The sequence below is a fragment of the Bos indicus genome, chromosome 10, assembly GCF_029378745.1.
Source record: "Bos indicus isolate NIAB-ARS_2022 breed Sahiwal x Tharparkar chromosome 10, NIAB-ARS_B.indTharparkar_mat_pri_1.0, whole genome shotgun sequence".
Lineage (NCBI taxonomy): Eukaryota > Metazoa > Chordata > Mammalia > Artiodactyla > Bovidae > Bos > Bos indicus.
In genome coordinates, this window is record NC_091769.1 from 72,102,063 (window position 1) to 72,246,241 (window position 144,179).

General features: G+C 40.0%; 2 protein-coding genes across 4 annotated transcripts; one reads left to right on the top strand and one right to left on the bottom strand.

The window, feature by feature from the left end:
- Positions 1 to 5,744: 5,744 nt before the first annotated feature.
- PCNX4 (pecanex 4) lies at positions 5,745 to 71,855 on the top strand. Of its 3 annotated transcripts, XM_019969008.2 has the most exons (12): positions 5,745 to 6,207; positions 19,069 to 19,812; positions 25,154 to 25,333; positions 25,433 to 25,947; positions 26,183 to 26,283; positions 26,399 to 26,521; positions 28,865 to 29,225; positions 31,714 to 31,817; positions 34,978 to 36,008; positions 36,372 to 36,558; positions 43,708 to 43,786; positions 71,435 to 71,855. In XM_019969008.2, exons 2-12 carry the CDS (start codon positions 19,124 to 19,126, stop codon positions 71,491 to 71,493), a joined length of 3,429 nt encoding a protein of 1,142 aa, XP_019824567.2. In that variant the 5' UTR covers positions 5,745 to 6,207; positions 19,069 to 19,123; the 3' UTR covers positions 71,494 to 71,855. The 3 variants fall into 3 exon arrangements, with proteins under 3 accessions (XP_019824567.2, XP_019824566.2, XP_019824568.2); XM_019969007.2 differs by lacking the exon at positions 71,435 to 71,855 and having other exon boundaries at positions 5,746 to 6,207; positions 43,708 to 44,443; XM_019969009.2 differs by lacking the exons at positions 28,865 to 29,225; positions 31,714 to 31,817; positions 71,435 to 71,855 and having other exon boundaries at positions 5,746 to 6,207; positions 43,708 to 44,443.
- On the bottom strand, positions 59,343 to 82,769 carry DHRS7 (dehydrogenase/reductase 7). The gene is made up of 7 exons (XM_019969010.2): positions 82,523 to 82,769; positions 70,906 to 71,058; positions 68,889 to 68,995; positions 68,194 to 68,433; positions 65,759 to 65,881; positions 64,124 to 64,339; positions 59,343 to 59,568 (listed from the first exon to the last, which is right to left on the bottom strand). Exons 1-7 carry the CDS (start codon positions 82,653 to 82,655, stop codon positions 59,521 to 59,523), a joined length of 1,020 nt encoding a protein of 339 aa, XP_019824569.1. The 5' UTR covers positions 82,656 to 82,769; the 3' UTR covers positions 59,343 to 59,520.
- Between the last annotated feature and the right edge of the window lie 61,410 nt (positions 82,770 to 144,179).

The window sequence follows — 144,179 nt, forward strand, 5'->3', positions numbered from 1 at the left end:
CAGCAGAATAAGAGAGAAAATATGGATCTTGGAGACATGCAGATATGTGCCCAGTTCCAGATCTTAACTGTATTTTACTTTTCTGAAGCTTGGATTGCTTATTTGAAATGAAAAAAACAATAAGCTACCTCATAAGGTTAAGACTAAATAAAGCACTTGTGTACCTGGCTCTATGTATGATCTCAATATTCGTTGAATGGAAACATGAATATATCCCTACCTGGGTCACCTCTGCCACACTTTCATCCAGCTAATTTCTACTTATCTTTTGAAACTCAACTGCATTCATTTCAATTTCCCCAGAATGATTTCTGTATTTCTGTAGCTCAGGTACATATCTGCTTATCATACCCTTTGTAATTACTGATGTCCTTATTGGTTTCCCAAGTCATATTTTGGTAAATTCCTTGAGGATAGGGGTCATATTTGACTTTGTATTTGCAGCAATCAGTGTGGTTTCTGGAAAATAGCATCCACTATTTCAACAAATACTGAATCAATATATACAAGTAACCAAAGACCTTGTACCATAAGTTTTATTAATTTTATTCTAAAAAAGTAAAACGTACAAATATATTGGGAAAAAAAATTAAGCACCAACTATCTAGAGCAGGTATTTCAACAACAAAAATGTTCATTCTGGTTGCACACATGCTGAGTCACTTCGTTCATGTTGATTCCTTGTGACCGCATGTACTACAGCCCTCCAGGCTCTTCTGTCCATGGGATTATCCAGGCAAGAACACTGGAGTGGGTTGCCATTTCCTTCTCCAGGGGATCTTTCCAACCCAGGGATTGAACCCACATCACTTTGGGTCATATGTAATGTGGGTGACAAAAAATGGGAATTATAAATAGAGCCTTTGTGCATCTAGACAATTGTCCATCGACTCAGTGATGCCATCCAACCATCTCGTCCTTTGTCATTTCCTTCTCCTCCTGCCTTCAGACTTTCCCAGCATCAGGGTCTTTTCTCATGAGTCGGCTCTTCACATCAAGTAGGCAAAGTATTGGAGCTTCATCTTCAGCATCAGTCCTTCCAATGATTATTCAGGACTGATTTCCTTTAGGACTAACTGGTTGGATCTCCTTGCAGTCCAAGCGACTCTCAAGAGTCTTCTTTGACACCACAGTTCAAAAGCATCAATTCTTTGGTGCTCAGCTTTATGGTACAACTCTCACATCTATTTATGACTACTGGAAAAACCATAGCTTTGACTAGATGGAACTTTTTTGGCAAAGTAATGTCTCTGTATTTTAATATGTTGTCTAGGTGGGTCATAACTTTTCTTCCAAGGAGCAAGCGTCTTTTAATTTCATGGCTGCAGTCACCATTTGCAGTGATTCTGGAGCCCAAGAAAATAAAGTCTCTCACTGTTTCCATTGCTTCCCCATCTATTTGCCATGAAGTGATGGGACCAGATGCCATGATTTTAGTTTTCTGAATGCTGAGTTTTAAAACAACTTTTTCACTCTCCTCTTTCACTTTCATCAAGAGGCTCTTTAGTTCTTCTTCACTTTCTGCCATAAGGGTGGTGTCATCTGCATATCTGAAGTTATTGATATTTCTCCCGGCAATCTTGATTCCAGCTTGTACCACATCCAGCCCGGCATTTCACATGATATACTCTGCATATAAGTTAAATAATAAGGGTGACAATAAAGGAGACTTGACGTACTCCTTTTCTGATTTGGAACCACTCTCTTGTTCCATGTCCAGTTCTAACTGTTGCTTCTCGACCTTCATACAGATTTCTGAGAAGGCAGATAAAGTGGTCTGGTATTCCCATTTCTTTAAGAATTTTCCACGGTTTGTTGTGATCCACAGAATCAAAGGCTTTAGCATAGTCAATGAAGCAGAAGTAGACTTTTTATGGCACTCTCTTGCTTTTTCAATGATCCAATAGATGATGGCAATTTGATCTCTGGTTCCTCTGCCTTTTCTAAATCCAGCTTGAACATCTGGAAGTTCATGGTTCACATACTGTTGAAGCCTGGCTTGGAGAATTTTGAGCATTACTTTGCTAGCACGTGAAATGAGTGCAATTGTGTGGTAGTTTGAACATTCTTTGGCATTGCCTTTCTTTGAGATTGAAATGAAGACTTTACCAGTCCTGTGGCCACTGCCGAGTTTTACAAATTTGCTGGCATATTGAGTGCAACACTTTCACAGCATCATCCTTCAGGATTTGAAATAGCTCAACTGGAATTCCATCACCTCCACTAGCTTTCTCACAGTGATGCTTTGTAAGGCCCACTTGACTTCGTATTCCAGGATGTCTGGCTCAAGGTGAGTGATTACACCATCATGGTTATCTGGGTCATGAAGATTTTTTTGTATACTTCTGTGTATTCTTGCCACCTCTTCTTAATATCTTATGCTTCTATTAGATCCATACCATTTCTGACCTTTATTGTGCCCGTCTTTGCATGAAATGTTACCTTGGTATCTTGAATTTTCTTGAACAGATTTCTTCTCTTTTCCTTATTTCTTTGCATTGTTCACTGAGGAAGGCTTTCTTACCTCTCCTTGCTATTCTTTGGAACTCTGCATTCAGATGGGTATATCTTTCCTTTTCTCCTTTGCCTTTCCCTTCTCTTCTTTTCTCAGCTATTTGTAAGGCCTCCTCAGACAACCATTTGCTGTTTTTGCATTTCTTTTTCTTGGGGATGGTCTTGATCACTGCTTTCTGTACAATGTCACGAACTTCTATCCATAGTTCTTCAGGCACTCTGTCTATCAGATCTAATCCCTTGAATCTACTTGTCACTTCCACTGTATAATCATAAGGGATTTGATTTAGGTCATACCTGAATGGTCGAGTGGTTTTCCTTACTTTCTTCAATTTAAGTCTGAACTTGGCAATAAGGAATTCATGATCTGAGCCACAGTCAGCTCTGGGTTCGAAGTAGGTAGTAAGTTAAATAACAAGTTTTGTTTATACATATTTCTCTGCCTGTCTCTAGTGATAAGGATGTCTTTCTACTTTCTAGTACAGGGAGGGTACCTTTCACATGGGAGCTTTAGTTCCTGGTTTCAGGGACACTGAGAGGAGGTTCAAAGGTCCCTCTGGCACCCACCACTCCTTTAGTAACTTTAATTCAAAATAATCAATATGACACTGGGGCATATTTTGAGGTGGCCTGCCCAAGGTCCAAGTAGTTTTAACTCAGGTTTCTGGATCGCAGAGCATCTACTCTTTACCACTCTATACTGACTTCCTAGGAGTAGCTGATGTGCTTCAAAGATGCTTAATGTGGTACCATGACCCATGATGACTGAAGTTATATCTTCCCCAAAAGACTGTAAAAGATTAGGGATGAACCAAATACATACTTCCTCTTGACAACAAACTAGGGAAAGTTCTATTTCCAAGTTATATCCTTGAAAGCAAGTATGTATGTATGTTAATGAAATGGGAACTGAGTTCTTGCCCTCAGATCCGAAGAAGGAAATCCACAAACACTCACAGTAGCAAGTGAATAGGATTTTTTAAAGAGGAAGAAAGTACAAAGCTCTCAGCATAGACATTGAGATGGGGTAAAGAGTCCCCCACAAGGCCAGACCTACAGTAGTTTTTATATCCTTCCTTAAATCATGTTATTTCTAACCAATCAAGTTAAAGGTCAAGATACTTAACAACTTTGTGACTTCTCTTTATTCTCCACTGGGGAAACAATGGAAACAGTGACAGACTTTATTTTTTTGAGCTCCAAAATCACTGCAGATGGTGACTGCAGCCATGAAATTAAAAGATGCTTGCTCCTTGGAAGAAAAGCTATGACCAATCTAGGCAGCATATTAAAAAGCAGAGACATTACTTTATCTACAAAGGTCCTATAGTCAAAGCTATGGTTTTTCCAGTAGTCATGTATGGATGTTAAGAGTTGGATGATAAATAAAGCTGCGTACCAAAGAATTGATGTTTTTGAGCTGTGGTGTTGGAGAAGACTCCTGAGAGTCGCTTGGACTGCAAGATCCAACCAGTTAGTCCTAAAGGAAATCAGTCCTAAATAATCATTGGAAGGACTGATGCTGAAGCTGAAACTCCAATACTTTGGATGAGAAGAACTGACTCATTGGAAAAGACCCTGATGCTGGGAAAGATTTAAAGCAGGATGGGAAAGATACAACAGAGGATGAGATGGTTGGATGACATCACTGAGTCAAGGGACATGAGTTTGGGCAAGCTCTGGAAGTTCGTGAGAGACGGGGAAGCCTGGTGTGCTGCAATCCATGGAGTAGCAAAGAGTCATACAGGCCTGAGCAACTTAACTGATCCTTGGATTAAGTCACCACTCTTTTTCATTCCTCCTGGCCATTTTACAATGGACCAGATGTATGGGTTTAAGATTAACAATCACCAGTTGCTTTTCCCTCACGCATATGGAACAGAAGCTAATTACTGCCCTCCCTTGCGACTCAGCTAGTGAAGAATCCGCCTGCAATGTGGGAGACCTGGGTTCCGATCCCTGGGTTGGAAAGGTTCCCTGGAGAAGGTAACTGGCTACCCACTCCAGTATTCTGGCCTGGGGAATTCCATGGATGGTACAGTCCATGGTGTCGCAGAGAGTCCAACACCACTGAGTGACTTTCACTTTCCCTGGATCTGGGTGCTGATAATTGATCAGACCAAAGACACATTCCAGAAATTCAGGACAATGGAGCAGGACGTTTATTGAAAAAAAGTCCAGAGGTCTCAGAGGTCTACACTGACTGCCTAGTAATTTCTACCTCATTATCGCCATGGATGGTGCAAAGGGTTTTCTTCCACATAATTTCAATAAACTACACTATTCCTCTGGATAGATTTGTATCTTTTTTTTATTAGCCTTGGCTTTCTTTTCAGTTCAGTCACTCAGTCCTGTCCGACTTTGCCACTCCATGGACTGCAGCACGCCAGGCTTCCCCATCCATCACCAACTCCCAAGCTTGTTCAAACTCATGTCCATGGAGTTGGTGATGCCATCCAAACATCTCGTCTTCTGTCCTCTCCTCCTCTTGCCTTCAATCTTTCCCAGCATCACTTCAGTCGTGTCCGACTCTGTGCGACCCCATAGACGGCAGCTCCCCAGGCTCCGCCGTGCCTTGTATTCTCCAGCCAAGAACACTGGAGTGGGTTGCCATTTCCTTCTCCAATGCATGAAAGTGAAAAGTGAAAGTGAAGTCGCTCAGTCGTGTCCGACTTCTAGCGACCCCATGGACTGCAGCCCACCAGGCCGCTCGGTCCATGGGATTTTCCAGGCAAGAGTACTGGAGTGGGGTGCCATTGCCTTCTCCGAGCAGCAATAATAGTCCGCCATTATTTAAAATATAGCTTTTTTAAAAAATTGGAAAACGTAACTTTGGCTGACTTTATTAATAAACAGATACCTTGGTGGCATGTTTCACTTATGGGTACTTTGGTTCATAGTATTTAAAATGCAGTCACAAATCCACTCCTGGGGGAAAAATACAATAAAGGGGCGACAGCGAACACGTATATGTATGAAGTATCACTTAAACGCATTTATTACCGTCAGTGTATTGGGTGGCGACGGCCAAAGTGCGGCTGTGGTTAACGTAGGTCGCGGGACCCTGAGCGGTTGAAGTCTCACTACACCCAGACTCGTCAGTCAAACCACTTACTGCTACACGCTCTCAAAATGGCGCCGGCTCTTAAAATCTCTCTATCAGCCTGAGCCCTCTACTCTCCGGAGGAACGTCGCGTCACCAGGGCAACGACGCTCTTGCGTAGAGGCGCGACGCGGGTGAAAGTTCAGAGCTAGAGCGGCGATCCCCCACCGCCGTTTCTGGGCTCTAGGCGAGGCCCGAGCCCACGCAAGTCCCATAGTCCCGGGGCACGCGAGCGTTGGCCCAGAGCTGGAGCGATCCGAGCGCGCCTCTCCCCACTCTCGGCCTTGCCTGGTCAGGCTGAGGCCCAGAGGTAACCTCAGGCCGAGGGGCGGGACGAGCCGAGCGCGCGGCCCGCCCCCGAGGTCCGTTCCGCGCCCTGGGGCGCCTGCTGGAGTTGACGTTAGCCATGGAAACGAGGTGCCGGTCGCGACGCCACCGCGGTGAGCTGGTTGCCGTGGCCGCCACAGTTCCTCTGCCTTGGCGTTCGGACCGCAGGCAGCCTTCCGGCGGGAGCGCGCACCCCGGGTATACCTGCAGAAGTGCCCTCACCGGGATGCCTTCGCTTCGCCTCTTCCCTCAGGTGACTCCAGGTACGTTGGATCCCTGATACCCACCTTGGCCGCCTTAATTTCCAAGCCTATGCAGAGTGATGATTGCATTTTTTAAGACATGAGATGAGCTCTGTCTCTAGAGTTCATCAATCTGGTGTGCTTTTAACTTCTTTCGTAAGGCTTCTTTAGACTGTTGAATTTTAGTATTTTATTTTTGAGAGATACTTGGGAAATGGAAAATGGCCCTTTCAGTCTTGGTTTAGGAATGGGCTTGTTAGCCAACTAAAGATTACGAACTATGGCCCTTACTACTGTATTAATTTTCTCCTTTTCTCCACTTTTGCTCTAAATCAGTCAAATCACGGACTCCTCAATAGGAACAACTCTTTCCCCACCGATCTGCACTGTCTCTCCACAATCCTGTGTTTATCAAGGACCAACATTTACTTCAGTGAAGTCTACTCTGCCAGAAGTTACTTAATCAGGCCTCTGAATTGTTTTTTTCTCTTATTCACTTGTATAATCTTAGGTGGATTTTTTTCTCATTCCTGCAATTAGGGCAGAGCCCATCCTTTATATTATTGGATGTCTACCATCACCCATGCCAAATCTTCACATCTTTATCATAGCCATCAAAGCCAGTTCAGATGTTGCCATTTTAGTCGTTTAATTGTTTGGACACCTGACCATCACTTTATTTAATATCCGACTTAAAGAACTGCCTGCTAGTTATTAGCTGCCACAGAAAGTACCAGGTGGGGGACCTTTTCTGTTTCTTTCTTTTGTAAGAACTTTATTGAGATTAAAATTCATATTCCATACAATTCAAATTTAAAACATTTTCATCACGCCCCCAAAAAGCTCTGTATCCTTTAGCAGCCATTCTCCCTGTCCCCACCAGCCCTAGGCAAACCCTAATCTGTTTTCTGTCCTTATAGATTTGCTCTGGATGTTTCACATAAATGGAATTGTACAGTATGTGGCCTTTTGTGATTGGCTTCTTCCACTTAGCATTCTGTTTTTAGGGTTCATTCATGTTGTATTAATAGCGTGCATCAGTATTTCACTGTTGTTTGTAGTCTTATTAATATTCCAATGTATGGCTATATCTGGAGAAGGAAATGGCAGCCCACTCCACTGTTCTTGCCTGGAGAATCTCATGGACAGAGGAGCTTGGCAGGCTGCAGTTCATGGGGTCACAGGGAGTAGGACACGACTGAAGCGACTGGGCATGCACCTATGGATACATCACGTTTTATTTCATCTGTTGATGGCCATTTATGTTGTTTCCATTTGAGGCTATTAATAATATTTCTTCTATGAATGTTCATGTACAAATACTTGTGTAGACTAATGTTTTCTTTTCTCATGGGTAAGTACCTAGGAATGAAACTGCTAGGTCATATGGGGTGTGTGTGTGTGTGTGTGTTAGTCACTCAGTTGTGTCCAACTCGTTGAGACCCCATGGACTGTGGCCTGCCAGGCTTCTCTGTCCATGGAATTCTCCAGGCAAGAAGACTGGAGTGGAATATGATAACTATGTTTAGCCTTTTAAGGAACTGCAAGACTATTTCCAAAGCAGCTGTACCATTTTACATTATCATTTGAGTGTTCTGATTTCTCTGTAGCTTTGGCAGTACTTCTTATTGTTTGTCTTTTAGATAGCCAGTCAAGTGGATTTGAAGATATCTCATTGTGGTTTTGGTTTGCACTTCCCCAATGAGTAATGTTGTTGAACATCATTTCGTATGCTTATGTTAGCCATTTGTATATTATCTATGGAGAAATGTCTATTCAGATATTTTGGCCAGTTTTAAATTATTTGTATTTTCATTAAGTTGTAAGACATTTTTCTATATTTTCTACAAGTCCCATAACGAATATATAATTTGCAGAAATTTTCTCCCATTTGATGAATGGTTTTGCCTTTTTTCCATTACCTTTTACTTTTTATTTTATTCTACTTTTCTTTAATTGGGTTATAGTTGTTTTATACTGCTGTGTCAGTTTCTGCTGTACAGCAAAGCGCATCGTCCATACAGACATATGCCTCCTCTTTTTCGGATTTCCTTCCCATGTAGGTCACCACAGAGCACAGAGCAGAGTTCCCTGGGCCATACAGTAGGTTCTCATTTGTTATCTGTTTTATATATAGTAGTGTATATATGTGAATCCCAGTCTCCCAATTTGTCCTACCCCCACCCCTGCCTTGTTTTCACTTTCTTGATGGTGAGAACTTTTTCTTTTAGACACTTTCCCCTCTTGTATGTGTTTGTCTTATCAAGTAGTCCTACCTGCCATTGCCATGCTGGCTTAGGTAACAAAAGCTTCCTATTTTGACATTTGTAGATTTCTCTCAGGCCCACCCTTCTCTGAAAACCCCTTTTCCAAATTTATCCTTCTGTTTCTCAATTCACGCACAAAAAACCCCCAAAACTTCCATTTCATATGTCAGTAGCTTGGTGTGATTGAAAAACTCTTAGATGTAGGCCATTTTGTTTTCCTAACATGAAGTTTATCTTTTTTTATTGAAGAATAATTGCTTTACAGAATTTTGTTGCTTTCTGTCAAACCTCAACATGAATCAGCCATAGGTATACGTATATCCCCTCCCTTTCAACCTCCCTCCCATCTACCTCCCCATCCCACCCTTCTAGGTTGATACAGAGCCCCTGAGCCTCTGTTTGAGTTTCCTGAGCCATACAGCAAATTCCCTTTGCCTATCTATTTTACATATGGTAATGTAAGTTTCCATGTTACTCTTTCCATACATCTCACCCTCTCCTCCCCTCTCCCCATGTCCATAAGTCTATTCTCTATGTCTGTTTCTCCACTGTTGCCCTGTAAATAAATTCTTCAGAACCATTTTTCTAGATTCTATATGTGCATTAGAAACAATATTTATCTTTCTCTTTCTGACTCACTTCATTCTGTATAATAGGTTCTAGGTTCATCCACCTCATCAGAACTGACTCAAATGCATTCCTTTTTATGGCTGAGTAATATTCCATTGTGTATATGTACCACAACTTCATTATCCATTCATCTGTCAGTGGGCATCTAGGTTGCTTCCATGTTCTAGCTGTTGTAAATAGTGCTTCAGTGAACAATGTGATTCATGTGTCTTTTTTAATTCTGGTTTCCTCACGGTATATGCCTAGGAGTGGGATTGCTGGGTCATATGGTGATTTTATTCCTAGTTTTTAAGGAATCTCCATACTGTCTTCCATAGTGGCTGTATCAGTTTACATTCCAACCAACAGTGCAAGAGCATTCCCTTTCCTCCACACCCTCTCCAGCATTTATTGTTTGTAGACTTTTTGGTGATGGCCATTCTGACCAGTTTGAAGTGATATATCTCATTGTGGTTTTGATTTGCATTTCTCTAACAATGAGCAATGCTGAGCATCCTTTCCTGTGTTTGTTAGCCATCTGTATGTCTCCTTTGGAGAAATGTCTGTTTAGGTCTTTTTCACACTTTTTGATTGGGTTGTTTGTTTTTCTGGTATTGAGTTGTATGAGCTGCTTGTATATTTTGGAAATTAATCCTTTGTCAGTTGTTTCATTTGCTGTTATTTTCTCCCATTCCAAGGGTTGTCTTTTCACCTTGCTTATAGTTTCCTTTGCTGTGCAAAAGCTTTTTACGTTTAATCAGGTCCCACTTGTTTACTTTTGTTTTTATTTCCATTACTTTAGAAGGTGGGTCATAGAGGATCTTACTTTGATTTCTGTCATCAAGTGTTCTGCCTATGTTTTCCTCTAAAAGTTTTATAGCTTCTGGCCTTATATTTAGGTCATTAATCCATTTTGAGTTTATCTTTGTGTATGGTGTTAGGAAGTGTTCTAATTTCATTCTTTTACATGTAAATGTCCAGTTTTCCCAGTACCATTTATTTAATAGGCTGTCTTCGCCCCATTGTATCTTCTTGCCTCCTTTGTCAAAAATAAGGTACCCATAAGTGCATGGGTTTATTTCTGGGCTTTCTGTCTTGTTTCATTGGTCTATATTTCTGTTTTTGTGCCAGTACTGTACTGTCGTGATGACTGTAGCTTTGTAGTATAATCTGAAGTCAGGAAGGTGGATTCCTCCAGCTGCATTCTTCTTTCTTAAGACTTCTTTGGCTATTCAGGGTCTTTTGTGTTTCCATATGAATTGTGAAATTTTTTGTTCTAGTTCTGTGAAAAATGCCATGGGTAATTTGATAGGGATCACATTGAATCGGTAGATTGTGTTTGGTAGTATAGTCGTTTTCACAAAATTGATTCTTCATACCCAGGAACGTGAAATACCTCTCCATCTGTTTATGTTGTCTTTGATTTCTTTCATTAGTGTCTTATAATTTTCTGTGTACAGTTCTTTTTCCTAACATGAATTTTTTTGTCTTCCGAATTAGTAAAGGTGATTATGCTTAGAAAAGTAGAACTTTTGTATATTTCCTTTCATATTTTAAAAATAATTTAATTTTTTTATTTTGGCTGTGCTGGTCTTTCTTGCTGCGCAGGCTTTTCTCTAGTTGCAGAGAGCTGGGGCAGCTCTCAAGTTGTGGTGCACAGGCTGTTCATTGCCATGACTCCTCTTGTTGTGGAGCACAAGCTCTAGGGTGCCCAGGTTTTTGTAGTTGCCACATGTGGGCTTACTAGGTGCGGCTTCTGGGCTCTGGAGCACAGATTGAATGGTTGAGGCGTACAGGTTTAGTTGCTTCCCAGCATATGGGATCTTTCCAGACCAGGGATTAAACCTGTGTCTCCACTGGCAGGTGGATTCTTCACCACTTAATCACCAGGGAAGCCCCTCCTTTCAAATTTCAAAAAAAAAATACTTTTTTGGAACATGGCTGGGCACATTCTATTCATTACTGACAAAGATTGTGTTGGCATTTTTAAATATAACAGGAATTTCTTCTTCTTGACAAATTTAATTTTTTTTAATATTTTTACTTGTAAACTTTCTGTTCTTTGCTTACTCTGTGATCTTGATAATGAAAATTAAAATAATTCCAGAGTTGCTTTTAACAGTAACAATTATTTGGGAGGAAAATTATCTCTCTTCTACTTGGTGTAAACTCCTTTGAGTCAGACAGCAGTGTTTGTACCATCACCTAACACGTTGTAGATCATCAAACGTTATTCCAGTGTTTCAGTTCAGTTCAGTTCAGTCACTAGTCATGTCCGCCTCTTTGCGACCCCATGAATCGCAGCACGCAAGGCCTCCCTGTCCATCACCAACTTCCAGAGTTCACTCAAACTCACGTCCATTGAGTAGGTGATGCCATCCAGCCATCTCATCCTCTGTCGTCCCCTTCTCCTCCTGCCCCCAATCCCTCCCAGCATCAGAGTCTTTTCCAATGAGTCAACTCTTCGCATGAGGTGGCCAAAGTACTGGAGTTTCAGCTTTAGCATCATTCCTTCCAAAGAAGTCCTAGGGCTGATCTCCTTCAGAATGGACTGGTTGGATCTCCTTGCAGTCCAAGGGACTCTCAAGGGTCTTCTCCAACACCACAGTTCAAAAGCATCAATTCTTCGGCGCTCAGCCTTCTTCACAGTCCAACTCTCACATCCATACATGACCATTGGAAAAAACGATAGCCTTGACTAGACGGACCTTTGTTGGCAAAGTAATGTCTCTGATTTTGAATATGCTATCTAGGTTGGTCATAACTTTCCTTCCAAGGAGTAAGCATCTTTTAATTTCATGGCTGCAGTCACCATCTGCAGTGATTTTGGAGCCCAGAAAAATAAAGTCTGACACTGTTTCCACTGTTTCCCCATCTATTTGCCATGAAGTGATGGGACCGGATGCCGTGATCTTCGTTTTCTGAATGTTGAGCTTTAAGCCAACTTTGTCACTCTCCTCTTTCACTTTCATCAAGAGGCTTTTTAGTTCCTCTTCACTTTCTGCCATAAGGGTGGTGTCATCTGCATATCTGAGGTTATTGATATTTCTCCCGGCAATCTTGATTCCAGCTTGTGCTTCTTCCAGCCCAGGATTTCTCATGGTGTACTCTGCATAGAAGGTAAATAAGCAGGGTGACAATATATAGCCTTGACATACTCCTTTTCCTATTTGGAGCCAGTCTGTTGTTCTATGTCCAGTTCTAACTGTTGCTTCCTGACCTGCATACAAATTTCTCAAGAGGCAGGTCAGGTGGTCTGGTATTCCCATCTCTTTCAGAATTTTCCACAGTTTATTGTGATCCACACAGTCAAAGGCTTTGGCATAGTCAATAAAGCAGAAATAGATGTTCCTCTGGAGCTCTCTTGCTTTTTCCATGATCCAGCGAATGTTGGCAATTTGATCTCTGGTTCCTCTGCCTTTTCTAAAACCAGCTTGAACATCAGGAAGTTCACGGTTCACATATTGCTGAAGCCTTGGTTGGAGAATTTTGAGCATTACTTTACTAGCGTGTGAGATGATTGCAATTGTGCGGTAGTTTGAGCATTCTTTGGCATTGCCTTTCTTTGGGATTAGAATGAAAACTGCCCTTTTCCAGTCCTGTGGCCATTGCTGAGTTTTCCAAATTTGTTGGCATATCGAGTGCAGCACTTTCACAGCATCATTTTCCAGGATTTGAAATAGCTCAACTGGAATTCCATCACCTCCACTAGCTTTGTTGGTAGTGATGCTTTCTAAGGCCCACTTGACTTCACATTCCAGGATGTCTGGCTTTAGGTCAGTGATCACACCATCGTGATTATCTGGGTCGTGAAGATCTTTTTTGTACAGTTCTTCTGTGTATTCTTGCCACCCCTTCTTAATATCTTCTGCTTCTGTTAGGTCCATACCATTTCTGTCCTTTATCGAGCCCATCTTTGCATGAAATGTTCCCTTGGTATCTCTGATTTTCTTGAAGAGATCCCTGGTCTTTCCCATTCTGTTGTTTTCCTCTGTTTCTTTGCATTGATCTCTGAGGAAGGCTTTCTTATCTCTTCTTGCTATTCTTTGGAACTCTGCATTCAGATGTTTGTATCTTTCCTTTTCTCCTTTGCTTTTCACTTCTATTCTTTTCACAGCTATTTGTAAGACCTCCCCAGACAGCCATTTTGCTTTTCTGCATTTCTTTTCCATGGGGATGGTCTTAATCCCTGTCTCCTGTACAGTGTCACGAACCTCAGTCCATAGTTCATCAGGCACTCTATCTATCAGATCTAGGCCCTTAAATCTATTTCTCACTTCCACTGTATAATCATAAGGGATTTGATTTAGGTCATACCTGAATGGTCTAGTGGTTTTCCCTACTTTCTTCAGTTTAAGTCTGAATTTGGTAGTAATGAGTTCATGATCTGAGCCACAGTCAGCTCCTGGCCTTGTTTTTGTTGACTGTATAGAGCTTCTCCATCTTTGGCTGCAAAGAATATAATCAGTCTAATTCGGTATTGACCATCTGGTGATGTCCATGTGTAGAGTCTTCTCTTGTGGTGTTGTAAGAGGGTGTTTGCTACTACCAGTGCATTCTCTTGACAAAACTCTATTAGCCTTTGCCCTTCTTCATTCCGTATTCCAAGGCCAAATTTGCCTGTTACTCCAGGTGTTTCTTGACTTCCTACTTTTGCATTCCAGTCCCCTATATTGAACAGGACATCTTTTTTGGGGGTTACTTCTAAAAGGTCTTGTAGGCCTTCATAGAACCGTTCAACTTCAGCTTCTTCAGCGTTACTGGTTGGGGCATAGACTTGGATTACTCTGATATTGAATGGTTTGCCTTGGAAACCAACAGAGATAATTCTGTCGTTTTTGAGATTGCATCTAAGTACTGCATTTCGGACTCTTTTCTTGACCATGATGGCTACTCCATTTATTCTGAGGGATTCCTGCCCGCAGTAGTAGATATAATGGTCATCTGAGTTAAATTCTCCCATTCCAGTCCATTTCAGTTCACTGATTCCTAGAATGTCGACATTCACTCTTGCCATGTCCTGTTTGACCACTTCCAATTTGCCTTGATTCATGGACCTGACATTCCAGGTTCCTATACAATATTGCTCTTTACAGCATCGGACCTTGCTTCTATCACCAGTCAAATCCACAACTGGGTATTGTTTGTGCTTTGGCTCCATCCCTTCATTCTTTCTGGAGTTATTTTTCTACTGATCTCCGGTAGCATATTGGGCACCTACTGACTTGGGGAGTTTCTCTTTCAGTATCCTATCATTTTGCCTTTTCATACTGTTCATGGGGTTCTTAAGGCAAGAATACTGAAGTGGTTCGCCATTCCCTTCTACAGTGGACCACATTCTGTCAGACCTCTCCACCATGACCCACCCGTCTTGGGTGGCCCCACGGGCATGGCTTAGTTCATTGAGTTAGATAAGGCTATGGTCCTAGTGTGATTAAATTGACTGTCTTACTTGGATTTCTCTTACCTTGGACGTGGGGTATCTCTTCACGGCTGCTCCAGCAAAGCACAGCCGGTGCTCCTTACCTTGGACGAGGGGTATCTCCTCACCACCGCCTCTCCTGACTTTGAACGTCCACAATGTTTACATTTGTGGAAAGTACTAATTTATCATTTAGCTGTTTCTCTGTGAAAGGAAGAATTTAGTCTAACAACTATTAAAATGTAATGGTTAATCCTTGCCAGCATCTTCTAACAGTGCTTCAAGAGCAAGTTAACATAATGGGGGGAAAGGGTTGTAACATAAGTCACAGTTAATATCCTTCATATATAAAAAGTTTTTTAAAATAAGAAGGTGAATACTTCAGTAGAAAAGAGGCCAAGGACATGAGGCAATTACAAAAAATATGTGACATTTACCTACACATACAACATATATACATACATGTAATGAATATTCTCAGAGAGATAGAGCATATTTATAAAATAATAATAGTATTCTATAAAAAGCAATATTTAGGGATGAAAAAGTGCTTTTAGAAGTTAAAAATAGGAGAGCAAAGATTTACTGTAACTTGATGTTCCTCAAAGTACAACAGAACTTTAGTAGAGGTACAGTGAACAAGTGCTCCTTGGATATCACCTCATACCTGTTAGGATAGCTGTTAAAAAAAAAGATAGCAAGTGTTGGGGAGGATGTGGAGAAATTGGAACCTTCCCACTGTTAGTGGGAATACAAAATGGCACATTGCACAAAAGTAGTACAGTGGTACTGAAAACATTTTATGAAGAGTCCTTGAAAAATTAAAAATGGAACTGCCATGTGATCCAGTAATTCCATTTCTGGGTATTTATCCAAATGAATTGAAAGCAAGATCTTTCAATATATTTGCACTTTCTTGTTTACTGAAGCATTATTCATAATAGCCAAAAAGTAGAGGAAACCAAGTGTCCATCATCTGATGAATGGATAAAGAGCATGTGATATGTACATAAAATGGAATATTAATAAGCCCTAAAAAAGAAATCCTGCCAGATGTGACAACATGGATGAGCCTTAAAGACATGATAAATTATATAAACAAGTCACAGAAAGGCAAATACTACATGATTCCACTTACATAAGGTATCTAAAATCATCAAAGTCCTAGAAACAGGGAATAGAATGATATGCCAGGCACTTGGGGGAGGAATAAATGGAAAGTTACTATTTAGCAAGTTTTAGTTACACAAGATGAATAAGTTCTAGAGACTTACTGTACAACATTACCGTGGTAGTTAACAATGCTGCATTGTACACTTAAAAATCTAAGAGGGTAGATCTTATGTTAGTATCTTTTTCATTAAGAAAAAATTCTAATCTAGTGGAAAATAAATGTGTGGATTCAGTGAATGAAACCAACAATAAAAACAGTATGCTAGATTTTTTTTTTTTAAGTAACCTTTGCTAACCAAAATCAGGCAATTGCTAAAATTTCTATTTCTAAGAATTCTTTTTGTCAAATATAGAGAACTATGAATTCAGAATAATCCCCCCAAACTGCCACTTTTTGTTATCTCTTTCTTTGTTTTAAGGGATTTTCAGGCTGATATCTTGCATGATTACCAAAGTTAAGATTTTGGTAACTAAGTACTCCCATCTGTACCATTGCCAAATTGATCTCTGTTTCCTTTTGGGTAACCGGTAAAAAATGTGACTCAGATTCCAAATAAAGCAACCTATTTATGGCTGTTTTGTCGGCCTGCTTTCAGAGTAGCATATGAAGAAAGCATACGGCTTAAATCATTGTTGTGGCAACCATCTTTATCCCTTAACTTCTCTTTTCACAGCTTTTACATTTTTTTCCCCTGAAGCCTTGAGCCATTATTCATTTTAACATATTGTAAGTAGCAGCCATATAAATACATTAGTCTGTCTTTAACAGTCTCTCAAAGTGTGCCAAATTTTCATTTAGGGAGTTAGTTTTAATCTGATTCTATTTTTCATGCTAGTAATCCAGATTAGGATTTAGAAAATCTGTCTATATAAATGTAACTGTCATTTCATACAAAGGTGTTTTTAAAGTAATCCAGGATCTGTAATAAAGTAAAAGCCAAACAGTACTAATTTATCATAATTTTTGCCTAAATGAATTTACAGCATTTGTCATGTAATACTCTTTTATTCTTACGGTATGAGAAAAAAAAAAACCTGATGTACTTGCTGCCTATGAAATTTCTATTTATTTATTTTTTCTTGTGTACCTTCATTCGTGACATTCTTCTTTAAATGGTATATCTTTTTTAACTCCACCTGGCTAAATATTTAAGGTTCCAACTGAAGCCCAGGCCAATATTTCTGAAAGCAATTTCCATAAAACACTGCACACATGATCCGTTATTAGATATCAAGGGGAAAATAGGTTCCAAGGTCAAATAAGTTTGGAAAACTTAAATGATATATTTTAAGCAGATTTGAAATGGTGTTTTGTTTTGTTTTTAACTCGAAGATGTCTCAGAATCTTTGGTCCGCTGATATCCATTATGACTCTTCAAGATGACAGTCTGGTATAATAGTTTCTCAAACTTCTCTAACCATAGACATCTGTTTAAGAAACATTCTGTAGGGCAAACAGTCCTGTATCTTTCAGCCTTTCTTTTTATATCCCTTTAAAATAAAGCGCCATCCTAGTATCCTCCCCTGGTGTTTGTATACTTACACACGTGGAATAACCATGTATACCTGAAAGTGTGCATACTTTTTTTTTTCTGTTACATAAGGGATCATCAATGTGTTTATTTTACTTTGCAATATATTGTGGGCATCTTTCCAAGTTTCCAAGTCAACAATAGATCTTCTTTAGACTATTCCACTCTTTGGAATATAATCACAGAATATTCAACCAAATGGGCGAGAACATTTAAATTTACAGAAGACTCAAAAGTACTAAAAGGTAATTGAATATGGGCAGTAACATGCAGCTAGATAATCTAGTTTATAAGGTATTTTCAATTTGTGGCTTCCTTTCCCGGCAAGTCATCTCACATTGTTCCTGACTTCCCTTAGTGGAGAAGGAGGGGTCAGCTTTTAAATGCCCAAGCCAGTCATCCAAGCTCTTTTTCCTATCTGAGAGCATCATCCATAGGTAACTGAAATTAGAATCTTTGCCCACCTGCCCATGGTTCTGCTGAACAAGCATATCAGAACACAGTACACTGACATCAGTATGCAGGAGATAAGCTCATTCCGAGGGCGAGGAGGCAGTCTGCATTTTCTGAGGTTAAACTATCAACGAATAAGGTTCCATCTGGCCCTCTGGTTCTGTTATTTTGTGAGTACTTGCAGGGCTGTGATGTGATTAAAAGCTATGACCTTCTGTGCAGAACTAAGACCAGTAGCTGGAAGATATAAGACAATAGGTATTTACAGGATAAAGAACTTCCCAGCTTCCCAAGATGTGCTGTAAGGTAGTTATTCTCAATGGTGACCCAAAAGCTCTCTCCAGGGCTGATAACTGGTTGGGTAGGAGGACCTTTCAGAAAGAGCCTCTTAAACTGATGTGAAGAAAAGTTACTTTAAGATGGCTTTAAGTTTTTTGTGTGTGGTAAAATACATAGAACATAAAATTTACCATCTTCACCATTTCCAAGTGTACAGTTCAGTGGTACTCTGCAGTCACATTGTTGTGCCATGAATTTCATGAAGTGGTTTGCATGTGGTAACCTAGTTAATAATATGCATGTAAACTGGCCCTTAGAGTCTTTGGTTTCCAGTTGTTCTTTCTACTACATGTTGAGTTGCAAATGGCTTTTTATTGAACTACTATTTTAGCAGAATTTGACTTTTTAAATTAGCAGAAAACCTAAATTTACTATAATTGTTAAGAGACGCGACTACTAACAGTATCTCTATTTTCCACCTCTATTTCCATTTCACTTCAAGGGAATTACAGAGAATATCCTTATTTTATAGAGCAGAGGTTGGCAAACTGTGGCCCACAGGCTCATCTGGCCCACAGCCTGTTTGGGTAAAGACTGTAAAGTTATATTGAAACGTGACTACTAATATCCACTTATGTATATATTATCTATGGTTGCTTTTCTGCAACAACAGCCGGGTTGAGTCACTGAAACAGAGACCATATGGTCCACAAAGCCTAAAATATTTACTATTTGACCCTTTATAGAAAAACTTTGCTCACCCTTGTAATAGAAAAGTATAAAAGAACAAACAACAGAAACACTCAGGGAAATAATCGGTTAAACCACTAACAGATTCGAGTTGAGAGTACTGGCTTTTTGAACTTGCCTTTGACCTTAGAATCTGAAAATGTGAGTTACTTAAGAAATTCTAAGTTTATCTAAGTTCTGTGTAAATTAATAGTGAATATTTTTTTTTCATATTCACTTAAAAAGCACTTAGCAACTGTTTGTTTTGTGCCAAGTACGTGTCAGGCAATGGAAAGGAGATAGAGAAGTGAAGATACAAATCCTGCCCTAAGGAACTAACTAATGGAAATGTGGATTTTTTTCTCCCTTATGTTTTAAGTATGATGTTTTCAAATAGTGATTTTTTTCTTTTTCTTAGTGACTGCTGTATTACAGAAAAGAAAGTGACTTTCAGAATAATCTGAGTGAGAAGGATGAGTCCAGATGTGCCTCTGCTGAACGATTACAAACAGGACTTCTTCCTGAAGCGCTTTCCACAGACTGTTCTTGGAGGCCCTCGACTCAAACTGGGCTATTGTGCCCCTCCTTACATATATGTTCATCAGATTGTCCTTTTTTTGGTGCCGTGGATTTTAGGCGGAATAGGAACACTTTTGTACCAATTAGGCATCCTGGAAGACTATCACACAGCAGCGCTTTCAGGTGGACTGATGCTTTTCACTGCGTTTGTCATCCAGTTCACAAGTTTATACGCCAGAAACAAATCAGTAACAGTGGAGAGAATGCTGACCACAGACATTTTAGCAGAGGAAGATGAGCATGAGTTTACAGGTTGTGCTGGTGCTGAGACCATCAAATTTCTGATTCCTGGCAAAAAACATACGGCCAACACAGTTTTTCATTCTGTTCTTGCTGGACTACTGTGTGGTCTTGGAACATGGTATTTGCTCCCGCATAGAATAACCCTGCTGTATGGCAGTGCGGGAGGCACTGTTCTACTCTTTGTCTTTGGATGGATGACGCTGTGTATAGGAGAATATTCTTTAATCGTAAACACACCTACAGAGTCTGCAACTTTCCAAACCCAGGATGCTTATGAAATCACTCCTCTTCTGAGACCTGTTTATATTTTTTTCTTCGTTTCTATAGATCTTGCACACAGGTAATAAACTATCAAATACTTTATAACTTTCTTTATTTTTAAGCAATGTCCTTAGTATTTAAAAAAAAAGAAGAATCTATGAATTAAGTCACCAAACCATTGAGTGATAAGTTGTTTTGATAATTAATCTCATAGGACTAATCTTTGTTAAACATTCATTCTAAAGCAGTAGTTAAATCTTATTGAAGAGTAAAAAGAAAATCCTTTATAAGTAAAGTTTAATTCCTGTATTTACTTTAAATAAGGAGCCATGAATCTGTAGCATAGCCTGGCTAAAACCTGTGAAAAGAGAACTTTCCTGTGAGGGGAAACAGAAATTTAAAATTGATACTGATAAATGTTATACATAGATTGAATGGATTTAAAATGGATAGAATAACTTACTTAATTTTGTTGTAACTATAGAAAATAATTGATTTTTTAAAATCAATTTACTATGGAAGAAAAAGAGAAAATAGCCATTGTAAACACAATTATTTGACCTCTTTGGCTTGCCTTTTCTAAATCTGACATTTCTTTCTATAGTTTGTAGTTTTCTCTTTCACCAGTAGAAATGTAGAGGCACCACTTACAGCACCACTGAATGTTTGTGCCCCTCCATTCATATGTTGGAGAAGGAAATGGCAACTGACTCCAGTATTCTTGTCCGGAAAATGCCGTGGACAGAGGAGCCTTGTGGGCTACAGTTCATGGGGTCGCAAAGAGTTGGACACAACTGAGTGACTGAGCACATTCATACGTTAAATCCCTAACCTGCATTGTGGTGGTATTTTGAGATGGAGTTTTTGGAAGCTGATTAGGACAATAAGGGTGGGGCCCTAGTGGGATGGGATTAATACCCTTATAGGAAGAGACACCAGAGAGTCTGATTTCTCCCTTTAACATATGAAGGTAAAGGGAGAAGGCAGCTGCCTGCAAGCCAGAAAGAGTTTTCACCATACCTTAATCATGGTGGCACTCTGATCTCAGACTTTAAGATCTGTAAGAAATAAATTTCAGTTGTTTAAGCCATTCAGACTATTTCTTTAGAAGCTAACTAAGATTTTGATACCAGGAAGCTGGGGTGAAAGTGAAAGTGTTAGATGCTCAGTCATGTCCGACTCTGTGATCTCATGGACTGTAGCCTGACAGACTCCTCTGTCCATGGAATTCTCCAGGCAAGAATACTGGAATGAATTGTCATTTCCTTCTCCAGGGACCTTTCTGACCCAGGGATTGAACCCGGGTTTCCTGCAATGTGGGCAGATTCTTTACCATTTGAGCCACCAAAGATTCTTTTAGAAGATGGTGTACTCCAATAACAAATACCTAAAAGTATAGAAGCAGCTTTGGAACTGGATAATGGGTAGAGGCTAGAAGAGTTTTGAAGTGAGTGCTAGAAATATGGACATTAAAGGCAATTCTGGTGAGCTCTTAAGACAGCAGTGAGAACAGGTTATAGAAAACTAGAGGAAAGGGCAGTCCTTGTTAGAAAGTTGCAAAGAATTTGTAAAGAACTTTTTCTGAAGTTTTGTGAAAGGTAGAACTTGAGAGTAATGAATTAGGACATATAGCTGAGGAGATACCTAAGCAAAGTGTTGAATGAACAGCTTAATTTCTCCTGACTGCTTATAATAAAATATAAAGAAGAGAGATGAATTGAAGTAGGAATTGCTAAGCAAAATGGAACAAGAGGTTGAAGGTTTAGGAAACTGTCAGCCTGTCCATATTGTAAAAATGAGAAAGCATATTCTGAAGGGAACACCAAAGGTGTGGCCAGACTGTCATTCATGAATTTAACAAGTTCTGGGATTATATGAGTAGACACACGGAAACAAACATACAATGAACGAAGGCTGTTCAGCTTCTTAAATTTGACAGGACAGGGATATTAGAGTTATTTGGCTGTGAACATGTGTTTTTCTTTAAGAAGAGAGAAAAGTGACCTCAAAAGTGCTTCTGAGATTATCAGGTTTCAGCAGGCTAGAAGGTCTCTGCTGGAAGCGTTGGGTCTGGTACTGCTCTGTAGAGCTATGGTGCATAGAACCCACACCTAGAGCTCTTTGGGTCACCTGCCACTCTGGGGACCTGGAGAGCAGAGTATGAAACCAAGGAGGATTATTCTCCAACCTTTAAATCTAATGAAATTTGCCTTGCCAGATGTTGGACTTCTTTAGGACCAAACACCCCTTCTTTCTTTCCTGTTTCTCCCTTTGGGAATGGGAATGTCCATCTTTTGCCTGTCCCACCACTGGGTTTTGGAAGCACATGACTTGTCTGGTTTCATAGGTTCACACTGGAGAGGATTTTGTCTCAGGATAAGTCATACCTCAAGTCTTACCTGTATATGATTTAGATGATATTTAGATATAACTTTGGACTTCAGAGTTGATGCTGGAATGAGTTAAGAATTTTGTGGCTGTCGAGAAGGAATGAATATATTTTTCAGATAAGAAGAACATGAATTTGGGAGACTGGGGTGGAATGTTACAGACTGACTGTATGTCTCTTCAAAACTCATATGTTGAAGCCCTAACCCCCCAGTGTAGTGATATTTTGTGAGGGTCTTTGGGAGGTAATTAGTTGGGGTAGTCCTAGTCCCTAATGGAATTGGTGCCCCTGTGGAGACACTAGAGAGTTTCATCTCTTTCCACCACGTGAGGATGCAGTGAGAAATTGGCTTCCTGAAGCCAGAAAGAGAGTTCTCGTTAGAACCCAATCATAATGGCATTCTGATCTCAGACTGTGAGAAATAAATTTCTATTGTTTGAGCTGCTTGTCTTAGGATACTTTGTTATGTACCGGAACTGTGAGAAGTTTCTATTGTTTGAGCCATCTAATCTATCCTACTTTGTTATGGTAGCCTAAAAGAAAACAAGGCATTTAAAAATGTGTAGCCAGTTTGTGTACTGAAACGGACTGATTCTTAGACGTCTAATGTTCCTTAGCTCTTAATCTTTTCTAATTGTGTTACATTGATGGACCAGAGGACACTATAACAGCTTTATAGTTATTCAGCTAATCATATATGTAAAGAGAGAATTTATGGAAATTCTGTTATAATTGATTTCTGAGTACCACTAGAATTTCTAACTATAAAATATGTTAATTGCTTGATTTTGAGAAGTTAACAAAATCAAGTTTAAATGTATATTTATACATTTGACCCTTTTTAAAAGATTTAAGTTTATAAGATTATTATTTTCAGAATGTAAATTATTGAGTTACTGTCTCACTGTAGGTGAGATAACTGCAGATAAATACTATATGAAATGTGTATTCAAATTTGGAGAGTTGTCAGATATGTCAAGTTGTATCTTAAGTTCCTTTCAGAGAATATTAAAGTTTAAGAGATAAGCCATACAGTGTAGTAAATTTCTCTTTCTTCATCCTTTATTCTACCTAGTATAGTTGTATATTAATAATTTTTAAATGATTTTTTCTAACATTTTTATTAAAGACAAATGTTAAACCTACAATTCTTAATTCATAGACTCTCAGGAACTGTTTGAATGAATGATACATATTTATATCATCTTATTCACTATGTATTAAGAACATCTTTTTCTAGGTACGTGGATTGTGAGTGAGTGTACAGAACTTGAAATATTTTTATGGTTGTTAGAAAAACAGGTTTTTTTCTTGCAGGCTTGGATTTTTTTTTTTTTTTGCTCTAGAAAATTCCTGTTATGTTATCAGAAACTTTAATATTTAAACATTTTTCTGTATAAAAGAACCACATTAATCATGTTTGATTATCCTGAATCATACACATAGGAAAGTAATCACAATGTTTGGTTACTTCAATTATGTGTTCTTATTTATTTGTGATATATTTATACCTTCTGTACTATTGCTTGTTGTTTACTTTAAGGACAAAAACAGATTGGAGGGGCAGGAATAGAACTTGGGTAAATATTTCCTGAGTATACATTATTTTTATACAAATTATCCTTTCTTTGAATATGTTAGCAAGGGAACTGTTGTATTTTTTAAAAAAAAAACAAAAATAACTGTACAAATCTACATGTTTTCCTTGACCTTCTACGGCATATTGTTTGTGGTTTGATTTTCTTTTTTGTTACTGGAGTGTTTTCATCTCAGAATGAAATGAATTTTATTTTAAAACTACACTACAGCAAGTATTATCCTCTAATGTAGCATCACATTGTTAATTAATTGTGTTCATTAATTCTCTGCTTATAAAAATTTGAAGGACATACATTATGAAGCAGAGTACATTAGCTTGCATCATCCTGGTATTTGTGTGAGGAAGCACATTTATACCATTATTATAATCGTAGTTGCTATGCATTTGTTTCTGGGCTGTTAATTTAGACTAAAGTGGATAATTACTGAAGTTGCCTTTCTGCGTGACTTTGGTTCCTAGCAGCTCAGATATTCAAGTACAATTACTATGCTATAAGTTTTGAGATTTAGTTATCTCTTCTGAAAATTGTCTTTGGATCTCTGTAAGTACTACAGCATTGTTGGTTTCCAGGCAAGGTGTTTGGTTAACTTTATGCCAAGAACTCAACAACATATAGATAATGTTTATTCTTCTGTGCTTTAAAGTTTTTATCAAATTATTTGAAGCAATTTTATGGTAAGTGCTGTACCAAAAACCAGTTTCTCAACTTAAGATAGAAGACTTCACTCATTAATGAGATTGTGCTGTACAAGTTTCTGTTCCCAAATCTGTACCACTGTTTATTCAAAATAGAAATAGTATATGCTGGTTAAGTTCCCAGGCTAAACCACAGAGATGTGTTCATAACCTCAGGTTGCTGACCTCTGATATTGAATGTACTGACTTGAAATTCTAGGACCTGGGAGCAAGACAGTACAGGAAAGAGTCGGAGGAAAAGAAGAGCTTTCTCTCTTTGCTAGCTGCTAATGTATGAACCCTAGGAAGTCTTTGGCTTTTCTAGAGTTGCCTGCAATTTTAAATTAAAAAATTTCAAACTGTAAAGACTCATTAGTGGAATTGTAGCCAATGTAATTGGAGCCATGTTTAAACATTTAAGGGAGAAGTATTTTTGCCATGGGCTCAGTTTAGTTTTACAAATCCCTAAACTCAGTTTTATTTAGTTAATTACTTAGTCCTTCTTTTCACATTTGAATACATATATTTTCTAAGGACTACACTTGTATACAATTGACTACTTGCTGGTATAGAAGGACAGTGAGCACAGTTTGTGTTTTTGATATTTTGCAGTTTGGTACTAGGACCTTTTTGTAAATGTATTTCTTGTTTCAGGGTGGAGGTAGGGTGTAGAGGAAAATGTATGTGTTTTGTTTTTCCTGGAAAGATCTTCTATTTATTGTTTTGTATGATTTAAATACTTTCTTTTTATTGTAGGTTTATGGTAAATATACCAGCTCTAGAACAGATGAATCAGATTTTACACATCTTGTTTATATTTTTACCCTTTTTTTGGGCATTCGGGACCCTACCCCCACCTGATGCACTTTTCTTATGGGCAATGGAGCAGGTTTTAGAGTTCGGCCTTGGAGGCTCATCTATGTCAACTCACCTACGGTAATTATTTTCAGTATTAAAGCGATAGTGTAATTTATTCTCAAGGAACATTTTTTTTTCTTTTCAAGCAGATCTTTTTTTTCTTTCCCCCCTCTGCAGGTTGTTAATAATGTTCATCATTTCTGCTGGAACAGCTGTAGCATCTTATTTCATTCCCAGCACTGTTGGTGTGGTTCTTTTCATGACTGGACTTGGGTTCTTACTGAGTCTTAACCTAAGTGAGATGGTTCTTGTCTTCAGACACAGTGTGACCAGACACAGAGTTGGAACCAAATCTAATGCTTTATCCAGTGGTTCAGAAATCCGGTTTACTTGGAGGGAATACCTTTTCTACAGCGTTGTATTAGTCTTGGCCCTCTTAGAAACTGGTTTGTTGCATCACTTTGCTAGTTTCTCACAGACTTCCAAAAACAGTCCTCAGGCTGTTGTTGGCTATACTTTGATGATATTATTTATAATACTGTGGATACTTAAAGAAATTCAAAGTATCTATATCTTTGGAATTTTCCGGAACCCTTTCTATCCAAAGGATGTGCAAACTGTGACTTTATTCCTAGAGAAGCAGACAAAGCTTATGAAGATTGGTGTTGTCAGACGGATTTTAATAAATCTAGGTAGGCAGATAAAACATAATAAACTTGCATTATATCTAGGAAGTATACAAAAATATTACAGAATTCCTGTATTTGTATAATGTTATATTGCATATAGATATTCCTTTATGTTTTGGTTTGTTTGCTTATTCTTTTTTAATTAATTGCTTGAATGTGCTCATAAAAATACAGGCCAAAATTAAATATGGTAAAAGGTTACTTTGCCTTCATTAAATTTGTCTCTTTTTTGTCTTAGTGTCACCTTTGGCTATGATAGCATTTCTTTCACTGGACAGTTCCTTACAAAGGCTTCACTCTGTATCTGTCTCCATTGGATTCACAAGAGCTTTTAGAATGGTAATACTAGTATGCACTTAATAGTATGTTCCTGTTCCCAAATTATGATTTTGTTTAGCAGTTTACTTAAATTACCAAATTCTGCCTAGTAAAATGGTTAATTTGTATACTGCAGGTATGGCAAAATACAGAAAATGCTTTATTGGAGACAGTCATTGTATCAGCAGTGCACTTGCTGATCTCCGATACAGACCTATGGTGGAGCAGAAGCCTGGATACAGGAATCAAACTCTTACTGGTGATTATGTTTTTTTAACATCTTTAATGAGATGTATTTCATATACCATAAAATCATTCACTTAAAGTCTGAAGTTCTGTGGTACATATTCAGAACTTTGCAGCCATCACCACAATCTTAGATAATTTTCAACATCCCAGAAAGAAACCTCATACACATTAATAGTCATTTCCATTCCACTCTCCATCCATTCTACTACTCCAGCCCCAGCAACTATTAATCTACTGTTTCCAAGGACTTTCTAGTTCTGGACATTTCACATGATCAAAATTATCTAGTATGTTGTCTTTTGCATTTGGCAAAAGACACCAACAGTTGTATTACTTTTTCACTATAGGATTTTCATTAATGTGAACTCTATTTTTGTGATTTTAATAGTGCATTTCTCTGAATGCTAATGGTTCATCTCTATGCATTTTTATTGGCCATTTATGTATGTTTTTGAAGGAAATGTCTATTCAAATTCTTTGTCCATTTTTACCCGGGTTATTTGCCTTTTTACTGTTAAGTTTAATAAGAGTTCTTCATATATTCTGCATAAGTTCCTTGACAGATATATGATCAGGAAAAATTTTCTCCCATTATGTAGGTTTTCTTTAGCTTACTTGATAATGTCCTTTGAAGCAAAAAAGTTTTAATTTTTATGAAGTTCTATTTATTTCTTTTGTTGCTTGTATTTTTTTGGTGTCATATCTAATAAACACTGCTTTCAAGATCATAAAGATTTACTATGTCTTCTAGTTCTTACACTTGATTCTGTGATCTACTTGGAATTAATTTTTGTATATATTATGAGGTAAATTTCCAAGTCCATTCTTTTGTATATGGATGTACAGTGGTTTCAGTATCATTTATTCAAAAAGCTATTTTTCCCTCAGTGACTTCTCTTGGCACCTTGTTGAAAGTCAAGTAACAAATATAAGGGTTCATTTCTGGACACTCATTCTCTTTTCCATTCGTCTATATATCTGTCCTTATGCCAGTACAACACTGTCTTGATTACAATACTAGCTTTGTAGTAGTTTTAAAATTGGAAGTGTGGATCTTATGACTTTGTGGGTTTTTTTCAAGATTGTTTGACTATATTAATAATTCTTAAATGTTTATAGTATTCAGTATGTATCTTATTTTGTACTATGTAGTATTTTGTAGTATTGAAGCTATCAGCTTTTCTCTTTGGGAAGCTTTTAAATTACTAATTCAGTTTCTCTACTTGTTATATGTGTAGTCAGATTTTCTCTTTTTTCTTGAATCAGTTTTGGTAATTTATGTCTTTTTCTTAGAAGTTGTCAATTTTATCTAAGTGACCTAATTTTTTGGCATATGGTTTTTCATAATATTCTCTTTATGTTTTTTTCTGTAAGAGAAAAAACAGTTTTTTGCTGGTAATGTTATCTGTTTCATTCCTGATTTTAGTAATTTACATCTTCTATGTATTTTTCTTGGTCAGTCTGGCTAAAAGTTTGTCAGTTTTGTTGATCTCCTCAAAAAAAAAAAAAAAAAAACAACAGCTTTTGGTTTCATTGATTTTATCTATAATTTTTCTATCCTCTATTTTATTAATTTCTACTCTAGTCTTTATTATTTCTCTACCTCTGCTTACTTGAGATTTAGTTGCTCTTTGTTCTCTAGTTTCCTAAGATGGAAGATTAGGTTACTGGTTTAAGATACTTCTGTTCTTTTAATATATACAGTTGTAACTATAAATTTCCCTCTGAGGATTATTTTTGCTTTGTCACAAGTTTTGATTTGTGTTTCATTCATCTGAAAATGTTTTGTTATTTATCTTGTGATTTCTTCTTTGACCTGTTGTTTATTTAGGAATATGTCTTTTAATTTCAACATTTCATTCTGTTGTTGATTTAATTCAGTTTTGATTGAAGAACATACTTTTATGATTGTATAAATATATTTAGTATGATTTCAGTCAGTTGAGATTTGTCGTTTGGCATGGTGTATAATTAAGATTAAGATTTCTTAATCTGTAAAGTATTCTCTAAAATAAGGATAAATTAAGTATAGTTGCTTAACTATTCACTACTTCTAGTTCTTATGACTTAACAAGCATGTAACGCAGAGCTTAATCAACCATAAGATAGATGTAGCACTCTGTCATTTCTCTTTAGTACTACTTTTTTTTAAGAGAGTCTAAACTTTTAAAAATATAGTCTCATTTGCTAATTGTGGGAATCAAGAAAATTATAACAGAGAATCTTACATTAGGGCAATCCTCTCAGAAATCTTGGGGCAATGATAAAATTATATTTATTGTTTTTCTTATATGATCTTGAAAATTCATGATAAGTATTTAAGAATAAAAAAGTCGTTTTTATGTCTCTCCAGGTTGGTATCATGCGTGATCGTCTGATTCAGTTCATCGCTAAATTGCAGTTTGCTGTGACTGTGTTTGTGGCATCGTGGACAGAGAAAAAACGTAGAAAATCAGCCACCACTTTGGGTGTACTCAACATTGTCTTCTCTCCATTCATGTTGGTCTTCATAGTTTTTTCTACACTGCTCTCCTCTCCCTTACTCCCCCTCTTTACCCTTCCTTTGTTCTTGGTGGGGTTTCCTCGACCTATTCAGAGTTGGCCAGGAGTGGTGGGCACCACAGCCTGTGTGTGTGCAGATACAGTGTACTATTGCCAGATGGTCCCAGGTTTAACCACTGCGCTGCAGTCTGCAATGGCAGCTGGGAGTTTAGGTAAGTGAAAGGGTTGTACTTAAGACATCTTCAGTAATATATTTGAAGTATAGGAAAATGAACACACAGAAAAACAGTATTTTGATCCAACTATTATACAGATTCTAATACTTTGATGTGCAGGCAGACAGACTAAATATGAAGAAGTATATCTTCTTGTTTTGAGGTAAATAAAGTCATAAAATAAAAATACTGAGTGAAAATTTCATTAACACCTTAATTTTGGCAATTTTTAAGAAACATTTTCTTGACTCAAATCAGGTTATAGTCCCACCATGATGCATGAAAACACCTTATTTTCCAAAATTTTCATGAATTTATGATGAGTTCATGTCAGGTAGAAGTAACAGCTTAAGCCCATAGAGTGAAAACCAGTTTTATATATCAAATTGAAGAACTTAAAGAAGTGTGCTTGTGTCTTACTAGTTACTATAACCAGTATTACATATCAAATTGAAGAACTTAAAGAAGTGTGCTGTGTATTACTAGTTACTATCTACCAACTGCAGCAGTCTGACAAGGCTAGAGGCAAGGTAGCATAAAAGCTTTGGTCCGTGATCCATAGCCTTCCAAAATGAAGTGCTGTATGAATATTAGCAAGATTTTTGATGAGAATGGACTAATATTATAATCATAATTTTGTGATAGCTTTCTAATTTCATCATACACTATGTAAGTTCAACTATTTTATATTTCTCAAGATTGGCTTTAGAGAAGGTACAAACTGATGACAATAGTTCATTGTCTCCTGCCATATACCTTAGCCGCGTATTTGGTTTAAATATGGCCAGTGACTTCCTAGCACACTGACTCCGCTAGCAAAGAATAGCAATTTAAAATTGGAATTGTTATGTTTACTTGGGTTGAGTTTTTAACATTATCTATTAAGTGAGATAATTTAGTAAAAACTTTTTGTAATACAAATTTTTCATGAATAGTCATTTTCCTTTCTTATAGGAAATATTCTACACTTTAAATACTTTATCCAGTTCCAATTAATTTTTATTATTTAGTGCAGTGCCACTTTTTAAAATACCTGTAAGGTTAAACTCACATCTGAAATAATAAATACCTTATACCTTATTATCAAATCAATTATATTCATCCAGTAAGTGTATTTTAAGTATTTCCTGGAGAAAAAGCAAACAAACAACAGTGAGGTAACATTTCACACACATCTGATTGGCAAAATGTAAAAAAAAAAAAAGCCTGATATTAACAAGTGTTAGCTATGGAGTGGAAATAGGAACTCTCAAACCTTGCTGGAAGGGAATGTGTAAATTCATACAGCTATCTTGACGAGTACATTTAATAGTCTGTAGTAATGATGTACATATCTCATGACCTAAGGAGTCCAGTTTTAGATTTTATGGTCCAGTGACTCCAGTTCTAGAGAAACTCTTGCACATGTGTTTTGGGGGTCCCAGGTTTGATGATTTTCTAGGACACATAGGACTCAGCATATGGTTGTGCTCATATCTAAGATTTAATATAGCAAAAGGATGCAAAACAAAGACAGCAAAGGAAAATCACATAGGGTGAAAAGACTGGAAAGCTTCCAGGCATCCTCTCCCAGTGGGGTTACACAGAACGTGTTTAATTTCCCAGCAACTTGTTGTGACAGTATGTGTGGTATGTTGACTACTGGGGAAGCTTATTTGAGACTCAGTGCCTAAACCTTATATTGAGGGGTGGTCATGTAGGCCCCTCTGCCTACCACAGGCCAAAATTCCAGCCTCCCAAAAGGAAAGCAAGTGTTCAGTATAAACTGTATTATTTGCACAAACAGTTTAGGCCCAAAGAGAGACTGTTTATCAGTTAGGGTAGTGAAATACAAGTTTCCAAGGCCAACTTTGTAAGCAGACCTTTTATTTGATAGCAGTACAAACAGATTTGTACAAAGTAATTTATACAGCTTTATTTATAATAGGGAAAAATTGGAAAACATGAAGTGTTTATTACCAGGGAAATGAATATTTAAATTTAGCTACATTCATACAATGAATTCTCAGTGCTGTTACAGTGAATGAGCTTTGTAGTCAATAAAATATCTCAGAGACATAATGTTAAGAGAAAAACTAAGTTTTAAGAGTATTTGTATTATAGTCTGGTAGGTAGCATTTTATGTAAGTTTTTAACAGCACAAATCACTTTTATAGGCATGTATAAAAATGTCCAAAATATGTTTGTTTTCCTAATATATTTAGCATGTATTTAGAATTTTATGTAAGAGGTTCTCATTGTTTTTATGGAAAATATATTCTTAAATTCTTATTAATTATCACCTATAGTTTTCTCTTCCAACTGTTCTGTAAAAAGCTTAATTTCTCCTGATATGCAATGGATAGTCATTTGTATTTTTGACATAAAAAGAGGGTAGAAAGAGTTGTGAATTAGTTCCTAGTGTTTTATCAATTTTTTAAAAATTCACATGGCAAAATAAAACAAGCTTGAACAATTACTTACTTTTTTTTCTAATTTGTTTTAGGTCTCCTCTTACCTGGGTCTCATTACTTGGGCCGTTTTCAGGATCGTTTAATATGGATAATGATTCTAGAATGTGGTTATACTTATTGCTGTGTTAACATTAAGGTCATTGTGCATTTGAAATCTCTTTTACAAGTTAAAATTTTTGTTAAGCACACATCAGAGACTTAATAGCTCACTTTGAAAGAGTATCTTTTAATTATTTGTGAAACACCTAGGATTGTATATTTCAGTATGCACATATTGATAGACTAGTGTTGACTATATGATAGAGCATAATAACAAAGTATACTTGCCCCTTTTTTATCCAGTCTTATTCTTTTTATCCTTATCTGGTTGAGCATCTCAAAAAGGTGACTGAGTAATATTTTCTTCACTCCTATATCATATAAGCATTCTCAACTTAATAAAAACCTTCTTTTGACCCCACTTCCCTTGCCTGCTAACACTCTGTTTTTCTCCTTTCAGAGCAAAATGCTTTATTAGAATTGCTTATCATCATGTCTACAATTTTCATTTCTCCCATTTTCTCTTTAATTACCCTAGTTTTTGACCCTTTCTATTACGCTACTGAAAAACCACTAATGTCAAGGTCTCCAATGACTGAGGATTGCTTAATCCAGTGATCAGTTCTTACACCTGGTCTTATTTGACCTGTCAGAAGCATTTGACACAGTTGATCTCTTCAGTTGTTTCATGGATTAATCCTTGACAGTCTCTTCTGATGGTACCTTCCCTCTTCCTTGACTTCTTAATATCAGACTGGCCCAGTTCTTGCTGACAATTCCATCCTTCTGGTAGCTCAGCTCAAAAACATTTGGGCTTTAGTGATATTTGATTCCTTGTTTACTTCTATACCCCACATCCAATCCAGTAAGAAATCTTATTGGCTCCGCCTTTGTCATCCTGTATCCCACTACTTCTCACCACCCTGCCCTCAGCCCCTTTCATCCTTTTCATGGGTAACTGCAATTGCTTCCTAATTGGGTCTCTGCTTCTACTTCTGGTCCCACAACTAGCCTATTACCACCCAGAATGATCTTTAATATCTAAGTCAGATCATGCCACCTCTCTACTCAAAATTCTACAGAGGATTTCTTCTTTTGTTCAGAGTAAAAGCCAAGGCCCTAAATGGTCAAGCTCCCTGTTTTCTGTTTTGTTTCATCTGCTGCTTTAACTGTCTCACTCCACTCCAGCATACTGGCTGTTCCTTCTGCCTGGAACACCCTTCTTTCAGGTAGCCACACAGCTAACTCTCTCATCGGCTTTAAGGCTTTGCTCAAATGTCACCTCAGTAAGGTCTACTATGACTATTCTGTTTAAAATTGTATACCCACTCCCATCCTGACTGCACTTCCAATCCTCCTGGCTTGCTTTACTTTTTCTCTGTTTTTATAGCTCTTATACCTTCTAATAAATTGTGTAATTTACTTATTAATTTTATTGTTGATTACCTGTGTCCCCCCAATTTTCTTTTTTTTTTTTTTTTGTTCTATCAGTTTATTGCTACCAACCCATCTCCCTCCACCCTCATGCACTCATGCTCAGTCGTGTAACCCCATAGACTGCTGTCCACCAGGCTCCTCTGTCCATGGACTTTTCCAGGCAAGAATACTAGAGTGGGTTGCCATTTCCTTCTCCACCCCCCCAATTTTCTAACATAAAAGTCACAAGAGCAAGGATCTTTGTTTTTATTTGGAGACTATATCCTAAGCCATTGGAACAGTGCCTGGCACATAGTAGGCCTTTACTAAGTATTTGTTGAATGAATAGTGAATGAATGAATTTTTTTGTCTTAGCACAGATTGGATAAAATTTCTATGATTAGAAAGCTGTTCCTTTAGTCCAGTGGTTCTCAAAATCCAGTTCTTCAGATTAGTAATTTTATCATCTCCTTGGAACTTATTAGAAATGCAATTTTGAGGCCTCAACCCAGACCTACTGAATCAGAAACTCTGGGTCAGTGCCCAGCAATCTGTTTTAACAAGCCTCCCGTGCTTCTGACTCACCTAAAGTTTGAGAACTAGCTTTCTAGTCTAACATGTACAAGTAGGAGAAGGCAAAAAATCATGCAAAATATGGAGGATATTTTCATTGCTTAGTTTAGTTCTGTTTTTTAAATGGTATGGTTTTAAAATATCTAATTATGCAGGTCCTTTTATAATCTTTTGTGCTTCATGTAACACTTTAAAAATTTGACAAAGCACTTTCATTACTTAATTTAATCTTCACAGTCCTATATGCCAGGGCTATTTTTCTTTGAAAGAGAAGCAAAAGGAATCTCAGAAGGTTAGTGACCTACTCAGGATTGTGTACTAGCATCTGAGCAGAGCCATTATTTAAAAGTAGTTTCTAATGTCACATTCCATGTTCTTTCCCTGGATCACAGTACAACCTACCAGCATTGCCTTTTATTAAAAACACTGATAGTTTTGAGAAAATGTATAAATAAGTAAGCAATAATTACAATAATAATAATAGTAAAGAATGACCTGATGTATCCTCTTCAGGTGATTCATTTTAGGGAGGTAATCAAAATGTGTTTAAAATTTATATAGGAATATATTCAAAGTATTCATTCTTTCAGTATATATTTGTTGCATACCTACTGTGTGCCAGACACTGCTTTAGGCACTGAGGATATAGGAGTAACCAAAAGAGAGCTGATTTATGGAGTTTATATTGTAGTTGGAGGAGATAGAAAATAATCAAATACATACATCTATATTATTATTTTTATGTTATTATAATTTTTAAAAACTTGAACAGGGTACTGGTTAAATAAATTATGACATCTATACAGTAGAATAATGCTCTTATATAAAGTAGAATGTAAAGGATACAAAATTATGTGCATACTGTATATTTCCAATTTTGCTCCTTCCCAAATTTTTATAATTTAAAAAAGTTTTTAATAAGTGTGATTCAGTCTTGACCTACAGTCTTAAAATTATGGTCATACTCATTAAAATTGTTTTGCCAATTTCTATTGGAATTTCTATAATGTCTTTATTTTTTTTTTTTTTCATGAACTCTGGAATTTCTATAATGTCTTTAAAAATGCAGCATTATTTTTCATTTCCTTAACCAACATAAAGTGTGTCATTAAGTTTGAATTAATATGTAGCTATCAGGTTAAATAATTTTTTTTCATTTTATATATTTTTATTATGAGAATGCAATCCATGAACAGTTATAAAACTGGTTACTTTTCTTTTTGTAAGAAGTGATCATAACCTCAAGTACTTTTTAATTTCTTCTTTAGGGGTTAGAATTGCAAGAGACATCCTGTCACACTGCTGAAGCTCGAAGAGTTGACGAAGTTTTTGAAAGTGCCTTTGAACAAGAAGAATATGTAAAACTATGTTCCATTAATGAACACTTTGGAAATGTTTTGACACCCTGTACTGTGTTGCCTGTGAAACTCTATTCTGATGCCAGGAATGTCCTGTCTGGCATAATTGATTCTCATGATAACTTAAAAGAATTTAAATGTGACCTTGTTAAAGTACTTGTATGGATACTTGTTCAGTACTGTTCTAGAAGGCCTAGCATGCTGGAGAATGTTCACAAAACTGAAAATAAAGGAAAAGCATCTCTAATAATCCTGCCTGCTTTGAATACTGAACCACAAACTGAATCTCCAGAAGACACAGATAGTTTAAATTCAGAAAATTTGGATGATTGGTCTGATGATGTTTTTGGCGAAGAGCCAACTATCAAAAAAGGAAAAGATGAAAAAGATCAGTTGAAAGTATTGCCAGGTATAAATTTGCCTATTCCCGGATCAGTAGAATCACAGAATGTTGAAAGTCATTCTACAAACACCGAAAAGAGTCTTTACCAAGCAGTTGCACTTGGATACCCTGCCATTGACAAAGGAAAACAGGAAGCGATGGCATTTATCCCTCTCATGGAGTTCAGTTGTTCTCATTCTCACTTATTAAGCTTGCCTGAAGAGTGGATGTCTAACTGTTTGCCTGATTCTAAAATGAAGGAGATGAGTTCATTATTTCCAGAAGACTGGTACCAGTTTATTTTAAGGCAGTTGAAATGTTTTCCTTCAAAAGAAAATGCCTCAAATGTAGTGGAAGAAATTGCAAAGGACAGAGTTCTAAAAGACTTTTATGTTCATGCAGTAATGACTTGTTACTTTAGTTTGTTTGGGGTAGACAATATGATTCCTAGTCCTGGTCATATATTGAGAGTTTACAGTGGTGTTTTGCCTTGGTCTCTTGCCTTGGATTGGCTCACAGAAAAACCAGACCTGTTCCAACTAGCCCTGAAAGCTTTCAGGTAGTTTATTTTGATTACATACAAGTTTTAATATTGGCGGGAAAATGTTGATTTTTTTAAAAAATAACTTAAAAAAAAATAACTTAGAAGGAGATGCTCTTCCATTTTTAATTTTAAAAAATGATCACTTTCCCAAAAATGAAAAAAAAATGCTTGGTATGTACTATGATTATATCAGGAATACACTTAAACATTATGTACTACTTTTTTTTTATATGGAGCATCTATGTTTTGTATGGCTTTCTGGATTTTTTTGCTTTAACTCTTATCATGTCTCTTTTTCTCTGAAATATGTATGATTGTAATTTAATATCTTAAAAATATTGATCAAACTTAAAATTCTTTGTGTCTCCATTTTTTAAGGTACACTCTGAAACTAATGATCGATAAAGCAAGTTTGGGTCCAATAGAAGACTTTAAAGAGTTGATTAACTGCCTTGAAGAATATGAAAGTGACTGGTACATAGGTTTGGTATCTGATGAAAAGTGGAAGGAAGCAGTTTTACAAGAAAAACCATACTTGTTTTCTCTGGGATATGATCCTAATATGGTAAGGTTAAAAATGTGTTCTTAAACATTTTTGAATATAAATCTTAAAGAATAGAAATCAGTTATAAAGTATTTAACCTCAGTGATGGAGATAACGTTCTAGGTATAAATATATCGATTATATTGGGACTTCCCTGGTGGTCAAGTGGTTAAGACTCCATACTCCCAATGTAGGCAGCACAGGTTCAACCCTGGTTGGGGAACTAAAATCCCACATGCCACACAGTACAGCCAAAAATTAAAAGAATAAATAATCAACATCCTAAAAGAAAGGGCAGATTCTTAGAAAGGTACAATCTCCCAAGACTGAACCAGAAACACAAACTATGAACTGAGATTGAAACTGTGATTTTAAAATGCACAAGAAACAGAAGTTCAAGACCAGATAGCTTCACAGGTAAATTCTGTCATTTAGAGAAGAGGTCACACCTATCCATCTGAAACTCTTCCAGAAAATTGCAGAGGAAGGAACACTGCTAAGCTCATTCTGTGAGGCCACCACCTGATACCCAAACCAGACAAAGATACCATTAAAAAAAAAAAAAAAAAAAACAGGCCAGAACAAAAACTCTAGATTCCTGGTTGGTGACCTCATCAATGTACTGGAAGGATAAGGCACCTTGACTCCATAGGGAGAGGGCTTGGAAGCTCTGCAGAACCTCCCAGACCTCATCCAAAACTACAAGTGTCTTTAACAAGATTCTCCCTCTACCAGTGGTTAATGACTGGGACACCTTAACAAGGAGGAACCTCCACAATAAAGAAGAACCACAAACTTCCAGCATACAGAAAGGCCACCCCAAACACAGCAACCTAAATAAGATGAAAAGGCAGAGAAATATTCAGCAGGTAAAGGAACATGATCAAATCCCACCAAACCAAACAAAAGAGGAGGAGATAGGGAGTCTAACTGAAAAAGAATTCAGAATATTGATAGTAAAAATGATGCAAAATTTTGAAAACAAAATAGAGTTACAGGTAAATAGTCTGGAGACAAGGATTGAGAAGATGCAAGAAAAGTTTAACAAGGACCTAGAAGAAATAAATAGTAATGAATAATGCAGTAACTGAGATCAAAAGCATTCTGGAGGGAACCAACAGTAGAATAACTGAGGCAGAAGATAGGATAAGTGAGGTGGAAGATAGAATGGTGGAAATAAATGAAGCAGAGAGGAAAAAAGAATTAAATGAGGACAACCTCAGAGACCTCTGGCACAATGTTAAATACCCCAACATTCAAATCATAGGAGTCCCAGGAGAAGACAACAAAAAGAAAGGCCATGAGAAAATACTTGAGGAGATAATAGTTGAAAACTTCCCTAAAATGGAGAAGGAAATAGCTACCCAAGTCCAAGAAACCCAGAGAGTCCCAAAGAGGATAAACCCAAGGTGAAACACCCCAAGACACATATTAATCAAGTTAACAAAGATCAAACACAACAAATATTAAAAGCAGTAAGGGAAAAGCAACAAATAACCCACAAGGGGATTCCCATAAGGATAACAGCTGATCTTTCAATAGAAACTCTTCAAGGCAGAAGGGAATAGCAGGACATACTTAAAGTGATGAAAGAGAAAAACTTACAAACCAGATTACTGTACCCAGCAAGGGTCTCATTCACATATGAAGGAGAGATCAAAAGCTTTACAGATAAGCAAAAGCTCAGAGAATTCAGCACCACCACACCAGCTCTTCAGCAAATGCTAAAGGATCTTCTCTGGACAGGAAACATAGAAAAGGTTTATAAACTCAAACCCAAAACAACAAAGTAAATGACAATAGGATCATACTTATCAATAATTACCTTAAACGTAAATGGGTTGAATGCCCCAACCAAAAGACAAAGACTGGCTGAATGGATACAAAAAACAACCCCTATATATGCTGTCTACAAGAGACCCACCTTAAACCTAGGGACACATACAGACTTAAAGTGAAGGGCTAGAAAAAGATATTTCATGCAAATGGAGACCAAAAGAAAGCAGGATTAGCAATACTCATATCAGATAAAATAGACTTTGAAATAAAGGCCATGAAAAGAGACAAAGAAGGACACTACATAATGATCAAAGGATCAATCCAAGAAGATATAACAATTATAAATATATATGCACCCAACATAGGAGCACCACAATATGTAAGGCAAATGCTAACAAATATGGAAGGGAAAATTAACAGTAACATAATAATAGTGGGAGACTTTAATACCCCACTCACACCTATGGATAGATCAACTAAACAGAAAATTAGCAAGGAAACACAAACTTTAAATGATACAATGGACCAGTTAGACCTAATTGATATCTATAGGACATTTCACCCTAAAACAATGAATTTCACCTTTTTCTCAAGTGCACACAGAACCTTCTCCAGGATCACATCCTGGGCCATAAATCTAGCCTTGGTAAATTCAAAAAAATTGAAATCATCTCAAACATCTTTTCTGATCACAATGTGGTAAGATTAGATGTCAACTACAGGGGAAGAAAAACTATTAAAAATACAAACATATGGATCTAAACAACATACTTCTGAATAACCAACAAATCACAGAAGAAATCAAAAAAGAAATCAAAATATGCATAGAAACGAATGAAAATGAAAACACAACAACCCAAAACCTATGGGATTCAGTAAAAGCAGTGCTAAGGGGAAGGTTCATAGCAATACAAGCATACTTCAAGGAACAGGAGAGAAAACAAATAACCTAACTCTATACCTAAAACAACTAGAAAAGGAAGAAATTAAGAACCCCAGTGTTAGTAGAAGGAAAGAAATCACAAAAATTAGGGCAGAAATAAACGCAAAAGAAACAAAAGAGACCATAGCAAAAATCAACAAAACTAAAAGCTGGTTCTTTAGAAGTTAAATAGACAAACCATTAGCCTGACTCATCAAGAAACAAAGGGAGAAGAATCAAATCAACAAACTTATAAATGAAAATGGAGAAATCACAACAACACAGAAATACAAACGATCATAAGAGACTACTATCAGCAACTATATGCCAATAAAATGGACAACTTGGAAGAAATGGACAAATTCTTAGAAAACTATAACTTTCCAAAACTGAACCAGGAAGAATTAGAAAATCTTAACAGACCCACCACAAGGACAGAAATCGAAACAGTAATCAGAAATCTTCCAACAAACAAAAGCCTAGGACCAGATGGCTTCACAGCTGAATCCTACCAAAAATTTAGAGAAGAGCTAACACCTATTCTACTCAAACTCTTCCAGAAAATTGCACAGAAAGGTAAACTTCCAAACTCATTCTATGAGGCCACCATCACCCTAATACCAAAACCAGACAAAGATGCCACAAAAAAAGAAAACTACAGGCCAGTATCACCGATGAACATAGATGCAAAAATCCTTAATAAAATTCTAGCAAACAGAATCCAACAACATATTAAAAAGATCATACATCATGATCCAAGTGGGCTTTATCCCAAGGATGCAAGGATTCTTCAATATTCACAAATCAATCAATGTGATACACATTAGCAAAAGATAAAAACCATATGATTATCTCAATAGATGCAGAGAAAGCCTTTGACAAAATTCAGTATCCAAAAAAAAAAAAAAAAATTCAACATCCATTTATGGTAAAAACCCTCCAGAAAGCAGGCATAGAAGGAACATACCTCAACATATAAAAGCCATATATATGATAAACCTACAGCAAACATTTCCCCTAAAGTCAGGAACAAGACAAGGATGCCCACTCTCACCACTACTATTCAACATAGTTTTGGCCACAGCAATCAGGGAAGAAAAAGAAATAAAAGGAATCCAGATTGGAAAAGAAGAAGTAAAACTCTCACTGTTTGCAGATGACATGATCCTCTGCATAGAAAATCCTAAAGACTCCACCAGAAAATTACTAGAGCTAATCAATGAATACAGTAAAGTTGCAGGATATAAAATTAACACACAGAAATCCCTTGTATTCCTATACACTAACAATGAGAAAACAGAAATTAAGGAAACAGTTCCATTCAGCATTGCAATGAAAAGAATAAAATACTTAGGAATAAATCTACCTAAAGAAACAAAAGACCTATCTATAGAAAACTATAAAACACTGAAGAAAGAAATCAAAGATGACACAAATAGATGGAGAAATATACCATGTTCATGAATCGAAAGAATCAATATAGTGAAAATTAGTATACTACCCAAAGCAATCTATAGATTCAGTGCAATCCCTAATCAAGCTACCAATGGGATTTTCCAGAGAATTAGAACAAATAATTTCACAATTTCTATGGAATTACAAAAAACCTCGAATAGCCAAAGCAATCTTGAGGAAGAATGGAAGTGGAGGAATCAATCTGCCTGACCTCAGGCTATACTACAAAGCAGCAGTCATCAAGACAGTATGGTACTGGCACAAAGACAGAAACATAGATCAGTGGAACAAAATAGAAAGCCCAGAGATAAATCCACGCACCTATGGACACCTTATCCTTGACAAAGGAGGCAAGAATATACAATGGAGAAAAGACAATCTCTTTAACCTCTTTAACAGTGCTGGGGAAACTGGTCAACCACTTGTAGAAGAATGAAACTAGAACACTTTCTAACAGCATACACAAAAATAAACTAAAAATGGATTAAAGATCTAAATGTAAGACCAGAAACTATAAAACTCCTAGAGGAAAACATATGCAAAACACTCTGACATAAATCATAGCAGGATTATCTATGACCCACCTCCCAGAGTAATGGAAATAAAAGCAAAAATAAACAAATGGGACCTAATTAATCTTAAATGCTTTTGCACAACAAAAGAAACTAGAAGCAAGGTGAAAAGATAACCTTCAGAATGGGAGAAAATAATAGCAAATGAAGCAACTGACAAAGAATTAATCTCAAAAATATATAAGCAACTCCTGAAGCTCAATTCCAGAAAAATAAGTGACCCAATCCAAAAATGGGCCAAAGAACTAAACAGACATTTCTCCAAAGAAGAGATACAAATGGCTAACAAACACATGAAAAGAGGATGCTCAACATCACTCATTATCAGAGAAATGCAAATCAAAACCACAATGAGGTACCATCTCACGCTGGACAGCATGGCAGCTATCAAAAAGTCTACAAATAACAAATGCTGGAGAAGGTGCGGAGAAAAAGAACCCTCTTACACTGTTGGTGGGAATGCAAACTAGTACAGCCACTATGGAGAACAATGTGGAGATTCCTTAAAAAACTGGAAATAGAACTGCCATACGACCCAGCAATCCCACTGCTGGGCATACACACCAAGGAAACCAGAATTGAGAGAGACACGTGTACCCCAGTGTTCATTGCAGCACTGTTTACAATAGCCAGGACATGGAAGCAACCTAGATGTCCATCGGCATATGAATGGATAAGAAAGTTGTAGTACCAAAAAAAGAAAGCTGTGGTACATATACACAATGGAATATTACTCAACTGTTAAAAAGAATGCATTTGAATCAGTTCTAATGAGGTGGATGTAACTGGAACCTATTATACAGAGTGAAGTAAGTCAGAAAGAAAAGCACCAAAACAATATATTAACTCATATATATGGAATTTAGAAAGATGGTAATGATGACCCTATATGTGATACACAGATGTAAAGAACAGACTATTGGACTTTGTAGGAGAAGGTGAGGGTGGGATGATTTGAGAGACTAGCATTGAAACATGAATATTATCATATGTGAAATAGATCACCAGTCCAGGTTTGATGCATGAGGCAGGTGCTCAGGGTTGGTGCACTGGGATAACCCTGAGGGATGGGATGGGAAGGCAGTGGGAGGGAGGGTAAGGATGGGGAACACATGTACACCCATGGCTGATTCATGTCAATGTATGGCAAAAACCACCACAGTATTGTAATTAGCCTCCAAAAAAATAAAACAGGCCAGTATCAATGATGAACATAGATGTAAAAATTTTCATTGAAATACTAGTCCACTTATCCCAACAATACATTTAGAAGATCATATACCATGATCAAGTGGGATTTTTCTGAGGAATGCAAGGATTCTTTAATATCCACAAAAAAATAAATGTGATACACTACATTAACAAATTAAAATATTTGATAATCTCAATAAATGCAGAAAAGGGTTTTGACAAAATTCACCATCCATTTATGGTAAATACTTTCCAGAAGGTAGGGGTATAAAGGGAACATACCTCAACATAATAAAGGCCACATATGACACTCGTAGCTAACATCATACTCATGGTATCAGGGAACATGAAAAATGTTCGGTATTGCCAGTTACTAGAGAAACATAAATCAAAACTGCAATGAGATATCACCTCAGACCAGTCAAAATAGCGAATATCAAAAAAATCCACAAATAATAAATGCTGGAGAGAGTGTGGAGAGTTCAAGGAACCCTCTTATATTGTTGGTGGGGAGGTAAATAGGTACAGCCACTATGGAGAGCAATACAAAAGTTCCTTAAAGAACTAAAAATAGTTACCATATGATCCAGTAATCCTAGTCCTGGACATATATCTGAAAGAAGACAAAAACTCTAATCAAGAAGATCCATGCACCCTAGTGTTATAGCAGCACTCTTTACCAATAGCCAAGACATGGAAGCAACCTAAATATCCACTGACAGCTGAATGGATAAAGATGTACACACACACGAATACTACTCAACCATTAGTGGTTGCTTATGACTGGGGGAATTAGGGATAGGAGGGTGATAGCTTAAGAGTACAGTTTCTTTTTGAGGTCCTGAAAATATCCAGAAATTGTGAAGATGGTTACACATATCTGAATATACTAAAACACCATTAAATTATTTGGAATATGAAATATATCTCAATAATTGGATGATTGTTCACTGACTAATATTTATGACTTACATTTTGCTGAGGCCACATGGAGTGAGGGAATAGAGAAGAAAGTAAGAAGTGAGTACAGTGTCTGTCAGGAAATTTTTTTATTTCACGCTTAGTCGGAGAGCAACCAAATAGAAGTGATTCTTGATTTTGAAGACAAGCAACTCGTGTACATTTTGATATACCACTTTCTATTTAAGTTTGCTTAACTACAATGGAGTTTTTCTCTAAGTTTATAAATAAAGGCCTGAATATAATCTTCTCTTCTTTTTCTTTGCCTCCAACCTCCTTTCTTCTTTACAGGGAGTTTACACTGGGAGAGTACTTACCCTTCAAGAATTATTGATCCATGTTGGGAAGTTAAATGCTGAAGCTGTTAGAGGTCAGTGGGCCAATCTTTCATGGGAATTGCTTTATGCCACAAATGATGATGAGGAACGTTATAGTATACAAGCTCATCCACTACTTTTAAGGAACCTTACAATACAAGCAGCTGATCCTCCCCTGGGATATCCAATTTATTCTTCAAAACCTCTCCATATACATTTGGTTTAGAGGCCATTTGACTTGTAAATGTATTGTGAGCAAATGAGATGTGTTTATTTTTTCATTCTAGAAAAGTTATCATTGTGATTCCTTGTACTTCACTGGACTTCCCTCTCTCCTCCCACAAGTCAGATGCCTGAGAAAAGCTAAGCTCTATAAAGTTGATTTTCTTAGATAACGTAGTGGTATAAAACAACAACTTTATGTATAACATAAAAGTTAGAATTAGTTGGCCAATATTTGTGCCCTATGGATTGTGGTAGGCTTTGGTAAATATAAAACATTTGTATAAGATTATAAAATGAATTTTTTAATGCTTTCTTTAATGTGTGATAAGTGACTTGCCTTAGAGTAGTCAACAACTATGTAATTTTTACATGCTTAAAAGATATACATATCAGTGTTTTTTATGTAATAATAATGGATCCTACTGAAGGTTACAAAATGTATATATATTTATTTGAAATATATTAAATTTTATAGTATTTTCAAACTTTGTGCTATTTATTTTAACATTTAACATGCTCTGAATGTTTTCATATAATCTATTCAGTTTCTTTTCATATACTTCAATTCAGAAACCTTAAAAACTTTGAATAAAGTCTCTTCCAAAAATTTTTAAAATTTTTTTCTAAATATCCTTTTGATATATTTAAAAGGAAAAGGGTTCATCCCATTCATCATGTGAATACTTAGCAGAATTAGCAACATTAAGGTAATCTGATTATGACTGTTAGAGGCCATTCTGTAGATCTGGCTCATTGTGCATTTCTTTTCCACTGAATATACTGATTCTGAAGAATCACTTGCCCAATACGACTACCAGTTACTATTGTCTTAAGTTGTTTGAACTCAAGCCAAAAACAGATAGGAGAAAAATTTTCATAATGTGATCAGGATTTTATTTTCATTCTTTTGCTGCTTAGGAACTTTTTACAGGAACTTACAAGGAGGATAAATAATGAATCTGCATCATTTGAGATGAATTTTCTCTACACCTTTATTTTCCTCTATGTTGTTGTTCAGTCTCTCAGTCGTGTCCAACTCTTTGTGACCCCATGGATTGCAGCATACCAGGCTTCCCTGTCCTTTACAAACTCCCAGAGCTTGCTCAAACTCATGTCCATTGAGTTGGTGATGGCATCCAACCATCTAATTCTCTGTCATCCCCTTCTCCTCCTGCCTTCAGTCTTTCCCAGCATTAGGGTCTTTTCTCATGAGTCAGCTCTTCACATCAGATGGCCAAAGTATTGGAGCTTCAGCTTCAGCATCAGTCCTTCCAATGAATATTCAGTACTGATTTCCTTTAGGATGGACTGGTTGGATCTCCTTGTAGTCCAAGGGACTCTCAAGAGTCTTCTCCAACACCACAGTTCAAAAACATCAATTCTTTGGCACTCAGCCTTCTTTATGGTCCAACTCTGGAAAAACCATAGCTTTGATATATGGACCTTTGTTGGCAAAGTAATGTCTCTGCTTTTTAATATACTGTCATATTTTTAATATGGTGGTCATAGCTTTTCTTCCAAGGAGCAAGCATTTTTTAATTTCACGGCTGCAGTCACCATCTGCAGTGATTTTTGAGCCCAAGAAAATAAAGTCTCTCACTGTTTCAGTTGTTTCCCCATCTATTTGCCATGAAGTGATGGGACCAGATGCCATGAGCTTAGTTTTCTGAATGTTGAATTTTAAGCCAACTTTTTCACTGTCCTTTCACCTTCATCAAGAGGCTCTTTAGTTCCTCTTCACTTTCTGCCATAAGAGTGGTGTCATCTGCAGTTCTGAGGTTATTGATATTTCTCCTGGCAATCTTGATTCCAGCTATGCTTCATCCAGCCCAGCATTTTGTATGATGTACTCTGCATATAAGTTAAATAAGCAGGGTGACAATATACAGCCTTGACGTATTCCTTTCCCAATTTGGAACCAGTCCATTGTTCCATGTCTGGTTCTAGCTGTTACTTCTTGACCTGCATACAGATTTCTCAGGATGCAAGTAAGGCAGTCTGGTATTCCCATCTCTTTAAGAATCTTCCACAGTTTGTTGAGATCCACACAGTCAAAGGCTTTAGCGTAATCAAAGATGCAGATGTTTTCCTGAAATTCTCTTGCTTTTTCTATAATCCAACGAATGTGGCAATTTGATCTCTGGTTCCTCTGCCTTTTCTAAATCCAGCTTGAACATCAGGAAGTTCTTGGTTCACGTACTGTTGAAGCCTAGCTTGGAGAATTTTGAGCATTACTTTACTAGTATGTGAAATGAATGCAATTGTGCAGGAGTTTGAACATTCTTTGGCATTGCCTTTCTTTGAGATTGGAATGAAAACTGACCTTTTCCAGTCCTGTGGCTGTTGCTGAGTTTTCCAAATTTCCTGGCATATTCAGTGCAGCACTTTCACAGTAGCATCATAGGATTTGAAATAGCTCAGCTGGAATTCCATCACCTCTACTAGCTTTGTTTGTAGTGATGCTTCCTAAGGACTACTTCACTTTGCATTCCAGAATATCTGGCTCTAGGTGAGTGATCACACCATCATGGTTATCTGGGTCATTAAGATATCTTTTGCATAGTTGGTCTGTGTATTCTTGCCACCTTTTCTTAATATCTTCTGCTTCTGTTACGCCCATACCATTTCTGTCCTTTATTGTGCCTTTATTCTACCTTTATTCTGTCCTTTATTGTTTTCATCTATAGTATCCTTTATTTAGTCTGTAGTAGCCTCCTGGCTTGGGAGTACAATAATACATTCTCTATAGTAATGACTGAAATTATTTGAAATGTACCAATTAGGTTTTTATTACTCTTATTCCTTTATTATGTGGAACAGTTCAGTACAGCAATGTTAAAGGATACTTCTTTGGACTAATTTCAGTTAATGAATTCACAAGATTTGTGTGTTAGTCATTTTGGGGAAAGCAATATAGTATAGTTATTAAAATGGGATTTGGTGTTACATCTGAGTTTGGATCTCAGGCTTATGATTTATGTAATTGAGATGTATTAGCTGGAAAAAAAAATACATATATATACATATAGACAGAGAAGTCTGGCGGGCTACAGTCCATGGAGTTGCAAAAGTTGAACACGACTCAGTAACTAAACAGCAACAGTACATACATACACACACACATATATTTATTATGTATATATCTTTTTTGTCACTGACGGAAATTTTCTCATATCATTAAGAAACACTAATTATCCGTTTTAGTGATCATATAACTTTGATAGATATAAATAACAGAGTATTAGAGTATCCCTCAAATAATAGGCATTTTAAGTGGTTTAAAGATTTACACTACTATAATAGTGCCATGCCACGCTTTCCCTTTACCATGGATTCTTCTCAAACTGCCACAATGTCTCCATTCATTCATGGCCAAGTTTTCTCACCTTCATTCACTTATCAAAGTGTTCCTGTTTGGATTCCATTTCTACTGTTCCCCCAAAATAAAGTTTTTATTAAACTCATTATTTACTTTCATATCATCAAACCAACTACAGTTGACCCTTGAACAACGTAGGTTTGAACTGTGCAGGTTCACTTGTACATGGATTCTTTTCATTAGTAAATGCTAAGCTACTACAGGTCTGAAATCGTTTTCATGGAAACATAGGGCCTACTATAAATTATATACAGCACTGTTCAAGGGTGCACTATAGTTACTTTTATGTTCCTGTCTTTTTTTTTTTTTTTTAAACTTTACATAATTGTATTAGTTTTGCCAAATATCAAAATGAATCCATCACAGGTATACATGTGCTCCCCATCCTGAACCCTCCTCCCTCCTGCCTCCCCATACCATCCCTCTGGGTCGTCCCAGTGCACTAGCCCCAAGCATCCAGTATCGTGCATTGAACCTGGACTGGCATCTCGTTTCATACATGATATTTTACATGTTTCAATGCCATTCTCCCAAATCTTCCCACCCTCTCCCTCTCCCACAGAGTCCATAAGACTGTTCCATACATCAGCGTCACTTTTGCTGTCTCGTACACAGGGTTATTGTTATCATCTTTCTAAATTCCATATATATGCGTTAGTATACTGTATTGGTGTTTTTCCTTCTGGCTTACTTCACTCTGTATAATAGGCTCCAGTTTCATCCACCTCATTAGAACTGATTCAAATGTATTCTTTTTAATGGCTGAGTAATACTCCATTGTGTATATGTACCACAGCTTTCTTATCCATTCATCTGCTGATGGACATCTAGGTTGCTTCCATGTCCTGGCTATTATAAACAGTGCTGCGATGAACATTGGGGTACATGTGTCTCTTTCCCTTCTGGTTTCCTCAGTGTGTATACCCAGCAGTGGGACTGCTGGATCATAAGGCAGTTCTATTTCCAGTTTTTTAAGGAATCTCCACACTGTTCTCCATAGTGGCTGTACTAGTTTGCATTCCCACCAACAGTGTAAGAGGGTTCCCTTTCCTCCACACCCTCTCCAACATTTATTATTTGTAGACTTTTGGATCGCAGCCATTCTGACTGGTGTGAAATGGTACCTCATAGTGGTCTTGATTTGCATTTCTCTGATAATGAGTGATGTTGAGCATCTTTTCATGTGTTTGTTAGCCATCTGTATGTCTTCTTTGGAGAAATGTCTATTTAGTTCTTTGGCCCATTTTTTGATTGGGTCATTTATTTTTCTGGAGTTGAGCTGGAGGAGTTGCTTGTTTATTTTTGAGATTAGTTGTTTGTCAGTTGCTTCATTTGCTATTATTTTCTCCCATTCTGAAGGCTGTCTTTTCACCTTGCTGACAGTTTCCTTTGATGTGCAGAAGCTTTTAAGGTTAATTAGGTCCCATTTGTTTATTTTTGCTTTTATTTCCGATATTCTGGGAGGTGGGTCATAGAGGATCCTGCTGTGATGTATGTTGGAGAGTGTTTTGCCTATGTTCTCCTCTAGGAGTTTTATAGTTTCTGGTCTTATGTTTAGATCTTTAATCCATTTTGAGTTTATTTTTGTGTATGGTGTTAGAAAGTGTTCTAGTTTCATTATTTTACAAGTGGTTGACCAGTTTTCCCAGCACCACTTGTTAAAGAGATTGTCTTTAATCCATTGTATATTCTTGCCTCCTTTGTCAAAGATAAGGTGTCCATATGTGCGTGGATTTATCTCTGGGCTTTCTATTTTGTTCCATTGATCTATATTTCTGTCTTTGTGCCAGTACCATACTGTCTTGATAACTGTGGCTTTGTAGTAGAGCCTGAAGTCAGGTAGGTTGATTCCTCCAGTTCCATTCTTCTTTCTCAAGATCGCTTTGGCTGTTCGACGTTTTTTGTATTTCCATACAATTGTGAAATTATTTGTTCTAGCTCTGTGAAGAATACTGTTGGTAGCTTGATAGGGATTGCATTGAATCTATAGATTGCTTTGGGTAGTATACTCATTTTCAGTATATTGATTCTTCCAATCCATGAACATGGTATATTTCTCCATCTATTAGTGTCCTCTTTGATTTCTTTCACCAGTGTTTTATAGTTTTCTATATATAGGTCTTTAGTTTCTTTAGGTAGATATATTCCTAAGTATTTTATTCTTTCCGTTGCAATGGTGAATGGAATTGTTTCCTTAATTTCTCTTTCTGTTTTCTCATTATTAGTGTATAGGAATGCAAGGGATTTCTGTGTGTTGATCTTATATCCTGCAACTTTACTATAGTCATTGATTAGTTCTAGTAATTTTCTGGTGGAGTCTTTAGGGTTTTCTATGTAGAGGATCATGTCATCTGCAAATAGTGAGAGTTTTACTTCTTCTTTTCCAATTTGGATTCCTTTTATTTCTTTTTCTGCCCTGATTGCTGTGGCCAAAACTTCCAAAACTATGTTGAATAGTAATGGTGAAAGTGGGCACCCTTGTCTTGTTCCTGACTTTAGAGGAAATGCGTTCAATTTTTCACCATTGAGGATAATGTTTGCTGTGGGTTTGTCATATATAGCTTTTATTATGTTGAGGTATGTTCCTTCTATTCCTGCTTTCTAGAGAGTTTTTATCATAAATGGGTGTTGAATTTTGTCAAAGGCTTTCTCTGCATCTATTGAGATAATCATATGGTTTTTATTTTTCAATTTGTTAATGTGGTGTATTACATTGATTGATTTGCGGATATTGAAGAATCCTTGCATCCCTGGGATAAAGCCCACTTGGTCATGGTGTATGATCTCTTTAATGTGTTGTTGGATTCTGGTTGCTAGAATTTTGTTAAGGATTTTTGCATCTATGTTCATCAGTGATATTGGCCTGTAGTTTTCTTTTTTTGTGGGATCTTTGTCAGGTTTTGGTATTAGGGTGATGGTGGCCTCATAGAATGAGTTTGGAAGTTTACCTTCCTCTGCAATTTTCTGGAAGAGTTTGAGCAGGATAGGTGTTAGCTCTCCTCTAAATTTTTGGTAGAATTCAGCTGTGAAGCCATCTGGACCTGGACTTTTGTTTGCTGGAAGATTTTTGATTACAGTTTCAATTTCCGTGCTTGTGATGGGTCTGTTAAGATTTTCTATTTCTTCCTGGTCAAGTTTTGGAAAGTTGTACTTTTCTAAGAATTTGTCCATTTCTTCCACGTTGTCCATTTTATTGGCATATAATTGTTGATAGTAGTCTCTTATGATCCTTTGTATTTCTGTGTTGTCTGTTGTGATCTCTCCATTTTCATTTCTAATTTTATTGATTTGATTTTTCTCCCTTTGTTTCTTGATGAGTCTGGCTAATGGTTTGTCAATTTTATTTATCCTTTCAAAGAACCAGCTTTTGGTTTTGTTGATTTTTGCTATGGTCTCTTTTGTTTCTTTTGCATTTATTTCTGCTCTAATTTTTAAGATTTCTTTCCTTCTACTAACCCTGGGGTTCTTCATTTCTTCCTTTTCTAGTTGCTTTAGGTGTAGAGTTAGGTTATTTATTTGACTTTTTTCTTGTTTCTTGAGGTGTGCCTGTATTGCTATGAACTTTCCCCTTAGGAGTGCTTTTACCGTGTCCCACAGGTTTTGGGTTGTTGTGTTTTCATTTTCATTCGTTTCTATGCATTTTGATTTCTTTTTTGATTTCTTCTATGATTTGTTGGTTATTCAGCAGCGTGTTGTTCAGCCTCCATATGTTGGAATTTTTAATAGTTTTTCTCCTGTAATTGAGATCTAATCTTACTGCATTGTGGTCAGAAAAGATGCTTGGAATGATTTCTATTTTTTTGAATTTACCAAGGCTAGCTTTATGGCCCAGGATGTGATCTATCCTGGAGAAGGTTCCATGTGCGCTTGAGAAAAAGGTGAAATTCATTGTTTTGGGATGAAATGTCCTATAGATATCAATTAGGTCTAACTGGTCTACTGTATCATTTAAAGTTTGTGTTTCCTTGTTAATTTTCTGTTTAGTTGATCTATCCATAGGTGTGAGTGGGGTATTAAAGTCTCCCACTATTATTGTGTTATTGTTAATTTCTCCTTTCATACTTGTTAGTATTTGTCTTACATACTGTGGTGCTCCCGTGTTGGGTGCATATATATTTATCATTGTTATATCTTCTTCTTGGATTGATCCTTTGATCATTATGTAGTGACCTTCTTTGTCTCTCTTCACAGCCTTTGTTTTAAAGTCTATTTTATCTGATATGAGTATTGCTACTCCTGCTTTCTTTTGGTCCCTATTTGCATGGAAAATCTTTTTCCAGCCCTTCACTTTCAGTCTGTATGTGTCCCCTGTTTTGAGGTGGGTCTCTTGTAGACAACATATGTAGGGGTCTTGTTTTTGTATCCATTCAGCCAGTCTTTGTCTTTTGGTTGGGGCATTCAACCCATTTACGTTTAAGGTAATTACTGATAAGTATGATCCCATTGCCATTTACTTTATTGTTTTGGGTTCGAACTTATACACCGTTTTTGTGTTTCCTGTCTAGAGAATATCCTTTAGTATTTGTTGGAGAGCTGGTTTGGTGGTGCAGAATTCTCTCAGCTTTTGCTTGTCTGAAAAGCTTTTGATTTCTCCTTCATACTTGAATGAAATCCTTGCTGGGTACAATAATCTGGGCTGTAGGTTATTTTCTTTCATTGCTTTAAGTATGTCTTGCCATTCCCTCCTGGCTTGAAGAGTTTCTATTGAAAGATCAGCTGTTATCCTTATGGGAATTCCCTTGTGTGTTATTTGTTGTTTTTCCCTTGCTGCTTTTAATATTTGTTCTTTGTGTTTGATCTTTGTTAATTTGATTAATATGTGTCTTGGGGTGTTTCGCCTTGGGTTTATCCTGTTTGGGACTCTCTGGGTTTCTTGGACTTGGGTGATTATTTCCTTCCCCATTTTAGGGAAGTTTTCAACTATTATCTCCTCAAGTATTTTCTCATGGTCTTTCTTTTTGTCTTCTTCTTCTGGGACCTCTATGATTCGAATGTTGTAGCGTTTAATATTGTCCTGGAGGTCTCTGAGATTGTCCTCATTTCTTTTAATTCGTTTTTCTTTTATCCTCTCTGATTCATTTATTTCTACCATTCTATCTTCTAATTCACTAATCCTATCTTCTGCCTCTGTTATTCTACTATTTGTTGCCTCCAGAGTGTTTTTAATTTCATTTATTGCATTATTCATTTTATATTGACTCTCTTTTATTTCTTCTAGGTCCTTGTTAAACCTTTCTTGCATCTTCTCAATCTTAGTCTCCAAGCTATTTATCTGTGATTCCATTTTGATTTCAAGATTTTGGATCAATTTCACTATCATTATTCAGAATTCTTTATCAGGTAGATTCCCTATCTCTTCCTCTTTTGTTTGGTTTGGTGGGCTTTTATCCTGTTCCTTTATCTGCTGGGTATTCCTCTGTCTCTTCATCTTGTTTAAATTGCTGAGTTTGGGGTGTCCTTTCTATATTCTGGCAGTTTGTGGAGTTCTCTTTATTGTGGCTTTTCCTCGCTGTGTGTGGGTTTGTACAGGTGGCTTGTCAAGGCTTCCTGGTTAGGGAAGCTTGTGTCAGTGTTCTGGTGGGTGTCCAGTAATGAGTTATGAGATGTCTATGGTTTGGGGATGACTTTGGGCAGCTTGTATCTTGAAGCTCAGGGCTGTGCTCCTTTGTTGCTGGAGAATTTGCTTGGTATGTCTTGCCCTGGAACTTGTTAGCCCTTGTGTGGTGCTTGGTTTCAGTGTCGGTTTGGAGGCGTTTGATGAGCTCCTGTCAATTAATGTTCCTTGGAGTCAGGAGTTCCCTGGAGTCAGGGTTTGGACTTAAGCCTCCTGCTTCCAGTTATCGGTCTTATTTTTACAGTAGTTTCAAAACTTCTCCTTCTATACAGCACCATTGATAAAACATCTGCGTTAAAGATGAAAAGTTTCTCTACTGTGAGGGTCACTCAGAGAGGTTCACAGCGTTACATGGAGAAGAGAAGAGGGAGGAGGGAGTTAGAGGTGACCCAATTGAGATGAGGTGGAATCAATAGTGGAGAGTGGGGTAGCCAGTAGTCACTTCCTTATGTGCACTCCACAACTGGACCACTCAGAGATGTTCACGGAGTTATACAGAGAAGAGAAGAAGGAGGAAGGAGACAGAGGTGGCCAGAGGGATAAAAGGGGGGAATGAAAAGGAGGGAGACAGATCCAGCCAGTAATCAGTTCCCTAAGTGTTCTCCACCATCTGGAACACACATAAACTCACAGAGTTGGGTAGAGTAGAGAGGGGTTAGGGAGGAGACACAGGCGACCTGGTGGAGAAAAAGGAGAGTCCAAAGGGAGAGAGAGCAGTCAAGCCAGTAATCTCGCTCCGTAGTGAAAAATGGGTCCTGAACATTGGGTTCTTAAAGGTACAAAATTGGTAACAAATACATAAAAGCAAAAATTAAAAATCTAGAGTAGAGTTTGGAATTTCAAAAATACAATGTTAAAAAAAAGGAAGAAGAAACATAAAGAGAGAAAACAAACAAACAAAAACAATGTCGCAAAAATTATAAAGAAAATACAGGTACAAATTTGATATCAAATACCAAAAAGCATAAAATAAAAATCTAGAGTAGAGTTTGGAATTTCAGATATACAATGTTATATAAAAGAAGAGAATGAAACAGAAAAAAAAAAAAAAAGAGTCACAGAAATTATAAAGAAAAACTGTAGGTACAAAATTGATAACATATACCAAAAAGCTAAAATTAAAAAACTAGAGTAGAGTTTGGAATTTCAAAAATACAATGTTAAAAGAAGAAGAAGAAGAAAAAAAAAAACAAGGTCAAAAAATTATAAAATATATATATATGAAGTTTGCTGAAGAAGAAGAAAATTGGGTCTTTTTTTTTTTTTTTTGCAAAGTAATAGGTTATAAAAGTGAAAATTAAAGGAACAATAGAGGACTTAAAAAAAATTTTTTTTAATTAAAAAAAAAAAGAATGATCATAAAAATAGTAAAAATATATCTAGGACTTTCTCTGGTTTTGTTGTATGGTGGGTTCAGTTCATTTTTGGCTAGTTCCTTGGTCCGACTTATATTTCTCAAGATCTATAGGCCCCTTCCTATGTAGTCCGTAGTAACCACGGGGTTTTAATCTATTGCCTGTAGCTTCCAAGGCATTTCCCTCTGTTATAACTTCTGTTTGCTGGTCTCTTCAGTGTCTGGCTTCCGTCCTGACACAAAGGAGACGGTGGGGGAAACTTTTTTTTTTTTTTTTTAGGCTCACTTGTTCAGTCGCGCTGTGGGGAGGGAGGGAGGGATGCTGCAAACAAATAGCACTGGCGTGCGCTCGCAGTGCCTCAGCCACACTGGGTCTGCCCCCATTCACGGCGTGTGTAGCCTCCCTGCCCACACTGCTCGGGCTCTAGGTTGTTCCGCTGAGAACAATCCGAGGCCGGCCCTGGGCTGCATGTACCTCCCAGGTCCAAGCCGCTCAGGTTCAGGCACTCGGGTAGTCCTGAGAGGCGCAAACTCTGTTGGGCCTGCATTTTGTGCTCTTCCCAGGTCCAAGCAGCTCAGGTGATGAGGTGTTTGGCGAACGCCAATGCTGCGACTTATCGCCTCCCCGCCACTCAGTTATCTGGGTGTAAAACCGGCGCACCTTCTCAGGCAGATGTTGACCGTCCAGACCCCCAAGAAGTTTTAGTTAGCAAAGAAGCCTGCTTACAGTTTTATAGATAATGTCTCTCTGGGGCTGCGATTGTCCCCTGCCAGCTCTGGCTGCCTGTTACCGGAGGGGGAAGGTCTGCAGCCGGCTATCTCTGTTAAGTCCTTTGTTCCGTGCGCGGGCCTGGCGGTGTCTTAGGTTGGGGCTGGCTTTTCGCGTGGTAGATATCCCACAGTCTGGTTTGCTAGCCCAAATTATTTCGCTCAGATAGTGCTCAGGGTATTCACGCCAGATTCTTACTCTGAGTGATGCAGCCCCAACGCACCTCCCTGCCCAGCCCCCGCTTGCTAATGGTGCGTGCAGGCGTCTGCGCTGCTTATCCGCTGGGGGAGTTACCGTAGGGCTCGCAATCTGCGAGTTTTAATTGTTTACTTTTTCTCCCTGTTATGTTGCCCTCTGTGCTTCCAAAGCTCGGCACAGATTCGGCAGTGAGAAGGTTTCCTGGTGTTTGGAAACTTCTCTCTTTTTAAGACTCCCTTCCCGGGACGGAACTCTGTCCCTCCCTCTTTGTCTCTTTTTTTTTGTCTTTTATATTTTTTCCTACCTCCTTTCGAAGAGTTGGGTTGCTTTTCTGGGTGCCTGATGTCCTCTGCCAGCATTCAGAAGTTGTTTTGTGGAATTTACTCGACATTTAAATGCTCTTTTGATGAATTTGTGGGGGAGAAAGTGTTCTTCCTGTCCCACTCCTCCGCCATCTTGGCTCCTCCCTCCTATGTTCCTGTCTTATTTGGCAACCCACTCCAGTATTCTTGCCTGGGAAAAACCCGTGGACAGAGGATCCTGGTAGGCTACAGTCCATGGGGTCACAAAGAGTCTGATATGACTGAGCAACTTCACTTTCTTAAGCAGCACTTGACACTTTTGACAACTGCTTGAGTCACCTTCTTTATTTCTTTTGGACTTCCCTGACACCACATGATCTTTATTTTCTTCTTGTCTCCCTGACTACTCCTCAGTCGCCTTTGCTGCTTTTCCTTTTCTGTCTGACCTCTGTCTGAATTTTGGAATTTCTTCATAAATGGTTCAGGCCACCTCTTCTTATTCTACATTTCATCATAGACAATCGCATTCACTCCCAAAACCTTACGTATCATCAATAAATTAATGATGTTCAAATACATGTACTCAACCTCTCTTAGCACTGCATCTGTGTATGTAACCATTTATCTCCATCTGATACAATCAGAATAGCTTGACCTTATTGAACTTGCCCTGAAACCAGCTTCTCTGACTTCCACTTTTAGTAGTACACACATAATTCACATCAAACTTCTCACAGAGAACTGTGGAAGCTGTGCAAAAAAATTTTAAATCTGTGTCAAAAGTATCAGTGAATCAAGAAGACAGTGAAGGATTATATCACCAAGACCCAAGGTAGAATGAAACTTCAAGACCTGAGCTCAGCATTTGAGCTGCTTTTCTTCTAGGAACATTGGCTGATTCAGGAGGAGGTGGCTGGGAAGACAACTAACACTTTTGGCAGACTTCCTACTAAGTTAAAGCATTAAAGATGGAGTCCGGGGCTCTCCAAAGAAGGAGGGTGAAAAAAAAATTGATCAATTTTGAATCTTTGCAATCTTGTCAAGGGGGCTTCCCTGGTAGCTCACCTGGTAAAGAATCTGCCTGCAATGCAGGAGACCCTGGTTTGATTCTGGATCGGGAAGACCTCCTAGAGAAGGAAATGGCAGCCCACTCCAATATTATTGCCTGGAAAATCCCAAGGACAGAGGAGCCTGGTGGGCTCCAGTCCGTTGGGTCACAAAGAGTCAGACACGACTGAACTAAGCCCAAATCTTTTCAAAACTGGATTAAGGTGATCCTGGATTTGTAGTGTACCTAGCTACTACCCTGAGCAAATATAAATCTTCTCTGGACCTTATAATTATTTTTATAATTTTTCATATTTATGTTGGAAAATCTAAAAACACCTGAGGAGATAAGACAACATGATCAAAATCCAAGAAAAACAACAGACAATGGGAACAAACCCACAGGGGTTTATAACTAGAGGTTTGTACCTCTGAATCCCCTTCACCTATTTTGCCCCCTCCCATCAGTCACCTGTTTGTTGTCTGTGGCTATGTGTCTGTTGTTTTGTTTTGTTTTTTAGATTACACATATAAGTGAGATTATGTGGTAGTTTTCTTTGTCTGACACATTTCACTTAGCATAATACCCCTCTAGATCCATCCATGTTGTCTCAAGTGGCAAGATTTTTTTAATGGCCGAGTTATTGCATTGTATCAATATTTATATACCACATTTTCTTTATCCATCAATGGACACAGGTTGCTGCTGAAATTCTCCATCTTGTGTTTCAAAATCTTTAAATAAACCAAACATAGTTTTCCAGCCTGTGTCTAATCGCATTATCTGGGATTCCCTGTGGGCAAAATGAACACTATCTTCTATGCACATAAATTTAAGTGTATCTAAACAGAATTGTGTTATAGTTCATCATTTGCTTTCTTCACTCATCACTGTGCTCTAGGATGTTGCCATGTGTGCATTTATTCCATTGCTTTTACTTGCTTTATGTTGTACCCCATGCTGTACTCCATGGTGTCACTCTACCATTTACACCTTCCACATTTCCCAGTGGTAGCCACCAGGGTGGCTTCCAGCCTCTCCAACAACTATTCCAGTTATTTTATGGGTGTTAATCAAGATTGCTGGGAGAAATATCAATAACCTCAGATACGCAAATGACACCACCCTTATGACAGAAAGTGAAGAAGAACTAAAGAGCCTCTTGATGAAAGTGAAAAACTCAACATTCAGAAAACTAAGATCATGGCATCCGGTCCCATTACTTCATGGCAAATAGATGGGGAAACAATGGAAACAGTGTCAGACTTTATTTTGGGGGGCTCCAAAATCATTGCAGATGGTGACTGTAGCCATGAACTTAAAAAACGCTTGTTCCTTGGAAGGAATGTTGTGACCAACCTAGTAGTGGTGGTGGTTTAGTCGCTAAGTTGTGTCCGACTCTAGTGACCCCATGGATTGTAGCCTGCCAGGCTCCTCTGTCCATTGGATTCTCCAGGCAAGAATACTGGAGTGGGCTGCCATTTCGTTCTCCAGGGGATCGTCCCATCCCAAGGATTGAACCCAGGTCTCCTGCATTGCACTCAGATTCTTTACCAACCTAGACAGCATATTAAAAAGCAGAAACATTACTTTGCCAACAAAGTTCCATCTAGTCAAAGCTATGGTTTTTCCAGTAGTCATGTATGAATGTGAGAGTTGGACCATAAAGAAACCTAAGTGCCAAAGAATTGATACTTTTAAACTGTGGTGTTGGAGAAGACCCTTGAGAGTCCCTTGGACTGCAAGGAGATCCAACCTTAGGATTTAGTCAATCCTAAAGGAAATCAGTCCTGAATATTCATTGGAAGGACTGATGGCTCTGGGACTTTGGCCACCTGATGCAAAGAACGGACTCATTGGAAAAGACCCTGGTGCTGGGAAAGATTGAAGGCAGGAGGAGAAGGGGTGACAGAGGATGAGATGGTTGGATGGCATCACCGACTTGATGGACATGAGTTTGAACAAGCTCTGGGAATTGGTGATGGACAGGGAAGCCTGGCGTGCTGCAGTCTGTGGGATCGCAAAGAGTTGGACACTACTGAGTGACTGAACTGAACTGAACCTTGTCTATAACTAAAATGTGAACCACTTATCAGTGAGAACCATGTTTTTCTTCCCCTGTTCTTCTCCCTTGATAGTAAATAGTCAAGGAAAGTTTGTTGGTTTTCTGTTGTAGCCTATGCACGTTTTCTACTGTAAGACTCTAAAGGTTAAAGTAAAATTAACAATAATAACTAAAGTAAGAAAGTCACCAATGGAATCTTCCTGAGCTGACTTTAACCCAGTCTTTACCCATTACTAGCTCTGTGACCTTGGGAAAGTAGCATCTACTTGCTTTGGGCATTTCTTTCTTCATCTACAAAGGTGGATAATACCACCTACCTTAGAGGGCTGTTATGAGGAATAAGTTAATTAACTAATTACAAACCACCTCAGTACAGTAAATGACATATAACAGGTTTTTAAAAATAATGGCTGCTATGAGTCCTACCTACGGTGTCAAATTCCAGTCATTTGTACCTGTGAATTCTTCCAAGAGAGTGTAAGCAACTTGGAAGCAGGACCTTTTCAGACACTTCTTTGTATCCGCCCGCTATCCAGCACTATGCTTCATGTAATAGCCCGTGCATTTGTGGTAAATGGATTACTGTAATTCTTTGGTTAGCATTCTGCTAACCTAGATTTTAAGCATATATACTAGAGTACGTTACCCAGGAATATAATATGTGTTAACATATTTATTGCAAGACTCCTGTCATTCTTGTTATTACATATTGAAAGGAAAGTTGTATCTATTAAGAAATAAAATGACAAATTATTCTTCAATGTGTAAGAAGATCACTGTTTTTCATATTTTCCATTTCTCTTTCCAGTGGCTTGAAAAATGCAAATACTCCTTCAGTCATGTTTTTTTTTCACGCTTCTAAAATAAGAGGAATCTGCATCCTATAACAGAATAACAGAAATATGAATCAGTTTCTTCTACCCCAGGTTTTGACAATTAATTCCTTCTGTTTTGAGGAGCTATATCATTATGATTCACTGTTAAGAATCCTTATAAATCCTTGGAAAAATACTTAAATAGGAATAAAAATCATAGCCAAAATTCTCAAGCTACGCAAAATATCTCTAAGGGGCTTAGCAACGTTATTTCCCTGTCATTTGTTAACATCTGAGTATGCCATTTCATAAATGCTGAAATTTCTACTATTACTCTTCTGATCAGCAGGTTATACCTACACTGGCTTGCTTTAATAAATACAAAGGGTCTTTAGAATTAAAATACTTGAAAGGTAGTAAAACAAGGCAATTTAATAATTTCTAAGAGGTGACATTTCATCTGGGAAGATACCCATTTACCACTCTCAAGAATATATACTAAATAAGACAAAAGCAAATTATAACACAAAATTCAATGCTGTTATTGTTTTTGATGCCTAAAATTAATAACTTCATCAAAACAAAGTTCCAGACATACTGTTCCTAGCCTAAAGAACAGAAACAAATTTGTGCCTAGACAACCTCATGGACAGTATGAAAAGGCAAAAAGATAGGACACCAGAAAATGGGCCCCCTAAGGTCACAGAGGCTTCCCTGGTGGCTCAGACAGTAAAGCGTCTGCCTACAATGTGGGAGACCCGGGTTCAATCCCTGGGTTGGGGAGACCTGGAGAAGGCAATGGCACCCCACTCCAGTATCCTTGCCTGGAAAATCCCATGGATGGAGGAGCCTGGTAGGCTACAGTCCATGGGGTCGCAAAGAGTCGGACACGACTGAGCAACTTCATTTCAGGGTCACAGGGTGTCCACTATGCTACTGGGGAAGAGCAAAGGGCAATTACTAGTAGCTCCATAAAGAATTAAGTCGCTGGGCCAAAGTGGGAACAACATTCAGTTGTGGATGTGTCTGGTGGTGAAAGTAAAGTCTAATGCTGTAAAGAACAATATTGTATAGGAACCTGGAACGTTAGATCCATGAATCAAGGTAAATTGAATGTGGTCAAGCAGGAGATGACAAGAAAACAACAGAATGATCTTGGTTCATTTGGCGATGCCAAAGAATGTTCCAACTACTGTACAACTGTGCTCATTTCATGTGCCAGCAAGGATATGCTCAAAATCCTTCAAGCTAGGCTTTAGCAGTATGCAAACCAAGAACTTCCAGATGTACAAGCTGGGTTTCAAAGAGGCAGAGGACCCAGAGATCAAATTGCCAACATTTGTTGGATCATCGAGAAAGCAAGGGAATTCCAGAAAAGCATCTATTTCTGCTTCACTGACTACACTAAAGCCTTTGTGTGGATCACAGCAAACTGCAGAAAATTCTTTAAGAGACCACCTTACCTGTCTCCTGAGAAAGCTGGATGTGGGTCAAGATGAAACAGAACTGGATGTTGAACAGCTGGTTCCAAATTGGGAAAGGAGTACAACACGGCTGTGTATTGTTTATTTAACATCTAAGCAGAGTACATCATGTAAAATGCTGGGCTGGATAAATCACCAGCCGAAATCAAGATCGCTGGGAGAAATATCAAGAATCCCAGATATGTAGATGATACCATTCTAATGGCAGAAAGTAAAAAGGAACTAAAGAGCCTCTTGGTAAATGTGAAAGAGAAGAGTGAAGAAACTGGCTTAAAACTCAGCATTCAAAGAACTAAGATCATGGGATCTGGTCCCATCACTTCATGGCAAATAGAAGGGGAAAAAGTGGAAGCACTGACACATATTCTTTTCTTGGGCTCCAAAATCACTGTGGACAGTGACTGCAGTCATGCAATTAAAAGACTTGCTCCTTGGAAGGAAAGCTATGATGAACCTAGACAATATATTAAAAAGCAGAGACATCACTTTGCCAACAAAGGTCCATATAGTCTAAGTCATAGTTTTTCCAGTAGTCATGTATGGATTTGAGAGGTGGATCATGAAGAAGATTGAACACCAAAGAACTGATGCTTTCAAATTGTGGTGCTGGAGAAGACTTTTGAGAGTCATGTGGACTGCAAGGAGATCAATCTAATCAATCCTAAAGGAAAGCAACCCTTAATATTCATTGGGAGGACTGATGTTAAGGCTGCAGCTCCAAGACTTTGGCCACCTGATGAGAAGAGCTGACTCATTGGGAAAGACCCTGATGCTAGGAAATATTGAAAGCAAAAGAAAAGGGGGCAACAGACGATGAGATGGTTAGATAGCACCACCGACTCAATGAACATGGATATGAGCAAACTCCAGGAGATAGTGAAGGACAGAAAAGCCTGGGAAGCTATAATCCATGAGATCGTAGAGGCAGACACAACTTAGTGACTGAATAACAACAATGTTTAGTTTGGGAATAATAGTGGCATTCTCTTAACTGAGATTCTTACAAACAAATTTCAATAAGGAGATGAATATACACAATACAAAATAACAGTAGGGAGGAAAGAGCAATGAGGAGAGAAGTAAAAAAAATGAACAACTTTTTAAAGTTTCTAGGGTTTTGTGTAAAGAATAAGATATATCTCAGAATGATTTGGGGAGATGAATGGATGCCCAGTTTATCATAAAGTGATAAAGCAATGAGACCATGTAATAAGCAATAATTCAAATACGTTGGTAGGAAGAGAGAAGTCATGATTTTTAGCAAAAGTTAGATGTAATGCAATACCTATATTTACAGTGCTGTTTAGTTGCTAACTCATGTCCGACATTTTTGCTACCCCATGGTATATAGCCCATCAGGCTCTGCTGTCCATGGGATTTCCCAGGCAAGAATACTGGAGTGGGTTACCATTTCCTTCTCCAGGGGATCTTCCTGACCCAGGTATCAAACCTGCATCTCCCGCCTTGGCAGGTGGATTCTTTACTGAGGCACTAGGGAAGCCCAAGATTTACATTAGGTATTCTGTTGGTATTCTGTAAACAAAACAAAATAACCTTCTTATGAACAACTGCTACAATGGGAATGAAACTCTAGCCCCTAATCCTTCTTTCCCCTCAGAAACGGTGATTTCTATAATGCATTCTCCCTCTGCCATATTATTTAATTCTTTAATCTTTACTGTCTGTTTGCTAAATATCCTCCTGCCATCAAAACAAAAGCAGTAACAGCTAATACTTAATGAGTATAACACACCATGGTATGTTTTAAGAGCTTTCCACATACTAACTCATTTAATCCCCATAACAATCCTATGACTAGGTGCTAATATCAACAGTAATCTTCCATTTTGTAGATGGTTCAGTTCAGTTCACTCAGTTGGGTCTGTCTCTTTGCAACCCCATGGACTGCAGCACACCAGGCTTCCCTGTCCATCACCAATTCCCAGCTTGCTCAAACTTATGTCCATTAAGTCGGTGATGCCATCCAACCATCTCATCCTCTGTCATCCCCTTCTCCTGCCTTTAGTCTTTCCCAGCATCAGGGTCTTTTCCAATGAGTCAGTTCTTCGCATCAGGTGGCCAAAGTATTATAGATGGGGAGACTGAGATATAGAGAAATAACCTGCCTGGGATCATATGATGAGTACGGGGTAGAGCTGGGATTTCAGCCTAGGTAGCCCAGCATCGTGCTTCATGCTTTTAACCAGAATGTTGGTTCACTCTTTAGTAAGGTGGCCTTTCCCCTCAACTCTTATCTATCACTGGGCACAGTGCCACTTTATCTGCTGTCCTCTAAATTTCAGACTCTGATGCAATATTTGATGAAGCTCTACCTTTAAAACCACCCCACAGTACCAAGTTCCAGCATTAGGAAATCACTTATAAATGTTTTGACCCAAAACAAACTGGTTAGTATAAAATGAATAGCCCTCTTCGTGATTTTTCAAGTTTTAAACATGTTAGTGCATATTGAAGGTTTTATAACCTTTAAGTCTCTTTAAGTATTTTGTTTGGGTTTTTGGGTTTTTGTTTCTTTTTTCACCAGTTCATTTAACATTCCTCACTTTTCTGGAAAAATGAGTGCTGAAAGAATAAGCTATCAGCAAGTTTTCCTAAACACGGACACAGGCACATTTCAGATGTGCAAACTGACCTTCTGGAACAAAGTCAAAGGAACCAGTACTACAGATGGGACTACATCTCTTAATAGTGTGGAAGTGCTTTGACAGAGGGCTGACGTGCACCCAGTCCTGGAGAGAAATGGGGGGGGAGGCCAGGTATCAACCCAAGGAGGTGACACAGAATGTAGAGACTTGCAGGATGGATTGGAGTTTGTGGGGAGACATGGTGGAGAAAAAGCATTTTGGCACATACACTGGCCAGACAGCAACATAGAAGAAAAAAATGGCAATCTTTGATTTAATTTTTACCTTGTAGAAAACTTTCTCCAAGACCAGTAGTAATTTACAGTAAACCGAAAGATATGCATTGGGGATGGAAAACCTTTTATATCTTTTGTATTTATTAATATATCATGAGATTGGCAGACAGTTGGTAAGAACATTTTTAAGAATTGGAAATTTTCATGCTTTCCTACAAGATTGATATGAATTCAGAAATGTATAAATTGGACTTACCACTCCACTCTTGAAGTTCTCAATCCTTCTCTTTGCTGCTTTGTTGGTTAACCACCAGGCCAAAGTTGGCATATATTGCCACAAATAGATCATTAGCAAAAAAGGCTGATCAGAGATCCAAACTTCCTTCAAATCATTGGCCATGGCGACTAACATCAGCCGCACACAACGACTGGTTGCCATCTTGTAGGACTGGTCTGCAGTGCTGCCTGTAGGCTAAGAAAATTTTGAAAAATTCGTGAGTGATAAGTATTTATCTAGGGTATCTCACAGAACTTTTAGGAGACATCCAGTTGAGTGATTCCTTTACTGTGACCTCATGCCCCTCAGGAGTCCCCATAGGCACTAAGGGGTGCCTGTAAACTATTTATGGGCTTCCCAGGTGGCACAGGATCTGCCTGCCATTGAAAGCGATACAAGAGATGTGGGTTCGATCCCTAGGTCTGGAAGATGCCCCGAAGGAGGAAATGGCAACCCACTTCAGTAATCTTGCCTGGAAAATTACATGAACAGAGGAGCCTAGTGAGCTGCAGTCCATGGGGTCACAGAGTCAGACCTGACTAAGCATGCACACATAAGCTGTATATTTCAGAAAACCTAATGGAATTCATATACTTAACCAGATAAGTGTGCAGGCTAACTAAAAGATAACAGTTATTCACTTTTAGTTAGTATTGCACCATCTTAAAGTACTTAATGATAACTCTATGTCATTTTAATAATAAAAATCTTAAAACAAATTATTAATACATACATTTAGCAAATGAAGTTCTATAAAACATGAAGTCCGTGAGGATGAAATAGAGAAAGAAGATAAAAGTGGTTTCTTGATATCGAAAAAATTTGGAACTGCTACTCTAGTTAACCCACTGCTGTTTTATGAATAAACTGAGGCCCAGAAATATAGTAACTTTTATCTGTGCTCACACAGACCATTTAGTAGTAACCAGTTCTATATTCTAGGTCCCCTGATTCCTGTAACATTGTGCTCATTCTATTTTACTATAGTGCCTCCATAGAAAATGCAAAATATAAATTGTATATGTAAACATTTACATGGAAACATATAGATTTATATCTCAGTAGAAATATTAGTGGAGAAGAAGGAAAATTTCATGGTCTTTAGAGAGTTTTTTATATTATGGAGTGATACTGGATTCTTCATGAGACATTTATTATTCATTTGGTAGATTAATTACTTGTAATCTGTGAGCTGAGGGAAGCACAGGCCTGGGTGAGGCCAACCTAAAACTATTACATCTCAACAGGGGGGTTTTTGCTAAGTTCCTTCACCATAATCCCTTTTAAAATCCCAGTAAAATTTAATTTACTAAAATTCAGCCACACAGAACTTTCAACATTGCTATGATTTGTGAATTGATTAAAACTGGGTTTTTAAAATATTGATAGCCCACATAATAGTGGATCACTTATAAGCAGTATCTTAGTAATTTCTTTAGCTATTACTAAAGCTGGATCCCAAAGCACTAACAACTAACCTTAACGATTTTCCTAATGCTGAGTTATGTAAATAATTCATAAGGGATTCTAACATGAAAATCCTGAGGCATAGTGATGTAAGGCCAGGGTATGACTACTAAAGCATTCAAATTATTTCCCATCTAGAAATTTTACCTTTGTGACTTCTTCAGTTAGGGCATTTTTCACAATATTTGATTGCACAGGTCCCGGGCAAATGTTAGAAATTGTTATACCTGGGTAGGTGGCAAGTTCACTTCGGAGGGTATTAAAAAATCCCTAATAGACAAAAAAAAAAAACAAATAAATACAGACACATATCTTATGTTTAATAGTAAGAAATTACTTTTCTTCAACTTTTTATGAAGGACAATAGCAGCACATTATCAAAATGTGTTCTGAAATGCCTGAGTAAAGGACAGGGAATGTAATTACACAAGATGAGGCATTTTTAAACATAAGACCGCAGGCAATCTATAACAGGCATTCTTAACTCCTGCTAGGTATGAGTGGTTCATCCCCCCAATGGCAGTGGTTTAGCTTGTGCCATCAGTGATTTTGCACCGGATTAGTGAGAGACTACCCTTGAAGAGTCTGATACCCAGTCGCCAGCTCCCCGCTCCAAAAGGGTTGCATGTTCACGGAGCATCATTGAGGCTGGATTTCTTTTGATGATCCCTCAAAGTGGCCTAAAGTACAGATGGTAGGGCAACAGGGAGCAAGTTGGAATTAATACTTAAGGGAAACTATCATAGAGGAACAGTTCCATTTTTTCAATTACTATCTGAAGAGACTATTAGTTTCAGCAAAAATTTTTATTTTAGGTGTAGTAAGACAGTACACGGCTAGTTAAAAATGTAATATGATTGCTTACTCAATGACTTTTGTAAAAACAAGCTAGACCCTCTAGACTTAAAAGATACTGCCCATTTCTAAACCAAACAGGAAGTAAACATCTACTTCTCCTCATCTCTTCTCCTAAATCAGGAAATATCCCAAGACTACATTGTGATAAACTGAGTTAACTTTGAAAAGCCTAAGCAGCCAACATAGGTACATTCATTTATGATCCAATAACATTAAACAGTTACCAGCCTTTAATGCTGATGCCTAACAAACACAAGGCCTTTGAGGGTTTGTGCTGTCTGAGACTAATGCAGTGCCTGACTCAGATGGACAGGAAAAAGGCTTCGTAAATGGATGAATGAACTTTAACCTTCTGCCCCTCTATAGCAAAAGAGGGGAGAGGACACCATGAAAGCCAATACTCCAGACACTAAAACCTCTCCTTGCTTGAAATCACATCTAGTATAGTGTGTGACCTTTTCAACAAGTAAGTTCACTCTCTAGCTTGCTGAGTATCAGGGAAGGAAATGTGCCCTTCAAAAAGAGACTCCTGGTTTCAGTGTTTGGCTACTGGTATAAATAGATCTCAACTTGACACATGGTATCAGACAATCAAATCCAGTACAAAACAGTCTTGGAGGGCAGGCCAGACAACTTCTACTGTGTTTGAAAGTATCCTGCATGTCTTATGGGATACTGGGTACCAAACAGATGGGGTGGCCACCTTCCCTCATGTGCCTGCCTGAGAGTTGTCCAACTGACACCCTATTACCAAATATGAGGAAATCATCCGTGCAGTATTTCATTTCATCACTCTCTGCAATTGTCTGCTCTTCACAGCAGAAAGAGGATTCTATGGAACCAAACCTTCAAATTTTCATGAAACTGATGACCATTCAGCTATTGCATCTTATTATTCCAACGGTGAAACATTCTACGTAAACTGACCTTCAATGGCATTAATTATATATCACGTGTCTCTATTAATCATTTTCCTCCTACTGGCCTTACAATTTAATTTGCTCCATGTTATAGTGTATATAGTTACAGTTTCTTCTTATCCATTCTTAAGCCAACATTAAAAATTTATTCATTTCTAGTACTCATATCTCATAAGTTACACAAGCCGAATTAAACTTCCTCCTAGACTCTGCCTTAACTAGATTTTCTTCTTCTAATGAAGTCAGAGTAAACAGAATCAAGGCTAGACCCAGTAGGGATTTGACACTCAGGGCTAATCACCCCGTGGGAAGTTTCTATTTCTGATAGGCATGTACATTTAGAAATTCAGGTTAAAAAAACACCAACAAGAAAGGGGAAGGAAACAAAGTCACAGAAATGAGAAGGACAAGTAAATGTATGTAGAATCCTGAAATGTGTGTAGAATAAACAGAGGTAGACCCCAAATTTGCCATGAAGTTGTGGTAGAAATGAGGACAAGGTAAAGGGTGACATGTCAGCTAGACTATACAGTTAGTAAGGGCAGGGACCATATCATCCTTATACTCCCAGGATATGTTGCAGTGTATGACACAGTGTAGGTGCTCATTGCATATTTGCAGAATTAGGAAGAGGCATGTGGACTCAAGTCCTTTTAGCATCTTCTGGGTGAGTCTTCTACCCAAGATCTTCTTAGGTCTCTCTGTCTCCAAACATGACTACCTAGTTCCAATGATCTCTTGCAGTAAATATTTCATACACACGTTCAGGTCAGTTCTATCAGAGTTAAGTTTTGACAGCCTTACCCGAAGAGCATGTTTGCTGGCACAGTATCCAGTAGAAAGGGGTGCAGCTATAATTCCCACCATGCTATTCACAGTAACAATTTTTCCTTGCTTCCTCTCAATCATGTGAGGCAGAACACACTTTGTCAAGGACACCGTCCCTAAGTAGTTAAGCTCTATTAGCTCCTTGAAGACATCCAGGCTGGTGTCCACACACAAAGCACGCTGGGATACTCCACCATTGTTGACCAGAATGTCAATCTAAGTAAAGAAAATCAGAAAGGGGGTACTTTAGGGATGACTTAGATGGATTGTTGGAATTCGTAGGGATGGTTGGTTATATTGTTAACTTGATGAATCGATGGAACAGGACAGTACATTTCCAGAGGTCAACAATAGAAAAGATAAAACCAAAATTCACCTATGGAATTAAATTCCCACCTTAAGTTACTTTTTATGGAAAATAATGTAATAGAAATAAAAGGCTCAGTGAATCTTTAGCTTCTTTTGTTCTACATGGAGGAGTTAATTTATTAAGGTAGGAAAAGTTCCAATTATTAATACATGAAGCCACAGATTCAGAGATTAAGAGACCCAGCTGGGCCCTTGAGATGAAGTAAGATGCTTCATGAACCCATTTGCCTACAGCACCACAGATGGGAATCTCTTTTACAGCTACTTCAGAGCAAGATTCATGCACTCAAAATGCTACTTACTCTGCCAAACTCCTGGAGAACTGCTTTGGTAGCCATTTCATGGGAACTTCTGTCAGTCAGGTCAAGGGGCAAAATGAGTATATCTTTTTCTTTCAAATTACCATTCTCTAAATAAAGACACTTAAAATTAATATGGAAGTCATGTGCTATTCACATTACATTTAACACCCACCCTACAACCACACTTAGCAATGAGCTCATTTCTGGGTGAAGCCCTGTGGATGAGGTTCTCTTTAAGGACCAAGAAGTGGATTGACAAGGATATGGGCAACATCTTATCAAACAAAAAACTGGCTGGGTACACAGGAAACAGAATACCTTTCTTCTACTTAAATATATACAGCCTAACATTGGACCGGGCTTCCATGACAGCTCAGTTGGTTGGTAAAGAGATCGCCTGCAGTGCAGGAGACTCTGGTTCGATTCCTGGGTCAGGAAGATCTGCTGGAGAAGGGATAGGCTACCCACTTTAGTATTGGAACAGCCTCTAGAAGGAATCAAGATTATACTACAAACTAAAAAAAGCAAACATTTTAGATCAATTCCTTTAGAGGTACAGAGGTATTTCTGTACATCTGTTATATGATAGGTTCACTGCTTGATTTTTAAACACAATTTTAAAAAATTTATGCTGAAAATCAATGAGAATTTGGGTCTTCCAGTCACATGACACAGAAAAGATTCCTTTCAGAGGCTAAGGATTCCAGGAGGTGAATAAGGAAAAGGACACAATTCTGAAATTCCCAACCAAGAAACACACTGGGCTGTAATGGCCTCTCTATTTCTGTTATCAAAAGAACAGTTCAAACTAATTTCCTTGAATTCTAGCCCTGAAATGCAACAAAGTTGTATTTTGGTAAGAAAAACAAGTAAGTAGAGAAGAGGTGAAAAGGCTTTATGGGCAGAGGAGTAAATTGTGAAATATTAACTGTTTTTCAAAAGCAATAGAAAAGTCTGCACCCATGATATGACAGATAAAAGGAAAACAATCTTACTCAAGCTAAGAAACACTGTTACACTCCATTTCTTCCCATGCAAGTCTCAACAGCAGAGGAGCAACTGTCAAAAGAAGTGGCCCAGTGGAAAAACACAAGAGGCCTTTAAGAGCAATATCGTGAAAGAGGGCTTGTGGCCTTATCAGCTAACTCCATATCTGGGTGATTAGTTCCATCAGCAAAGTGAAAGAAAGATTTTTAAAGAATGACAAGTAGATGACAAAAAAACAACAACAACAACAATCTTCTGGAAATTTCAAAATTATTTCAGTGTAGATAATAAATTTCCTATGAGAAATAATAACTGTATTACTTGAGACTGCTTTTACTGTGAACTACACCAAAACCCAAACAGATAAACAAAAACACTATTGTCCTGTATATATGAAAAATATTATATCAAGTTGCATTTCTCAAACTTAATTCTACTCCAGGATTTCCCTGGTGGTCCAGTGGTTAAGAGTCCACACTTCCACTGCAGGGGCACTGGTTCAATCCCTGGTCAGGGAACTAAGATCCCACATGCTGCACAGCATGTCCAGAAAAAAAATTTAATTCCACTCCTGTTTTTTTGTCCTTTACAACAAAAATCTTATATTATTTCATATGACTTTAATATCGGACATTTTAACAAAATATCAATTAAATTTCTATGGTAACATATATGTATGTCATTCATAAGAACCAAATTGTTCTTTGTCTAAGATAAAAATGTAAGACATTCATGTGGTCACTAAAAATCCAAAGCAGCATTTGAGAGAACTGATGATCAATCCCTAATGCTAAGAATTAGTGTAAAAAACAAAAAAAAAGGTAGAAAGATGGCAGAAAAAGAAGAAAAAGGTCAGGCCAGCTAACTAAGAAGTGACAAAAGGAAAAGGAGTTGGATCAAAGCACTCAGCATTTGGAACCAGAGTCTACTGCCCATGAAAACCCCCCTCTTCCCTCTAAAATTTCCAGATTTTGACTCTGGGCTCTGATTTACTTCTAGGCAGCACTGCTGGTATTTTAGATTTACTCACCAAGGCACTTTCTTTTCACCCTTTCCAACTCATGCACTCTTCTGGCTGACAGCACAAGAGAAACTCCTAGTTTGGACAGCTGGTAAGCCAGTTCCTCTCCAATCCCACTTGATGCTCCAGTCACCCACACCACCATATCAGTCAGCTCCCATTCTATTGAAAAGGAGGCAGGGATTGAGGGGGGAAAATAAGCTATGGGTTACATCCATAAATCAAAGATTGACCAAAGGAAAAAAATAGTTTTAAACAATATCATTGAATATGAAGACATAATATGTGGAACTTAAAAATTTAAGTATCCTATGTTTACAGCCCTGATTGTGGTGATGATCTCACAGGTGTATACTTACCCCAAACTCATCCAGTTGTGTACCTTAAATATGGACGGTTTTTTATATGACAATCATACCTCAATAAAGTGGTTTAAAATTTTTTTTAATTAAATATCTTAAGGAAACACTTTCTACCTAGTGTTAGAAATCATATTAGTAACAGTTTATTACTAACTGTATTATTTTGTGTATTCTAGACTCTTTGAGAGTTTTCCAGACTTTACATCAAGGTAAGCCTTACAACTCCATGGTCTGACTCTAAGGCTCTGTCTGCATACTTGATCATGAAAAGTAAGGGTAAGTAGATAGAAAGTATCTGGACTCATTTTCTCACCTTCCTTATTCATAAATGAGGGCTTCAGATAAGATGATCACTTATAGCTCCATCCAGTTTTCTATTCTGTTATTCTAATTGCTCACATTGGTGGTATTGATGATAAATCTGAGTATACCAAGTTCTACTCTATGGTATGGTAGAATCACCCTGAATTTTTGAAGTCATGTTTTCCCCATTTGTCAATCATAATCTGATGCCTAGCAACTAACTAAAGGTCATTTTGTAGAAGAGCTTTCCAAATGCCTGAGCCTTCATCTTAGAAGAATCTAGTAGTTCACCCAAGATGAAATACATATGAGAGCGAGATGAAATGTTATACTCTGCTTGCCAGGTATCATCTTGTTAAAGATTGTAAAAATGTGAAATAAAGCACTGACAAGTGGTTTATTCTCCAACGAAAAACTTATTTGTACTGCAGCACATGATAGCCACTGTCCATCTGAATCCATCGAGTCAGGGCAGTGCAATGCTCCTGTGTACCTTAGTAAAATGTGTTATTTGTCAAAAATAGGAAACAAGGTATTATTTAAGATACACATTGCTGATTTTGGATCAGAAAAGTTAGAATCAGGAAGCCAGTTTACTATTTTAGTCAAACAATTCTAAAGTCTAAGTGTTGGTGAGTCAGTATGTGCTCTGGTTGTTTTAACTCCCAGGGTTCAAGTGCCAGCTGTGTCACACACAGCAGTGAAATGCTCCCATGTGGGAACTCAATGCCTTCATTTTCCAAAAGTGGAAAATTGAGTTAATAATAAAACCTCCTTCATAGAATTGTTGAGAGAAATGAGTTAAAACATGTAAAGCACTCAGAACAGTGACTGACACACGTGTGGGAGTGTGAGCTAAGTTGTTTTAGTCATGTCCAACTCTTTGCCATCCATGGACTGTAGCCCGCCAGGCTCCTCTGTCCGTGGGATTTTCGAGATAAGAATACTGGAATGGGTTGCCATGCCCTCCTCCAGGGGACTCAGTGCGTAATAAAATGTCAACTCTAACTGTTGCAAAATTATTTAACAAATGGATTTTGGCAGCAAAACATTGAATGTTCTAATTTTTCCAGCCAGGGTCAATGGGATTACTAACTTCAATGGCTTAACATTTTTCCATTGCTTCCTATGTGCTTAAACATATTACCTTATTAAAATCTTCACAAGAACTTTATGAAACAGGAATTATCTCAGTTTTACAAGAAAGGAAACTGAGGTTTACAGAGATTGATTTACACCACTAGACTGTAAATTTCCTTAAGGCTGGGACCCTGTCTCCTTTATTCATTGCTGTGTCCTCAGTGCCTAGCACAGAAACTCACTTAGAGAAAGGACTCCACCCAAGAATCCTGGCAGAGCTAGGATATTTGTCGAGGTATGTCTGACCTCTAGCCTAAGCTGCCACATTTTAATATGGTCAATATTGTAGACCCAACTATCTTAGCCATTCGAGAAATATCCTCAGGAAAGTGATTTCATGTAAATATCTAAACGAAGGACAGAAACATCCCAAATACTATGTCTGGGCTACAGTGCTTTCCTATCATCTATTGCACTATGTATTTTGTTTGTTTTTTGGCTTGTAAGATTTCAGTTCCCTGACCAGGAATTGAACCCAGGCCACAGTAGTCAAAGCTCTGAGTCCTAACCACTAGACCACCAGGGAACTTCTAAATCTGATGCACTTTTATGGAAAGGCTCAACTGAGCAACTCTGCAGGTTTTTTGGGAAATTGTTGTTCAGTAGCTAAGTTATCTCTGACTCTTTGCGACCCCATGGACTGCAGCACACCAAGTGTCTCTGTCCTTCACTATCTCACTGAGTTTGCTCAAACTCATGTCCGTTGAGTCAGTGATGCCATCGAACCATCTCATCCTCTGTCACCCCCTTCTCCTCTTGCCCTCAATCTTTCCCAGCATCAGGGTCGTTTAAAATGAGTTGGCTCTTTGCATCAGGTGACCAAAGTATTGGAGCTTCAACATCAGTCTTTCCAGTGAATATTCAGAGTTGATTCCTTCAGGATTGACTTGTTTGATCTCCTACTCATTGTTCCAAAGTTCTGCAGTATACAAGACTCCAAGGTGAATATAATTTGTTTGTAACTGTTTACTAGCTAGCATAGTAGTCAAGATTTCATTTGTGCATGCATGCGTGCATGCTCAGTCACTTCAGTCATGTCCAACTCTTTGTGACTCTATGGACCATAGCCCACCAGGCTCCTCTGTCTATGGGATTCTCCAGGCAAGAATACTGCAGTGAGTTGCCATGCCCTCCTTCACGGAATCTTCCCGACCCAGGGATTGAACCTGAGTCTACCACACTGCAGGCAGACTCTTTACCCACTGAACCATCTGGGAAGCCCTCTTCATTTGTATGCTGCTGCTGCTGCTAAGTCGCTTCAGTCGAAGGCTCCCCCGTCCCTGGGATTCTCCAGGCAAGAACACTGGAGTGGGTTGCCATTTCCTTCTCCAATACATGAAAGTGAAAAGTGTATACCAATATACAAATATTAATACAACAATGAAAACTATCAGGCTCACATTTACCTTAGTACATCTGCAGTTCTGATACCCTTCCTCCCACTCTGGAGAAGAAAACTTTTTAACTTAGCACCAATTATTTAACAATTCTACAGGGACTTCCCTGGCAGTCCAGGAGTTCAGACTTCACCTTCCAATGCAGAGGGTGTGGATTTAATTCCTGGTCAGGCAATGTTCCCATATGCCTCGGGGCCAGAAAAAATAAAATAAAATAAAACAGAAGCAATATTGCAACAAAATCAATAAAGACTTTTAAAATAAATAAAATAAAATAAATAAATAAAATGTGAAAAAAAAAAAAAAACAATTCGACAGAATCTGGCATACATCATGGCCTCCCCTAAAGAGCCTCTGAAAGCAGATTCTCAGAGCTGAAAGGAAACTTAGAGTTCAACCCCCAACCCACATTAAGAATTCTCCCCTCAAGCTATTGACCATTTAACTCCCTCACAGGATGAGTAATCTAGTTACCTCTGAGGCACCAGCTCATTTGGGAGGGGTAAGTCTAATCATTGAGTTAGACATTGAGTTAGAGTTAGACAAGGCTGTGGTCCTAGTGTGATTAGATTGACTAGTTTTCTGTGAGTATGATTTCAGTGTGTCTGCCCTCTGATGCCCTCTTGCAACACCTACTGTCTTACTTGGGTTTCTCTACCTTGGACGTGGGGTAGCTCTTCAAGGCTGCTCCAGCAAAGCGCAGCCGCTGCTCTCTACCTTGGAGGAGGGGAATCTCCTCACCGCTGCCCCTTCTGACCTTGAATGTGAAATAGCTCCTCTAGGCCCACCTGCGCCCGCGAAGCCACCGCTCCTTGGAGGTGGGGTTGCTCCTCCCAGTCTCCGCCCCTGACCTTGTATGTGGGGTAGCTCCTCTCCACCGTTCCTGCGCCGTCACAGCCTGGCACTCTCGACCACTGCCCCTGACCTCGGACGTGGGGTAACTCCTCTTGGCTGCCTCCCCTCGGGCATGCAGTCCTCCCGGCTTCCACCCCTGACCTCGGACGTGGGGTAGCTCCTCTTGGCCGCGCTAAGTGCGCTGGTCATAGCCACCCGTGCTAAAAATTAGTCAATCGAATCACACTAGGACCACAGCCTTGTCTAACTCAATGAAACTAAGCCATGCCCGTGGGGCCACCCATGACGGCGGGTCATGGTGGAGAGCTCTGACAGAATGTGGTCCACTGGAGAAGGGAATGGCAAACCACTTCAGTATTCTTGCCTTGAGAACTCATGAACAGTATGAAAAGGCAAAATGATAGGATACTGAAAGAGAAACTCCCCAGATCAGTAGGTGCCCAATATGCTACTGGAGATCAGTGGAGAAATAATTCCAGAAAGAATGAAGGGATGGAGCCAAACCAAAAACAATACCCAGTTGTGGATGTGACTGGTAATAGAAGCAAGGTCCAATGCTGTAAAGACCAATATTGCATAGGAATCTGGAACGTCAGGTCCATGAATCAAGGCAACTTGGAAGTGGTCAAACAAGAGATGGCAAGAGTGAATGTCGACATTCTAGGAATCAGCAAACTGAAATGGTCTGGAATGGGTGAATTTAACTCAGATGACCATTACATCTACTACTGCAAGCAAGAATCCCTCAGAAGAAATGGAGTAGCCATCATGGTCAACAAAAGAGTCCGAAATGCAGTACTTGGATGCAATCTCAAAAACAACAGAATGATCTCTGTTCGTTTCCAAGGCAAACCATTCAATATCAGTAATCCAAGTCTGTGCCCCAACCAGTAACGCTGAAGAAGCTGAAGTTGAACGGTTCTATGAAGACCTACAAGACCTTTTAGAACTAACACCCAAAAAGGATGTCCTTTTCATTATAGGGGACTGGAATGCAAAAGTAGGAAGTCAAGAAACACCTGGAGTAACAGGCAAATTTGGCCTTGGAATACGGAATGAAGTTGGGCAAAGATGAATAGAGTTTTGCCAAGAGGAATACACTGGTCATAGCAAACACCCTCTTCCAACAACACAAGAGAAGACTCTACACATGGACATAACCAGATGGTCAACACCAAAATCAGATTGATTTTACTCTTTTCAGCCAAATATGGAGAAGCTCTATACAGTCAGCAAAAACAAGACCAGGAGCTGACTGTGGCTCAGATCATGAACTCCTTATTGCCAAATTCAGACTAAAATTGAAGAAAGTAGGGAAAACCACTAGACCATTCAGGTATGACCTAAATCAAATCCCTTATGATTATACAGTGGAAGTGAGAAATAGATATTAGGGACTATATCTAATAGATAGAATGCCTAATGAAGTATGGACTGAGGTTCGTGACATTGTACAGGAGACAGGGATTAAGACCATCCCCATGGAAAAGAAATGCAAAAAAGCAAAATGGCTGTCTGGGGAGGCCTTACAAATAGCTGTGAAAAGAAGAGAAGTGAAAAGCAAAGGAGAAAAGGAAAGATATAAGCATCTGAATGCAGAGTTCCAAAGAATAGCAAGAAGAGATAAGAAAGCCTTCCTCAGAGATCAATGCAAAGTAATAGAGGAAAACAACAGAATGGGAAAGACTAGAGATCTCTTCAAGAAAATTAGAGATACCAAGGGAACATTTCGTGCAAAGATGGGCACAATAAAGGACAGAAATGGTATGGACCTAACAGAAGAAGAAGGTATTAAGAAGAGGTGGCAAGAATACACAAAAGAACTGTACAAAAAAGATCTTCATGACCAAGATAATCATGATGGTGTGATCACTCACCTAGAGCCAGATATCCTGGAATGTGAAGTCAAGTGGGCCTTAGAAAGCATCACTACCAACAAAGCTAGTGGAGGTGATGGAATTCCAGTTGAGCTATTTCAAATCCTGAAAGATGATGCTGTGAAAGTGCTGCCCTCAATATGCCATCAAATTTGGAAAACTCAGCAGTGGCCACAGATCTGGAAAAGGGCAGTTTTCATTCCAATCCCAAAGAAAGGCAATGCCAAAGAATGCTCAAACTACCGCACAATTGCACTCATCTCACACGTTAGTAAAGTAATGCTCAAAATTCTCCAAGCCAGGCTTCAGCAATACGTGAACCATGAACTTCCAAATGTTCAAGCTAGTTTTAGAAAAGGCAGAGGAACCAGAGACCAAATTGCCAACATCCGCTGGATCATCGAAAAAGCAAAAGAGTTCCAGAAAAACATCTATTTGTGCTTTATTGACTATGCCAAAGCCTTTGACTGTGTGGATCACAATAAACTGTGGAAAATTCTGAAAGAGATGGGAATACCAGACCACCTGACCTGCCTTTTGAGAAATCTGTATGCAGGTCAGGAAGCAACAGTTAGAACTGGACAGGGAACAACTGGTTCCAAATAGGAAAAGGAGTACGTCAAGGATGTATATTGTCATCCTGCTTATTTAACTTATATGCAGAGTACATAATGAGAAACGCTGGGCTGGAAGAAGCACAAGCTGGAATCAAGATTGCTGGGAGAAATATCAATCACCTTAGATATGCAGGTGACACCACCCTTATGGCAGAAAGTGAAGAGGAACTCAAAAGCCTCTTGATGAAAGTGAAAGTGGAGAGTGAAAAAGTTGGCTTAAAGCTCAACATTCAGAAAACGAAGATCATGGCATCTGGTCCCATCCCTTCATGGCAAATAGATGGGGAAACAGTGCAAACAGCGTCAGACTTTATTTCTGGGGCCTCCAAAATCACTGCAGATGGTGACTGCAGCCATGAAATTAAAAGACACTTACTCCTTGGAAGGAAAGTTATGACCAACCTAGATAGCATATTCAAAAGCAGAGACATTACTTTGCTAACTAAGGTCCGTTAGTCAAGGCTATGGTTTTCCCAGTGGTCATGTATAGATGTGAGAGTTGGACTGTGAGGAAAGCTGAGCGCCGAAGAATTGATGCTTTTGAACTGTGGTGTTGGAGAAGACTCTTGAGAGTCCCTTGGACTGCAAGGAGATCCAACCAGTCCATTCTGTTTGAGATCAGCCCTGGGATTTCTTTGGAAATGATGCTGAAGCTGAAACTCCAGTACTTTGGACATCTCATGCGAAGAGTTGACTCATTGGAAAAGACCTTGATGCTGGGAGGGATTGAAGGCAGGAGAAGGGGACAACAGAGGATGAGATGGCTGGATGGTATCACTGACTCGATGGACGTGAGTCTGGGTGAACTCCGGGAGTTGGTGATGGACAGGGAGGCCTGGCGTGCTGCGATTCATGGGGTCGTGAAGAGTCGGACATGACTGAGCGACTGAACTGAACTGAAGTCTAATCATTCAAGATGAGTTTCCCGGATGGCTTAGGGTAAAGAATCCACCTGTGATGCAGAAGACACAGGAGACCCAGGTTCTATCCCTGGGTTGGGAAGATCCCCTGGAGGAGGGTATGACCGCCCACTCCAGTATTCTTGCCTGGAAAATCCCATGGACAGAGGAGCCTGGCAGGCTGCAGTCCATAGGGTCACAAAGAGTCAGGCATGACTGAAGCGACGGAGCACTGAGCACAATCATTCAAGGGCTTCAGGAATTTTCCTATACTGATACCTTTAACTTCTACAGACCAGCAGCAGCTGGCAGCAGTTCTGCCTTGTGGTGTCAGGAAGGATAAATCAGGCCTGTCTTGAACATGACAGTGTCTCATCTGTTTGAAGGCTCTGTCCTCCCTAAGTCCTTGCATCTCTTGCTTCTCTAAGGCTAAATAAACACCTCCAATTTCTGCTACTTTCCCTCAGATGACACGGCATCTGGTTTCGTCACCCTTCTTCTCACACCCTCTGTACAAGCTCCCACTGGTCTATGTTCTATTGAAAGGAGCTGGCCAGAGCAGGATACAGGATTCCCAGGGGTCTCAACAGCTCCAAGTAGGGTGACTTGACTAAACCACTTCCCTTGTCTTTCAGAAGGGACATGCCATGAAGGCCCAGACAGTGGTTGGCTCAGTCACTGCTGTGTCCCCAGTGCCCAGCACAGAGGCCAACACAAGCAGGTATTCAGAAAACATCTTTTGTTGTTTGCAGTTTGTTACATAAGACACAGAACAGCTCCACAAGGTTGCCTAATCTTTCCTGGCACTGCGCAGTTGACCCTCATTGAGGTCACTGTCAAATAAGAGCTGTTTTCCTCACATATGTTCTGCTGTTGAGACTTTTCCTACTCTGGACTAGTGCTATGGATTTTTCTAGATCTATGTGAAGTACCTAAAATTAGTCACTCTGAAATTTTACCATGTGAGATACATGCTTGGAGACACAGAAGGTATCTCTAGATGGATACATAAAAGGCAGGAAATGGTGGTTGCCTCCAAAAAGGCACACTGGGCAGCTGGGAGACAAGAGTGAGAGAGAGCTTTACTTGTCACCATGTATCCTTTTGCATTTTTAAAAGTTGCCTTATGTGAGTATATTGTCAACATTTTAAAGTGACACTTCATGGCAAATAGATGGGGAAAAAGTGGAAACAGTGACAGATTTTATTTTCTTGGGCTCCAAAATCACTGTGGACAGTGACTGCAGCCATGAAATTAAGATGTTTGCTCCTTGGAAGAAAAGCTATTTGTTGGCAAAGACATTGCTTTGCCAACAGAGGTCCATAGAGTCAAAGCTATGGTTTTTCCAGTAGTTATGCTTGGGTGTGAGAGCTGGACCATAAAGAAGGCTGAGTGCTGAAGAATTAATGCTTTCAAACTGTGGTGTTAGAGTCCCTTGGACTGCAAGGAGGTCAAACCAGTCAATCCTACAGGATATCAACCCTGAATATTCACTGGAAGGACTGATGCTGAAGCTGAAGTTCCAATACTTTGGCCACTTGATGCAAAGAGCCGATTCACTGGAAAAGACCCTGATGCTGGGAAAGATTGAGGGCAAGAGGAGAAGGGGGCAACAGAAGATGAGATGATTGGATGGCATCACTGATTCAATGGACATGAATTTAAGCAAACTCAGGGAAATAGCAAAAGGCAGGGAAGCCTAGCGTGCTGCAGTCCAGGGGGTTGTAGAGAGTTGGACATGACTTCACAACTGAACAACAACAACATAAAAATGAAAAAGAGGATAATTTTTTTTTTAAACCTTAATAGAGTCTGCCCATCTTTCCAATCTGAGCTGTTTTTGGAACTTGAATCTATCTTCATGTTCCTTTAACTCTATTTCATTATCTCCCTCACCTCCCTTCCAACTCTCTCACCCCCTAATACCTCCCTCCCGGAGCCCCTAGAAGTCTTTTTAGTCATTTTTCCTAATAACATCCCTAATAACATTTTAATTTCACAAATATACTGCATATCTGTTTATGTATCTTCATATATCTGCGTGCCAAGTTGCTTCAGTCATATCCAACTCTTTGCGACCCTATGGACCATAGCCTGCCAGGCTCCTTTGTCCATGGGATTCTCCAGGTAAGAATATTGGAGTGGGTTGCCATACCATCCTCCAAGGATCTTGCCCATCCAGGGATAGAACCTGCGTCTCTTGTGTCTCTTGCATTGGCAGGCAGGTTCTTTACCACTAGTGCCGCCTGGGAAGCCCTTGCATGTATGTGTCTATGCTTTAGACATAAAAGGAGTTCTATAAAGTTTATTCTTCAGTAAGTGCAGGTGTAAGCATGGTGAAATTGAAAAGTTAAAAGTTAAATTAAAATTTAAAAGCTATTAACATTTAACTTTACAACTGTAAATTTACAAAAGTTATTTTGCTGAATAACATGTATTTACATGAACTGCAATGTATCATATTACATTTGTAAATCAGCAAATTATATAACTACATGATAATAATAGCAAAGTAATTAAATGTTTAAAAATCCTTCAAAACTGATATTTTTCCAGCAAAAGTAAAACACTGAAAACACCAAATGAATTTCTTCAGTTATCTTTAGTCACCCTAACTTTTGCTTGATATGTGAAAATAACTTTTCATTTAACTAGCTGCTAGATATTGTCAACGTTTTTTCTCTTCAGCACTTGACATCAGTTGAGTAACTTTTGTAGAACAGTAAAATATAAAGTATTTTTATGTAATTCTTGAAGTCCAAGTTAACACTAAGCACAAATAAGATCAAACACTGAAGTCGACAAAGCAGCCAACAGGTACATGCATTCCATCTGCTGAGATGGGCCAATGACCAAGAGAAAGTCTGCCAATCACAGCCATCTATTTGCCATAGTTTTGTAACCCTGATCTTGCACATGTTTTACATATTTTCCGTGAACTCAGTGTAAGTGCTACACCCCCCTCCAAGAAAAGAAACAAGAAAAATGAAATACTAAGGAATAATACTTTGTCAGTTAGGGTTGAGCTTAGGAGGGGCATAAAACATTGTTCCATCTAAGATTTTTTTCAGTCCCCAAGAACCAATTTTCACCCCCATGTGAGTGATAGGGCTCCCCTTCCCTCTCTGGCTCCATTTTTAAAGTTATCACTTCCACGGCTTCTCTGGTGGCTCAGACAGTAAAGAATCTGCCTGCAGTGCAGATCAGGACTTTGATCCCTGGGTTTGGAAGATACTCTGGAGGAGGGAAGGGCAATCCACTCCAGGATTCTTGCCTGGAGAATTCCATGGGCAGAGAAGCCTGACGGGCTACAGTCCATGAGGTCCCAAAGAGTTGGAGGCAACTGAGCAACTAACACTTTCACTTTTTCACTTAATCACTTCCAAGCAAACCTCCTCACAAGATTTAGATATTTTCATGGGGGGAGACTAGGTCCAGGGAAACCCCACTTCCTGCTGGCCCTTGTAGACCCAAAGGCTAGCTCTGGACAGCCCACTGAACTTCTCTGAGCATTATGAAAATAAGATTAATAATGCCTACTTTATAAGAGTCATTGTAAAGGTGAACAGTCAAAAATGAAAAGGGCCTGGTGCACTGCTTAACACATAGAATGCGTTTAGTAAACGACCATCAAATATTAAGCTGAGCATAGATAAAAGGTAGAATGTCTTTTAGTGTGCCAATAATGTGCTTTTCCTTCAGGCAAAGCACCCAAAATCCAGTTCTTTATTTTTATCCCAATGGATAGGCAGCTTTGTAGGTGACTGTATTATCTCAAATTCCATTTCACTACTCTTGAGTAGAGTGAGAGATGGCAGATAAACAACTTCAGGAAGTAGCCTCAAAAGGACACTCCTTTACAAGCGCAGTTTCTCCAAGTACTGCCCTCCCACGCTGCTTCAGAATCCCTGGGAGCCAGGCGGAGAACTCAGAGACCTGAAGGTGCCCCCGCCGATACCAAGGCTCTTTAACTTCAGCAAGTAAAAGCAAGTCCGTAGGGACCGGGACGGAAGACAAAAGGCCCTGGCCCCTTCCACCCGGAACCAGAGCCCTTGAGAAAGGCGCATCCTCGCCGCCCGGAAGCTCCACGCCACCCGGATGAACGCAGGGGCAGCGGAAATCCGACCGCACGGAACCCGGGCTCCCAGTGCAGAGAGGCGGCAGCAGGTCCTCACCTGGTCGTCGCCCCTGCCACTCGGCCCACAGCAGGGTGAGGTCCGCGTCGGCCCGTAGGAAGCGCAGTAGCTGCACCACGAGCGCCAGCAGCGCGCACAGCGCCAGCAACCAGAGCAGCAGCTCCCAGCTCATCGCGCCCTGCTCCACGGGAGGAAGATAGACTGACAAGCCAACTCCAGACTGCTCCTAGGCCGCCTGACAGCGATCTCGCGTCCGCACCACCGCCCTCCCCGCGGCCCCGGCCAGCCCAGAGAGCAGGCAGGAGGGAGGAGCCGCAAGGCGCGCCCCGAACCCCGCCTCGGGGAGCCCTCCCCCGTTCTACCCGCAATGGGCGTGGGGCGCCCAGCTCGGAGATCGCTGCCCAGGTTTTGTCCGCCTGGGCGCCCAGTAAGGGGTTGTAGAACAGTGGGAACAAAAGGCGTCGGTCACTTAAGCACTTGGAGATATTCCTATTCGTAAGGTAGTCACAGCATTTGTAATCTCAAGACCGATTCTTTTACAGTTGTTTTGAAATGCAAATAGTTTTCGAAGCTCAAGAAGACTACAAATATTCCAGCCTATGAATTCGGCCTCCTCCTCTCCCTTCTTATCTTTAACCACAGGGACCTAACAGACCACCCGTTTGTTTGTTTGTTTGTTTGTTTTTCCACTCCGCGCTATCGCCACTCCCTCACCAAATTGACCAAGTATATGAATAGGATTGGCCCTGTGTCCACCTACATTTGGAAAGCCCCTTGCAAGTGATTCTAGTGTGATTGTTGAATAGGAAAGTGCAGCTTGGGCAACACTTGCCCTTGAGCCTAGTGCCAGGAGCGTTTTCTGAGGACTTCAGTTCAGTTCAGTTCAGTCGCTCAGTCGTGTCCGACTCTTTGCGACCCCGTGAATCGCAGCACACCAGGCCTCCCTGTCCATCACCAACTCCCAGAGTTCACTCAGACTCATGTCCATTGAGTCAGTGATGCCATCCAGCCATCTCATCCTCGGTCATCCCCTCCTCCTGCCCCCAATCCCTCCCAGCATCAGAGTCTTTTGCAATGAGTCAACTCTTCACATGAGGTGGCCAAAGTACTGGAGTTTCAGCTTTAGCATCATTCCCTCCAAAGAAATCCCAGGGCTGATCTCCTCCAGAATGGACTGGTTGGATCTCCTTGCAGTCCAAGGGACTCTTAAGTGTCTTCTCCAACACCACAGTTCAAAAGCATCAATTCTTCGGCATTCAGCCTTCTTCACAGTCCAACTCTTACATCCATACATGACCACTGGAAAAACCATAGCCTTGACTAGACGGACCTTTGTTGGCAAAGTAATGTCTCTGCTTTTGAATATGCTATCTAGGTTGGTCATAACTTTCCTTCCAAGGAGTAAGCGTCTTTTAATTTCATGGCTACAGTCACCATCTGCAGTGATTTTGGAGCCCAGAAAAATAAAGTCTGACGCTGTTTCCACTGTTTCCCCATCTATTTCCCATGAAGTGATGGGACCAGATGCCATGATCTTCGTTTTCTGAATGTTGAGCTTTAAGCCAACTTTTTCACTCTCCACTTTCACTTTCATCAAGAGGCTTTTGAGTTCCTCTTCACTTTCTGCCATAAGGGTGGTGTCATCTGCATATCTGAGGTTATTGATATTTCTCCCAGCAATCTTGATTCCAGCTTGTGAAGTCTGAGGACTTCAGCCAACTCCAACTCGGTTGGAATCCAGGTAGCCCAGCCTCAGTGACCCTAATTTTTTTCCTTATCTGTACCCACGAAGAATATATAATTTAAATGAAAAAAAAAAAAAAGCCTGTGAAGGGCACAGTGGCTCATACACAGTAATAATATTTGTTTTTTCTTTTGTAGTTCTTAGAATTAATTAGTATTATTTATTATTTCTATTATAAATACCATTTTGAGAGAGTCAATTCTTAGGTAGGTTGATAAGAAGTCCAGTGCCCCAAGGAGGAGAAAGGGGTTTGGGGCTCTTAAGGAGAAAAGGACAAATTTTTTTTTACATTGCTTTCTCTTAGTCACATAAAACATTTTGTTTTTGTTTGTTTTCTTTCTTTAAGCCCAAAGCTAATGATTACACAACAAAACAACTCATTTTAAACTCTGTTCAATTCAGTTCAGTTGCTCAGTTGTGTCTGACTCTTTGCGAGCCCATGCACTGCAGCACGACAGGTGTCCCTGTCCATCACCAACACCCAGAGCTTGCTCAAACTCATGTCCATCAAGTTGGTGATGCCATCCAACCATCTCATCTTCTGTCATCCCCTTATTCTCCTGCCTTCAATCCTTCCCAGAATCAGGCAGAATCAGGGTCTTTTCCAATGAGTCAGTTCTTTGCATCAAGTGGCCAAAGTATTGGAGTTTCAGCTTCAGCATCAGCCCTTCCAATGAACACCCAGGACTGATTTCCTTTAAGATGGACTGGTTGGATCTCCTTGCAGTCCAAGCAACTCTCAAGAGTCTTCTCCAGCACCACAGTTCAAAAGCATCAATTCTTTGGCTCTCAGCTTTCTTTATTGTCCAGCTCTCACATCCATACATGACTACTGGAAAACCATAGCTTTAACTAGATGGACCTTTGTTGGCAAAGTAATGTCTCTGCTTTTTAATATGCTGTCTAGGTTGGTCATAGTTTTTCTTCCAAGGAGCAAGCGTCTTTTAATTTCATGGCTGCAGTCACCATCTATAGTGATTCTGGAGCCCCAAAAAGTAAAGTCTCATTGTTTCCACTGTTTCCCCATCTATTTGTCATAAACTGATGGGACCAGATGGCATGATCTTAGTTTTCTTAATGTTTTCACTCTCCTCTTTTATGTTCATCAAGAGGCTCTTTAATTCTTCTTTGCTTCCTGCCGTAAGGGTGGTGTCATCTGCATATCTGAGGTTATTGATATTTCTCCCAGCAATCTTGATTCCAGCTTGTGCTTCATCCAACCTGGCATTTCTCATGATGTACTCTGCATAGAAGCTAAATAAGCAGGGTGACAATATACAGCCTTGATGTACTCCTTTCCCAATTTGGAACCAGTCTGTTGTTCCATGTCCAGTTCTAACTGTTGCTTCTTGACCTGCATACAGATTTCTCAGGAGGCAGGTCAGGTGGTCTGGTATTCCCATCTCTTTCAGAATTTTCCACAGTTTTTTGTGATCCACACAAAGCCTTTGGCATAGTCAATAAAGCAGAAATAGACATTTTTCTGGAACTCTCTTGCTTTTTCTGTGATCCAATGGATGATCCAATGGATCTCCTGTTTGACCACTTCCAACTTGCCTTGATTCATGGACCTAACATTCCAGGTTCCTATGCAACACTGTTCTTTACAGCAACTGACTTTGCTTCCATCACCAGACACATCCACAACTGGGTATTATTTTCACTTTGGCTCAGCCTCTTCATTCTTTCCTGAGCTATTGTCTGCTCTTCTCCAGTAGCATATTGGGCACCTACCGACCTGGGGAGTTCATCTTTCAGTGTCATATCTTTTTGCCTTTTCATACTATTCATGGGGTTCTCAAGGCAAGAATACTAAAGTGGTTTGCCATTCCCTTCTCCACTGTAAACTCTGAGCTAAGGTTTATATAACAACAAAGTATCCTGCTTGAGAACTTGTTTCTCCTTCTTAAGAACCTTCTGACTGATCTGTTATCTTAAAATGTGTATTATGGGAGTGGGTGTAGTAAGATCTTTCTATTGTTAGTTCTAATCCCATTGTCTTAAAATGTAAATTGTGGGAGTGGTTCTGGTAAGACCTTTACAACCTTGAGACATTCTTTTGATTTACTGTAATAACCAATTGAAAAACTAAGATTAGCAAATTAGGCACTCTCCGTCCCCCTTCTAATGTCTGTGTCAGAAGTTTTCTCTGTCCCTTTTCACTGTAATAAAACTTCTGCTACACAAGAGACCTGAGCCTAGCCCCTGATCCTGAAGCTAAATCTTCTTCTTTAGAGATTACGAATCATTCAGTGTAAGCTATAAATTTCTTAGACTCCAACATGAAAGGCAGGGGCTTTGTTTATAAACTCTATATCCTGCACCTAGAGTTACACCCTTACACCTGAAAGCCATAAAAATGTTTACACTGTGTGAATCAGAAATTGTATATTGTTCTGTGTTCCTGGAGAAAGCTGTGTCCTACTTAGCTAAACCTTGACCCTGACTGATAGTTTATCCCAGTCACAACTTGGAATAATGTTGCTCAAGAGTTACCCTTATTGCCTTGTCACCTTTGCAATATAGGTGTTTTTTTCCTTATGATAAATGTAAATGATTTTTCAAATAAGGTGCTTTAAAATACTATTGCCAGCTGGAGCTGGAACCAAACTGAGGTTCAACTGCTCCTGCTCAGAGTTGGTAGAAATACGTGCTTTATTTAGGAAGCCAGTAACCTGGGGAGATGGTAGACTAGCACTCCCCAAACCATCTCCCAGTTGTCAGTTAGAGGGAAAGGGTTTTAAAGGGAAAAGGGGGAAGTTTCAGGAGTGTGCAGAACAGCAGTCAACTCCAACAATTCTCTTGAAACTGGTCATGTGATAGTCTGGTCAGTGTCATCTTGATTGTTGTAAGTGCAGTTAATCTTCAGTTCCAGAGTTGGTTTGTCCCCTTTTCCTTGAAGTCAGTTCTTGGAATTGTGCAAGATGGATAAGCTTATGTCACAGCTATAGTCCAGTCATCATGCAGTTAGCTTTTTCTATGTGGTGGTGGTTTTAGTATCCTGCAAAAAACAACTCAGGAATAGACATCAGGCACTATTATCTATGTCCTTCAGAGAGGAACTAAAGATTCTGTGATACTATCACCCTAACCACAAACTGCTTGAGCCTGCTTTTTTGTGACTCAATGAGGCCAGGGAGACTACAGCTTTACCGCAAGTAAGAAACAGGGAACATGGAGGCTTTATTGTACCTGGGAGGGCCCCGCCGAGTCCTGCTCTGTTTCAGTACTACACTGAGTCTCACTACTGTGAACAAATTCTAGTCAAGTTTCCTCTGTGCCTTTTCCCCTTCTGTAAAATGAAAGGCTTGAGTTAGACTTAGTGTCCCCAGCTAGATCATCCCATGGATGGGTACACTGTATTCTCCATCCCAGACTCCAGCTGTGGGGGTGGTTGTGAAAGGGGATAGATCTGCAAATGGCAATTGGATTGGGAGCTGGGACAGCAGGCCCAGGATTGGGAAAACTGGCCCAAAGAATATAATCTCTGTCCATTCCTGGAGAATACAAAGTCTACATGAGCTCTGAACATCTAAGTCTCAAAAAATATGTCTTTGTCTTTTTTCATGGAAGAGCATTTTATTTTAAATATAGCAGTGTGTGCATGTTAATCCCAAACTCCCAATCTATCCCTATGTCTTTGTCTCTTAATTTGATGATTTGGTCTAATGTAAATATCTTGTTTATTCCAGGGTATGTACTTGTAAACTTGTGTACATTTATTATCTGACAAGATATAATGGTTAACTTTATGTGTTGACTTGGCTAGGCCATGGTGCCCAGTTTCTGGTTAAGCATTCAGCTAGATATTGCTATGAAGGGATTTTTTTGTTGGTACACTTTATATAAAGCAGACTAGCCTCCATAACATGGCTGGGTCTCATCCAATAAGTTAAAGACCTTAAGTGAAAAAAGACAGAGGTCCCGAGAAGAGAGAATTCTAACTCCAGACTGCCTTTGAACTTGGGTTGCAATGTCAACTCTTCCCTGAGTCTCCAGCCTGCCAGTCTGCCCTGCAAATTTCATACTTAGTCCCCAAAATTGTGAGTTATTTCCTTAAAATAAATCTGTCTCTCTCTCTCTGTCTCTGTCTCTCTGTATATGCATAGGTATATATATATATATATATATATATATATATATATATATATACACTAGGTTGGCCAAAAAGTTCATTTGGGTTTTTCCATAACCATTTACCAAAAAAAAGCAAACAAAAGTTTTGGCCAAACCAATGTGTGTGTGTGTGTGTATCTCTTATTGGTTCTGTTTTTATGGAGAACACTAACTAACACACAGGTATAATAAAACCACATAGTCATGTCATCTCACCAGCAGTTCTTGCATTGGAAAATGAAAACAACAAATTAATGTACAACTTTCCATATCAGAAATTTTATTTTACCTAAACAGAAGTATTTTTATAATTCAACTATATGTATAAAGATTCAGTTAACCATCATCAGAAAAAAATAACTATTATAACTAACATCTTTGCAGTATAAAATGTCCTCATCTGTTCTATTCTCCAGTGAGAAAAATCCACTTTCAGAATCTTCTACCTCAGTAAAGATACTCAGCAAGTTCTTCTCATAAATAACATCCATTCCAGTTGCCTCTTCTCATTGCACAGAATTTACCTTAAAACTTGGAGCCAAAGCATTCAAAGCAAATGAAAGACAGATGAACAGGTGAAGGCATTCTTCTGAGACCAGTGGGGGAGAGAGTCAGAGCAGTGGAAATCTGGCCTCTCTTGAAGCAGCCCATCCATGAGCTGACCAAATTTCAACCATTGAAATATAACATTCCAATAGTGTTTTTAAAAAATCTTATTTAAATATAAGCTGATGAAGCACAAGATGGAATCAGGATTGCCAGGAGAAATATCAGTAACCTCAGATACACAGATGACACCACCCTTATGGCAGAAAGTGAAGAACTAAAGAAACTCTTGATGAAAGTAAAAGAGGAGAGTGAAAAAGTTGGCTTAAAACTCAACATTCAGGAAACTAAGATCATGGCATCTGGTCCCATCACTTCCTGGCAAATAGATGGGGAAACAGTGGCTGACTTTATTTTTCTGGGCTCCAAAATCACTGCAGATGGTGACTGCAGCCATGAAATTAAAAGATGCTTACTCCTTGGAAGAAAAGCTATGACCAAACTAGAAGCATATTAAAAAGCAGAGACATTACTTTGCCAACAAAGGTCCATTTAGTCAAATCTATGGTTTTTCCAATATTTGTGTATGGATGTGAGAGTTGGACTATAAAGAAAGCTAAGCACTAAAGAATTGGTGCTTTTTAACTGTGGTGTTGGAGAAGACTCTTGAGAGTCCCTTGGACTGCAAGGAGATCCAATCAGTCAATCCCAAAGGAAATCAGTCCTGAATATTCATTGGAAGGACTGATGCTGAAGCTGAAACTCCAATACTTTGGCTACCTGATGCGAAGAACTGTCGCATTGGAAAAGACCTTGCTGCTGGGAAAGATTGAAGGTGGGAAGAGAAGGGGATGACAGAGGATGAGATCGTTGGGTAGCATCACCGACTCGATGGACATGAGTTTGAGCAAGCTCTGAGAGTTGGTGATGGACAGGGAAGACTGGTGTGTTGCAGTGCATGGGGATGCAAAGAGTCAGACACGACTGAGCAACTGAACTGAAACATAAGCTGCATTATTTCCTCTATGAACAGAGCAACTTAAACAATTGTCGAGAGACAAAGAAAGTATTACTGTCACTTCAGACCCCTTTCCATCCCCATTTTGGAAGAGCAGTGGCTGCTCCTTTTCTCAAGTCTCAGTATAGTCTTATGAGGCCAGGACAGTGCTGCTGAGTGGTAAGTGCAGGACAGTGCTGCTGAGTGTTAAGTCCAAGCCAAGGCAATGGTCTCTCAAATAGGTCAGGGACCTTTCATGATTAAAGAAAAAAGAGTGAAGCCATATACTATATTTCAGCACCTTACAACATGATTCTGCAAACACTAACTTGCTCTCAGCCAAAGTATCTGTTTCGGCAAATAAATCCTATTTGGTACTAAATCATCCCCTACTTCATGTCCTAGAGTACATGATTCATGTACTCTATGATTCATGTCCTAGAGTACACAGTGCAGTGAAAACAGAAAGTAATCAAAATACCACTGTCTAATTCACAAAGCATTAAAATACTGTTCTTGATTAATTTGCACTAGGAATATGCTTCAAAGCATTTAATTGTTTCTTCCTAAACACCTACTTTGGAGAAGGCTATGGCACCCCACTCCAGTACTCTTGCCTGGAAAATGCCACGGATGGAGGAGCCTGGTAGGCTGCAGTCCATGGAATCGCGAAGAGTCGGACACGACTGAGCGACTTCACTTTCACTTTTCACTTTCATGCATTGGAGAAGGAAATGGCAACCCACTCCAGTGTTCTTGCCTGGAGAATCCCAGGGACAGGGGAGCCTGGTGGGCTGCTGTCTATAGGGTCGCACAGAGTCAGACACAACTGAAGCGACTTAGCAGCAGCAGCAGCAGCAAACACCTACATAGGGCTTCCCAGGTGGCTCAAGTGGTAAAGAATCCACCTGTCAATGAAGGAGATGCAAGACACTTGGGTTTGATTCCTGGGTCAGGAAAGTGCCCTGGAGGAGGAAATGACAACCCACTCCAGTATTCTTGCCTGGGAAATCCCATGGACTGAGGAGCCTGGTGGGCTTCAGTCCATGGGGTTGCAAAGAGCTGGACAGGACTGAGCATGCAAACATACACAAACCCAGATACCTACAAGTGTTAGACAAGCAACAGCAGGAACTTTCTTATTCTTATGCATTTAAAAGCAAAAGAGTTTGCAATTCGCAAGCCTCATGAAGACCCAGTTCTGGTGCATAGAAACAAGGTTATACGTGATGACAGTAGTCAAATGGAGAATATTCTAGGCATGGATACAATAGAACTTCCATTCTCTCTAACTTCTGCAATGCGTTGCATTCTCTGACATCAAAGGCTGTTCTTTGGTAGGAGCCAAATATAACTTTAAAAGAACCACAAAAGTGAGATTGTGGCTTCCCTCCTCAAGGTTTCATTTTCCAATTACAAAACTTCCTTTTCTTTCCTCTTGAAATATTTTGAAGAATGTTGCTTGTAATAATTAAATTTCCTTAAACAGCTCTTTCTTCTCACTTTCCAGTCCCATTGCAAACGTCCTCCACCAACCCCTCCCACTTGTCTTCCTCTCGAAAGTTTTTTCTAGTTGGAGCCACATCACCTCCTCCCTAGTCTTACCTCTCTTTACAATTACCTCTGATGGGGACTATGTCTGATAGCTCAAGTTTTTTGTGGGGTTAATATAGTATTGCCTCAACAAAACTTTAAGTTCCTTGAGATAAAGGAACAAAGCCAATGTTTCTTTTGAAGGATCTATGATATTTAGCTATGATAACAAATGATAAACTCAAATTGAATTAAAATTTCCTTTCTTTGAAAGTTAAACCTCCATGAAATTCTCAGGTCAGGTCTCTGAGTGCCATTAAAATGCTTTGAATAAAGTTTGAAACCAGGCCTTTTGTATAATCTGTAACCTTAGTTTTCACTCCAGCTGTGGTAGAATGATACCCAACCTTCCCTCCTTTTAGTAATGATCACTTTTGACGGTATGTGGTCAGGACCAGTCAACACAGATCAGCCAAGATGGAAGCAGTGGTATATAAGAAAATTGTCTCCTTTCATAATAAAAGCATATATTAAAAACAACTTAGAAAATCCAGATCATCCAAGATTGGCAGTCTCTGGGAGAATAGAAGGTCAGGAAGGGCAGCGGTGAGGAGATACCCCTCGTCCAAGGTATGGAGCAATGGCTGCGCTTTGCTGGAGCAGCCGTGAGGAGATACCCCAGGCCCAAGGTAAGAGAAACCCAAGTAAGATGGTAGGTGTTGCAAGAGGGCATCAGAGGGCAAACACACTGAAACCATACTCACAGAAAACTAGTCAATCTAATCATACTAGGACCACGGCCTTGTCTAACTCAATGAAACTAAGCCATGCCCGTGGGGCAACCCAAGACGGGCGGGTCATGGTGGAGAGGTCTGACAGAATGTGGTCCACTGGAGAAGGGAATGGCAAACCACTTCAGTATTCTTGCCTTGAGAACCCCATGAACAGTATGAAAGGCAAAATGATAGGATACTGAAAGAGAAACTCCCCAGGTCAGTAGGTGCCCAATATGCTACTGGAGATCAGTGGAGAAATAACTCCAGAAAGAATGAAGGGATGGAGCCAAAGCAAAAAGAATACCCAGCTGTGGATGTGACTGGTGATAGAAGCAAGGTCCGATGCTGTAAAGAGCAATATTGTATAGGAACCTGGAATGTCAGGTCCATGAATCAAGGCAAATTGGAAGTGGTCAAATGAGATGGCAAGAGTGAATGTCGACATTCTAGGAATCAGCGAACTGAAATGGACTGGAATGGGTGAATTTAACTCAGATGACCTTTATATCTACTACTATGGGCAGGAATCCCTCAGAAGAAATGGAATGGCCATCATGGTCAACAAAAGAGTCTGAAATGCAGTACTTGGATGCAATCTCAAAAACAACAGAATGATCTCTGTTCATTTCCAAGGCAAACCATTCAATATCACAGTAATCCAAGTCTATGCCCCAACCAGTAACGCTGAAGAAGCTGAAGTTGAATGGTTCTATGAAGACCTACAAGACCTTTTAGAACTAACACCCAAAAAAGATGTCCTTTTCATTATAGGGGACTGGAATGCAAAAGTAGGAAGTCAAGAAACACCTGGAGTAACAGGCAAATTTGGCCTTGGAATATGGAATGAAGCAGGGCAAAGACTAATAGAGTTTTGCCAAGAAAATGCACTGGTCATAACAAACACCCTCTTCCAACAACACAAGAGAAGACTCTATACATGGACATCACCAGATGGTCAACACCGAAATCAGATTGATTATATTCTTTGCAGCCAAAGATGGAGAAGCTCTATACGGTCAGCAAAAACAAGACCAGGAGCTGACTGTGGCTCAGACCATGAACTCCTTATTGCCAAATTCAGACTAAAACTGAAGAAAGTAGGGAAAACCACTAGACCATTCAGGTATGACCTAAATCAAATCCCTTATGATTATACAGTGGAAATGAGAAATAGATTTAAGGGCCTAGATCTGATAGATAGAGTGCCTGATGAACTATGGACTGAGGTTCGTGACATTGTACAGGAGACAGGGATCAAGACCATCCCCATGGAAAAGAAATGCAAAAAAGCAAAATGGTTGTCTGGGGCGTCCTTACAAATAGCTGTGAAAAGAAGAGAAGTGAAAAGCAAAGGAGAAAAGGAAAGATATAAACATCTGAATGCAGAGTTCCAAAGAATAGCAAGAAGAGATAAGAAAGCCTTCCTCAGTGATCAATGCAAAGAAATAGAGGAAAACAACAGAATGGGAAAGACTAGGGATCTCTTCAAGAAAATCAGAGATACCAAAGGAACATTTCATGCAAAGATGGGCTCGATAAAGGACAGAAATGGTAGGGACCTAACAGAGGCAGAAGATACTAAGAACAGATGGCAAGAATAAACAGAAGAACTATACAAAAAATATCTTCACGACCCAGATAATCACGATGGTGTGATCACTGACCTAGAGCCAGACATCCTGGAATGTGAAGTCAAGTGGGCCTTAGAAAGCATCACTACCAACAAAGCTAGTGGAGGTGATGGAATTCCAGTTGAGCTATTCCAAATCCTGAAAGATGATGCTGTGAAAGTGCTGCCCTCAATATGCCATCAAATTTGGAAAACTCAGCAGTGACCACAGGACTGGAAAAGGTCAGTTTTCATTTCAATCTCAAAGAAAGGCAATGCCAAAGAATGCTCAAACTATCACACAATTGCACTCATCTCACATGCTAGTAAAGTAATGCTCAAAATTCTCCAAGCCAGGCTTTAGCAATATGTGAACCGTAAACTTCCTGATGTTCAAGCTGGTTTTAGAAAAGGCAGAGGAACCAAAGATCAAATTGCCAACATCCACTGAATCATCAAAAAAGCAAGAGAGTTCCAGAAAAACATCTATTTCTGCTTTATGGACTATGCCAAAGCCTTTGACTGTGTGGATCACAATAAACTGTGGAAAATTCTGAAAAAGGTGGGAATACCAGACCACCTGATCTGCCTCTTGAGAAATTTGTATGCAGGTCAGGAAGCAACAGTTAGAACTGGACATGGAACAACAGACTGGTTCCAAATAGGAAAAGGAATTTGTCAAGGCTGTATATTGTCACCCTGCTTATTTAACTTATATGCAGGGTACATCATGAGAAACGCTGGACTGGAAGAAGCACAAGCTGGAATCAAGATTGCCGGGAGAAATATCAATAACCTCAGATATGCAGATGACACCACCCTTATGGCAGAAAGTGAAGACGAACTAAAAAGCCTCTTGATGAAAGTGAAAGTGGAGAGTGAAAAAGTTGGCCTAAAGCTCAACATTCAGAAAACGAAGATCACGGCATCTGGTCCCATCACTTTATGGGAAATAGGTGGGGAAACAGTGGAAACAGTGTCAGACTTTATTTTTATGGGCTCCAAAATCACTGCAGATGGTGATTGCAGCCATGAAATTAAAAGACGCTTACTCCTTGGAAGGAAAGTTATGACCAACCTAGATAGCATATTCAAAAGCAGAGACATCACTTTGCCAACAAAGGTTCATCTAGTCAAGGCTATGGTTTTTCCTGTGGTCATGTATGGATGTGAGAGTTGGACTGTGAAGAAGGCTGAGCGCCAAAGAATTGATGCTTTTGAACTATGGTGTTGGAGAAGACTCTTGAAAGTCCCTTGGACTGCAAGGAGATCCAACCAGTCCATTCTGAAGGAGATCAGCCCTGGGATTTCTTTGGAGGGAATGATGCTAAAGCTGAAACTCCAGTACTTTGGCCACCTCATGCGAAGAGTTGACTCATTGCAAAAGACTCTGATGCTGGGAGGGATTGGGGGCAAGAGGAGAAGAGGACGACAGAGGATGAGATGGCTGGATGGCATCACCGACTCGATGGACGTGAGTCTGAGTGAACTCCGGGAGATGGTGATGGACAGGGAGGCCTGGCGTGCTGCGATTCATTGGATCACAGAGTCGGACACGACTGAGCGACTGATCTGATCTGATCTGGGAGAATAGAAAAGAAAGGTAGACAATATGAGTGAAAACAGAGACTGAGGAAGTCTAGGGAGAGAATATTCTTCCTCAAGAACATGAAGGGATTTGTGGCTTTTGATTGACGACATGATTACAATACCCTGGATACTTTCGGAAATGTGTTGGATATGCTTTGCTTTCACAGTGCCTGGTGGCCACGGATCAGGTGTGCTAAAATCTGGGCAGCATGTAAAGGCAAACCCAATAAAGAGTTGTCTGGGCCCAAATGCCCACAGTTCCTGTCCAGAAGCACTACAGCCTGACTGTGGTGGAGAGAGGTTTCATGGTCTATTCCCTGCTTAAGGGAAGGATTCTTCCACACTCTCCGCATCTGTGGGCTATATTGCATGTACAGTTCAGTTCAGTTCAGTTGCTCAGTTATGTCTGACTCTTTGAGACCCCATGGACTGCAGCATGCCAGGCTTCCCTGTCCATCACCAATTCCCAGACCTTACTCAAACTCATGTCCATCACGTCGGTGATGCCATCCAACCATCTCATCCTCTGTCATTCCCTTCTCCTTCTACCTTCAATCTTTCCCAGCAGCAGGGTCTTTTCCAATGAGACAGTTCTTCGCATCAGGTGCCCAAAGTATTGGAGTTTCAGCTTCAGCATCAGTCCTTTCAATGAATATTCAGGACTGATGTCCTTCAGGATGGACTGGTTGGATCTCCTTGCAGTCCAAGTGACTCTCAAGAGTCTTCTCCAACACAATAGTTCAAAAGCATCAATTCTTTGGCACTCAGATTATTTTATAGTCCAACTCTCACATCCATACATAACTACTGGAAAAACCATAGCTTTGACTGGATGGACCTTTGTTGGCAAAGTAATGTCTCTGCGTTTCAATATGCTATCTAGGTTGGTCGTAACTTTTCTTCCAAGGAGCAAGCGTCTTTTAATTTCATGGCTACAGTCACCATCTGCAATGATTTTAGAGCCCCCAAAAATAAAGTCTCTCACTGTTTCCACTGTTTCCCCATCTATTTGCCATGAAGTGATGGGACTAGATGCCATGATCTTAGTTTTCTCAATGTTGAGTTTTAAGCCAACTTTTTCATTCTCCTCTTTTACTTTCATCAAGAGGCTCTTTAGTTCTTCTTCAGTTTCTGCCATAGTGTGGTATCATCTACTTATCTAAGGTTACTGATATTTCTCCTGGCAATCTTGATTCCAGCTTGTGCTTCATCCAACCTGGCATTTCTCATGATGTACTCTGCATAGAAGTTAAATAAGCAGGGTGACAATATACAGCCTTGATGTACTCCTTTCCCAATTTGGAACCAGTCTGTTGTTCCATGTCCAGTTCTAACTGTTGCTTCTTGACCTGCATACAGATTTCTCAGGAGGTGGGTCAGGTGGTCTGCTATTCCCATCTCTTTCAGAATTTCTCACAGTTTGTTGTGATCCACACAATCAGAATCTTCAGTGTAGTCAATAAAGCAGAAGTAGATGTTTTTCTGGAACTCTCTTGCTTTTTCAATGATCCAATGGATGTTGGCAATTTGATCTCTGGTTCCTCTGCCTTTTCTAAATCCAGCTTGAACATCTAGAAGTTCATGCTTCACGTTCTGTTGAAGCCTGGCTTAGAGAATTTTGAGCATTACTTGGCTAGCTTGTGAGATGAGTGCAATTGTGTGATAGTTTGAGCATTCTTTGGGATTGGAATGAAAACTGACCTTTTCCAGTCCTGTGGCTGCTGTTGATTTTTCCAAATTTGCTGGCATATTGAGGGCAGCACTTTCACAGCATCATCTTTCAGGATTTGAAATGGCCCAACTGGAATTCCATCACCTCCACTAGCTTTGTTCACAGTGATGCTTCCTACGGCCCACTTGACCTCACATTCCAGGATGACTGGCTCTAGGTGAGTGATCACACCATTGTGATTATCTGGGTCATGAAGATCTTTTTTGTACAGTTCTTCTGTGTATTCTTACCACCTCTTCTTAATGTCTTCTGCTTCTGTTAGGTCCCTACCATTTCTGTCCTTTATTTTGCCCATCTTTGCATGAAATGTTCCCCTGGTTTCTCTAATTTTCTTGAAGATGACCCATGTCCAAGGGCAAAGAAGAAGCCCCGCAAGATGGTAGGAGGGACAAAATTGCTTTTAGACTCAAACCCCATACCTGTCAGAGATACTCAGAGGACTCAAACAAACCTGTGCACACCAGGACCCAGAGACCCCACAGAGACTTAGACAGAATTATGTTTGAGTGTCTCCTGTGGAGGTATGGGTCAGCAGTGGACTGCTGCAGGGGCAGGGGCTCTGGGTGCAGTAGACCTGGGTATGGCATATACCCTTTTGGAGGAGGTTGCCATTAACCCCACAATAGAGCTGCCAGAACTTACACAGGACTGGGGAAACAGACTCTTGGAGGGCACAAACAAAACTCTGTGAGAAAGGAGCAGTGACCTCACAAGAAACTGACCCAGACTTGCCCCTGAGTGTCCAGGAGTCTCCAGCAGAGGCATGGGTTGGTGGTGGCCTGCTGCAGGGTCAGGGGCACTCAGTGCAGCAGTGCATGCATGGGATCTTCTGAAGGATGTTTCCATTATCTTCATTGCCTCCACCATAGTTTGGCCTCAGGTCAAAGAACAGGGAGGGAACATAGCCCCACCCATTAACAGAAAATTGTATTACAGATTTACTGAGCATGGCCCAGCCCATCAGAATAAGACCCAGTTTCCCCCTTAGTCAGTCTCTCCCATCAGGAAGCTTCCATAAGCTTCTTATCCTTAGGGCCAACAGAATGAAAATGACAGTCATAGAAAACTAATCAAACTGATCACATGGGTGACAGCCTTGCCTAACTCAGTGAAACTACGAGCCATGCCATGTAGGGCCACCCAAGACAGATGAGTCATGGTAGAGAGTTCTGACAAAATGCGGTCCACTGGAGAAGGGAATGGCAAACCACTTAAGTATTCTTGCCTTGAGAACACCATGAACAGTATGAAAAGGCAAACAGATAAGACACTGAAAGATGAACTCCCCAGGTCGGTAGGTGCCCAATACGCTACTGGAGATCAGTGGAGAAATAACTCCAGAAAGAATAAAAAGATGAATCCAAAGCAAAAACAATACCCAGTTGTGGATGTGACTGGTGATGGTAGTAAAGCCCAATGCTGTGAAGAACAATATTGCATAGGAACCTGGAATGTCAGGTTCATGAATCAAGGCAAATTGGAAGTGGTAAAAAAGGAGATGGCAAGAGTGAGCATCAACATTTTAGGAATCAGTGAACTAAAATGGTCTGGAATGGGTGAATTTAACTCAGATGACCATTATATCTACTACTGTGGGCAAAAATCCCGTAGAAGAAATGGAGTAGCCATCATAGTCAACAAAAGAGTCTGACATGCAGTACTTGGATGCAATCTCTAAAAGAACAGAATGATCTCTGTTCGTTTCCAAGGCAAACCAGTCAATATCACAGTAATCCAAGTCTATGCCCCAACCAGTAATGCTGCAGAAGCTGAAATTGAACAGTTATATGAAGACCTACAAGACCTTCTGGAACTAACACCCAAAAAAGGTGTCCTTTTCATTATAGGGGACTGGAATGCAAAAGTAGGAGGTCAAGAGATACCTAGAGTAACAGGCAAATTTGGCCTTGGACTACAAAATGAAGCAGATCAAAGGCTAACAGAGTTTTGCCAAGAGAACACACTGGTCATAGCAAACCTGGGCTGAGGTAGCACAGAAACCTGGGTGTTCAGAGTGTAAAGCTGATGACCATGCTTTTTATTTCCAACAGAGGCATTTTTGCTGAATTCAATGCATATAAGGTAAAATTACCTATTGTCTATCAGTGAATTCCTTAAAAAAAAAAAAAAAAAAGGCTTTCATTATTACATTTTGTGTCTTCTGTCGAAGGTATCCATGGATAAGTCAGCACTGCCCTCTACTGGATAATCTGTGTTTACTACTCTACTGTGTCCTCTGTGCTTAAGTTGCTCAGTCGTGTCTGACTCTTTCTCACGCCATGGACTGTAGCTCACCAGGCTCCTCTGTCCATGGGGATTCTTCATGCAAGAACACTGGAGTGGGTTGCCATGCCCTCCTCCAGGGGATATTCCCAATCCAGGGATGGAACCCAGGTCTCCCACATTGCAGGTGGATTGGTTTAAATAGAATCTTTGATTTCTTCCCGCCCCCTGCCCCCTCCGCCACTGAATATCAGAGAAAGATGCATGGAAACCAACATGTTCAAGCTGTCTGGATATTCCTCCATGCTTATTAATATGGTCAGATAATATGTTTCTCAAAAGGGGGGCTTCCTTCTTTAATTTTGAGAATTGAAAGTTTTAAAAATTAATTCCAATCCATTAACATCAAAGAGAAAGAGTCAGAAAGATAGAGATAGAGATGAGGGAAAGAAACAGAGAGAGACAGGGAGGCAGAGACAGATAGAGAACCAGAGAATGAGAGCCAGTTCTCATCAGAGTAAATGAGTACTGGTTTCCTACTTTGGCAACCTCAAAAATAAACTCAAGTAAATGCTTTCTTTGTGACATCACCAGCTGCAGTTCTTATAATGTGTACACTAATTCTAGCTTAAGAGATTAACTTTTTATCTTCTTAAGACAAAATTTAAGTTATGAGCTTGGTCAACTATAATGATCAGTTTTCCTGCCGTGAAAATGTTGCATTTCTACCAAAACAGGTTAAATTACGGTTGATTGGGAGTCAGCCAGCAACCTGCTGTATCCAACATAGTAACAGCATGGAAACAACTGATACTGAGTCCAAATTCAGACTTATAAAAAAATAGTAATTAAATGATGCTACTACATGAATAGTTCTTACCAGGGGGAGAAAAAGGAAAAAGAAAAGAATACCTAATCAAATTACAATATATGCCTAAATTATCCCAACAAGAACATCTGGATACAGCCTTAACAAGACAAATGCAAACCAGAATAAGCCATCATTTCTGGGTTAAAGATCCCAAATGAGACTCTCCAACCCTGACCCCCATCATCTCTCCCAGAAGCAGTCTCAAATCCTGGAAGGATCATTGCTTTAGCCTAAAAACCTGGATTCAAATTCCAGCTCTGCCATTATGTGGCTTTGAGAAAGACCTTGTTTTCCTTATCTGCAAGGTGGAGGTAATAAGACATAAATCATAGAGTCTGAGGAAATTTAAATGAAATGAAGCATGTAAATCACTTAGTATCTGGCATATATTTGGGTTTCAATAAAACTATGGTTTTCCCTTGTCCCTCTTCCTCCAAATTCTTTTAGCAACCAGGTTACTAGACAACTCTGGGTGCCACACAGGTCATCACTTCAAAGCAAAATATCTAAAATTCTTCTCCCTCTATGTCTTCTTCCCTAGTTGCTGCTACTGCTCTTCACCTGGCTGTCCAAATGAAACACCTGAACATCACCCCAGGTGCTATGTTCTTGCTCACTTCCATGTGTGTATTATAAAACTCCTCTGTCAGCTTCTCTGGAGGCTCAGTGGTAAAGAATCTGCCTGCCAATGCAGGAGACACAAATTCCATCCCTGGTCCAGGAATATGCCACATGCCACTGAACAGCTAGGCCCACGTGCTACAAGCATTGAGCCTGTGCTCTAGACCCCGGAAGCTGCAACTGAATCCATGTGCCACAACCACTGAAGCCCACATGCCCTAGAGCCCACCGCGGTGAGAGAAGCTACCACAATGAGAAGCCTGGGCACCACAGTTAGAGAGTATCCCGGGCTCTCTGCAACTAGAGAAAAGCCCATGCAACAACGAAGACTCTGCACAGCCAAAAAGACACAAATAAATAAAATTATATAAATAAATAAAATAAAATTATATTAAAAAAATATCCTCTGCCTTCATGACTCAGTAGATGTTACCTCTCCTGGGAAAAGCCTGGATTTCTCTGATCCTCTCAGGCTAAGTTAAGATCTTGATCTGGTCCCATGTTCCCATAGATATGTCTATTAGAGAATAGGTTTTAATATGTTGTGACTTGTTTCTCTTTTCCACTGGGCTGTGAGTACTCTTAGAGCAGAGATTGTGTCATTCGAAGTTTTACTCCCAGGTACTAACATTGAACTTGCCACGTGAAGATGCCAAAAACCGTTTGTAGAATAAATGAATAGAGGTAAGGAGTAGTGAATATGTTCTTGGAGCTGCCAGAATGGTACCTCTTTCCCTTATGGAGCAACAGCGTTAGGAGTCAGATGGAGAATGTCATAGGAACCCACAAGCCAGGATCAGGCTTCCTATTCCTCCTCCAAGTTTAGATTTCTAGACCCTGGAAGTCAGACAAGAGCAGACATCATCCCACAGGGGAAGTGGTCATCTGCCTCATGTCTATTACATGTAGAGTAGAGAGAGTCTGCTTCTGGAAGCTTGTCCATCGGCCTTGAGCCGGGTGTGCTTTCCCACAGAATCCAGGGCAGAGGGAAATGTATGCTTTTTGCAGGGAGGCCAGTTTTAAAACTGAGAATGCATGTATTAGTGCAAGTTGTTGGTGCCAGCTGCGGAAGGCAGTGATGCTGAAATCTAGCTCATACTCTGCTTGCTAAGCCGGGCATGCTAGCTTGAATCTGTGTTGAATAAAGATGCCATCTGCTTGGTGAGCCCTTTGTTTAGAGGGTTGTGTCCATCCAGAGTGGAACCTTTGTCTCATTTGCACAAAAGCTCCATGTGGACACATGGGGCCCTATTATATATCCTTTCCTCAAATCTCGCCAATCAGATGTATCTTTTCCCCTCCCTTGGAGAAGGTGTTAACAGACAGAAGAAAGTGTGGAAACTCCCTTCTCAATGCTTCCAAAAGGATGGATGTCTCATTTTTTTATGAGTGAGGAGAGGAAGGGAAGAGTTCTCCCTAAGAAAAATAGGTGGGGAGAATTAGCATTAAATGAACATCTACTATGTGCCAGATATTGGAGCACATGATTTGGATAAATCATTTCATATTCAAGCAAGTCTGTAAAGGGACTTCCCTGGTGGTCCAGTGGCTAAGACTCCATCTTCTCAATCCAGGGGGCCCAGGTTCCATCCCTGGTCAGGAAACTAGATCCCATATGCCTCAACTAAGAGTTCACATGCCACAGCTAAGACCCAGTGCAGCCAAATAAACATTAAAGTGGGGGAGGGGGGTGGGAAGCAAGTCTGTAAAAACTGGTACCTTCAGATGATTATCCTGAGGATTAGAGCCAGGAAGACCACATATCCAAAAGTGATGACACTGGTTCCAAAGCCCACCATCTTACCCCACCCCATGATTCTTCATCTTCAGACAGAGATCTTACTAGTAGAGACTCGTTCCTAGTAGTTCCAGGAGCTAAAGGGCATGAAGCTGAACAATGCAGACACCTCTATTTTCCCAACGACCTGAACCAAGGAATGCCATTGAGGCAGCACCCAGTTTTCAAACAGGTACCTTCTAAAAGTTCATTCCAAGACTAAGACTTAACAAATACTTTTTCTAAGTTATAAATGAAGGTTAGATTCTTGGACTAGCTTACAGAACTGTTTTTAATATGGTTTGGAACCTGAAGCCCTGAAATAGAGCTTCTCTGATCCTCTGTGAACGCAGAGGCCTGTGGGCACCCTTATGAGCTGGTAAGCTCCAAGATGGACTGACTGTTTATGTATAAAGGAGGTTTGTAAGACAAGCAGCATAGAATGAAGGGCTTATGTAAAAAGTCCTACGAATAATGTTTTGAACATCTTTATTGCAGGCTTTCTCCATCCCAGCACAATCAACATTTGGGCCGTATAATTCTTTTTGTAGGGGAGCTGCTCAGGGCATTCCTCAATTGTTCAGGGAACTGTTCACATTTAGCAGCATCTCTGGCCTTAGCCCACTAGATGCCAGTAACAGCATCTGAGCACCAGTTTTCTGTTTACAGGCAAGGAACTGTCCCCTGAGGGACCAAAACCACTCTTCACTGAGGCTTTGGAATTCAGTGGTCTCTGAATGATGGCTGACAACCACTTCAGTCCTCTGCAGCTCTCAAAGGCTAGAAACCCAAGCTTCTGTGGATAAACTACTAATGTGCAAAAACACATAACATTATTAAAGGAAAACACAGTTTTGAGGGTAGTGGAGGATCATTTGCAATATCTTTAACGCTTGAATACCTTTAATGACCTAGGTATTTTAATACCCTGGAAAGATTTAACACCATTTTCTTAAATAAGGGATGATTAAAAATTGCTTTTCAGTTTCAAATAAAATATACTGTTCCTCAGAAGAGTCTAAGACGTTTTAGGCGAATTATGGTACATTTGTTTTCAGGTGCTGATTTGGCATCAACAATGGGCCTTTTCTTTGGCTGTAAACTGAAAAATGTGGGTGTGGGCATAATGAAGCAATTGTACCGTTGGAAATAGTGAATAACCTACATCCTTCATAGAGAGGATCATGCTACCTTTACAGCACAGGCCAAGAAAATTCCCATGATGCCCAGTCACAGAGAAGAGTTTCAGATTCCACAAAATACTCTGAGTCCTGTATTCCACTATTCTCTGCTTTCAAAGGAATGAAAAGTGAAGTTTCCTTCACAGGTCCTCATGCTAATGCCCAACTGCCCCCTGGGGAGGGTTCACCCTCTCTTTTATATGAAAATTAAAATTCTTATCCGATCAACGTCAAAATCTCCATTCACAGATGAATACAGAGGCAGTGAGTTGCTCTCAAAAGGTTACCCAAAGCAGAGGAAGGAATCAAATTCCAGGACTTAGATCTCCTGAGTCCTCTGTAGACATTATTATATAGTCTCCACCTGGACATTATTGTATTTCCTCCACCTGGGGGCAGAATTCTGGGAGTTAGCTATCACCATTAACCTGACCCCAGTCCTCGTCTGCATCCCTTACCAAGTTGAAACCATTCATAGTTTGTATACGAGCAGAGTGGAACAGTCAAGAGCAGGGATTCTAGAGCCAGATCTGGACCTGGATCCAGAAGTTCAGTTCTGTCACTTCCTGGCTCTGGAAGACCTTTTGTACCCTCACCTCAGCTTATGTGTGCCTGTTTCCTCATCTCTCCGAGACCACAAAAATGCCTATTTCCTAAAGTGGTTATGAGACATAAATGAGCAAATATTTGTAAAGTGCATAGAACAGTGTCTTACATCTAGCAAGTGCTATGAAAACATTTGTTAGACAAAATTATAAAATAAATAAGGCAACATGAGGCTTTGGTTCCATTATTACAATCAGGCAATGCCCTACAAGAAGAATTCAGAAATATGCGTTTTGTCTCCTACTGTACGTCCTTCTTTCAATCCCTTCTTCCTTTTTCTATGTTCATCTTGAGTCCCCTTTCCAGCTTCCTACCAGGGTGTTCAGTTCAGTTCAGTTGCTCAGTCGTGTCCGACTCTTTGCAACCCCATGAATCGCAGCACGCCAGGCCTCCCTGTCCATCACCAACTCTCGGAGTTCACTCAAACTCATGTCCATCGAGTCAGTGATGCCATCCAGCCATCTCATCCTCTGTCGTCCTCTTCTCCTCCTGCCGCCAATCCCTCCCAGCATCAGAGTCTTTTCCAATGAGTCAACTCTTCACATGAGGTGGCCAAAGTACTAGAGTTTCAGCTTTAGCATCATTGCTTCCAAAGAATACCTAGGACTGATCTCCTTTAGAATGGACTGGTTGGATCTCCTTGCAGTCCAAGGGACTCTCAACAGTCTTCTCCAACACCACAGTTCAAAAGCATCAATTCTTCGGCATTCATCTTTCTTCACAGTCCAAATCTTACATCCATACATGACCACTGTAAAAACCATAGCCTTGACTAGACAGACCTTTGTTGGCAAAGTAATGTCTTTGCTTTTTAATATGCTATCTAAGTTGTTAGCAGATGACAACTGGTAATGTTTGAAGGTGCCAGTCTAAGCTTCTTCTCGGAGAGACCTTTGAATTCTACAGAGACTATGAAAGGCTAAGAAGTTATCAGAGCTTAAAGAAATGAAGCTCCAACACTGACACATCAGCGAGGAGTTGTATTTTCAGTACAGGAGATACTTCCTTTATCTGGTCTGTACACTCCTGAGGCTGTCCCTGGGGCAAATGGTAATGTAAGTTAATAGTTCTGTGCTTAAAAATTAAATTTTAAAAATAAGCAGCCTCAAATTTCTGTATTCCAGCATATGGCAATTGTGGTACTGTCTGAAATGAGTCATCCTAAACCCAAGTTAGAAGCAAACATAAGTTTCCAGATGTTGAGAATGTTTTTTTATTTTTTACTAAATAAAAAAGCAAGATGAGTGTGTTTTTCATACTGCTTATTTTTACTAGCAGTTAATGTTTACTCACTTCTGATTTTCCTAAGATGATCTTCTTGTAAGCTGTGGCCTAAATGCATTTAAATTGCCTTTGAATATTCTAAGCAACCCTTACTACCATGGAAACAGAACCAAGGATATGCAACAAGTCTACTCTGCAATGGAATTTGGTGCTTTAGATATTTTTGATTGGTTGCCCTTCTCTGAAATGCAGTCCTGTCGGTTGGATTTACTTTTATTATCCATGGGAGCACACAGTTCACCACATAGTGGAAAATGCCATTCATCCGACAAAGTCCTTCTAGAGACATTCCCAGTCATGGGCAGAACTAGCAGGGCCAAATCCACATGTGTCAGAAAACATGGGCAGGTCTAATCCAGAAAGATTTAGGCATTTGTCCAGTGGTCTATGAGGTAACCTGCACCTTTTGTACTTTTATTGGTAGAGGAGAAAAGATGATGTTCCAGGGCCCCAAAGAATGCTGCATAATGCCCTGGCTCTTGAGGATGTGATTTGGCTGTTGTATAGTTCTGTATAAAGGGCATATGAGATAGTAATAGTAAGGGGTCAAAATTGAGAAAGAGAGAATTTCTGCCTCTGTTGATAAAGTGTTTATAAGCTTAATAAAATAATTTAGCTGTTCCTCCCCTATGTAAAATGATTACTTATAGAGTGTAGACTTAGAGCTTGGGTTCAACTTGAGGTCAATGTTTGTAAACTAATGATCCTTTGGAGGAAAGATGAGACATAAAGAACAAAAAATATAGTTTCCTTTGTTTCATCAATCCAGGATGAAGATGGGAGAAAAATGTCAAGGTAAAGTCTGTCTGGTTCAAAAAATACCACCTGAGACATGATTAGAATCCATCTCAGTTATTTAAATGCACAGTGTTCTTATGCCTCCTAGAATAACTAGATCCATGAAACGTGCAAAGGCTTAAAACAAATACTTGTGATTTTTTAATTCATTTTTTCTTCTCTTTCTAGAGTTACGTGGAATTCTCTGGACATGTATCAAGAGACTAGCTGTTTATTAGACTAAATATCATGGCAATAAAAGGGCACAGAGGCCAAATAAGCCGAGTCTACCTGCCCTTTGCCCTGCATAGAAGTGATTGTGATATTTAGATGTTGAAAGATGAAAACACTGACAAGAAAGGTTAATCACTATTGCATATAAAAGGCCTGGCGTGCTGCGATTCATGGGGTTGCAAAGAGTCGGACACGACTGAGCGACTGAACTGAACTGAACTGACACATCCGTGAGAAATATATTAATAAATATATTCACAGGTTATAAAAGACGAAGGTGCACAGACAGTTTATGTGAATGGATATAAAATTGATGTATAGAAACTTGAAAGGAAATTTAATAAGTAACAATGGCATCCCACTCCAGTACTCTTGCCTGGAAAATCCCATGGACAGAGGAGCCTGGAAGGCTGCAGTCCATGGTGTCGCTGAGGGTCAGACACGACTGAGCGACTTCACTTTCGCTTTTCACTTTCATGCACTGGAGAAGGAAATGGCAACCCACTCCAGTGTTCTTGCCTGGAGAATCCCAGGGACGGGGGAGCCTGGTGGGCTGCTGTCTATGGGGTCGCACAGAGTCGGACACGACTGAAGCGACTTAGCAGCAGCAGTAGCAGCAACCCGATAAATGAAAAAAGAACTATTTTATAACTGATTACCAAAAGCAATTTAATTATCTAATGCTGGTAGTTATGGAACGTGAGACATCTTTTGTCTGTGGCCACCAGCATCTTTGGAACTATCTTTGTACATTAGAGGAAGTTGTCAAGTTCTAAGTCCTACCTCTTAAGGAAAAATACAGAACTCATTTCCCCAAGCTCCTGTGCAACAAGGATATAGACATGTAACTTACAAATACATCCAATTAAGAATTTGATATAGAAGAGGAAATGTGTATCCATATATTCATCAATCCATGATGGAGATGGGAGAAAAATGTCAAGGTAAAGTCTGTCTCGTTCAAAAAATACCACCTGAGACATGATTCATTTTCACAGAACTTACTTTCTGATGGAGATGACAGCAGAGGTGAACAGCTTTGAGGACAGCAGAGTTTCTATCATCAACCAGTACACTGACTCAGCATGTGGGCTGCAGTGGTGTCTCCTGATCACAACAGAATCTTCTCTGGAACTGATGCATAGTGTGGTGTAGACATCCTTCATGGCTGTGGAGCCTCCAAGACATATTCGATGAACCTCTGGAAGGGCCAATAAGGTCTTTAGTTTGCAACTAAAGACCTTGGTTAACGTAGTGTGCGCATTCATACATCCTTCATGCAAATGTAAATTGCAATGCCCCTTTTGTAAAGTGCTGTAGTATTGAATATTATGTATCAAGATCCATTAAAAACACTCATCCCTGACTCATTAACCCTCTTCTAAGTCTTTATGGTAAGGAAATAGCTCAAAGGAAGGAAAATGGCCCTGTGAATGGACATGATTCAAAATTTCAAAGGATTAGGAACAATCTGAAAGCTCAGCAACAGGGGACAATTGAGTTACAGTATACCCTTGGTAGTCAATAGAATCGCAGCATTGCTGCATGGTCAGGGCTTGCGATACACAATTTTGTTGGAGGGAGGTGGGGGACTTAAAGCTGCATTTAGATAGACTGTGTGCTCTTTTTCCTTTGACTGAATATTTATTTGAGGCTTTCTGTGGAAAATGAAGAATGAGATTTGTGCTTTTTGTGCTCAGTTGCTCAGTCGTGTCCAACTCTTTGCAACCCCATGGACTGTAGCCTGCCAGGCTCCTCTGTCCACAGGGATTCTCCAGGCAAGAATACTGGAGTGGGTGGCACGAAAACCTACCTCAATTATCTCCTCCAGAGTTGCCACTATTGCAGATATTGCACAGTGAATAAAATAATTGTTAGGAAGCTTATGTAGTAAGGTATGAAAAAATGCTCGTGGTATCTTGTCAAGGGAATAAAGCACAAAATTATATCTATGTTGTGACTACAGTTATGTAAAAAAATGATAATAGTAAATTGAGCCAGGTCTGGAAGGAAGCACAGAAAGACAGTAGGATTCATTGAGTGATAGAATTGTCAATAAATATTTTGTTCTTATTTTCTGTGAAGGCCATTTAATGCAACAAATATTTTTATGCTTTACAAAATTATCTTCTAAGTGTTAAAATTATATCTTTTCTTTGACCGTGTGTCTGTGATATTGTGGTAGTACTGTCACCTGCTCGGTGAGGATGACTTTGACACCTATTGTCTTTTGGCACAGTTAGATTCAATCTGGGCTCTGGGCAACCTGGCTACTTTTGATGTGCATGGATCCATAGCAGCAAAGGAAAAAGGCATCACTCTAGAAAATCACTAGCCGCATAGGCTTTTCCATCAGAGCTCTAAAAATATAACTGCTCACATAAAATGATGGGGACTGCTGGTGAGAGAGGAAACTGGCAAATCTCTTTGGCATTATCTACTAAAGTCGGAGATATCCTTACACTGTGACCCAGAAATTTCACTCCTCAGTATTTACCTTGGAGAAACTATTGGCACATTTGCAGCAGTAAATATGTACAAGAATCTTTATAGTTTATATTCCTATTCACTAAAACTGAAAAAAATGCCAGTGTTCATCAATGGTAGAATGGGTGAAAAAAATGAGTAAGTGCATAGTGTCATCACATAGTACTGTATAGCAATGAATGTGCACAAACTACATTTAGACTCAACAAAATGAATGAAGCTCATAAACAAGCAAGATATGCGGTATGGCTGTTTATAAAGAGTTTAAAAGTAGGCAAAATTACGCTATGCTATTTAGGGATCCATACAAAATTGGTAAAACTCCAAAGTAAAGTAAGGAAAAGATGGACTCAAATGTCCAGAGAGTGGTTCCCTCTGGGGAGGGCAAGGAGTTGTGTTTGGAAGGAGGCATAGTGGGGCTTCTGGCCTAGCAATGTTCTTCCCTGATTAGTGGTGTTTGGCAGATTTTTCACTCCTTAATTTCACATTAAGCAGTGGTACATTTGTGTTTTGCACTCCTTTCTTTGTGTACAGGAAAGTTTATGTTTTGAAAAAAGAACGAGAGGAGACACTCATGTGTCAGTGAGGCGGTTATAAGAAGACATTTCTTCTAGAAACAGAAACCACTTTCAGTTCATCCAAGTAGAAATTAGAGAGTGGAGGAGTTTGTTGAGACCTTGATTAATGAAATGGAGCCACCCCCAGGATCTATTTATCTAGGAGCATGGTTCAGAAACAGTACTTAATGAATAAATGTAAGGTTTGAATTCCCCAAAGCAAGGTATTAGATGGACCACCAGGAACTGTGCCTTTGAAAAGCTCCAGGTAGTGGAAATGAGAGCCCTCTGGAGGCTGGTGCCCCAAGAGAAGGAGACCTCTTTAAGTTTCGGCCGCGGCCTTCTCTGGACAACAGAGAAGTTGAGGTTGCAGCCTCTGGATCCGAATTAGGGTTGGGTTGTCCCTCACTGTCACGGATGCAGGCATGTGTGTTAACTGACCGATCTCCATGGGGCTTGGTGGCCCATGAAATTGATCTCAGATGAAGGAGGAAAGGGTCTCAGGGACTGCTAGCCTGAAGGCAGGACATCAACAATTTTAAATGGAACCTAGAAGGACAGAACAGTAAGAAAAGGGTTTTCACTACATCTTGCCATGACCAATGAGGACACCTGGCTCACTGCCCTGCTTATAAACTTCTGCCTGGAAAATTTAAGGGAAGTCTGTTGAACCCTCCTCAAACTGACTTGGAAAGCAAACACTTAGCAATTTGCTCCTTGATAGGTCAACATCAACTGGATGGTCTGCCCTAAACTAAACAATCTACCAAGAACCGCGAGTTTGTATTGATTACCTGTGCATTTGAAATCTATTGTCTGGGCTACTTACAAATCTGTAGGAATGGAGGTGAATTTATACATTCTTGTCTGGTGGAGATGCAAATGATTTCTATCTGGTGGAAAAGATAATCCCAAAGGTTTTGGTATGGCCTTTTGGACATGAACTAGTTTTGTGTGTAACCCAGAAATTTTACACTAGCATTGTCAAAAAATACCTAGTTTCTTAAATGCTTTTTGTGCTCAGTTGCTCAGTCACGTCTGTCTCTTTGCAACCCCATGGACTATAGCCTGCCAGGGTCCTCTGTCCATGGAATTTTCCAGGCAAGAATACTGGAAAGGGTCGCTATTTCTTCCTCCAGGGGATCTTCCCAACCTGGGGATTGAACCTGTGTCACTTGTGGCTCCTGCATTGGCAGGCTGATTCTTTAACACCGCGCCACCTGGAAAGTCTCAAATGCTCTTTGGACAAGTTTTAAAATAAATCGGAGGTGAAAGTGAAAGTTACTCAGTCGTGTCCCACTCTTTGCAACTCCATGAACTATACAGTCCATGGAATTCTCTAGATCATAATACTGGACTGGGGAGCCCTTCCCTTCTCCAGGGGATCACCAAACCCAGGGATCAAACCCAGGTCTCCCGCATTGCAGGTGGATTCTTTACCAGCTGAGTCAGGAGGGAAGTCTAAGAATACTGGAGTGGGTAGACTATGCCTTCTCCAGCAGATCTTCCTGACTCAGGAATCGAACTGGGGTCTCCTGCATTGCAGGCAGATTCTTTACCAAAGACAGCCTTCAGAATGGGAGAAAATAATAGCAAACAAAGCAACTGACAAAAAATTAATCTAAAAAATATACAAGCAACTCCTGCAGCTCAATTCCAGAAAAATAAATGACCCAATCAAAAAATGGGCCAAAGAACTAAACAGACAGTTCTCCAAAGAAGACATACGGATGGCTAACAAACACATGAAAAGATGCTCAACATCACTCACTATCAGAGAAATGCAAATCAAAACCACAATGAGGTACCATCTCACGTCAGTTAGAATGGCTGCTATCAAAAAGTCTACAAACAATAAATGCTGGAGAGGGTGCGGAGAAAAGGGAACCCTCTTACACTGTTGGTGGGAATGCAAACTAGTATAGCCACTATGGAGAATAGTGTGGAGATTTCTTAAAAAACTGGAAATAGAACTGCCATATGACCCAGCAATCCCACTGCTGGGCATACACACTGAGGAAACCAGAATTGAAAGAGACACATGTGCCCTAATGTTCATTGCAGCACTGTTTATAATAGCCAGGACATGGAAGCAAACTAGATGTCCATCTGTAGATAAATGGATAAGAAAGCTGTGGTCCATATACACAATGGAGTATTACTCAGCCATTAAAAAGAATACATTTGAATCCATTCTAATGAGGTGGATGAAACTGGAGCCTATTGTACAGAGTGAAGTAAGCCAGAAAGAAAAACACCAATACAGTATACTAACACATATATATGGAATTTAGAAAGATGGTAACAATAACCCTCAGAGAAGGCAATGGCACCCCACTTCAGTACTCTTGCCTGGAAAATCCCATGGATGGAGGAGCCTGGTAGGCTACAGTCCACGGGGTCGCTAAGAGTCGGACATGACTAAGTGACTTCATTTTCACTTTTCACTTTCATGCATTGGAGAAGGAAATGGCAACCCATTCCAGTGTTCTTGCCTGGAGAATCCCAGGGACAGGGAAACCTGGTGGGCTGCCATCTATGGGGTTGCACAGAGTCAGACACAACTGAAGCGACTTTGCAGCAAGCAGCAGCAGCAACAATAACCCTATATGTGAGACAGCAAAAGAGACACAGATGTATAGAACAGTCTTTTGGACTCTGTGGGAGAAGGCGAGGGTGGGATGATCTGATAGAATAGTACTGAAACATGTATATTAAATATATGAAACAGATTTCCAGTCCAGGATTGATGCATGAGACAGAGCCTCAGGGCTGGTGCACTGGAATGACCCAGAGGGATGGGATGGGGAGGGAGGTGGGAGGGCAGTTCAGGATGGGGAACACATGTTAAACCCATGGCTGACTCATATCAATGTATGGCAAAAACCACTACAATATTGTAAATAATTAGCCTCCAACTAAAATAAATAAATTAAAAAAATGGAAGAAATGATGAAAAAAGAAAGATTCTTTACACACTAAGCCATCAAATTCCTAAGGAAAAATAAAAGGAAGCTTCATGACAGACCATGTGAATCGGTTAAACAAGCTACAAATTGAAAGGGAATATTAGCAAACCACATATCCAGCAAAGACTCATATCTTAAATACATATAAAAATAAAAATTCAACACAAAAAAATCCCCCAAATAATCCAACTAGAAAATAGGTCAAAGTCATAAACATTTATTTCACTGAAGATGGTAAATAAGGACATCATTAGCTATTGGGGAAATTAAAATAAATCACAATAAGATATTACTATACACAAATGTTCATAGGAATTCATAGATTTGTGTACCCATAACATTTGAGTTCATAATAGCCCCAAACTGGAAACAGTTTATTCAACTTATTTAATATAACATTTTAGGAATAGAGAACAGATTAGTGATTTTCAGGGTTAGAGATCAGGAGGGTGGGTGGCAACACTCGGCAACTAGGGAGGAGCCCCCACTTACCATAACAGAGCAGCAAAGAAAACCCAGCACAGCCAAAAATAAAAACAAACAAACAAAAAAGAGAGGAGGGATATTTCTTACAGTAAAGAAACTGTTCTGTATTTTGCTTGTGGTGGTGGATTCATGAACCTACAAATGTGATAAATTATACAGAACTAAACACACACATGGAAGAGGATATGGCAACCCACCCTTGCCTGGAGAATCCCATGGACAGAGGAGCCTGGTAGGAGGCCGTCTATGGGTCGCACAGAGTCAGATACAACTGAAGTGACTTGGCAGCAGCAGCAGCAAACACACACATGGAGGAGGATATGGCAACCCACCCTTGCCTGGAGAATCCCATGGACAGAGGAGCCTGGCAGGCTACAGTCCATAGAGTCGCAAAGAGTCAGATATGACTCAGCACAAAACACACACGTGCAAATGAGTACAACAGAATAAGAATTCCTGGTGGTCCAGTGGCTAGGACTTGGTGCTTTCACTACCAGAGCCCAGATTTGCTCCCTGGTCAGGAAACTAAGATGCTGCAAGAATACAGTTATCTCAATTAACATTTCAGCCAAAATAACACCACTGAAGTGACTTAGCACACATGCATGTCCTTTAACCAGTTTTTTTGTTTCATTGTGCACTGTCTTTGCCTATTGATTTGTAAATGAGCTTTATGTATTAAGGCTCTTAACCCCATATGCAACATTTTTTCCAAATTTTTATTTTTTTCATTGTAAGTTATAAAATTTTGTGAAAGATCTTTATTTTTTTTATACAACTGTAAAAATTATATATTATACATTGCATGCCTGCTCAGTCTGTGGGAATTCCCCAGGCAAGAATACTGGAATGAGTTGCCATTTCCTACTTCAGGGCAAATGTTTACTTTAATTAAAAAATTTTAATGTACAAATATATCTTTGTGTATTCAAATTAAACTATTTTTTGTAGCTTCTTCCTTTTGTTTCAAGGTTATTAAGTCCTTTCTCATCCCAATGGCTGAATAATAGTTAACTTTGTCATTCATATTTGTTTTTCGTAATTTTATACTTTCATTTTTTTACATTTAGCTCTCTAATCCATCTGGATTTAGTGTAAATTGTAAAGAATAGATCTCTTTTCTTATTGTTTACTATTTGTCTCACCACTATTTTGGGGGAAGCTAAGTGTTTCTTACAAACTTTAAATGTCAATTTTCTCAGATACTAAATTCTTGTGTGTTTGGGGATTGCTTTCAAAGATCTCTATTCTGTTCCATTGTTCTGTTTATTGTTGCAGTGGTCTCACTTTCATTGATTGTATTGATGAATTTATTTATATATTATAATATATAATTATATACACTATATTTTACATTGCCTGGAAATTTAATCCTTCATTTTTTTACTGTTCATTTAAAAGTTCTCCTGACTATTTTTGCCATTTATGTATTGAATATATTTGCCAATATATTTCACAGATTTTTTTTTTTTTGCTGACTCAAGCATCCAACTAAATGCATATGTAGATATAATCTGTGCTTAGATTTCTTTCAGTTCAGTTCAGTCGCTCAGTTGTGTCTAACTCTTTGCAACCCCATGAACCACCACACACCAGGCCTCCCTGTCCATCACCAACTCCCAGAGTTTACCCAAACTCATGTCCATTGAATTGGTGATGCCATCTAACCATCTCATCCTCTGTCATCCCCTTCTCCTCCTGCCTTCAATCTTTCCCAACATCAGGGTCTTTTCAAATGAGTCAGTTCTTCACATCAGGTGGCCAAAATATTGGAGTTTCAGCTTCAACAACAGTCCTTCCAATGAACACCCAGAACTGATTTCCTTTAGGATGGACTGGTTGGATCTCCCGGCAGTCCAAGGGACTCTCAAGAGTCTTCTCCAACACCACAGTTCAAAAGCATCAATTCTTCAGCACCCAGGTTTCTTTCTGGTCCAACTCTCACATCCATACATGACTACTGGAAACATCATGGCCTTGACTAGATGGACCTTTGTTGGCAAAGTAATGTCTCTGCTTTTGAATATGCTTTCTAGGTTGGTCATAACTTTCCTTCCAAGGAGTAAGCGTCTTTTAATTTCATGGCTGCAATCACCATCTGCAGTGATTTTGGAGCCCCCCAAAATAAAGTCTGACACTGTTTCCACTCTTTCCCCATCTATTTGCCATGAAGTGATGGGACCGGATTCCATGATCTTAGTTTTCTGAATGTTGAGCTTTAAGCCAACTTTTTCACTCTCCTCTTTCACTTCCATCAAGAGGCTTTTTAGTTCTTCCTTTCTGCCATAAGGGTGGTGTCAAATGCATATCTAAGGTTATTGATATTTCTCCCGGCAATGTTGATTCCAGCTTGTGCTTCATCCAGCCCAACATTTCTCATGATGTACTCTGCATAGAAGTTAAATAAGCAAGGTGACAATATACAGCCTTGATGTACTCCTTTCCCTATTTGGAACCAGTCTGTTGTTCCATGTCCAGTTCTAACTGTTGCTTCCTGACCGGCATACAGATTTCTCAAGAGGCAGGTCAGGTAGGCTCGTATTCCCATCTCTTTCAGAATTTTCCACAGTTTATTGTTATCCACACTGTCAAAGGCTTTGGCATAGTCAATAAAGCAGAAATAGATGTTTTTCTGGAACTCTCTTGCTTTTTCCATGATCCAGCGGATGTTGGCAATTTGATCTCTGGTTCCTCTGCCTTTTCTAAAACCAGCTTGAACATCTGGAATTTCATGGTTCATGTATTGCTGAAGCCTGGCTTGGAGAATTTTGAGCATTACTTTACTAGCGTGTGAGATGAGTGCAATTGTGCGGTAGTTTGAGCACAGTTTCTTTAGCTGCTGATTATAATAGGGAATATCTATTGAGTGCTTTGTACCAGGCACTGTTCTAAGTGTTTTTATTGCATTAGATCATTTGGTGCTTAGCAGCGACCCTATCAGGAGAAGGCAATGGCAGCCCACTCCAGTACTCTTGCCTGGAAAATCCATGGACTGAGGAGCCTGGTAGGCTGCAGTCCATGGGGTCGCTAAGAGTTGGACACGACTGAGCGACTTCACTTTCACTTTTCACTTTCATGCACTGGAGAAGGAAATGGCAACCCACTCCAGTGTTCTTGCCTGGAGAATCCCAGGGATGGGGAAGCCTGGTGGGCTGTCGTCTATGGGGTCGCACAGAGTCAGACACAACTGAAGCGACTTAGCAGCAGCAGTGACCCTATCAAGTGGGTACTCTTACTGTCTGTGTCTTATGGAAGAGGACATAGAAGCATAGAGAGGTGAAGTAAACTTGCCCAAGGTCACAAAGCTGGCCTGTGGCTCGCTAGCTGTCACTCACCAAATCTAGGCATTTTGGCTCCAGAGCTCACTATCTGTCATTTTAGCAGGGATTAACATTATCTTGAACTTTTTTGCTTTAAATTGGAAATACTAGTATAATGTGATAAAACTTTGAGATACCACAATGACTAAAAACACTGTTCAAATCAGCTTTATATGCATATTCTATAGCAATATATTGTCTCCCTTTAAAGTCATGAAAGATGCAATTTTCTTTAAATTATAAAATAGTGCTAAGAGTACTGAATCTTAACGAAGGAGAAAACAAGAGGCAGTGAACTGTTACCGGAAGGGTCTTGGGCTGGGCAACAGGGAAACAAGGCTTTTAACCCTTTTTTTGTTGCTAACTAGCCTCCCCCCAACCCCCAAAATATCTTTCCAACTAGTCTGTAACTCTGGTTAAAATTTCACTATTAGAGATTGATTACTCCAGGTTAACTCTCTAATGAAACTAAATCTAGTGACATAATACTTGCCAGGGTATTGATTATCTACACTAGTGTGATTTCACTTGTTCCTAACCAGGAAACTAGCCCTGAGATAATAGGAGGTGCTTTGTGCTTTAGTCCCACAGGGAGATAGGAATAGAAAGCACTGCTACTTTGGAGCCTGGAGAGAAGGTGGGGCTCTTAGAGGAAGGTACATGGGGTAGGAGATCACCGCTGACAAAAGCAGGCAATTTGAGCATAGGTGACAGAGGCTTCCCTCCTGGCTCAGACAGTAAAGCGTCTGCCTGCAGTATGAGAGACCCCGGTTCGATCCCTGGGTCAGGAAGATCCTCTGGAGAAGGAAATGGCAACCCTTTTCAGTACCCTTGCCTGGAAAATCCCATGGACAGAGGGGACTGGTATGCTACAGTCCATGGGGTCGCAAAGAGTCAGACATGACTAAGCAACTTCACTTTCCTTTCCTTTAGGTGACAGAGGGTGGTGAGAAAGGAGATTAGGAGGAGGAAGAGGGTCCATGGTCCACGGAGAGGATGTGGGAAGGGCCTCCTGTGGGGAGCAAGCTCCGCCCCTGGCAAAGGTCTTGAGGAAAGAGGCTTGGCATACGCAATTGCGGGATCAAGCCTCAGGAGTCTCCCTGGAAATTCTCGAGCATCTATCCCCAAAACCAGAGTCTGCCTACTTTCTGCTTTGTGCTTTCACCTACACCTCTGACTTTATGGGGGGCTGTCCCCCACTACCTCTCTCTGAAAAAAGAGTTAGCTTACAGCTCCAGTTAATAATTCCTGGGTGTGACAGTGTTTCAACCTACAAACTCCTTTGGAAGTCCTCTAGCCTGCCTGAATAGGTTTTTCCGGCCACATGTGATTGCTCAGAGCCTCCAAACTGTGAGAGGCATGAGATGTTCTAAACTGTCTAAATACAGATTCCTTTGAGCAGTTAAAAGATTGATTAGAAATTGTATTGGTGAAGGGATTTTCACTTTTTGGGCCAATGTTTGCTGCTAAGTTTCCATATCCCTTACCTGCTGTGTCCCTGGCAGTGTATTGATTAATATAATTGGTGTAAGTAGTAGCTTTAATGTTTGTAACCTGGGAGGGACCCTTGAGTTAATTCTTTTTCTTGTTATAGCCCACCACACCTTTGCTCTGTAGGAATGCAACTTTATCTAATGCTTTTTGGAGGCTGGCGCCTGACTTTAGAATAATCACCTTTAGAGAAAAAGGCCTCCGGGCCAGAAGATGATGCAAATCACCTAAACTTTTGCATATGATAAGTTTGCAGGAAGAAAGCCTGGCTTACTGCATGACTCTACCCCTTCCCCCATTATCCTCTATGCATAACTTAAGGTATAAAAACTACTTTGGAAAATAAAGTGCGGGGCCTTGTTCACCGAAACTTGGTCTCCCCATGTCGTTCTTTCTCTTACCTTCTGGCTGAATTATTCAGTCTCTTTTCTCTACTGAATTTCCTCACTGAGCTATCCTTATTTCAGCCTCTTTTCTCCACTGAATTTCCTCACTGAACTATCCTTATTCTATTACTCTTTATATCCTTAATTAATGTCTAATTAAGCAGTTGTTTCCTGATCCTCGCCGACGCCGTCCCCGCTTCGAATTCCCTGGATCCACCGGGGCTCGACCCCGGCAGCCTCCTCTACTCAAGCTTTTCCCAGGACTAGTGCTCAGTGTAGCTGAGTATTCTAAAAGGAACACTTCCTCTGGGATCAGGGACGGAGGGACGGAATGCGAAAAGAGTCCACTCCCTTGACATTCACCCAGAGGCTCTGAGGTTCACTGGAAAACATGCATGAGAACATATGTCTAAGGGCATGCAAACATACATACACAGCACCATAAAAGGCGACAGCATTTTAGACTTTCCTTAGAATCTCAGGCCTGTGAATTTCTTCAACAAATTTCTCGGAACATCATGTCTTTACCAAGCCTTCCCCCATTTGTCACTACCACAGTAATGCAGACCTTGGATTCCAGTATCAGAGATAAAAGGTGTAACTCACTTTTCATGTAAATGCTTACTAGCTCACGCAGACTGTTTTTATTTCTTTTGTGTTATGGGGGTTGTGAGTGGAAAAATTTAAGTGGTTTGCTGACTGTCAGAGCAATGAATGCTTATTGTAAAAAATCAATGACATAGAAAAGAAGAAAGTGAAGTTCTCTTCTTATCCTACCACATTGTAGTGGGTCTATTCTAGATTTTTCAAAATTGTATCACACTGTTCTTTCATCAGCATTTTTACTTAATGTAATACTGTGGACACCTCTTTGTCTCAATAAATGTAGCACTCCAGCAACTTTACTAGTTGTTCCATAGTATTCCACTATATTTGCCGTACCATAATTTATTCAACAGACCCAGTTGATGGATATTTAGATCATTACAATTTCTTTCTATTATACATTATCCTTGAACTGATTGCTCCCAAAATATTAATTTCCTTAGAAAATACTTGCTAAGCCAAATCATACACATATTAAATTTTACTATATGTTTTTATATCTCCCATTCTCATTTATATCTTTTGCCATGACTTTTGATGGTGTTCAGCTTTTATCAGGAAGCATTTTAAACTTCTCCTATTGTTCTTGATTGCATCTCTCAATTTGTGGAACATTTGTTAGATTAATAGGGAACTCTAGAGGTTTTCAAATTTTCTTTAGGTCTTAAGGAAGTCTTTCTAGGAGATCAGATGACAAGTTCTGGCATGTGAGAAATGTGCATGAAAGGACTACCACAAAGGAGTGAAGCTCTATGTGTTTGGAGTTTGCTGTCTTATAATTAAATCTTTCTCCAGAATGTTTCCAGTAGTCATGTATGGATGTGAGAGTTGGACCATCAAGTAAGCTGAGAGCCAAAGAATTGATGTTTTTTAACTGTGGTGTTGGATAAGACTCTTGAGGGTCCCTTGGATAGCAAGGAGATCCAACCATTCAATCCTAAAGGAAATCAGTCCTGAATATTCACTGGAAGGACTGAGGCTAAAGCTGAAACTCCAATACTTTGGCTACCTAATGCGAAGAACTGACTCCTTAGAAAAGACCCTGTTGCTGGGAAAGATTGAAGGCAGGAGAAGAGTATGACAGAAGATGAGATGGTTGGTTGGCATCACCAACTCGATGGACATGAGCTTGAGCAAGGTCTGGGAGTTGATGATGGACAGGGAGGCCTGGCGGGTGTGCTGCAGTCCATGGGGTTGCAAAGAGTCAGATATGACTGAGTGACTGAACTGAACTGAATTAAGACTGTTTTGGTGAAAATGAGTTAGAAGAAAAGTATCCCTCTTTTAGGCTTGATTTTTTTGAAACACATAAATGAATCTTGTTCAGAGCTTCTGAGACTAATGACTGCCCTTCCCCTTTGTGCTGCACACAAAGTCTTGAGTGTAATCTCTTCCCAGACCACTTAGCTGAATTTTCTTCCTCAGTTACTATGATACCTTTAAATCTCACCAAACTTAATAAATGAGAGCTGGAGACTAGGAGAAGCTCAACCAAGATTATATGGATGGCACCTGGCAAGATCTTCTGACCCTGCTCAAAGAGTAGTAGCATAAGGTCAGAGCAAATCAGAACTCGTTATGCTCAGTTCATGGACTGCAGATTGAGCTGGACTAGACTGAGAATCAGGCCATGGTACTTATTGTAAAATCAATAGGAGAAGGGGGGAAAAAAGAACTTGAAAATGTGCTGAGTCAGGGGAGGAGGATCTTCAAAATCCCAACCAAAAGATTGATCATACTTGACAGTGTTGAGGTGTGGCTGCTGAGGAAATTCACAAATTCAGCTGATGGGAACCCAACAAATATGTGCTTAACATCAACTGCATCTTCTTTCCTCCCAAGCAGGCTTCACAAGTCTATGCATCTTTGTTTCTTATGGCCCTTTTTCTTTCTCTGATTGTTCTTCCTCCCGCCCTCATTCTTCCTGTTCTGTATGTGTGCTTATTTGCTCAGTCATCTCGTGAACTGTAGCCTGCCAGGCTCCTTTGTCCATGGGGTCACCCAGGCAAGAATACTGGAGTGGCTTGCCATTTCCTACTCCAGAGGATCTTTCCAACCCAGGGACTGAACCCGCGTCTCTGGCATCTCCTGCATTGGCAGACAGATTCTTTACCACTAGTGCCACCTGGGAAGCTCTCTTGCTGTTCTAAGTCCTGCAAATCCAGCGGCAAATGAGACCTGCATCACTTCTTTCTCTCTGTAAATACATTCTCCCTTGCATACAAACTGTCCCAGGCTTTCACCATCCTAAAGAATTTCTTCTTTCCACTTTGTCCTCCCTTTTGGGGGATAGTTTATGCCAAAGTAAGGAATTCCTTAGTATGCATTCACTCTTTAACCAGACTTTGTCACTAAAGCCTTTTCTGAAATCATAGTTTCAAATGTCCCAAGTGATATATGATGGCCACTCCAGGATATTCAGCATAGAAACAGCTTCATGTGTGAGAACTCTCCCATTCATATGGATTGATGGATGTGGATGTGGACTCCTTGGGCCTTTTATGAAAGTTGAAGAGGACCACACTTTCCTTTCTCCCTGTTAGAGTGTAAGTACATGATCTGGGTTTGGCCAATGGAATTGGCCAAAAAATGCAAAAGGAACTTTGATTTTGGAGAGCAGGAGGCAAGAACACAAGCTCAGTTAGAGATTAGTCATAGCAGCAGGGGCAACATGAAGTTTCTGGTGAATGCAGTGACTACCCCAGAGTGGGGAGCCAGTGGTGATATCTTCACCAGACAATTTCTTGGGCAAGACCTTAGGCATGTTCCATGATTCCGACTTTCTTCGGTTCCTACCAGGTTCTCAGCCTAGTCCTCCATTCTTCCTGTCTTGAGTTATTCAATATTCTTCCAATACACCTTTTTCTGCTGCAGTTAGCCAGAGTAGGCTTCCATCGTTTGCCATTAAGAACACTGCACTCATCACTGGGCAAGGCGCCTTCTCAGTTGTATCCTCCTTTGGCTCTTTGCCAGAGTTTAAAGTAAATCCTCTCCCTCCTGAAATGTCTCTTATGTTGCCCTTAGCGACCATACACTTTCTGAATATTCTCTTTTCTCTCTCACTGCTCCTTCTCTATCATTCTCCATCATTCTGCCCTGGCTCTTCATTTCTCTGTTTAAGGTGTCCCCAAAGATATCACCTCTCCCCTGACTTCAGTGAACCTTTAAACTTAGCCTGTAGTCCATACCCCACAATAAAGACCCAGTGCAGACTCATAAATAAATAAAATATTAGAATATATGTATGTATATATCATTGACAACTGATTTGCTTAGCGTCCTCCAACATCAGTGAATCCTGGACCATCTGTATAAAAACCACCTATTGTACCTGTGACAATGCAGACTCTTTGACCCTGTCTCAGAGCTAATGAATCAGAATGGGAAAAGAGGGGAAGGCTCAGGAATCTGTATTCTATTGAGTCCCCCCAGAAGATTTCTACATTCATAATTGTCGGAACTCTACACTCTTGCAATCAATTTACCCCAGTGAGAATCAGCAGCTTCCCATTATCAACCTTAGAAAGAAATGTGTCTAGCTCTGAGCAAAGCAAGAGGGCTTCCACGGCCTAAACAAACATGCACCTCCTCTATCAAGCCCTTGCCACTAACCTGGACCTCACAGTCCATATGCCCTGTCTTCACTGTAGCCTGTGAAAAGACTCTGATGGCCTTTCACATGCTGAGAGCATCTGCTGTTGCTCATGGCACTTTTGTAATTGTAGCTCAAGAGAAAATCTGAGAGTGATAACACCTTGAGCTCTGCTCCTTGGACGCTAAACAATGAAATGGAAACCCTCAGCTCGGCACTCCACCTCCCTCCTGATCAAACACCAACCAAAACCACAAACAGTGACTTCTCAGTGAGGTTGCAGGATAGCAGGTGACTGGAGTGAGTGAGTGTGTGTATGTGTGTGTGTGTGTGTGTGTGTGTATATGTGTGTGTGTTCAGGCACCATCTGCTGCATGCAATATAGATGAGAACTCCCCTGTGAGTTAAGCTGGAGCTTAGGCTTTAGGGCAGGGGTCGTTAGAATCACTTGGGCTGCTTGAAAACATCCTTAGGCCCAGGCTGTATCCCAGACCAGTAAAGTCAGAATCTCTTGAGATGAGACTTGGCATCCAAACTTTTTAACAGCTCCGTGGCCATTCCAATGTATGGGCAAGTTGTAAAGCCTCTGCTCAAGGGAGAGTTAATGTACTAGTTAACCCACAGAAAATAACAACCTCCACTCACTGTTATCATTATCAGGTGGAAGCCAGGACATCTTACACTGAAGCACCTACCTGCTGAAAAATGCAGAATTTTGACACTATTGACTGTAAACCCGTGGCTTTCTCAGTTTCAGGTAAAGCATTTCACCAGTAGAACCCTAATTCTGTTAGACAGCTGAATTATACTACTGGTGCTCTGAACAGCTCATTCCTTAGTAAAATGGAAAAATCCTTTTGTCAGAGAGGTTACATGAACCTGACTGGCTGTCAGGGCTCTCCACTTGACCTGTGGATTCACAAATTTGTGTGTATATGCATGTGTGTATTTCTATATGCTTTGTCTTCAAAGTGTTACTGAATTTGACAGTAAAAGCAAGGAAGGAGTAATGTAGTGCTATCAGTCTTGTCTCTTTCTACTTTAATAATGATTTTTCCATGGCATCATGGTATTTAATAAGCACTTTTTGTTAAATACTATATGGATATTATCTCACTGAATTTCAACAGCTCTGGGATAGGTATTATTTTCACTCTATAGATGCGGAAATTGAAGAGCATAGAGATTAGATTTGCCTGAAGTCCATTTGAATCTAAATCTATCTGACTTCAAAGTCTAGGCTCTTAGCCATATTATACTGCCTCTGAGAGCATTTTTGTGATCATCCACCTGCTCCTTATCCAATGTCAAATATTAATAAAATGTGCTTTTTACCTTAAGGAATACCAGAAATTATCTTTACAGATCAGACCCACAATGACAGTTTATACAGCTCTGTTTATAGACAATGATCTCAGTTTTTAGACAATGATCAAAGTTGCTAAGGTAGTCTGTTCAAATTGGATGCTTAATAAATATTTGTTGATGAATGATTAGTGTTAATTGCTCAGTCATGTCATGGACAGAGGAACCTGGCAGGCTATACAGTCCATGGGGTTGCAGTCATGTCATAAAAATCATGAAATCAGTCCAGACTGGTATCGCAATAAAGTTTCAACTACAGATTTCAGAGGGTGGTCTACATGGCAGCAATCTTACTTTTGTTCTCTAGCAGTAGTAGTAGTGAAAGTCGCTCAGTCGTGTCCAACTCTTTGCGACCCCACGGCCTATATATAGTCCATGGAATTCTCCAGGCCAGAATACTGGAGTGGGTAGCCGTTCCCTTCTCCAGGGGATCTTCCCAACCCAGGGATTGAACCCAGGTCTCCCGCATTGCAGGTGGATTGTTTACCAGCTGAGCCACCTAGAAGTCTTGACAATTTATCTGACTCCTTCCCCCTCACTCCCAGAGAACCACCTATTGTAAATATTGAAGATTTGCCGTTGTTCAGAATCCTATAATTTTATTTCAGTGACAGGGAATCACATTTAGGCTAAGCCTATAGCTTTTAACCAGTATTATGTGAACTTTCGGGAGAACACAAAGACTTTCTAAGGGAATATCATCACAGATTTGGAACTACCTTTTGTAAATTTTCCTGAACTGATTCACCTGAAAAATGTTCTATTGGTCCCCTGTTCCTGCTTCCCGTCTCACGATTCAGTTCAGTTCAGTTCAGTTCAGTCCCTCAGTCGTGTCCGACTCTTTGCGACCCCATGAATCGCAGTATGCCAGGCCTCCCTGTCCATCACCAACTCCCGGAGTTCACTCAAACTCACGTCCATCGAGTCGGTGATGCCATCCAGCCATCTCATCCTCTGTCGTCCCCTTCTCCTCCTGCCCCCAATCCCTCCCTGCATCAGAGTCTTTTCCAATGAATCAACTCTTCACATGAGGTGGCCAAAGTACTGGAGTTTCAGCTTTAGCATCATTCCTTCCAAAGAACATCCAGGACTGATCTCCTTTAGAATGGACTGGTTGGATCTTCTTGCAGTCCAAGGGACTCTCAAGAGCCTTCTCCAACACCACAGTTCAAAAGCATCAATTCTTCGGCACTCATCTTTCTTCACGGTGCAACTCTCACATCCATACATGACTATTGGAAAAACCATAGCCTTGACTAGATGGACCTTTGTTGGCAAAGTAATGTCTCTGCTTTTCAATATACTATCTAGGTTAGTCATAACTTTGCTTCCAAGGAGTAAGCATTTTTTAATTTCATGGCTGCAGTCACCGTCTGCAATGATTTTGGAGCCCAAAAAAATAAAGTCTGACACTGTTTCCACTATTTCCCCATCTATTTCCCATGAAGTGATGGGACCAGATGCCATGATCTTAGTTTTCTGAATGTTGAGCTTTAAGCCAACTTTTTCACTCTCCTCTTTCACTTTCATCAAGAGGCTTTTTAGTTCTTCTTCTCTTTCTGCCATAAGGGTGGTGTCATCTGCATATCGGGTGATTGATATTTCTCCGGGCAATCTTGATTCCAGCTTATGTTTCTTCCAGCCCAGCGTTTCTCATGATGTACTCTGCATAGAAGTTAAATAAGCAGGGTGACAATATACAGCCTTGACGTACTCCTTTTCCTATTTGGAACCAGTCTGTTGTTCCATGTCCAGTTCTAACTGTTGCTTCCTGACCTGCATACAGGTTTCTCAAGAGGCAAATCAGGTGGTCTCACGATTACCCTTCCTTAATTTTGCAGAAGAAATGAATACATTTCACCTTTAAAAAATGGAAAATTATATAGTGATATAAGCTCTGATATGCTTAATCAAGAGATATTTCAAAATCTTGATATCAGAGAAGCTTTCCTTAATTAAGGCACCATAAACTCATAATAGGGATTCACATCTTTATAACATATTTCCATTAAGAGTGAAGCATAGTTTTATTTTTTATGTTGCTTTAGTTGTTTTACTTTGAATAGTAATAAAAGAGGCAAAATTATCAAAACTTTAATTATCTATAGCACCAGTCTCTAGAAACAGCAAAATATTTATCTTTCAATATGATGTTTCATTTTTTTTTTTTTAAACTGGAGGATACTTTGCTTTACAATTATGTGTTGGTTTCTGCCATACATCAACATGAATCAGCCATAGTTATATATACGTTTGTTCCCTCTTGAACCTCCCTTCCACCTCCCATCCCATCCCACCCCTCTAGGTTGTTACGGAGCACTGGGTTTGAGCTCCCTGCATCATAGAGCAAATTTCCATGGGCTCTCTATTTTACATATGGTAAAGTATATGTTTCAAGAGAATGAAGCATCATTTTAGAAATGGGGCATTTGGCCTATACTGACGTGACTATATGAATTCCAAGACAGAAATCCTGAGCCTTGCCATGGACAAAATAAGGTATACCATCTTCAGTATTTCTTCCATATCATTAAATGACAAAGTTCCAGTATTCATGTCTTGGAATCCATGTAGTCAAGACTGCGAAGAGCATGCTAGCAGACACCAAGCTTCATCAGAGCTAGTCTCTGAATCCTCACCATTCACACCAGTAAGAAAGTGTCAGATGAATACTTTCCTTAATTTGTGTCTATGATTGTGTCTCAGTAGCATCTTTTGTTGGATTTCAAGGAGGAAGAGGTGACAAGTTCCATGCTGACCTCCCACAGGTAAACAATACAGCTTAGAGTAAAAGGAATGTGGATCAAAGTTAATGTGTGTTGGTTTTTTTTTTTATTCAAACTGGTAGGAAAAAAATTATACAGATTATTGGATATTTTAAATCCACATTCATTTTTCCTTAAATGAACATCTCCTATGGCTGTCAGCAACAAACACTTCTTGCTAATTTATTTATACCTACCATCCTCTTCCGTGGGTTGAACTGTCCCCACAGGCTTTGTAGCTGATTCTACTATGCACCTAACAACAAATGCTGCAACATTGCACAGCCTCCTAGGCAGCCATGTTAGCAACAATCATTAATCATTCTTTTGTAAGGCTGAATTTACAAGAGCCCTCTATCTTCCACCCCTCTTTCTCTCTTACTTTCTGTAACTATTCACAAAGTACATTCAACTGCACTCTAAAAAGTAGAATTTCTAACTATATGCATGTGTAGGACAATAAGTTCAATAAATGCAGCCTAGGGTATAAAGCTGGCTGCATCATTTCAGATGATGATATTCAATTCTAACAATTATAGCAATTAAACTGCTCAGTAGTGGACTTTATATTAAGGGAGAAAAATAAACCTTTGTGTTTCTTGAGCTGCTTTGGGTTGGGTATTCTATTTCTTGCAGCCAAACCATGCAAAACTGACTCACTTTGCATTCATCAGACAGTAACTGCCCACCATCAATTCCGCAGAATTTCTTGGACCCACACACACTCTCTCTTTCCTTTTGCCACAATGGAGAAGAATATCCCTCCTCTGATCCACAGCTATTCAGCCACCCATGTTTGCTTTCCATCTGAGGACGTTGCTGTGGTTTCTTCCTCTGTTTTGCATCTTTAGCTTCTTATTCTCCACCCAGACCTTCCAAAGAGCATTCAAACATCTTCTTACACCTCAACCAACCAACCAACAAAAATACCTCCCTTGATTATACATTCTTCTCTGCCAGTATTCCCATTGCTCTTCTCTCCTTCCCAGCCAATGTTCACAGGAGTTGTCTACACCCACTATCTCTACTTCCTTTCCTTCCTTTCTTTCTTCTACCCCACCAATCTAGAAAAAACAGCTCTTGATAAGGCCACTGTGACATTTGTATTACTAAATCTAACAGATGCTTCTCAGTTTCATCATCTCTAACTTCTTAGCAACATTTGACACTGTTGATTACCAACCAGTTCTTAAGTCATTCTCTTTATTTGTCTCCTATGAGATCACATACCCCTGGTTTATTATCTGTGGCCATGGTTCCTCCTTTTCAAGCTGGTTCTGAATATCAGGGCTCCTCATGGTTCCATCCTGGGCTCTCTTCTTGTGCTCTGCTCTATCATCCCAGAATGATCTTGACTGTATAGGCTGCTAACTCTCAAATGTATATGTCCAGTCTGATCTGCTTGCCAAGCTCTAGCTTTGCACAGATAATTACTAACTTGATTTTTCTATTTGGACAGCTCACAAGCATCTTAGACTTAAGATTTACAAAATGAAACTCTTCATTTTGACTCACTCAGATGTGCTCCCACTTTGGTCTTCTATATCAGTAAGTTTCACCTTCATCTACTCAGATGTTCTTGCTAGAACAGTGGGTGGGTCATCCTTGACATAGCCCTTATCTTCAATCTCATCTCCCTCCTTCAACCTCAACTTAAATTCCAAATAAGGTCTCCCTAAGTCCTATAGACTATACCTCTAAAATATTCCCTGTATCAATCTACTTCTCTCTGCTTCCACTCTAACCACAGTCCAAACCACCAAAGGCTTTTACAATAGCTTCTTAACTGATTCTCCTCTATCCACTTTCTGACCCATTCTTCACTAAAGAACTGGGGTAATGGTTGTAAAGATAAGTTGAGCATGCTATTTCCCAGTTTAAATGCTTCAGTGGCTACCCATTGCACTTGAATAAAAATCCATTATCTTTAAAATTGCCTTTGAAACATTGCATAATTTATCCCCAACCTACCATCACAATCTCATCAGATGTCTCTCTCCTTGACCCAACCACATTAGCCTCCCTCCATTCTTTGAGGGTGCCAAGTTCTTTGCTTATTCAAGGCCTGCTCAGTGTACAATACTCTTTGCCAAGCTTTGTCTTCTAGTCTGAATTTAAATGTCATTTCCTCAGAGAGCCCTTTCCTAATATCAACCGCTGCCAGTGCTCTATACACAATGTTGATTATTTGCCATATGCACTTTCCCATATTTTTTTTTTCTTTTTGTAACAGTGTTGCTATAAATGTTTTTATATATGTTATAAGAGTTTCTCTAAGGCTGTGCTTTTGAAACTATGGGTCCCAAGTTGCCTGTGGTTAGTAATGTCAATTTTTTTTAAGAAAAATAAGAAAGTAAAATAAATAGAAGTGAAAAAAAATAAAAAATAAAAAATAAATAGAAGTGAATACAATAGAAAATACTAAAGTACACAGCATGTAACAAGAATAAGCTTTGTTTTATGAAACTTTGATTTCAGGTGTGTTGAGGGGGATCATAAAGTAAAATAGATTTATTACTACAGGTCAAAGTCAAAAAAGATTGGAAGTCTATTACTTCAGGGTATATTTTAGGAAGCGATATCTTGGGTCACAGTGTTCTATTGTAGTTTTAAGCACAAATCTAGGAAATCAAGAGCTTCAATGGGGAAAAAAAGAAATAAATCTATACATATACTACACTTTGCCCTTAGTTTACTCATGTTAGTTTCCATAAACTTCAGTTCATACTAACAGTACCTTTTGAGAAAGGGGAAAATTCTTAGAGAAAAACATCTTACAAATATTGTATAAGAGGTCAGTTATTTATGTAGAAATCAGTGTTGTTTAAGTATACAGAGCAGTGACAGAAACCAGGAGGTCTGAAGGTTTAGCATGCCTTCTCTTTTCGTAACTTTCCACATCACCAATTTACATTATGGCTGGAAATAAATCCTCTATGTTTATTTAAACACTAAAAGTGTAGAACACATTTATTTTGTTGTATAAAACTCTATTGGAAAAATTCTGGCTGCTTAGGATAGTAATCCCCAATCCATGGACAAAATACCATCTCCATGTGCTGTTTTCTATTCTCGTTGCCTTTGGTGCCCCGTTGCCCTTTAACCTACCTTTACGGCACAGCAAAGAGCTGAAGCTGAGCCAGTTCTACAAGCCAGGGCAGACAGCTGCCTCTGGGCAGGGCCTGAGGGCAACTGAAGCACAGTCTGCTGTGAAGCATCTATTCTATTGCCTGACTTGCCACTAGAGTGACTCGCCCGGTTTCAGCCAGAAGATTCTTGTTAAAATCCAAATATTTTACAGAGGAGCAAGTCACATGTTCAAACCACTAGTTTTAAAAGCAGTCAGGACCTTGAATGAAGGGGATGGAAAGAAGTTAGCTGCTAAGGCAGGCTGAGGTGGGAAACAGCTCCCACCTCTTTAGTGAGGGGGTAGGCTGAGTTCCCCAGCTGAATGTGGAAAAGAGGGCCTGAAGACAAACTCTTCCTACTTATCAGTTTTGTGCTATCTGTAAACACTCTCCCTGATACTGTGGGGACATCTTGGAAGCACCAGGGATCAGAGCCAGCATTTCAGCTCCGTTCTGTGTAACCTCATTTACTCGCTGCATCCACTGTGAGATCTCAGGCGTTGCCCCATGCTCGCATTCAAACACAGCTTCTCAGAAGCCAGTATTTGAAATACGGAAACCAACCCGGTTTTGGATACTCATCTGGTTTATGTGTCAGCCTTTTGTTTCTACTGTAATTATCTCTAGTCGGGCCTGACCCTTCTTTTAGCCTGTTTTGTTTTTTCAATCATCTCCAAATAGATATTCCACTTGAGCAAAACCAGTATTGCCCTGTAGCCAGCAACGAGAAGAGGAACACTGGATTTCAAAAGCAATAAAAGAAAACAAAACCAGACAGAGACCAGGTCTGTTTCTTTAGGACACATCAACCTTACACCATTGCCAGCATCACTTTTTATTGAAGATGACAAACAGATAAAATCCCTTCATCGCTGATGTAAGACGTCTCTTGGTAATAGTAGTAAAGAGAACTAGGGTCCAGGTTGACATATACTGGGCCAAGATTCTGCTGTTGGGGGATTTGTGGGTTAGAAGTGAACAGCCCACCTGACTCAGTTACGTGAGACTTGACTTGATTTTGCTCCCAGGAGTCCAGGGGCTTTGGGGCAGGCTGGTGATAAGCAGAGTTCCTTACCTTCAGAGCCCATAATCTCTATGCCTCCATTACTCACTCTCTAGGTAAGGTTTTTTTTTTCTTTTCTGGGTCAGGTTTTGATTAAACTCACTCCCAATGAGGCCTAAGTGGTAAACGTGGTTGTTTGTTGGGTTTTGACCTTCCTACTGGAAATTCACAATCCATATTAGGTGTTGAGAAGCCCCACATAGAAGGAACCTGTCTAACTTTGTTTCACCGTAAGTGTTTTATCCCAACTTTGTGCCTTTAGAATGACTTAACATTTTCAGGGGGTGCTAGCGCTATGGCAGACATGTTTCTTTAAGTGAAATGAATGTATCTCTTATACATTCATTCTTTCAACAAATGGCTACTGAGGCCTGGTATGTGCCAGGCACCGATGAATAAAATAATCACCTTCATGAAACTTATATTCTTTAATTAGCTTGTCTCTCCTACATTTATTGTATAGTTAAGTAACATAATTCACTGATAAACATTAATAAAATAATCACACCAGCAAGGATATGGCTGAACCAGGGTGGCCCTGAAAGATTCTCTTCTGGATGACTGAGGACACCTGGAGGCAGGTGTTAACCTGATGAATGGGGAAGAGTTTTGAGGAGAACAACGTTCTAGAAAGAGGGGCCACAGGGACAGATATTGAGCAAGAGGAGAAAGCACGGTGCTATTCAAGAAAGCAGAGTGAGAGTCTTCTTCCTGGTTGAGGCTGAGGAGGTGGGTAGAGGCCAGCCTGTGTCAGGAAGCTGGCTGGGGAAGGGTTTGTTTTGGCCCCAGGGTCCCTCTCAGTGCTGCTGAAATCACACCACCTCCGCCCTGGGCGTTTGCCAGGTCCCAGGCTGCACAGCAGGCATTAGTGCCCCATTTTCCAGGAAAGGAAACAAAGGTCAGAAACGCAAGTGACCTTCCCAAGAGCGACTCAGGGGTAGAATCAGGATTTAAACTCAAAGTCTGTCTGAGTCCAAAACCATGTGCCAAACTAACAGTCCTGAAGACAGCTGCCTGCCCATAAAGCCTGACACCACGCGTTCCCTCCCCGCGTACCTGGCTCCTGAAGGTTTTGTCCCTGGGGGAGGCGTGGCCAGAGGATGACCAACACAGATGCCACGTTCAGCGTCAGGAAGCACGGGAGAAGGACAGCAAAAACCACCCTTCAGGACTCGACGTACAATTCTAAGTACAAAAAACGGGCACAATTTTCCACTTCATGCTGTAGATTAGGCTGTACTACCAAGTGGAAAAGGGAAGCCCAGTGCCCTTCTGAGGTCTTGATTTCTCTATGGTTCTGAGTCCTGAAAGGCCTTTAAACATCTCAGGACTATAAGCCTGTGGCCTTCACGCCAGCACAGCAGACCCCAGACCCTCTCTGTGAGGCTCCACTGCCTACAGAGGGATTGGTGATATGCGTGTAGCCTGAGGGGATTCTTAGCTGCCAAAGTGTGCTTGCTACTGGAGGGTGAGAAGAGGGGTGTTGATTTCAAGGCTTTTTAGAAGATTTCAGAGTCCTGCTTCATCTGTGGAGTAAAAACAGGTCCTCGAAGAGCCTTAATTCCTCTCTGGACTTAAACGTAGAGTGGTGGGCAGGGCCAGAACCCAGTGTTCTGACATCTTGTACCCTGTACAATTGTGTGCCTGTGTGTGCGTGTGCATGACTACACACACACTGCTTTCCATCTCAGCACAATGTACATTGTGCCTGCTGTAGCCTCAGTCAGTTGAGTTCCAGGAATCCTGGAGGCTCTTATATCTGGTAATGATTCTGGTTGGAGATGCCCCAATGATATGTCATCTTTGGGGCTGAAATGGCCCTCAGAGTCCTCCCTTGGGCTAACCAGGCAAATACCCTCTAGCCTACACAGGGAGATGGTGGGAGACCTCAAGGATGCAACTAATTCCTTTCCACCCTACCTGCCCTTTAGAACATCATTGCTGCCAGAGGCAATCCTTCTGTAGGGCACAGTCTTTGAATGTGCATACATTTGACTTTGATCCATGGCTTTACTCTGTGACTGTGGATAAGATGTTCAGCCTCAGTTTCTACGTCTGTGAAGTAGATCTAATACCTTCCTGCTGGTATTGTTGTAATGATTAAGTGACATCACATAAACCAGTTCACAAAGCACATGGTAAGTAAGCCCTTAATAAACAACAGCAATCATTTTGTCAGTCCATGAGGTGAAGGGCCTGAGGGTAAGCAGGAAGGTAGCAAAGAAAGTCTGCAGCAGTGTGTCTCTGGTTGTGGTGACCCCAGCCCTTCACTCTCTGACCTCCAATTAGACTTAAGGGTCTCTGAATAAACTGACAAGTGGCCTAGGCCGTCAGCCGCCTTCCTGGGCCAGTGCACGTCCTCAGATTTGAGGCCACATGGAGGAGCAGATCAGGAGTAACCCTTACGTTAGTTAGTCCTGCCTTCATCTTTTCTGGTTATTTGATCTTAGGCAAATCATTTACACTCCCTGCATCTCACTTCTCTCATTTGCAAAATGAGAATAATAATGACATCTGTCCCATAGGACATGTGTGCAGATTAATGAGGAAATGTAGAAAGGAGTTTTAGGGTATAGTTATGTTTTATGATGAAGAAAGAGGAGTAACTGTTCATAAATTTGGCCTCTGCTGGAAAATTTCCAGTAACAATGAGTTCACAGAAAGGATTGCATTATCGATCAGTTATAATCGTTTGAAGTTTCTCTTTATATTAAGTGGATGCCTGTGCTTCATCTCAACTCTGACACATAGAGATTTTGCTGTACCAGCCTCAGACTCCTTAATCAGCAACTGCAGGGACAGGAACTGGGCTTGTGTAGTTAAAACCCCCCTACCGGAGACTGTCCACCACTGATTTAGCTACCAAGACCAACCTGGAGTTACAGTAGAGCACTCTGGGGCTAACATCGATGTGATCATGTTCTATGGATAACAAGGACAGAAACCTACCCAAACTGTACCCTTGGACAGGAGTTTGTCTGGAGTTGGAAAAGTTATATGAGGAAACTCCCCAAATGGATTAGACCTTCTAGATTTAACTGCATTACCCTCCAAATGACCCAAAGTCAATTTATTCCTCTAATGGTTGCCTCCAGGTATCTCTGAAGGGTGTTGGGGTGGGGGTGGGAGAGATCAAGGAGAATGGCCAAGCAAGTTTGGCTGATAGACTAGAGAGACGAAACAGCCCCGGGCTCAGGAACTGTCAAGCAGTCTAGGCAGAACAAAGTGAGAACTGAGTGAGAAGACTTCTGGACTGTGCCGGCCCTAACTGTGCCTGTATGTGCTTGAACCAAAATGCACACGTGTTAAAGCAACAGGAAACTTCAGCCATGATTGGTTGTGGGTACATGAGGGATTCAGCCTGTAGGTCAAGAAAGTGTCTTGCCACATAATGTGCCTTGTATGAGTTATTTAAAGTATAGAATGTAAGCAATATACAGTTGTCCTTTGGCATTCTCAAAGCTTTGATTTCAGGACCTCTATGGATACTAAAATCTGTGAATGCTCAAGTCCCTTATATAAACTGACATAATATTTGCAAATAACCTATAAATATCATCCTGTATACTTTATATATCTCTAGTTTATTTATAATACTTAATATAACATAGGGGCTTCCCTGGTGGCTCAGAGGGTAAAGCGTCTGCCTGCAATGCGGGAGACCTGGGTTCGATCGCTGGGTCGGGAAGATACCCTGGAGAAGGAAAAGGCAACCCACTCCAGTACTCTTGCCTGGAAAATCCCATGAATAGAGAAGTCTGGTAGGCTACAGTCCATAGGGTCGCAAAGAGTCGGACATGACTGAGCATAAATACTGTGTAAATAGTTCTAAATACAATATAAATGCTATGCAAACATAGTTGTTAATACAATGTATCCTATGTAAATAGTTGCCAGTGTATGGAAAATTCAAGTGTCACTTTTCAAAACTTTTTGGAATTTTTATTTCTGATTGTTTTCAATTTGTGGTTTGTTAAATCTGTGAATGTGGAGCTGGCAATACAAAGGGCCTATTTTAATTATAGGAAAAATATGCTATATTTTCCATGTTCTTCATCTTGGAAAATATTTACATACTTGAAGTTTCTTTTTCGTATAAAATTATGCCACTTTCCCAAGATTAGGAACTCCTTTGAGGAAAGGGATTCTGTCCTATATGGAATTCTGGGTATGTGGTAGGGGCTCATCAAATACTTGATGAAATATTGAATAATGTGGTACTTTGTGCTTTATGCTGCTAACCATGTGTCCACGATAGGGCTGCCTTGGAAAGTACCACCTAGCACCTTACATCAAACTATGACACAGCATCCCTGGGAAGCCCCCAGAAATTTCTGTTTGCTTTCTATTGAAGCCATCACCTAAGTGACCGGATATGTGGGTCTCTAGAGACCAGGCTGATGGGATTAATTTTCTCTTCCTCTTTCCTCACAGTGCAGCATGTACATTGATGACTACTTTTTGTAGAAGGCAGGTTAAATTGCAGCCAGACACTGTCTCCACTACTCAATTCACTGGGTGTGGGTGTTTGGGGCCATAAGCAGCCTCCTGACTGCTATCTTCGGTGGGATTCATCTTAATCATCTGACTCCAAATCCACTTTTTTCCCTTTCTTCTCTTGTTTTTTAATTGACATACGACATTATATTTGTTTCAAGTATACAATCTAATGATTTAATATTTGCATATATTGTGAAATTGCAACAGGAGGGAAAGGGGCCGGGCGCAACTTTTGAAAGAATGACATAGCCCAAGGACACAACATAAAGCAATTAGAATCAAATGGGACCAAGATGACAGACAAGACTAGACCTTAATCCTCAATCAATAAGTGAAATGATGCACCCAGAGGTGCCATGACAGTTCAAAAGTGAAAGTGACTCATTCGTGTCTGACTCTTTGTGACCCCATGTACTGTTCAGTCCATGGAATTCTCCAGGCCAGAATACTGGAGTGGGTAGCCGTTCCCTTCTCCAGGGGATCTTCCCAACCCAGGGATCGAACCCAGTTCTCCTGCATTGCAGGCAGATTCTTTACCAGCTGAGCCACTAGGGAAACCCATGACAGTTCCAAGGCACTGTTAAAAGGAGTAGGTGGTGGCCTAAATCCAGGAAATCTCCACTCCTTCCCAAAAATAGTTGGAATAATCCTCCCACTCATTAGCATATGAAATTACCCAGCCTATAAAAACTAACCACACCAAATTTCGAGGCTGCATGTGCCCTTTACGATGGCCCATACTCTGTCTGTGGAGTGTGCTTCTCTCTATATCTGAATAAGTCCACTTCTTACCTATCATTTTGTCTCACTGAATTCTTTCTGCAATGAGACATCAAGAACCTGAGCTTCATTAGGTCCGGAAACTGGGTACTGTGGGTTTTGGCTGGGTTCAAGTCCTAGCCACATGTGTTCAAGTCCCAGGCAGGGTTTTGGTTGGGTTCAAGTCCTAGCCACCTGGGTTCAAGTCCCAAGCAGAGTTTTGGCAGGGTTTGAGACCCAGCCATGTGGGTTTAAGTCCCAAACTGGGTTTTGACTGGGTTTGAGCCCTAGCCATGTGAGCTTGAGTCCCAGTCTGAGGTAAACGGATTCAAAACGATCATCACATGAAGTCTACAGACAGTCTCTGAGTTATGATAGTTCAACTTACAATTTTTTGGCTTTACAATGGTGAGAAAGTATTACAAATTCAATAGAAACTGTACTTTGAACTTTGATCTTTTCCTGGACTACAGCTCCCAATCAGCCATGTGATCATGAAGGTAAATGACCCACCAGCCTACAACTATTGTATACCCTGCAGCCATTCTGTTTTCTGTATTCAATAAATTATATGAGATACCTAACACTCTGTTATGAAACAGGCTTTGTGTTAGATGATTTTGCCCAACTATAAGCTAAGTGTTCTGAGCACATTTAAGTTAGGCTAGGCTAAGTTATGGTGTTTCTTAGGTTAGGTGTCTTAAACACATTTTTTGACTTGTGATATTTTCAATGTATGGTGGGTGTATTGGGACATAACCCCTTGTAAGTCAAGGAACATCTGAAGTTTACACTTATCCATCCATCCAGCTATGCCTACATACTATACATAGTTACAATTCTTTTTCTTTTTATGAGAACTTTTAAGATCAGCTCTTTTACTAATTTTCAAATATGCAATACAGTTTTATTAACTATAGTCACCATGCTGTACATTACATCCCTAAGACCTGAAGTAACCAGAAGTTTGTACATTTTAATCACCTTCACCCATTTTGCCCACACTCAACCCCTCTCCCAACTTGTCTTAATAATCTGTCTTGCCTCTGTCATTTTGTTTTGAGACCCCTGATTTCTGAAGGTATAAATTGACTTCTGTCCAGGACTCAAGTTTCTTAGAATTTTCTCTCCTTCTAACCACTAAAGCCTACCATCAACTAATGTCCTGAAGTGCTATTGTGGTGTAAGGCTTGAAATTAAGGCTCAATATTATATACTGCCTTGACATCTTGTAAAATCCAGGAGTTCTCAGATAGCCTAACTACAAGTTCTCCTCCCTATGCTAATCTTGGGGACAAGGTCACCTAGCCAAACAACACTCCTTATCAAAGGGACCCAGCACAGTGCATGGTTATCCGTGAGTAGCAGGTTTCAGTTCCCTGCCAGCTCACAGAATTATCCAAACAAGCCAATCACATCTTCCCGCGGGAATCCAGAGGCACCACACCCACTTGATACCACAAAGCCTGTTTCTCATAGACACTCTGTGGCTGTGTTCACTCTGTCCTCAAGTGCAATCCCCGTGTGGCCCTACATGGCAAGCAGTGTTCTCCTCCCCTAGGCTTTCAGTATACAGTAAATCCCCTCTATACGCACCTTCAAGTTGCAAACGTTCATCAAAGATGCCAACGTGTGTTCACATGTCCAATCACATCAGGAGTGAGTGAAATTGCAGCTTGCCCTCTGTCTTCTATTGTTAAAGATCCTTCAACTCTACCATCGCTCACCTCCTATCCATCCTCCAGTCAGTAACTCTTCATGCCTGTTCATTCAATGCCAGCCCCTGTATGTCAGCTGCTATACTGTACTACTATACTTTTCAAGATACTGTACTATAAGATTACAAACGTTTTCTTTATTTTTTGTGTTTTATATATTATTTGTCTGAAAAGTATTATGAACCTATTACAATATGGTAGTATATAGCCAGTGTTATTTGGGCACCTAGGGTATCTTTGTTGGACTTAAAAACACTTCGGATTTACGAATGCGTTCTTGTATGTAGGAGACTTACTGTAAATGACTAATAAACGGTGGTTGATCTCATCTGTACAGTGTAGAGTGTCAGGTGTTCCCCTGTCTGCATAATCCCAGGGTGGGAATCCCTCCCTCACTGATAGGGTGAAAAGGGAGTGATTAAAACAGTTATGCCCATACGACTCTTGAAATGGATTTTATGAAGTTGTTCTTGTGCCCCTTTCTCAGCACTCCTAAGATGCAACTGTTCCTACAGATTCTTCACTCCTTTTGCTGCCCCTCTGGAGGGCTGTGGGCTGCATTTCCCCCTATTTCCCCACCTTCACACTCAGCATGTTACCAACTCTTATAATACCACCAACAACATGGGCAAAACTCAGAAGCAACCTCTTCCAGGTCTGTACAAAATAATATTTGAGTATTTGCCTTTCTTTCTCTGGCAACATTAGTGTTCTCCAAACCCTCTTTAATATTTTACTACATCTACCCCACCATCCTGAGGGTCACCCACACATCTCCTGAGAGTAAAGGGAGTTTTTGCCATGGACATTCAAATGTCAGTTATATGGTAGTGTGTCTCAAAAAAAAAAAAAAACTACTCTGAGTAAGAAACCACTTATTTTTTCACTTTCTTGCAACACTTAAGTTGACTAAAGTATAGTCATAGTAGAATGCATTATTAACTGATCACTCTACTTCTGGTGCGAGGTTTCTGCAGGGGTTTTGACATGCCATCAGGAGCAGCAAAAGAGAAAAGACATCCTTCCTGTGTTGCTTCTACTGAATTTTAGTGGATTCACATTCTAGGATTCTAGTGGAAACACATTCTAAGATGTAGATCTCCTTTCTGCAACTTAACCAATTCACCTGAAGATTTAGAAATTATATTTTTCGGGATTAGCTAGAAAATGTAGATGAATGTTTATCTGACACCTGATTAGGGAAGGCGTAAGTTTGAATGTAAAGTAAGAAAACATAATGGGAAAAGGTTATAGACCTAACTTTATAGAATAGGTAAACTTCTGAAGGCTAAAATTAAAAAGTCCTAAATGAAGTTAGCGGTCAAATTGGGAAAAAGATGAAACATACATGGCTGTCAAAGAGTTTGACAGTCTTACTGTTAAAGAAACGCTCACAAAAAGGATATTTTTTCCCTGGTGGGCTTCCTTGGTGGCTCAGACAGTAAAGAATCTGCCTGCAATGCAGGAAACCCAGGTTTGATCCCTGGAGAAGGGAATGGCTATTCACTCCGGTATTCTTGCCTGGAGAATTCCATGGACAGAGGAGACAATAAACATTTATTTCTCAACATTCTGTAGCAGAGGAGAGGAGACTGGCGGGTTTCAGCCCATGGGGTCCCAAAGAGTTGGACAAGACTAACACTTTCACTTTCACTTTTATGCTCCAATTGAAAAGCCATCAAAGGATATGATTAGGCAGTTAATGAAAAAGGTATCACAGAATACCAATAGTTCGATCCAAAATGTCCATCCTCTCTAGCAAACAAATAAAATTAAAATAAGACTAAGGTGCTAATTCTTGTCCATAAAATTGGTAGTGAGTGGACTCACCTTTAAAATCCTGGTGGTAGACAGGGCTCACCTTTAAAATCCTGGTGGTAGACAGGGCTCATCTCTCTATGGAAGGTATAAACACCAGATGCTCTCATCCCCAGCCCCTAGGCCGGGGCACTCAGATGTGATGACCCATGTCACTTGCTTGTCATGCTGAGTACCTGGGTGAGAACAGAACTCCTTCTGGCTGCAGCAGCAACATTCAGTTTCCAGGAGCTGCTGGGGCAGTGGTGCCAGCATGGTATCTGATGTCCAGTGTCCTGTGTCCAGGCCTGGTGCCAGTAGTGGTGGCAAAGCAAGGGTAGGCTCCCTACAGCCTCAGTGGTGATGCCAGAGGGGTCCTGGCTCACTGGCTCTGTGGGAAGGCTTTGCCTGGGGCTCTGGCTGCACAGACTTCCTCCACTCCTGCCTGTTAGCTAAGCTTCATGGTGTAGCTTTCCTGACAAATTTGTGGGCTGACCAGTACCTAAATTCCTGCAGTGCTTTCTGCTGCTTGACTTGTATAGTAATACATAAAGAAAGCTCTTAAATCTAGTAATTTTACTTCTCAGGACATATCCCATAAGTAACAAGAAATGTGCATATTTAGATAAAAGGATATTCTTCTAAGCCCTGTTCAGATTAGCAAAAACACAGATCCATATGTTCTACCATAAGGAATTAGTTAAATGGGTAATAACACATCTGAAGTACAGAATATTATGTAGTAATTAAAAATCATGTTCTTAAAGAATTTTACAAGATGTAAAAATACTACTTATAATACTAGTTAAAAAGCAAAATGTTTGGTGAAAGTCCAACTTTTCATAAATAATCAAAATGTAAACAGCCACTTTCTCTTGGAAATAAATATGGGATATGGGTTTACTGGTGAGGTCTTTCTATTTATTGTATATCTTCTAATCCTTTATAATAAACATGCACTTTGGCCAACATCAGAAATTTAAACAAAAGCTAAATTAGAAAAAAAAGATGTATGTGAAAATTTTATTTATTGTCCAGTGGGTTAATTGATCTTTTGTTTGGTTGCGTGTTTGGTTTTATCAGCTTGGTAATAAATCTTCAACTTGCAAAGGACACGAACATTTTAACAAACTTCTAAAGAGACCTAAACTCTATTCTCTGTACACTATAGAGAGAATGTTTGCGTCCCCTTAAAATTCATCTGTGAAAATTCTAAGCCTGAAAGTAGTGGTATTTGGAAGTGGGGTCCTTAGGAGGTGACTCGGTCATGAGAGTGAAACTTTTATGAATGGGATTAGTGCCTTTATTTAAAAACAAAAACAAAAACACATGGAGCTCTCTTAATCTTTCTGCCATGTAGAACACAGTGGAAAGACTGTCAACCAGGAAGTAGGCCTTCACCGGACACCTAATCTGCTGATGCCTTGATTTTAGACTTCCCAGGCGACAGAGTGTTGAGAAATAAATGTCTGTTGTTTATAAGCCACCTTCCTTGGTGGCTCATATGGTAAAGAATCCGCCTGCAATTCAGGAGACCTGGGTTCGATCCCTGGGTTGGGAAGATCCCCTGGAGAAGGGAACTACTACCCACTCCAGTATTCTGGCCTGGAGAATTCCATGGACTGTATAGTTCAAGGGGTCACAAAGAGTTGGACATGACTGAATGACATTCACTTAAGGTACTTATAGCAGCTTGAACTAAGATACTATATTTTTTTCACAATTGCCAAAAGAACTATCTCAATAAAACACTAGTTTTAACTTAGGAGACTTTTTTGTTTTAAGTATTCAGTTAAATACTGAATGAATTCAGTTGCCTACTCAAGGCAGAAGTTCGATTCCTGGGTCATGAAAATCCCCTGGAGAAGGGAATGGCAACCCACTCCAGTATTCTTGCCCAAGAATTCCATGGACAGAGGAGACTGGTGGGTTATAGTCCACAGGGTCACAAAGAGTCGGACATGAGTGAGCAACTAACCATCATCATCGTCATCACTAAAGGCGGGAGGTCTGAACTGGTGGGGAGATCAGAAGATAGATGTACATGGACTGTTGGAGGGCCCATGTAGGGAGGGAGGGTGGATGGTCATAAAATAAACATAAACACTAAAAACCTAGGGAACATAAATATATCATCATTCTCCACTGAGAACATGTTAATTGTCTTTCTCTTATGCTGATGCTGCTGTTAATAACATTTATTACCATGGCAGAATGCTTTACAGTTTATGAAGTACTTGTACTTGCCCAGATATTATTATTAGGCTCATTTTACTGGAGAGAAAACTAAGCCCTAGGGAAATTAAGTGATTTATTGCCTGTCTCATGCTTATTATACGGCAGTGAATAAAGTGAAAGTCGCTCAGTTGTGTCCGACTCTTTGTGACCTCAAGGACTGTAATCTATGGAGTTCTCCAGGCCAGAATACTGGAGTAGGTAACATTTTCCCTTCTCCAGGGGATCTGGAACCCAGGTCTCCCACATTGCAGGCGGATTCTTTACCAGCTGAGCCACAAGGGAAGACCAAGAATACTGGAGTGGGTACCCTATCCCTTCACCGGGGGATCTTCCTGACCTAGGAATTGAACTGGGGTCTCCTGGATAACAGGAGAATTCCTTACCAGCTGAGCTAACAGGGAAGCCACTGAGCCTAGAAACCGGGTCTTCTGCTCTTTGAACTATTCTTGGAGATGGCAGAGCAAAGTGATGAAAAGCTTGGGTTTTGGAGCCCGACAAACCTGGGTACACACCCAGCTCTGGCCCTATCAACTGTGTGAACTCAGAGAAACTGCCTAGCCCCTCTCGGCCTGTTTCCTCATCTCTGAAGCTGAACCAAAGACACCGACCTCGGAGAGTACCTGTGAGAATGGAAAGTGTTAGTCACTTGGTTGTGTCCAACTCTTCGTGACCCCATGGACTGTAGCCTGTCAGGCCCCTCTTTCCATGTGGATTCTCCAGGCAGGAATATGGAGTGGGTGGCCTCTGCTTCTCCAGGGGATCTTCCTAACCCAGGGATCAAACCCGGGTCTCCTGCATTGCAGGTAGTTTCTTAACCATCTGAGCCACCTGAGAAGCTAGCTGTTATCACTGCTCTGCACACCTTCTTGATAAACCTTGTTTCTAGTCTCCCGGGACTAACATCCCTATTGTGGGTTGAATTTCGTCCTCCAGAAATTCGAAATCATATGCTGAAGTCCTAACCTCCAACAGCTCAGTGTGTGTGTCAAGCTCAGTCACTTCACTCATGTCCAGCCCTGTGCAACCCTATGGACTGCAGCCTGCCAGGCTCCATGTCCATGGGATTCTCCAGGCAAAAATGCCGGGGTGCGTTGCGGTGCCCCCCTTCAGGGGATCTTCCTGTCCCAGGGATCAAACCAGAGTCTCTTATGTCTAACTTGCGCTGGCAGGCAGATTCTTTATCACTAGCGCTACCTGGGAAGCCCTCCAGTAGCTCGGAATGAAGCCTTATTAGGAAATATGCCAAATGTCATGAGTTAAGGTGAGGTCACGCTGAAGTAGAAAGGGCCCCTCAGCCAAAATGACTGGTATCTTCCTAAAGAGAGGAAATTTGGAGACAGACACACACAGGGAGAACACCCTGTAAAGACTGGAGTGATGCTGCCATAACAAGGAATTAGCAGATGCTAGAAGAGAGGCCTGGAAGAGATCCTTCCCTCCAGACTTCAGAGGGAGCATGGCCCTTGATTTTGGACTTGAGGCCCCCAAGCTGTGAAACAATACATTTTGGTTGTTTCAGCTAGCCAGTTTGCAGTACTTTGTCATGGTAGCCCTGGGATCCCCTCTCCACTGTGACTCTGGTACCACTGTATCTATTCGCTGTCCCCCTGAAGTATGTTTTACCATCACTGGGTTGTAATCAGCTTCCCCTTGTGATGCTTTCTTGCATCTAAGTTCACTCATCAGAGAAAGATGATGATAAGGAAAGTCTGTGAATGTTGGAGAAGTTCAGATCCTAGGTTTAAAAAATGTCTCACTAATTATAAAAGTCTCATGATTGTAAAAGTTGCATTACAAATATACCCTGACCACTAATGAGCTTAAAGTTGCCATTCACACTTTTACTATGTAAAGTTCCTTTTACTATTTGCAATTTCCAAGGATTAGATATGACCATTTTGGCAGGGCCATGACCCTGTTTACCTGAGTTTAAGAATGTTTTCTCCCCCCCCAAATTTGCATATTTATAAATATGTATTTTCTGAATTAAAGAATTATCCTGGTAAAATACTAAGGACCTACATTCTCCTTACTTACAATTCTGAACTCTTTAGGTCTATGGTAACTTGTAGGAATGTCCTTACTACATTTTGATTTTCAATTAAGAACTAGCAATTTTCAAGTGTCAATTTTGGACTCAACATTCTAGTTAGTTAGACATCTTTGGAAAAGAAGAGACAGTCTATTTAGTCCATTTTAGTTTTCAAAATTATAGACCCTGGGTTTAGGACACTACAGAATTTCTCTAACTA

Excerpts from the sequence above, each read along its gene's own strand:
- PCNX4 (XM_019969007.2), top strand. The coding sequence starts at position 19,124 with ATGAGTCCAGATGTGCCTCTGCTGAACGATTACAAACAGGACTTCTTC. Across the intron at positions 25,334-25,432 it reads TCTATGTCAACTCACCTACG|GTTGTTAATAATGTTCATCA; the intron begins GTAATTATTTTC and ends CCCCCTCTGCAG. Across the intron at positions 36,559-43,707 it reads TGGGATATGATCCTAATATG|GGAGTTTACACTGGGAGAGT; the intron begins GTAAGGTTAAAA and ends TCTTCTTTACAG.
- DHRS7 (XM_019969010.2), bottom strand. The coding sequence starts at position 82,655 with ATGAGCTGGGAGCTGCTGCTCTGGTTGCTGGCGCTGTGCGCGCTGCTG. Across the intron at positions 71,059-82,522 it reads GTGGCAGGGGCGACGACCAG|AATGGGAGCTGACTGATATG; the intron begins GTGAGGACCTGC and ends CCTTTTCAATAG. Across the intron at positions 64,340-65,758 it reads TAACTGAAGAAGTCACAAAG|CCTACAGGCAGCACTGCAGA; the intron begins GTAAAATTTCTA and ends AAATTTTCTTAG.